Genomic DNA, 144,179 nt, shown 5'->3' on the forward strand with positions numbered 1-144,179 from the left:
ATGATTTTAATGCATTTTTACTTTCTTATACGAAGTAAATTAAGCATTGTAATCTCGAAAAATTTCGGGTATCATATTTCAACGAAAATATACATTTCAACCAATCTCGAAACCATTTGAACTACATTTTGGGGTGACATCTGTACGTACGGACAGAATAAAGGACTGTTTGACGTCTGTATGTATATCGCATAACTTAAAAACGAGTACTCGTAGAATGCTGAAATTTTGTATATGAGACTCCTGTGGCATGTAGTTGTGCACCTCTGTTTTTTGTTGCAATCCGCTGCACCAATCTTATATAAATATTTATATTCCCACTCTGTTACCTCGCTTGGTGAGCTTAGTTTTTTTATTCTTATATGCTTGTAAATTGTGCACTTTTTGCTTTGATTGAATTATGTGGTTTTCAAAAAGTTCAAGTGGAAAGTTAAGCCTAACGAACCACCATTTGTTTACATTTGAAACTCAGTAGAATAGTGAATTAAATCAATTTCTGCACCTTCAGTGTCTTTGCCGAGTGGGATCAAAAGTAAACTTTTAATCATATACAATGAAAAATCTGCCTTCTTACATGGCCGAATCGCTTGTTTTTGCATGGAAACTCTAATTTTAATGTAAAGAAATTTTTAGCTGTTTAACTATATTTGGTGTTTCATGTTTTTCTGTATTTTACAATTTTAATGAAGATGGTTTGAGTTTTAATGCATTTTTGCTTTGCCATGAAAACATAATTGAGTTAATTGAATGAGAAATCTATCTGTAATGCAATTTGAGAAAAAAAGTTTAAATTAAATGCAGTAAAAAATGGGTCTAATTTAATAGGCCATACAAGAAAGTCATGTGGTGTCCACGTCTGATTTTTAGAATAACTAACATAACATGTCCTTACAGATACTCTCTTTTAAACAACAGTAATAATAATAATAACTCTAAGCATGTTCTACTATTTAAAAGCTGAAAATAAACAAAAACAAAATAGAATTGCATCTATACAATAAAAGATACTTAATCACCTTCATAATTTCTCAATTTTTCTCTCCTGTCTTCCATTCTTTTTAAGTAAAATTCTCATAGCAGAAAGCTTTCTATATTAATTTTCCTTAATTCAGTTTCCAGATAACAATAGAAGTGATACAGTTATGAAATAAATGGTTTCATTACAAAATTTTCTTTACCCCCCCCCCAAAAAAAAAAGATTCATGCAATCAATACGATTTTTCATAGTAACCTAAACCTATACTTTATGGAGGAGACTGTCATAACATTTTCAATGCAAAAAGTAATTTTTGTAATAAAAAACTGGAAGCATCATGGGATTAAAAAAAAAAAGCAGGGGGAAAGATGCTAAAAAACACTATTTATTAATTCAACACGTTTATTTAAAATGTCCTGACTCGAACATTATCTGCTTTTTGAGACAATTTCAGCATAACTAAAGATACTACATAAAGGATATGTAGCCTTAAAGGTTTAATGCAATGCATTTAACATGATTAAAAAAATTATGAGCTACAATGGATCATGTTTTATTGCAAGGCTTTAGCTCAGCATCGTGTGGCATTTAAACAAATACTCTTTACACTTCATGCAATACTATAGCAACAACTGCAAGTAGCTACAAAATTGCTACAGTAGCAGTTACTATTAATTTTATGCAGATATAATTTGGATTATTATCATAGCACAATAAGTACAAGTTTCAATTGTATGCCAAAATAAATTACCTTCACGTTTGTTTACATTTCTCTACTACATACAATATTATACTAATTTTGAAGATATTTGAGTGGTAACATCTTAGCAAATTTAAACTTTTTTTACAGCGGATTTTCGTTTATTTTATAGCAGTAAATGAAAAAATAGACTAGAACCTACATATGTGTTATACATACACAACCTGCTTGAGTTTTTAAGTATGTTTACATTTGTTAACTATATAGTTATCTGGTAATTACTTCATATTATTGCAAATCTCCAAAGAATACTGTAACATCATTTATTAGTAAAATGGAATCTACATAAAAGTAGATCCAGGCAATTTAAACACACATTCTCCAAAGCCTGACTATAATAAGTTAATAATGGAATGAATGTCAAATCGAATGGAATGAATATCATAACTGATAATGTAACATAAATGGTAAAAAGAGATATAATCATTATAACAAATGAATTTACAAAACATACAGCCCCAAAAATTTTATTTGCAATATTAAATATAATTCGTGCAATAGATAAATATTGTTTCCTTCTTAACAAATCATTTATATAAATAATTTTTTACAAATAATTCAAAAATATATTAAGACTAGAGAACATCATTAATTCAAGTTTCCACAGCAGCATCAAAATATAATTTCAAAACATAAAAATGAGGAAAACTCCACTAGAACAATGATATATTACCATTATCATTACTTAGATTTAAAAAAAAATGAACTTAATTTGTTTACCCCTAAATTCTTTTACAGACTTCAACAAAATTTGTGAAAATCGTACTAAGTTGCTATCATTTCAGCCAAATACTTGTTTATATATATTTTAAACAGCAAGATCAAAACAAATCATAAAGTCCATTACTCTGATACACTCTAAAACTGTTACAACAGATTTGAATGTACCTAATTCAATTTCTTACACTTTGTGCAAAAATTCAATTCCTAATGTTTTTCTTTTGTAACTGAAAATTTGCATTCGCTTTGCCTGAAACTTCAGTAAACTTTCACAAGAGATTTATCGTATTTACTTAAAATAATATACATGATGATTCAAGAAGAAAAAGTAAATTTTATTTCCTTTTAAAAATTGCAATTTCTTGCATTGCAAAAGTATATTATACTGCAAATAAGGAAAAAATTATATTTCAAAATTTACTAACGAATTTAGCTAGAATTCTGAATGTAATTTGCTTATCATAGGATGGATCAAACTGTAAAATGACTCTTTTAATTTCAAACATCATTAACAAACTACATTAAAAAAGTAATGAATAGATGCACATACTTGTAACAATACCTTAAAAATGATAACAGAAACTAACTAAAATTATAATATTTAATTATATGGATATTTTTCAAGCAATCACATACACAAAAACAAATTATTAAATAAACAATTAAAAAATGGAAAATCCCATATATCTAAAGTTAAATAATTGTATTTTCTTCTTAATAATAATGAATTTTATTGAAAACATGGAAAAACAAATTTTCTTCACAGCTATTCTCATCATATAGTACACATAAGAAACAAAATAATTTATAAATAATTAAAAAACTTCTAAATTAGTTTCTGAGAAGTACCGTCATCATTAATTTTAAACCAAGTCGACATATACTACACAGAAAAAATAAAAATACAAAGAGTCTAAGTGAATAATGTATTAATAAACACTGATTAAAAAATTAAATATGAAGTGTTAAAAATAGTAACGAGACCAAAAAAAAGAAGAAGAAAAAAGTTAATGTACTTAAAAAATTTCACATACAATACATAAAATTCTGAAATGTTTCATGTAACTCAGTCCGACTCTACATGGATGTATATGAGTATGTACTTAAAATCATAGAAAACTACTATTTTTAATATTTAGTACATTAATCATTGAGCTCATTTTTTGAACAAATTAGACCACTTAAATTTCAGATATTACAGCATACATTGTACACATAAAAATGAGTACACATAAAAATGAGTGTACACATAAAATGTAAAATATTATTTACATTCCACAGTTCTTCACAGCATAGATTGCATAACTTTATATTATTTATATTCTGCAGTTCTTCACATTTCCAAACACAGTTATTATTTATTCACAGAATATCTACCTTAAGCTTACACACTGTGTAAACCTTGATCGGTTTATTTTGTCAAAAATAATAATACATATGAGTTATTTGTAGTGAACTAAATCAAATTTTAAAATATTATTATTATTATTAAACAAGATTAGATTAACTGGCAAATTCATGAAACAATTTTCATTTTCCATAATGTTTTCATTAAAATGATCATATGTATTTATTTGTGTTATGAGCTAATAAAATACAGAGTTCAAATTAGAAAATTTATGCACTATGTATATATCTTAAATTCAAAATACAGTGAAATAAACTACACAAGATAAATTTTCTTACTTACTTTTATGGCAATGAATATTATAAATCAAAATTTTTTATGCTAACTAATGAATTCTAATTTATCTGATTAAGTGGTAATCAAACACAAAAATATCAAACTTCTACATATCAACAATTTATATATATATATATATATATGTATGTATTTAAAAGAAAGTCAGAGACAGATAAGAAAAAATACATATGTAGAATATTAAATTTAGCATATTACAATTCATATTTTCTGAAATATTATAAATATTCAGCTACAATGATAAATAAATAAAACTGAAAAAAAAAAAGAATATTTCTTTTCTGTGAATAATTAAAAATATTAATACCTTTCCAAAACACACACACAAAAAAAAAATTGTCGCTGGAAATAAATAATGTGGAAATAAATAATGATTTATTTCTACATCATCATCACACAGCCAAAATCAGGAATATACTCAGCAGTTTTCGAAAGGAAGCAAATCAACTGTAGGAGGGCTAATAATGCCAGCATCTATAGCTTCTCTTTCAAGTTCCATTAAAATCCTTTAATAAAATATACATTTTGGATTATTTGAACATAAATTTACCCAAATGTAAACACTAAAAAATTATTAATTGTTATCCATTTTACTATGAAATATACACAGCTTGGTTATAAACAGCATCTGCATTATTGTACAATCAGTATATTTATGCATTTTTGTAAATGTATTGCTACCTCATTCAAAAAGAATATAGTAAAACAAAGTGATTAAATTATACTCCCATATTCAGTTAAATAATCTTGTTAATATTTCAATATGTTATTACTTGCCTAAAAAATTAATTTCATCTATTTTCAAAACACAAAGAAAATCACACCTCTTATAAGACTTGAAATGGAAAACACAACCAGTATTGTTGTGACTTACCTAACTTGTCTGACAGTAACATCAGAACAAGCCCACAAAATTCATTGTGGCAAGAAGTGCAAGAGTGTGCTTGTTGTTGGCAAGAGCCTTGAGCACCTTGCTGGTGACAGTATGACTTGGTTCACTTTCACCCCTAATTTTGATGGAGAACAGCCCACAGGGATGGGTTTGAGGATCCCCTACCGATCTCTCGAGAGCACTTTTGGCTCGCTGTATATTTAGATCATCCCCATGCCACACAGACACTATATGTTCACAAACATCCAAGCCTCCTCCAGGATTTAACTCGGGCCTTTTAGTATGGCAGTCAACGTCACTAATCACTATCCCAGTTGGGCGACACATAACCAGTACATTTCATTATTGACAAATACAACTGTATTGGTAGATGGCAGCCATACTTGATTATTTAGGTCAAAATATACCAGGAAGTCGATGAAATATGCTGATTTCACTATTATTGCATAATTCCTATATATTTCTTTCAAATTATAAGAAATAACTTTAAAAATATAAACATATTTTTAAGACAGTACAGTTTTATCAACGCATCTGAATATAAGCATTCTGGCATTTGTTAAGCCAAGAGGGCTAAACAGAATTTGGGATATTTCATATCTTATATATATATATATAAGAATAAATATTCCTCATTCTTTAAAAAAAAAGTTCTTTAATGAATTTTCACATTTTATTAAAAAAGGAGGAAGGGTTTGCATACCTGCAAAACTGAGACATCTGATAAATAACAAGAACCAGACTGCATGTTTTGATTAATTTTATAGACAAAAATTCAGCATACAAGAAGCTTACAAGGCAAGTATGGCATTTACAAACAGGTGTCAGATGGAACATAAAATTGATTTGAAAAAATTACAATAAGGAACAATTAGTTTCTTCAACAATCATAAGCAACTAATTATCACCAGGTCATCAAACAGAAAACAGACAAAAACAACCTAGTTTTAAAACTTGTCTGAATTTAACCGAGTTCCTATTTCCTTTAAAGTAATTCCCTTACAGATTTCTACATTAGATAACAACCACTCTACAATGATCAGAATGCTTCCTTTAAGTCTTTCAATAAAAGTGTATTCTGCACTTTGGCTTGTTTCTTGTCAGATCAAAACAGTAATCCTTCACTCTGAATTTACCCACCAGAAATAAAAAGAAGAAGAAATATCAGTGGTTAAATTTGATAAGTAGCAGGTTGAGGAACAATAAAATTACCATAAAAATAAAACACCTTATTTACTATCAAATTTTACAGAATGTGCATAATAATCTTTACAGGGGAAAAAAAAAAAAAAAAAATTAACATCATCTCCATTGCACTTCTAGCATTTCTTAACCTCTTAGGGTCTTGGTGAATTCATTCTGAGTCAAGTTCATTCAAGTCCTTCATTCTGAAGCCTATTATTTCATCTCAGGATCTTGATTACAAATTATATTCTTAGTTACGACTTGACACAGTGTAAGGAATATCCAGACTGAACTGCACTTCTGCTATGCATTTTTCAATTAAAAGATTTTCAGAAAGCATTCTAGTGATGGTGAAAAGCATGCAATTGCTATGAAAACAGTGACTTTTTAACATTAATCAGGACTAATCAACTAGGCTTAACTGATGATGGAGATGACCCCATGTTAAAAATTTCTTTCTGACAGACTAGAAGGCAAAATACAACACAGCAGTTTTCTTGTTTTCATATAATGACCACATTCTTAAAGCCTTCCATAAGCAGAAGGTTTATGGATTCCAGTACCAGTGGCTGTTGAGATGTCTACAGCCAACTGTATTGCAGTTGCATAATGGTTTCTTCATGTGAATAATGACCAGTAACAATTTACATATGCTATAGTTATCCTCTGACAATACTAGCCAGCAAGATAATTAATATTTCCCATGCTTGAAATTAAAAAAAAAAATAATAATGATAAAAATCGAGATACCTGAAGTCACTCTGTATAGAATGCTTAGCTCTTTAGAGTTATCCAACTATATTTGATCTAATTTGAATGTATAAAAAAAACTCACCACTTTTGCCCGTCTTCTAAATGACATCTTTATATTCTGTCTTTATATTCTATATGATTATCTGACCACTTAGCTACTTTCAAACATGTATCGATATATCAGGTTTAAATGAAAGTTTCCCCGTCACTGCAAATATAATCTGTGCAAAGAGTTTGCACTGGCATGTTTAATTATATTTTGTCATACGATTTTTGGCATTTGAATGAAAGAGACTTTCTTCAGAACACTGTGCTGTGAAATCTGTAAACAAATATTGCTTTCATTAAGTACAAGTTGTCTGAAATTGAATAATTATGCTACCAGATTAAAACCATCATTTACTTTCAGTTCTGCTGCAAAAAGTCAGCTTCAGAATATCACCAAATCTTGTGTACAGCTTTAGGTACTAATGTTGTATCATATGCAACTGTGAAGATTTAGTACCAAAAGTTCAAAAACAAGGACTAAAACATTCAAAGAGCATAGATCTCTGGCTGGCCTGCTGATGTTGATGAGGCCTGCCTGAGAGAACTTGTAGAAGATCAGTATGCAACCACTCGAGAGCTTGCCATGGAGTTAGATGTTAGTGCCGTATCTATTTAGTCGCACTATGTATTGCATGTCCTTCCCCTGGGGATCGATGCAGACAACTCTGTGAAGCTACTGGCTAGAATCTGTACCTAGGCAGTCTCGGCCACACAGGTAAAAAATCTTGTAAAAATACGTGAGCTTGGCAGTTTCAGAACCCCGAAGGAAGATCGCTTTATATGGTTGGACTGAGGGGGGGTGGATTGGCGAAGACTACTACCCTTTGATGAGAGAGGTAAGAACTCTGTTCTCTGCTTGGTGTGGTTGGCACACAGGGATAAGGGTCTGAGCCTGCGTAGTACTGGCAGGAGCATTTTTAAATTACCAGTCAGATCTCCAGGTGTCCATGTCTTTACCACAGTGAAACCTGACAACCAGGAGGGGTGACCCCGCAAGCCCAGGAGGAAACCATGGTAGCAGAGATATTCAAAGTTTGCAGCCTTGGATTGGCAGCATAGGTGAGCTTCTTCCTCTTGGGGAACGATGACTGACAACCCTCCCCTTGCCTAATATACAGGGTTCATATACATTTCTGCACATGGAAATTAAGTACTTTTAAGGACTTTTAATGAAATAAAAAAAAAGGACCTATGTTATGGAGCATGTTATGGGCAAATGGGAACCAAATAAATTCAATTAAAAATATTATCTAAGCCTGAATTTCACTTTTGTAATAGCATCCTAAAAATAAAATAGATCCCTAAGTAGTATGCATTATTACTAAACATGAATAAATTAACATAATTATTAATAAATTTGAGAATAAATAAACTTTATGTAGTTTATCAAGTAACATTAAATATTTCACACTTGTAATAGTTGGACATATTTGAAAGAAGATAAGTGACATTTACGTTTTACTAACAGTTAGCTTTATGTTAATTTTTTTATGTCTCATTTTGTCACATACTTGGTCAGTCTAGAGGTTTAGTAAATAGCAAGTAGATTTTGTGTCAAACGGCATAGATTAAAATGAGAAGTAAGATCATAATCAGCATGATTCATAACAAAAGACTGAATGTTGTCCCTGTTGCTGCTTGTCTGGAGAGAGACCTGCTGATTAGAACCTGAAAGGCCTGATGTAGGCACGATTGGCAAGTGTTGAAAGTTCATCAGGCTCTGTTTGATGCAGTTAGTGTTTCATAGCTTCGTGTAGAGTTCCAGGGGTTGTAACCCAGTTAATATACTTTAAGGTTCTAATAAGTCATTAAAGCACCAGAGATGATAAGTTGTTTCGTATTCTTTCAAGTCTCACTAGATGCAAAGAATAAAGTTTAACTTGAATTTTTACATTTTTGTGTTTTATCTTGTGACCACAGTGGGTATTAATGAAAGGCAATAACTCGCTTTAATATGTAGAGATAATTTTTAAGGGTAATCAGTTAGTTATAAATAATTACATAACCTTAGTCATTATGGATTTACATGGCCACTATTAAATTTTATTTTTTAACAATATCTGTTAAAAAAGCCCTATTAAAATCAAAATCTAATAAAATTTCACAGTTTAAAATACATATAATTTATGACATTAATTCTTAAATGATATTAGGATAATTACACATTAACAGCTACAAAACATTTATGTGTTGTTACGATACAACACATAAATGTTTTGTAGCTTTACTTACAAAACATTTATGTTTTGTAACAACAACACTCAACAAAATATTTATCCATCATTTTAATTTGAAGCCTTCCCAAACATTTTGGCTAGTTTATATCAATTTCCTTCTCTATAAGCATCTTTTCTAACAATTAGAGTTTTGTCTCAATATGCAAACCAATGCTCTTGATAGTTTCTGTGTGTTTTATCTCCTAACTTTCAACCTCTCCACAATGTACCTATGAGGGTTTACTTGATCTGGTAAAAGTTAAATAGTCCAAAACCCCCGACAAACGTGAAGCAAATTATCGCTATGGCTGAAAGTAACTACAATATCAGACAAAGGTTTAAATAAGTCTCTTATTTAAAAAGGACTTAGAACATAAAGGCATGTTCTGATGCTAACAAAATCAATTACAGCTCACAGTGACGTAATTATACAAGAACAATCAATATCAAACTAAAAATGTGGATTAGTGATCAAAGATTATACAATTTAATTAAAATTTAATCTGGCTCAGTAACTCTCTCATATGAGGAAAAAGAAATGGGAAATTATGGTAAAGGTTGAAATCATAAACAATTAGGATATTTGCAAAATAATAACTGCTTATATTTTTAAAGAATAATTTTCTTTATGTATTCAGTTTCTTTCTTTAACATGTTTCCTTTCCATTTTAGAATTTTTGGATTTAATTAAGGATTCCTGTTATTCTAAAAAAAACACTAAATGCATTTAGAATGTATAGAAAAAGTGGCTAATTTTATTTCTTTAGGAATATGAACATTTAGAAGAAATGTGAAATACATATGGTAAAGGGCAGTTACAGAGCTGGTGTGGCAGAATTTTTAGAATTTAGTGACACACCGAACAACAAAATCTAGAAATGGCAAAAATTTTAGAATTTAGAACAGGTATCGATCGGAAGCAGAATTTAGAAAGGCACTAGGCAGCAGAATTTAGAATCCACAGAGATTGCATCAGGTGGAAAAATGCCTAGTGCCAGCTCTGTATATGAAGCATTAAGACATATTAGATGAATCTTTTAAATTTTAATTTTTCAATTTCTTTATTAATAGAAAAATCCCTTTCTATAATGCCTGATCATGTGATAAGATTAGAAGCATTTTTGATATTTTCCATGCTTGTGTCTAGCAAAAATTAGAGAAAATAAAGGGAAGATAAACACATTAAGAAAAAAATTCTAGTATCAGAAGTAAAACATTCAAATATTATTTTTTCATTGTTCTTCCAGACATTCTCCAAAAAGTAAGAAATTCATCACAAACTTTCTATAAAATACATCCATTATATGTTGATACCATGGAGACATTTTTCATTTTGTCACATATATCTTGAATATTCTAGAATCGTGTGTCTATAAATTTTGCCTTCAAATCCTTCTAAACTTTCCAAGCTGAAATGTCCAAAACCCTAAAGAAAAATTATCCCTACCAATTCTGTCACTGTAAAAAGCCAGAAATATTTTGGGGAAAAAAAGGGGGGTGGGAAAAGTGTAAAATTAATTTTACAGAAAAAACTGATGCATATTCTGAGACAATTAGATGGGAAAAACTCTTACTATGAAAAAATTAAAAAGAAGACATTTTTAATTAATTACATAGCTAATTTTGCTTTTGCTAAGAGCTGTTTCATAAATTGTGCTTTATAGCATTATACCTTGTTTATTTTTCAGATTCAAACTATTGTATAATAAGTTGCCAAAATTAAACTTTATAATATGACAGCGGAAAATAAAATGTTTTATCTTAAAGTTATTTTTTAAATATAATTTCAATATATCACCATTATTTTAATGAAATTTATCAATGTTACGATGTTTTAAAAAAAATCGTTGGAAAATTCTCAGATCTCGGAATTAAAAATTTTTCAATAGAAACTGATCTTAAAATCGCCAAAATGTTGATAAGTCACCAAATTTAGAACTGTTTAATAAAAGAATTCACATCCCCAAAAGTGAAAAGTTGTTTAAGAATTTCAAAATGCTTATGTTTCACTTTTTGCTTAGAGACTAAAGTATCCCATCATTCATATTAGAAATAGAAACAAATTATGACCCATGAACCCATTCAAAAGATAACTATATATGTCAGTGAATTGCCAAAAATATTTCTCCAAAATGCTAATTCACGCTCAAAATGGCAGTCGTGAAAACAGACAGAAATTTCAGATGATCAAAATTAAGGACCTTCTGCTGATTTTGGTCAAAATTAAGGACTTTTAAGGACCGAAAATTGATTCCAAAAAATCTAAGGGCTTTTAAGGACTCTTAAGGAACATACAAATTCTGAATATAGGAGTTTTCAGCTGCGTCAAGTCCATGTAGTATCTAAGATGGAGTACACAGACAAATATTATATTATTATGCATCGCATAAACTTGACATACACGTTCAATTGCTGGGTGACACATGAGCTGCCTCAAGCAGATAAGGACAGACGTGTTTGGGCCAACACTAATCTGCCCGAATATACACGCAAGGACAAAATTCTGGACCGGATCGTCACTTGTGATGAAAAGTGAATTTACTTCAACAACACAGGCTGAAAAGGGGATTGGTCTGTGCTTGGCGAGTCTGTGGGCAGTTTCACAAGGTGCAATTTGACTAAGGAAAAGATCATGCTTTGTATCTGGTGGGATTGCATTGGTATTACCCACAAGGAGTACCTGGAAGAAGGTCAAACTTCTGTCAGTAAGGTGTACAGTGACACTGGCTGGACTCTGTATAGACTCGAATGGGATCTTTTGCCACATCCACCATATAGCCTCAACATCACTTCTTCGGACTTCTATCTTTTCTCACACCTGCAGCTACATCTTGTTGGTGCTATTTTCCACTCTCCACAAGACCTCCGAAATGAAGTTGATCTGTTTTGGGACTCACGACTACCAAGTTTCTGGGCTGAAGGCTTTGAAAAACTACCAAAATGTTGGCAGAAAATCATAGATTTGGGTAGTGATTACTACTTTCACTAAAGGTACTACTTTAATTTTTTCTAGCTTTATTAAGATTTTTTTTTTTTTTTTTTTTTTTTTTTTTTGGGTGGAAAACTTTCATAATAACTATATGTTTAATCAAATGGTATATCATAGCTCCCAAACTTGAAATATGAAAAACCGGAAATTTCCGGGATGTTTAGACCACATGGTGACATCATTTCAAAAGAATTCCTAATTGACTTAAATCCACTTTATAATGCATGATTCAAGTTACTGAACTATTTATAATATGATTATGATGTAAAATATTAATATTTAATTAGGTATTCCAAATTTTATCTTCTTTTGCACTTTCCATTTAGTATTTTTTTTTTTACACTTTATATTGATAAAATTGAGTACGGAAGAAACGCTTTTATTCATCAAAATACTTTTAAATATGATGAAAATAAAATTAATAATTAATGTACAAACTACTAGTATATAAACTTGGTAATGTAGCATACACTGATGAAAAACAAATTAAATACAAACATTAACTGGTTAAGCATTGCTAGATTCTTCATAGAAAGATCTATAAAAGTCTAGAGCAGATTAAGACAATTCAGATCCAATAAAATTTAATCAGGAAAATTATGCTTAAACTTGCTAGGGAAAAACATTTGCACAATTTCATTGATTCAATAAATAGCATTTATAGCTAGGAAACATTTTCCTGGTACAAAGAATTGGCAGCTATTATATATGCACAATGTCAAAATTTATTTTCTTTCATTGTATAATTGCACTCATTTCATTTGCATATTTTATGCACAAATACCTTACAGTATTAGGGGTTAGTATTCAGTAGCATGTAATCATTATAGTTGGTAGAATGTCAATCAGTCTTTAAATAGTTAGCATCATTATAAAATTATACTTTAATTCTGAACACTGGTATATATGACAGATCTTGGACTTACAATTCAGATTTCTTACTGAGAGAATATTTTTATCTTTGGACGTACGTACATACGTTCGTACAGATGCCACGAAAAATTCTCCTCAGAATTAATTTTAAAGCAGTTTTATAAATTTTTTTGGAGGAAACGAGTCTTTTATTCTGTCCTTACGTACAGATATCATGCAAAAACATCGTTAAATTGCATTCGACAGCGGTCAAAATGGATATTTTTGTCGAAATATGCTGCCTGAAACTTTGAATACTTTCTTTTTACTTCGTACAAGGAAGTAAAAACAACAACAACAAAAAAAAAAAAAAAAAAAGGCAAAGACATGCTTCATGCAATCCTCAACAACAGCCATTTAGAAATGCATTTCCTCACTATTTCTTTTAGAAAATTTTTCAGCATAATTTTGTATTCCTGCAAAAATTTAACTGCACTTTCTTCCCTACCTGCAAATTCCACAAGCTTAAATTTTAAAACTAAGACATCCTAATTTTTTTATAAAAACCATTGTAACTTGGAATACAACAATAGCAACACACACACATGCACCCCCCCCCCAAAAAAATGCAGTTTTGCTTGACTAAAGGATTGTTCTGAGCATGATTGCTGGAAAAATGGTTATGGGCATTGTTGCTAAAGTTTGGCCCATTCTGAAAATTTGGAGACTTTTAAGCTGGTTGCATTAATACGTAAGTACTAAATTTCTTTTTCATCTTTTATACTACTATAATAAAGTACACATGAGCATGGAAATAACAACAAATTTTGCACTTAACAGATATGTCTGATGTCTTTCATTGAAGGATTGAGTGTCTCTAACTTGCTGAGAAAAGGAATATGACATTTTATATTCAAAGCTGGCATCATCATATATAAATTTCAGGCTTAGTGTCAATATATGTGAAAGCCTCTTTAAGAAAACATACATTATCAATAATAAGAGCACACAAAATTATTTTTAAAAAGAATTTTAAAAACATTATATCAAATATATCTTAATACAGTAAAAGCCTGACTAGCTAGCATTCAACTTACCAAAAAGCCACTGGAATTTTTAATTTTAGGAAAAATAAAACTCCCCACAAATTATGTAAATGGGAGATTAGTAAATGCCATTACAGAGTTCATCGTACTAATACCATGCATATGTTATCTTCCAACAGTGTGATTTAGCACCAATAATGGATAAGTATGACATCATATCACAATCATATGAACTTCTTGTTTTTATGTAAATCGGATTAATTCTTGATAAGCCATTTAATTTTTGTAAAGATGATATAAGTTCTGTTTTTTCTTTGCATTTTGAAAAAATGATTAATATTTGGGATCTGCCTTTTATGGAACAGCCTGCAGTAAAGTATTTTCACAGTTACAGGATTCTTGTATCAAATAAAGGCATGATATGCCATTTTGTTTGAAAATAGATAAACAAGGGCAATACTACGTGAAAAATTATGACAAGCAATTTAAGTTTTTTATGTGTTATATCTGTAATTTGCATCTGTTTATTACCTAATTAAATAAAGATCAATATGCTTTTAGAAATTTCCGCCAGAATAATTGTTACATGTTTGGTGGCATCTCTGCCAATTTTCAAGTTTGGCAGGATTGAATAATCAGATAAGATGTTTTACTTTCCTGTTTCAGACCTACGAAATATGCCCAAGTTTATGTCTGAAAAGTAATTCTTTTTAAAATTTTATATAATTTTAAATGTAGGTTTTTGATATTCAAGTTGAAAACAAATAACATAATTTTTTTTATAATTTTGCACTGGAAATTTCATCCATTTATTTAGCTTTTCTAACATGAATTCCATTTCTGTATACACTCAACTATCTGGAATTTTCAGATGTTCGGCATTCGCGAGTTCTCAAGCTTTTCAGACAGTAGAACTTTTACATATTAAAATTCCACATACCCTCATTTTCAGCATAGAAAGCATAATATTTCCATTAAGTTTTACCTTCTTAGCTTAGCTGCTCTTGATTGCAATTCTTTTTCTTTTTCTCGAATTTCAGCTATAGTATTCCAAGCATCATGCTGTGGTTTTTGGTCCAGAACCCATCTGAGATACATCCCACTCCACAACACTATACTCTGTGGAGCAACAGTTGGCCATATCACATTCTTATTAGGTTCATACATAGGATTTAGATATGTTAACAGCATTTCAGTGCGGTTTAACATAGACCTAAAGAATTAACAAAGTTAAGAAAAATCATATCAAGACATATACTTAAAAACTATAGTCTGATTTTACAACATTAAATATATAATTTTATTGAATTAAATAAAATAGCTTCTCTACCTGATTTTGGAAAGAAAAATACATATGCTCCAAAGCCTTACTTTGGGAAGGAAAATGCATAATATATATAGTAACAATTATGATCGTGATGCAATAAATTATACATAGTGCACTCACAAATAATAATACTAACATTTGCCATAACATAATTTAGAAAAACGATTGTTACATATGAAAATTTTAGAATAAAAACAAATAAATAAATAAATAAAACATATCAGAACATCTGAGAACAGAGATGGCATATATACGTACAAAGTGTTCAAAATAAAATGGTTACATGCTTGTATTTTCCTTAAATCATGATGTTAGACATATATTAAACTTCTTAGATACAAAATAATATTAAGGAAATAAGATTCTGCAATCTGAACACTATCAATAAAGGGAAGGATTCTGCAAAAATAAATTATACGTTTTCTATAGTACAAGTATGTTTTAACATGCAAACGAAGCATTCCACATCTCAGCATGCTAAACTAACAGTCATTAGAGAAGAAATATAATGGTTTAAGGTAATTTCTCTATTTCTATTACCCATTGGATTAAAAATTTTTTAGAAGAAATTAAAAAGAAACTAAAAAGTAAAAGCAATTCATTTTGGCAACTAATAACTGTTTTTGAAATAAAACACGATTTGCAACTACAGTTTCAGCCTTATTTTTGATGACTATAAAGTATATTGTAAATAAATGGAACTTTTTGCATTTAATTAATTAAAGTCTAAAGATGGTTCACAATTTTTTTTTTTTTTTTTTTTTTTTAAAGAACTCTCCCTATAAAATTTTGCAGCTCCTATTATATCCTATTTTATAACTGGGACTATGCACTTAGGATCAATATTTAAGAAAACAAAGTCTACAGTTGTTTTTTAAACATTCTCCATTTACTACATTGGCCTGAGCATGCTTCTGAAAAAACCTATACAGTCAACAAACCTGAAAAAACCTATAAAGACAACAAAAGTCTTTAATCCGGACGTCCATAATTTGGAATGATCTACAATCCGGACCTCAAAGCTGCAAACTTTCTGCGCATGCGTTAATGCATACTGCGTTAACGCATGCACATAATACGTTTATGGATGCATGTTTAATGTATAACAGACGGTATAAGCTAAGCTAAAATTATCTAATTATCTTTTTCAGTTAATGTTGCAGATTGCATTGTTCCGTAATCTTCTAATTGGATCCGACTTATTTTTTGCAGATTGTTAGAGCAATTTTATAAAAATTAAGCTTGAACTTTCGATTATGTCAAAAAGAATTTCCGATTCTGGAGCTGCCAAAGGGTTTACAAAGAGAAAGCACGTTTCGATGTCCATCAAACAAAAAGTGGAATTGCTGCAAAAAATGGATAAAGGCATATCCTTTGATTCTCTAATCATTCCAAAATATGTTTATCAATTTCACGCTGCTCTGCGGGGGGAACGACGCGGCGCGCGATGAACTGGAAGTTGATCTGTCAGCACTATCCTTATCTTCAGGGCAGATGTTTTTATTTTATTTGGCTTATAATTCCTTACTAAATGTAATATTTCATCTCAATGTACTCTGTCTTTGATATGATTTAAATCAAATTCTTCATCATTATAAATATCACGAATACACATCAAATAGTTTTCTGGTTGCAATTTTCTAATTTCGACTATGCGTAATGTATGCTTTACACATGCGCGCGTTGAAAGAAAGATTTCATAAAACAAATAAATATAAAGCTTTTTTTTTTTGTAAATTTTGATACCCTTTAGATCATAATTGCTCTTTATTTCATAAATTATGGTTTCATATTTTTAATTTTATAATTGCTGCATGCCATCTTACCAGATTTAAACTGATGATCTATAATCCAGAAAAACCGATAATCCGGAATTGCCGAAGTCCTGACGAGTCCGAGTTAAAGACTTTTGACTGTATATGTGAAAACCAAATTTAGAAAACTATACTAAGATCCATTTATAACTTTTTCAAGAAAAATATTTATTTAGTTTTAGTTCAGGTTATAGTACTTAGATCACAAGGAAGACAAATACTTTTAGCCATGACCCAGATAGTTCTTTTTTGTGCATCACATTGGCAGGTCAGCATAAGATGTGATGATGTTTGTGTGACGATTTTTTCTGGTGCCTCTCTTGTTTTCTAGAATATGATAAGGCAGAATATCTTTTCCCAGAAGAAATCTTTTTAAAACTGAAACTGCAACTGAAAATAGCTTTTTATGCCCTCATTTCATATTTTTTTACTTTAAATAAGCCCAAGATGGAGAACACAAAGTCACGATGGTCCTGCATGCAGGTCAACCAATGAAACAAAATGTACACATAAATTTTAAAGAATATAAACTATCCAAAAAATGCATCGATGGTTAATCAAACATACTTTATAAATTTATAGCTTCACACACATTTTAATTTTTATTCCAAAAACTGTGTTGCAAAATATACAAAATATTAAAATATACTTAATGTGAGATATGAAACATTAAATGTTTGCTTGCAATTATTTAATCTAAATTAGTTCCACATCACTTGCCGTAATCCTCAATACTAAATGTTAATTTTCATTAGTAATTTACGATCAATATTTTTTTTCATGTATTTCATAAATGAAAAAGTTTTTTCACATACATATGTCGATCCAAATAAAACTAAATACATTTTGACACAGTTCAGAAAATATTTCATATTTATCTGCCTTTAAAGAATTATTCACTTGAACGAAACTTGTCCTTTGTCAAATGGTCTGATTGCAAATCAGTCAGTTCTAACTGAATCTGAAAGAGTATCCTGCACATTAAAATTAAATAGCATACTTATTAATGACAAATCTTTTAATTTTTTTTTCAAGTCTTCAAATCTGAAAATTTCGCAAGTAAATCTTTTATAATTTTTGCATAATAAACAAAATTATCATTTCTCAAGATTTCTCATCATGAATCCAATGTTGGAAAGTGACTTAACTGTTTCTCATTTAAAATTTCAGAAAATAAATTTTGTCATAAATACTTTGATTCTTTATATATTCTAAGTATGTATTGTTTTTTGCTTTTTTTCCTTGCAGTACAATATTTAGTTTCCCCAGAGAAGTCAGTATGTCGACAGGAAAGGAGAAATCGTTCAACCATTCTTTCTTTTGCCACTTGGGAAAGTAGATTTATTTATTATTTTTATTTATTTATTTATTCATTTTTATTTTTATTTATTTATTTATTTTTGTTAACTGGCAAGAAAATTATGATTATATCAAACAAACTCCCTATTCTTTCCCCAAGCTTCTTCTTTTGATACGTCTTTTTTATCACAACACTATTCATATTTCATTGTTTAATATCTAAATTAAAGCTGCTAAAATGACAGAACTAATTCTTCACAGTGGGTGCACATGCTTTCTAGCATATCAACTTAGGTTGACTGCTAGTAAATAAAGCATATGCAGGTGCATATACAAACATAGCAACTGATGTGCACTTATGCTCCTGATTTCGACTGTTTGCTTACAGAATTGGGTAAAAAAGAGAGTGAAAATATGATAGCACAGGATTTAGCATTAGAAAAGTTGTGTTCGACCCATGGGCCAGATTTTATCCAATCAGCTTAGATCATTTAACTATTAATCTTAATCACATCTTCACTACAGTATATTTACATAAGTGCAAAAATAAAATATGCAAACTTTATGCTCCTTTTATGGAGAATCATTTTGTATGTGAGGTTAACACATACTCAGACAAATATATGCAATATCATGATTATATGATCCTCATATGCAATATCATGATTTTAATGCATGACATTAACACATTAACATTCAATATACAATGTCCAAAGAAGTTCCTTTCCAATTACAGAAATGTTTTCAATTAAGTAAATATTTATATATTGGCATTTATAAATTTAAAAAAAATGTAAAAATTAATGAAATACAAAAAGGGTGACCCTCAAATGACAAAAATTGACTAAGATATTTCATTGAGTTAGAAATCATATTCAGAGACCATATACAAATTGAAGAGCCAAAATGTCTGCATTTGTATGTAATTAAAAATAAAAAACTTTAGAAAAAGGTTTCTGATGTTGACAGAATAAGTGATGACCACTTCTGTGCAATACCTTTCACAACAATTAGGTTATGAAAAGTACTAATCGGCAAAATGTTTTTCAAAAAATGAATTTCATTCATAAAAGCCTATAAAATTCAAGTTTTAGAAAACACTGGCAGGCTTCAGTAAATGACACATAGTCAATTCATAATATTATTTGCATAAATTAAAAATGAAAAATATTTCTAATTTAATGAATTTTTATGTGAACATTAGATTATGATTCTAAAGGAATAAAACTCAGGATAAGACTATTACATGCTAGTAAAATCACAAAGGAATATCACTAAATGACGTTTTAGGAGGAAATTAATCTTGAATTAAGCTAATTTATTATACCTCCAAACAAATTAAAAATGCCTCAAATACACAAAATTTTGAAATTAGACATCTCAGGTCAGTTTCTGGTGATAAACTTTTCAATCTAGTCCAATAAAAGTCAAGCTTTTTATTTTTTATAATGAACATAAAATTTCACTAAATATAAATACAGGGACTGAAGAACCCTACAAAAAGTTAGACTTTGTAAGTTTTATAAAACAGATTTTTTTCAAAATTTAAAAATGCCAAACCTGAATATTTGCATCATTTAAAATACTTCTCTGATTGGGATGCCTATTATAAACAGTTTCAAAAACAGAGGCCAGGTAAGGACTTCTGTGGACATGGTATATATGTTTATTCCACGTTAAAAACAGAATTTCTGTAAATTGAGAATTAATATCTCTAACATGCATTTTTACATATCTGTTAATACAAAAAATTACCATAAAATACTAGTACACAGAGAAAAAATCAAAATTATGAATAGTGATTAATAGAATAATCTAATCAATTATAATATATATCTAATTCTGTTTTGACACCACCCTTTTTTTACATGAGTTTTATTTAACATGAATTCAAAGTAAATATTTTTTCTCTATTTATGTGTATCATTTTGATTTTACACAAGCATGCCAAAGCATATTTTAAGGAATTTTATTGCCTAAATTCTAAGAAAAACAATTTTCATTTGTGGCATAGTAATACATGCACACACAAATCAATTGCATAACAGCTAATGGAAAAGAAAGAAGAGCTTCCCTAAGACAAGCAGTTAGTTCCTTCAATTCCAAGCTGTGTATTTACAATTTGGAATTGAAACCAATGTTTTGAATCTTTGGAAGATATATAGTATGTAGCTCTGTTTCACAGTGACAGAATCTTTAGTGGAATTTGTGCACATATAAACTTATTAATTTTGCTGAAAATTAATAAAAAGGTTTAATTTTTTAATAATTAATAATAATTGAGATAATTTTTATAGCCCTTCTAAAATATCACATAATTTACCTATTACAAATCTAAAAGGAAAGCAATTTCATTGGAATTTAAAATTCAAATTTTAGATCCATCTTGAAACTGTATAAGATGTTATGTCTGCAGGAAAGCATTTTGATGAACATGAAGCTACGTTAAAAACTATTAACCCTCACTCAGCTGGAGGAGCTGGCGTATGGTACAATTTTAGAGGGGTGGCGTATGAAGTACGCCAGGTCATTTTTCGAGCCTCTGCTTCATGTTTGAAACTATTTAATCTCATACATGGCATTAATAAGGTGATTTGTCATAGTAAAAATGATATAAGGAAAAGAATAACAGAAAAAAAAAGCAGTAAAGTTGGAAACTAGGAATTTTTAATTAATTCAAAAAGTGGAATGCACTGGAAATGTAATTTAAAGTTAAATAGCATTCTGCATTATTTTCTGTATGAAAATTATAAGAACATAAATCAAATTTACAAATTATAAATATTCCGTAAAGAAAAGTTCGGTAAGTAATAAATTTCACAAATGAAAACATTGAAAACGTGTTGCTACTTTAATCCTCTTCCGATTGTCCCTGTTCACTGCAGCAGGGTTTGCAAAGTTGTACTCTTTTGCCCAGATGATTTTTGCAGGTAAATTTAGAACACTCAGAACATTTTATGGTAGTGTAGTTATTCTTCATTCTACCGCACTCAGTGCAGCATCCTTTGATCTTTTTTGCAGGTGGTTCCTCGTCCCTTTCGGCCATCCTGTCCGCTTCTGTTGTTACCAGTCTTCTAATAAATGCTTTGGAATGTTAGAGGAGAAATGACATTTTCAGACGATTCTGAAGATGTGGTTTGATCAAAGATGTAGCTATATTTTTCAAAAAAATATCTTCTAAACTTGATGGTTGCATCAGGTTTGGAGAAGTTAAAGAGCACTTGCGAATTTATGCCCGCTACGTTTGGCAGTGCAAAAAATATCGTCCACCTCTTGGTTGCCATTGTCCACCTCTTGGTTTTTCGGGCGACAGTGAAATTACTACAAAGTTGGTCTACGGTATCAACTCCGCCTTTACATTTGTTATAATCCAGGATTATTTGAGGTTTATTCGTTTCCTGGTCAATTTTGTCATCATCGTGTAAAGTACTGAGCAGTATTACACACTTATTTTTTTCGTTGCATATGAAACAATTGTCATATCCTTTTTGAAAACCAAACAGTGAACTGCCGACTTCTCTCGTTTTTGATGGCTGGAATTCATTTGGAATTTCCTTTTTATTTTTCTCAGCGTGCCCACAAGTGTTATACCTTTGGTAAGAAGATACTGAGCTAGAGGGTAGCTTGTATACCAATTATCGGTCGTCAGGTTGGAACCTTCGTAGGCACCAATTAGCCTTTTGACAATGTCAATACTTGAATTAGAAGCCTCGTAAGGTCCTAGGGGTTGACTGCCGCAGTTAATTTCAAGCTTCAATGTATAAAACTTTCGTGAGTCAACAACTGCAAAACTTTTCAGACCATACTTTGTGGGCTTGTTGGGGGATGAATTGAATAAAAGAGAATCTCCCGTGGAAGGGTTCCAACTTCTTGGCAATTGTGAGTTCGTCACCTGGTGCATAAAAGTTTTGACATTTCTTATTGAAAGATTCAAAAAATTCTCTTAGTGCAGCAAGCTTATCAGTTTTTCTTTGCACATACCTTGTGCCTTTATCATCGAATCTAATAGCAGTGCACAGGTTTCTAAATCGCTTGAGACCCATGACTCCTTGCAAAATTTCAATTCCAGTACCATCTTTTGCCCATGCTTCCTCCAAATCGCATTTTGACATTTTTTTGCACCCTAATAAGAATAAAATTCCTAAAAAGGCCAAAATTTCTGCTCTATTAGTATCATACATGTTTCTCTTTGAGATGTTTTGGAGATCATCTGCAGTCCTGTTACATTTGAGATAAATATTTGTATATTGTACGATATCATCAATCATATTTGTATTTATGATTTTCTGGAAAGCATAAAGCTCATCATTTATATCGTCACAAGTTTTGGCACTTGGGCATATTTTTTTCATCAAATGTTTTCGAGGCGTTCTGGCAAATTTGCTCTTGAGGGGAACTTTATTCCACTTAAAAGTTTCCTTTTCTTCTTTCAGAAACTTTCCACCAACTTTCTTCTTTTTGTAAGTTGTTTTTCCAAAAAAGTCCTCATATTTTAAATCACTCATGTCATTTTCAATATCACTAAAATCATCATTTGTTGAGGAAACATCATTTGAGGAAGGAAAATGAGGATGTTTAGAAACATTTCCCTCAATTTCTGAGTCACTTTCATGAGCAGAATGTTCGATGACTTCCGATTCATCGACATCAGATGCGTTCTCCAAATTGTTGGAGTCTTCATCAACCGAGACTTCTTCTAAAACGCGCAAATAATCTTCAGGAGGTACAATATTCTTTCTGTACGTACTTGGAGGGGCGGCGTACTGCGTTCGCCTATGCGACATGTTCACAATAACTGCTTTCGGAAGGAAGGCGAAAACCAGACTGACTGGAAATACCAGGTGCATTGCACTCATGGAATGTTTCTAGGAGGGTAGAGGAAGGGAGGAAGCTCAGGAAGAGGTTGTCTAAAAATTACAGCTCAAAAGATGGCATTGACGTACTCTGTACGCCAGTTCCTCCATTGCAGGATTAAGAAATATGAAGCTGAAAACAGGAGGTCGGTATGTTCTGGAACAAAAGTATTAATTCAACGTTATATACAAATGATACTTTCAAGGGAAAATGAAAAAGGCTCTGGTAATATTAACAGAATATAAGCCACAAAAAAGAGTAGCAGTAGATGCAAATGCCCCCCCCCCAGCAAATAGCTCACAGAATTTATAGACAAATTAACGAAAAGGAGGCAAGCACTTCACTTCAGTTTAGCAGAAAGTATGAATTTTCTACAAGCTGCATAACAGGATTTCTTAAAAGGCATGCTCTTCACAATAAAGTGCATCTGCAGATTAATTGTCTTCTAAAGCACTCCTGCAAGAAGGAATGTTGAAAAATTATTAAAGACGGAGGATACATTTCTGATTAAATAGATGAATGTGGCTTCTTCTGGAAACAAATGCCAAACAGAACATATGCACTACAATTGCAGAAAATTGACGCCAATTTTAAGGTAACTAAGGGTTCTGTAACTTTATTATTTTGCTCCAGTGTTTTGTGAGAGAATATATTTAAATCACAGCTGGTAAATTGAGCCCTAAACCCTCATTAAGTGAAAGGTGTAGATATTAAATTGTCTATTCACCAGATGGCAAACAAGGCCTCAGTCACCATTCCTACTTTTACAGAAGGATTCAAAAAATGTTTTGTTTCAGAAATCTGATACTGGGGAAAAAAAAGAAGAAAAAAAAAAAAAAAAACTCGCAACACTGAATGCGTGGAAAGTGTAAAAAGGAAATGTGTAAAAAGGAAAGATCCCATCATCTCCAATATGAGTAAATTTGCCAGCATCATTATAACGGCACATACAGTCGGAGGAGAAGGATTCAATGATCTATTGTTTGAGGATATTGATGAATTGTGAGAAGCCCAATGTGATATGAAATGAAAAGTTTACTTGAAATTCCTAATCCCACAGAACAAAGTGACAGTGAAGAAAATAATGCAGTTCTAAATGCAGATCTAATAAAAGAATAACTGAGGAATAAAAGAATAACCAGAAAATTGAATATTATTTTGCAAAATATGATCCTAATGAGAAATATGCTGGGATGTTTCAATGTGAACTGAAGTCGTTGATAACTTCTTTCAAATAATTATACAACAGCCTAATCAAAACAGGAATGCAATGATTAATGATTGAATTCATTCGTAAAACTGGTGAAAGATCAGCACCAGTGGGAATTCGTGTTGATTCTGCTCAAGAGATAACAGAAATTATTTATATTTTCTCTATTCCGTTAATAGAGGGAAAAAGTGATGTCTACATTTCTAGTGATAGCAGTGATATTCCAGTCACAAGCAAATGTATGCACCATGTATTGTCAGAAAGTGAAAAGAATAAAATTTTGTTATTTGTAAAAGAGAGTTTCTTTGTTCTTTTTATTTTCTTTCATCCCCCCTTTGGTTCATAAACAATTCTTTTAATTTCGAATACAAATTTACTTTAACACATAATTCTGTACATGTATTTTGTCAAAATAAAATAATGAGTTTAAGAAGAATGTTTTCAGGTGTATTTAATTTTTTTTTTTTTTTTTTTTTTTTTTTTTCAGATCTGGAACCAATTTTCTTTTCTTCCACATTCCACAGATTAAAGTCTTTTTTTTAATATATTCTTCATTAACATACCATCGTCTAAAAACAGAATTAGGTGTACATGAAATCCTTAGATTATGCATGACATTCACTTCTCACTTCTGAATAGGATCCTAGGTTTCCACTGCTAAATTTATAATTCAATACTCAAATTGATAATTTTATAAATAATGCCTTTTGCATATGTAAATTCACCTGTGTGGTATAAGTGGGTTTATTGGTACAGCATCTTTATACAAAGTCTCATTGTTTATACGGTCACTTTTAAACACATCTTCACTGTTATCTTAAGTTTTCCATTTTATTCTTAGTTTGCATCCACTCTTATGATTTTCCCTCCAAATCATATCAAATCCTGATTCTCCAACACCCACTCCCTTCCTTCCAGCATATACTGTCATTATCATCTAATGATTAATATTAGCTTTAGTTTTTTTACTTTACCCCTTCCAGCATATATGACATTTCTTTTATCTTCTATCTAATGCTTTTATATGAGTTTATTTTTATGTTCTGTTCATGTGAATTTAAAAAAAAAAAAAAATTCTGAGACTTACAGGTTACTTAAATCAAGCCACTATTATTCTCATTACTACTTGCATTATTAGTACCATATATGAGTTGTTTATGACGAGCTGTGCTATATACAAATCTGACTTAAAGACACATTCAAAAATATATGTCATTCATAAATCTAGGATTGCCTGAATTTTATTAATGTAAACAATTTCTGTTTTACTTTTCTAGTCTTTATTCTATATTTCTCACTCTGTTTAATATTTCTTGTTTTGAGAATTAAGAATTTAAATAACTGTCATCAGTTTCCTTTCTCACTTAAAATATACAACTGAATGAAATAAATTAAATATAAATTCAGGTTTAAAAATAATATCATGAACACCTCTTGCATGTCACTACTATCCTTACCATAAAGATACAGTTTCTTTTGCTAATTTCAAATCATGACGATCTTTATCACAATTGCCCAAAAATGTACCTGAAATATCAAAATGGTATATTACAAAATAAAAAGAAAAAAATTTTTAAAAAGTTAAATTTTAGTGTACATGATCACCAAAATGTAGTCTATAAGAATTACTTTTAAACACTCCACATGGCACTAGATCTGCTTATGAAGAACAGCATTTATTAACTAAATTAAAATAATTATTTTAATCTTTGTTTTCATAAACTTTAATTTATTACAGTAGTCTTTAAATCATTAAAGTAAATATGAAAACAAAATATTTTAAGTAATTAGTATGTATATACCAAATGGCAAAAAATCTCAGACTGGATAAAGATGGTCATACCAATGGGGGATTAATTAGGTGGTTCATAAAATTTGATAAAGATTTCTCTCTTTAACCACATGCATTAAGGATGTCAAATAAAGCAGCAGGTTTTCAGAAATGAATGGTAGTATATTTTAAAGGAGCTAATTTATTGAATCAGAAACATTTAATTTTGAAATTGCTCATATAAAATGCATTTTATTTGACATATATATAGTCTTCTGTCACACCATGTGAGGAAAATAAGTACATTAAATTTCAGTTCCATTTTATTTATCTTCTATATCAGAAATTCACATGACAACTACACATATATGTATAGCTAAACACAGAAACACTTACCAAATTGTGAAGCATAAGCATGTTCAAATAAAGTGACTAGAAATTGTTCATTAAACTCAAATGAACAGGGGAACTGATGATGAATCTAAATGGAATGAAATAAAATACATGGTTTCAAATAAACATGCAAATTTTACTATCACTTCTTCTAAAATATATATAAGTAATCATAACACATTACACAGACCAAGAACTAAAATATTTTATTAAGGCATAAATAAATATTAGCATGAATAATACAGCAGTAATATGAAAAAATATACACAGAACAACGTCTAAAATCTAGATGTCTGATCTTCGAACTGCAGATGTGTTGCAGGTGCGGCCGACTAACTGACATTTCTTGAAGATGGGAAGAGGTAATATTTTTCTATTTGACCTAAACAATATGTGAAGCCCCAACCCATAATTGTTTGAGTGGGACATCACAAAACTGGTTCTTTCATTGGCCTACCAGCAGGAAGACAGAATGCATTACATTACAAAGAAACTCGGTTAACATAGCAGATTATGCTCTTCCTTAACTAATTTGATTCAGCTGATTACTTTTTCCAGGCTGTTATTATGGCTATCATTACAAAGTGAGTTTGAATTTTCCATTATGTTAAAAGTGTTAAATGATTTTATGGTTGAATCCAAACAAGCAACCATGTGAACAGGCGTAATTTGCAAGATGACATTAAAACTGTACATATGGTACATAATATCATAGGTATTAATCATATAATCTAATTGACTACCATCTTTTCTGTTATGTGTCTATGATTCTTAAATAACCTTTCAATGGCATATCACAATATATTATTGCTCAATCCTGAAATTCCCAAACCTTAGTCTAAAAAAGGTTACACCTACATTTTACAACTGATATATTTTGTTTCAAATATACAGTATTAAATCATAGAACTGCTTAATTATAACAAATGTGAATAAAAATATTCTTTTTATTGAAAATGCTGAAATGACTACCATGTTCTTCAATACACAAATTCACATGCCAAGTGTGATATCATGCACAGCTTTTTATGGTTTCATTCAGGTATATACTACATAGTAGTTTAAAATGTTGTTCTATACATCTTTCAGTTCTTAAGCTTCCTCTGTTTTTATGTGAGACTGATGGCCAAATGACTGTCCTTTCTTCCAACCTCTCTCTCTCAATGTGTTTAATATTCTATAATATCATGAGCTTGAGTACTTCACTATTGCATGAAACTCAAAATTATTTGTGAGTACACATAAAAATATCATCATAATTCAAATTTCCCCTGCATAGCTTAAACTTCAGTTTACTCATACAGTCTTATAAAGTTCTACATATATTAAAACGCGATGTCACTCAAAATTATAATTAGTGCCAAATATTTGAATATAAAGCTAGAATCTGTACAGATTAAAAAAACAACCCTTATTTATTCTGTGACAAAAAAAAAAATTATTAGATAGTATTATATTACATTTTTATGAGATTATTCATTCATACATTAAAAAGTAAAATAGCTACTAAAAATGATAACGATGCAGAAAAATTTTATTGTTCTACAGCTACTGTAATAACAAGCATATTGTTCAATATAAAAACTATTACATTAACCCCTTAACTGCCGCGGGCATATATATACGCCTTGCTCAGCCGATGCGTTAACTGCCCCAGGCGTATATATACGTCCTTCCAAACTGCTATCATTTGCTTTGCGCTGCTACACCTAAAATTATTCGCAAAGTTAACGCATCGGCTGCGCATCTGGGGCAGTTAACGCATCAGCTGAGCAAGGCGTATATATACGCCCTCGGCAGTTAAGGGGTTAAAAGTAGCCAAAAAGAATGATTTTCTTTACTCTGAAAACAACAATAATAAACATATCATTCAAAATAAAAACTATTGCATTAAAAGTAACCAAAAAAAAATGGTTTCCTTTACTCTGATACCATCCATTAAGATACAAAAAAATTCTCCCTCTTAAATTTTATACATTGTTATATACCAGCAATTCTTCAACTTTTTTTTAAGTGGGGGGGCCACTTTTATAAATTTTACTAATCTGTGAACAACCTTACTCATCTCCTTCAAATGCACTTTTTTTTAAACATATGTTAATATCTGTACACTTAGATTTTTTTAAATACAATTTATTAAAATTCATTAAATTTTAAATAGGTATTAAAGTAATTGAGTTAATAGAAGAAAATTTACATTCATTTTAATAATTCAAAGTTATTAGAATTTGGATAATTTTATCTTAACTAAAAATTATATAAATGTTTGTATGTCTTGTTAATGAAATGGATGAGCTTGCCATATCTTGCATAATAGTTCTATATTTAGATGTATGCTGGAGAGAAGCCCCACGGTCCTTACTTTAAATCCTTAATTTGTTGTTAAGAATAGAGTTCGTAATCCATAGACAGAATAAGTGGTAATAAATTTCATAAACTGTTTGTCTTAGAAGCAAAAGTGATAGACTATTACCATGTGTAACTTCCAAACTGTAATAATTTTCAGCTATAGTGAGCATCTGCACAGTTAATCTCAATTTTATTTGTTGTCTTTTTTGAAAATCTAGAGGGATTACAAAGGCAAGTTTCGAGATCACAGACTGAGAAATGCTGTTACTGTATATTCCGGCATATAATGTGCACCTATAATTTCAAACACATTTATTAATTTTTAGGTATATTCACCATATAACACGCACCCTATTCTTTATGAAGAGCCTGAAAATATGTGTCTGATGCTCTTATCATTTGAAGTCATTCATTCAAACAATAGTATACTGAATTGACAAGTGGTAAGGGGAACAATATATGTGAAGGAAGAAAGGCTTGATGAAGTAAATAATTCTGCAAAGAAGGTGGGCTGTATTCGATGCAGATGAGCATAAGAATGTCATTCTAGCGTTTTGAGAAAAGGGAGACAGAATTTGGGGTAAGAATGCACTTTCACCCTGAATAAATTTGCAGAATTCAAAGTTGGATGTTTTCTGTTGTCATCTGAAGCTGTGATTTTGAAGTGAACACCGAAGGCTTTAGTGTTCCTTCTAGTAATAAACATGGCTCTTTCCAAACGAAACAATGCAGTGCTGATTTCAAGTGAAAAGTCATTAAGTTTGTGAAAGAAAATGGAAATCGTGCAGCAGAAGTATGTTTGGTGTTGGTGAGAGATGAAAAAGTTAATGATTATTTATGGACCAGAATAACAAATGATGGTAAAGATGAAAATCTGATGATGTGCCTGAAGATATAATGGAAGATGAACTTTTCATGTTATCTGATAATGAATATCCCTGAAGTCCATAAGGTATGTTATTTCTTTTAAACATCATTTAGGTATATATAAATCATTTAGGTATATGTAAAAATCTAATTTTTGTATGCTGATTTTTTTCTTTATTTTTACACTATCATTTTTTAAATTGCACATTAGTAAATTTCAGTCTAATGTTTTGTATTAAAAGTACATGTTATATGTTGAAATATATGGTATATATGCAATGTGTTTTTATGTATTCCTTTCACTTATGATTTAGGTGTTACAAAGTTGCAGGTGTTACAAACTGCTAACATGATAAGACAAAAAAAAATTCCATAATTTTAGAGCATTCTGTAAAGAGTATGAAAAGATGTGTATTTCCTACATGAAACATACACAGGTGAAAAAAAGTTAGACAAATGAAAGGCAATGACTATGCAAATACCTTTCTTATATTATAGGTCTTAACAAAATGAGAAATATATAATTGAGAACATACATGTTTCACTGATGTGTTTGATATTAGACTGTGGATGTATATGAAACTCAAGACAGAAGTTTCAGGAAATATTCTGTCCCACATCAAAAGATTGTAATAAACTGGTGCATTGTTAGATGTCCTTTCTAGTAGCATTAAGAAAACATTCTGAAAGCCATCACTGTCATGGAAAGCCATGTTCTTTTACGCAATGCAAGACTAGCATCTGGACTCGTCCAAACTTGAGCGATTCCAGATAAGGGATTTAAAAAAAAAGGCTCAGCATTTATTTATTTGCTTTATTAAACATTTCTTTCAATGAAAATCATTTGCTTCCTTTTTTGTGCAATTATTGTGTTTCTCTTTAATTCTATATATAGACATAATTTTGTATTCAGTTAAACAAGTCAAGGTCCTGTAACTGCCATGTTGAGAATTCCACTAAATTGTCAACTGAAATTTCTGTTTTCAGCAATCTTCCTGTCATTTTCTTCACTATCAGTATTGATATTTTCTGGATTTAGAACCATACTACAGATTTCGTCATTCATTAGTTGACTGATAATACGGGAATTGTCACTGCAATGAAAAACTTCTGTTCCGTACACAGGAACAGAACTACTCAACCTAACTCTATTTCGTTTTTGGCACTATCCCAAAGAACATTAATTCAGTTGAACTGTCGGGCTCAGACGATCACATTCACAAGGCAGCTAGAATGCTGTCTATTTTTCATATTTTTTTTTTCTATTCTCGCATTTACAAGTTTTACATGTCATTTTCTTGTTTATATTTACATATTGTGCAACTACTTAATATAAGTTTTGTGTTTAAAAAAGAGGATGTGTATCGAATTCATTCACATTACATCGCAACAACTTCTTTTCTGTAATCTTCCATTTATTACCACTTCTCCACAAGTTCCATTAATAAGAAAATTTTGCTTTTTGTTTGAGATATCTGAAAGACCTTCAAATTTGTGGCTATCATCATAAAGCTTACTCTAAATTCTTCTGCTCTGTGAAGCTGCACTAGCTCTGGTGCCATTTCTGTGCTTATATAAATAACAAATTAGTTATTCTCAATCAAAGAGCACTAAATGCAATTTTTTGGTCTATGAGTATCATTTACAAAACCTAATTTTTGCATATAGAAGGAAATTTCTGTTAATTTCTCATCATCAACACACTCAATACTTTGCAGTATAATTAGATGAAATATGTAATCATTTTCAAGCATAAAGTGAACATATAAGGTTACCATGCTCTTTGGTATTCAATTACTAATATTCTCAAAAAAAAATTTATATTATTGCATAAGCCATTTCTCAAGCTGCCATGTATTGACAATCTTGTGGTTATGAAACCAAAAAATAATAAATAATGCTTCACTAAGTTGGCTTCAGAGGATATAAATTATTCAGTAGGTATAATAATAAATGATTTTTCCTTCAGTATGAAAGAATTTTATTTAGTTCCAAAGTGAAATTGAAAATTGGGCTCTCCAAATATTATAAAAAATATCAAATTAAAAAAAAATTAAAATAATAAAAGATATCAAATGTGCAGGCATTAAATAAAACGTTTTTGGTGGTTTGGATTTTAGATCATTCCAGATACTGGATACCTAGATTTCAGACTCTGTACTATGCATTTATACTCTGACTGACATTAATAACAAATTTGAACAAATAAAGAATTTGCAGACAATTTCGCTTTAAACCAGGAAGTGCAGCAACAGAGACTAAACAAATGATAACTACAACTGGTTTATAATTTTAAGAGTAGAAAAAATCCATACATACATATTTTCCTGTCAAATGCAAATTTTAGTCGGGATCCCACCAGCCATTGTGGTAGAAGTTGGAAGGAACAGATCATTCTTTATTTGATTAGATTATTACTTTTTTATGCAAGTTAAGATAACTTTTTATTTAATTACAAAACCTACAGATATAAATTATGGATATAGCATAAAAGAAACTTAAAATAAACAGGAGTTCAAGCTTTGAGATTGCTGTACAAATAAATTCATTAAAACTTACATCAACCATAGCAGCAGCCAAAATTCCATAATCACATTTAAAATAGCAACAAAATAGTCACTATCTTTGCAAATTAAGTGCAACATATATTTTCTTAAGTATGAACCTGAAAGATGTTGTAGAGTTACGTCCTATTTTTTAAGGCACCACAAATTCCAGAACTTTTGAGTATTTTGAGTATGCACATAAGTATAATCAGAATCATAAATTTGAAAATATTCTGCTGCTTTCTAATCTGCAGAAATCAGGAACAAAAGGTTAATGATTCTTTTCAGAATTAAAGATAAAAACAGAAAACTAGCAGTTAACTTACTTCCTTCTTTATAATTACTAAACTGAGGATTGCAGCTACATAAAATCAAAGCAAACATCTTATGAGTGTGCTTTTATGTCACACTTTTCTATTCCTGGCACTACATTGCACTATTTGGCAACAGTTTTCGTTTGCCAAAAATAGTTCAATAGGAAAATACGTTAAGTACTAGAATGTCCCCTGATGGTGATGAAATAGACATCCTTTAGCTAGAATCACTGATGCAAATATGGCTCGGCTCGCATTCAAGAAAAAATTCCTGAAGATTGTCATTTAGCATTTAATGATTTTCGTGAGACCCTGATCCATTACTCAAGACTTGTCAGCAAATTTTATCCCATGAACTGTAACTGTGATGCACCGCAGCAAAACTTGTGTCTCATCTCCTGACAACTGAACCAAAAGCATACAAGATAACTGAATCACAGTGTGCTCAGAACTTTAGTGTCTGGAGCATAATAAAAACAAAGTTTGTCTTAAAAGACTTATTAATATTCATATCAAGGGAAAACCATGAAATGGCTGTTCTACTATGATGTTTTTGTGATGCCATAAAGAAAACTGAAAGGAATGTCTCCCAAAAACAGAGATCAGGTGTTACACCAAGACAATACCTGCTCACCATCACTCATTGTGCATGAGTTTTTGACTTCAACGAACATGACTCTCATTTCTCATTCAACTTGGTAAACTTAAACTTTTTTTTTAATTCCTGAAAATGAACATGAAACTCAAGAACAAAACTAAACAAAAGTAGAGAGAAGTTTAAAAAAAATCTGAAAGGTTTCAGATTTTAAATTACGTTCAAAGGGGCGTTTGTTTTTAATATTCTGTGTATTACCTTTATTTATTAAGTATAATGTTCTTCTCACTTGAACCACAAAATTTAGCAAAATAATTTTAAAATGAGCATATCTTTAGAATTTCTGATACACAATCTCCCGCGATGGAGATAAAAATGTTTTTCTGTACAACGTTAACATTGCTCACTTTGAAATCCTTGAATTCGTTAATCAAAAATTTGTTAAAGTTTTACAAAATATGAAATCGATAATAAAGTAAATTCCAAATTTGGGCTTCCAGATGCTTATATTTGCAGGAGGATTACAATATTAAAAATTTGATGGCTCTAGGTACCGTTGTTTTATCACAATTCGAGAAACATACATACATTTATGCAGATTCTTCATTATTTAATTTCTCTAAATATAATATAGGGCAATAATGTTTAGTGGAAACAATTTGAAAAATGAAACAATGCTTGTATTGAATGAACGCAAAATGCCAAAACGAAATTAATAGTCCTTTTAGGCAAATTGCCCATTAGGACTAATAAAGGAAATTTAAAAAAAAAAATACTACTATATATGTTTTTCCCAAGCATCAAAACTACAGTGGAATTGATACATCAATCCAGCACACAATGAATCAATACTTTGAGAAAAATGAATCAGTAAAATTATCGTATAAGCCTACAGCTTTTATTTAATAAATTCCAGAATCTCTTTAACTCAACCCCTGTATATTCTACAATATTCTCACAGTAATGCAGACTCATATGATACTCATTTTTAAAGTCTTTTCATATTTTATTTGGTATCAGCAACAAAATGTTTTTAATGCTCATTTTTTGAATTGCTTCAAAGTACTGCTTCAGTGAATCAATGAAAGAACACCTATCTATAATTTTATACAGGATATAAATAAAATAATTCTAAATAAATGAAAATTAACTTTTGGATTATTACTTTCTTATGGTATTCCCAGTCATTTTATTTGAAATATTTTAGAATTTAATGAAATATCTGTGTAATTATACCCTTTTCTTTACCTCATTTTTCATAATCTGAGTATACTATGTCCACCACCTGTGTTTTGACATTAAACAAGATGTTCTAAATCTTTTCAACTGGAAATAGTAACTGGAAATTTTTATTTATCTTGTTTAATTTTCGAGACAACTTGTAACATCTTCAATTTGTTGCTAAATGTGCTATAAAATAAACACATCTGTTTTTTTGTTAATACACTAAGTTTCAATTCAATAAATAGATGCATAAGGATTTTAAATGGAACTCAGCATATTTGGAGTTAGTCTGAAATACTATTATTTCTTCCAAGTTGATTAATCATTACAATAACTTTATTACAGACGATAATAATAATAATAATAATAATAATAATAATCAATGTGTTTAAACTGAATATATAACTCCATGCACAATAAACAATAATTTAGTTTATTGTCTTTACAGAAGCTTTAGAAGTATTTATCTTTATAAAAAAGTAAGAAACCACTGAAAACTGCGATCAGTTTCTATATGTACACATCTTTTACACTTCTCAGTGATAACAATTGTCTTAAACATAATAATAGATAAATAAATCTAACCTGAAAGACGCAATCTAAAAACATCAAGAAAGTAGGACTTTGGTCTTTTGATCGTGAATTTGCAGCAGCATATGGGCCACATTGACATCTAATACTAAAAGGATGACCAGCTTGAAGAAATTCTCTTTCAATCAGTGCTTCAAAACCATGCACAGTACGGCAGTCAGGATTTAGAATAATCTGTGTCAAAGCACAGACAGTTAAAGTAGCATCAGTACCTTCTGCACCATGAACTAAAACTGATGAACCTGGTGAAACAAAGAAAATGAACTTCTGTAATGAATCTCCATTTTGAATTTTCATTTGCACTTATTTAAAATATGGAATATTGCATTTAAAATATGAATCTTTTCATTTTTCACAAGTTTTCATACTAATTTGCTACAGAAATATTATAAATGTCTTCATTAATCCAATCATTCGTAAAACATCTTACACTTTCATTCAATTATTCATAAAATACCTTATACTATATAAATAAAATTAAAATTTTATTTAAATTATTATAGACATTACATGGTACTACACTCATGTCCATAAATTAAGGATAATTCGGAGTCACACGGAAATCGAACTCTAAAATAAATATATCACCTGTAAAATCACTACATACATCTTCAAGAATCATATGCAAATTTCAGGAAGTAACCAGATGACACCGATGGTTCGTCACAATGACGAGAGTGTAAGAGAGTGATATATAAGGAATACAGGCAAAGAAGTAAAATTGTTCGCAGATGCTTTATAAGCATTTCAGTGCAATACCCGAATAGTTACGACACAAAGGACGCATTTAGAGGATTTTTTACGTGGTGGAATTATCGGCCGTCTGGAATGTGGGCGTACCCAACTGGAAGTATCAGACGAACTTGGAATTGCCCAGAGTGTCATCTCCAGGCTTTGGCAACAATTCCAAGATGATGGTAATGTGAGTAGACGTTACAGCACAGGTCACACCAGAGTTACAATGCGGAATGAGGACCGGTATTTAGCAGTTACTGCCAAAAGAAACAGGTGGAGCACAGCCTCAGACCTGTCTCGTCAGCTCTCTTTAGCCACCGGTACGACAATTTCAAGGCAGACCATGTACAGACGTTTAGGGAAGATTGGTCTATATGCTCGTAGACCTGTCAGATGCGTTCCACTTACTGCAACTCACTGTCGCCTGCGGTTAGCCTGGAGTAGAGAGCATGCATTGTGGACACCGAAACAGTGGGCTCGTGTGATGTTTTACGACGAGTCCAGGTTTAGCTTGCAGTCTGATTCTTGCCGGACTTTCATATGGAGAAATCCAGGTACCCGTTACCACCAATAAAACATCATTGAATGACACCGTTACAGTGGTGCAGGAGTGCTCGTTTGGGGTGGAATTATTCTGGGTTCCAGAACTGACCTGCATGTTCAAACTGGAACCATGACAAGCCAAATGTATTGGGACGTCATACTGGAACAACATGTACGTTTGTTTCGGGGCACCATGGGTGCACTATTTGTGTTTATGGATGACAATGCCCTTCCTCACCGTGCAAACATCGTAAGTGAATGCCTTCAATCGGAGGATATCACTCGTATGGACTGGCCAGCATTTTCACCGGACTTGAATCCAGTAGAGCACGTGTGGGACATGCTTGGCCGACGAGTTGCAGCCCATCAACCTCCTACTACATGTCTACCGGAACTTCGGAAAGCATTGCTTTTTGAGTGGTGTAATATCCCCCAAGATCAGATCGATAACTTGATACTCAGCATGCCTAGGCGTTGTACGCACTGTATTGCATCGTCTGGGAGACATACAAAGTATTAACAATCATACCAACTATGTAATATTGTTTTTTTGTAAAAAAGGTTTTTTTTTTTTTTTTTTTTTTTTTTTTTTTTGTAATTTGCTCCAGGGAGAAAAAATCACTAATTTTTTTAATAATATCAAACATATAGCATCTTTTTTTGCTCTTTACCTTTTGTTTAATAAATAAGCTTTACAAATAAGTCAAATATGTTTTGCTTCTAACTTTTCCTTTGCCTGATTTTGCATTATCCTTAATTTATGGACATGATTGTAACTAGTGAACATTTTTATTTTGAAATATACTATTCAAATAACAAAATACTTTTTATAAAAATCTGAATCTGGACATTAAAATTGCTACACCATGAAGGCAAATGTCAAATCTGTATGAAAGGTACAACACAATGGAATATGCTAATGATTAGCATTCCAGTACATGCATACAAAGCAAGTATGAAAAATGCTATCTATATTGTATATAAATGGAAGAACTGCACAGCAGGTTTCTCATTTAGAAATGATATCTGAATTTTGGTTCCTTGTGTAAAGATCATGCTATGCTTCATGTAAGAAGGAAAAACTCCTAACAACATTCCCTCATATTAGTCATCCCATGAGTGTCAGGTGAATATGGAATAGATGGGTCAAAGAGGGCCTACAAAATGCCAAAAAAAGACCTCAGCAGCACAGGCCAATAACACTTGAGAGTACGGGTACGATAACTTTCCTTGTGAGACAGCTAGAAATATCCTCATAGACAGTGTGACAATGTCTACAGCATCTTCCTACCTTTAAACTAACAAATTCTAAAAAATATAGTCTTGTTTCTAAAATAAAAAAAGTCTTTTCTTATTACTACAGCCCTGCTATTGAAATGGTGCCAAGATTATCACCGTGTTTTAATTAAAAAAAAAAATTAAGAACTTACCCAGCAAATAAGTTTCTCACATATATTTTGAGCCTGCCATATTTCCATGATTGCTTTTAATATAGCATCAAAAACATTTTTTGTGCCAAGCACTTCCATCATGCAACCTCTAAACTTACAATTTTAAACACATTATCCCTCTTGTTAATGGACTTTGTCAAACTGGCGATTTTACTTGTTCTTCTCAAGATTAGCACACAAAGAATCATAATTAGATTTTAAAACCACATGCTTAAAGTTTGCAATATACATTGGCACTGTTTAAAACCTGAGACCATAAGCAACTACCAAAAAAAGATACATTAAAAATTCAAAAGTAATTAAGAGAATCCATTGGATCACAGACTAAGAAAATGTAGCAATAAGGAATGAAAGTTAATATGGTACAAAATCCATAATCCAGACATCCATTATCCGGCATGATCTATAATCCGGACCTCAAAGCCACAAACTTTTTTTATGCGTTTACGCATGTGCATTTAATGTATAACGGATGGTATAAGCTAGTCTAAAATTGTCTTTACTGATTCTAAGGCATTTCAGTTAGTGTTGCAGATTGCACTGTTCCTTAATCTTCTAATTGGATCTGGCTTATTATTTTTTGCAGATTGTTAGAGCAATTTTATAAAAATTAAGCTTGAACTTTCGATTATGTCAAAAAGAGTTTCCGATTCTGGAGCTGCCAAAGGATCTACAAAGCGAAAGCATGTTTCGATGCCCATCAAAACAAAAAGTGGAATTGCTGCAAAAAATGGATAAAGGTATATCCGTCTCAAAATTATACGAGGAGTACGACATTGGAAAGTCAACTATATATGACATAAGCAAAATGAAAAAGGAACAATGCCCCAATCATCAATCAATTAACGGACAGCGAAATCTGTAGTATGGTTCTAGATCTAGAAAATACCGCTTAAATAATGAAGAAAGTGACAGAGAGGTTATTGCAAATGAAAAAATTTCGATTGACAAGTTAATCGGTATTCTCAACACAGCAATTACAGGACTTGAACAGTGGAACTTTGTAACTGAACAAGAAATTATGGCTGTTTATAGAATTAAAAAGAAAGTATTAGTACAAAAAAAAAATGAAGCAACTTAACTTACAGTGAAAGAAATGTTTAATAAAGTAAACAAATAAATATTAAGCTCTTTTTTGTAAATTTTGATACCCTTTAGATCATAATTGCTCTTTATTTCATAAATTACAGTTTCATATTTTTACCCTTTAGATCATAATTGCTCTTTATTTCATAAACTACAGTTTCATATTTTTAATTATATGATTTCTGCATGTCATTTTACCAGATTTAAATTGATGATCTATAATCCGGAATTGGCGAAGTCCCGACGAGTCCGGATTACGGACTTTGTACTGTATATTGAGGTATTACAATATTAAATACTATTACTAAATACAGCAAATAAGTTATTAAAAGTAAACACATAAATAAATTAGAATTAAGATTAATATAATTACCCCCACTTACCCCTCAAAAAAAGAGGGGAAATTTTAATAATCTAAAAAAACCTATTATAAAGATTGCAAATAGAAGATTTCATAGTAAATTTACTAACAATTAATGAATTTGTAATTTCAGGTTTTACAAACAAAATATTTTTTTGGAAAATTAAACATAATGAGCTTAAAAATTATATTTTCCCAGTAATATCATACACAGAGAAAATAAATACCAAAAATATTTTAAGACTGTGAAATACAAATCTCAGTTACTTAAAATCCTACTACATCTTACCTTCTTGATCTAAACATTGAGCAACTAAACATGCACAGGTTAAAACATCCTTTACATTAGTTAGCCATCCAGATGATTCTAAACGTGACAGCCACTTATCAGCATTACAAGTGTTATCATTACAAGCTGAAACAAATTTTCAATGTATCACCAAATATGCATACACAATTTAATACACTTTTATACAGCTCATTCAAAATGCACAGATAAAAATTAGTCACTACAGTTTAAACAGATAATGGAATTTTTTCACTTAGAATAATTTACAGCACAGTCTTTGCAATGTTTTGAACTCTTACATAATGTTGTCCTAGCAGGGCATTAGCATGCCTGGGAAACATTGCCATTTGGAAAAAATGGTAAATTTGAGTCCCAAAAATAACAAGAAATAAATTCCCAAATAGGAATTTATAATAATTTATATTATTCCAAAATAACAAGGAAATAACTTCCCAAATGGAAATTTATAACAAGGAATTAAAAAAATCAATTGAAATATCAATAAAAAGGAACTTTGCATTAAGATAAATGAAATTAATGAACATGAATTTTAAGAATTATCAAAAAATAAGTACATAAGATTTTTTTGTGAAAGCCATGATGTGGCTTCATAACGGTAGTTATTTTTACAAAATGAATAGATAAAAATAGGAAACAGAAATCATGAAGACTGACAAATTGTAATTGACCTACTATCATGGTGAGAATTCCGCCAAAAATTTTAAAAAGTGATCCTTATGTGAAAAAAAAAAAAAAAAAAAAAAGAAAAGGTATTTTCATCTCTGTTATGGTTCTTATTATCACTGGAATGCTAAAGCAAACATTTTAGAAAAGAGGCTTAAACTCAGAAAATAGACTCAGAAACAAGAGAGTTTAATTCATAAGTTTTGTTGTCTCTGGCATAATAATTTCAATGTAAATTTCCGAAGATCAATATAAAGGATCCAGAAAATGTTACTGAGCTGACCTTCTGGCTGCCTACTGAGACTACTAGATTCATGTGAGTCTTAATTTTAGTCACCTTCAGGTTAGTTTATGATCAGTACAGAAGAAGAACAATGGTCATATTTCAGTGCTCCATAAAAGAGAGGAAAGTTTGAGCTTATGAACAAGATGCAGAAGTCTCTATTACATATACGCATTATAACAAGAGATATCTATAGACATCTATTTATGTTACATTTTCAAAATTGATACTGCTAATTATAAAAACAAATCTAACAGTTGTGAATCATAATAAATGATGCAGATATGCATCGTATAATAAAAATAAACAAAAATAGTTTTTAGTAGTCAGGATTACAGTTTGTTTCGAGGGGGTGAGAAGTTAGTCTCATGTAGTTTAACTTCTGCTAGCAATGAAGGGACTTCATATACTAGAGTGGCATTTGAAAGATTCCATCCTTTTTCCCCTGTCTCCCCCAAAAGGAAAGACAAAAAAAAAAAAAAAAAAAAAATAGTAAAAAGTAATTTTAAATTCATTATATACTTATAATAGGATTCTGCAACAATAGTAATATCATATGAATAAGTCCTTGAAACACAGAGATAATTAAAAGTCAAATAAAATTAATGAATATCAATAGCATTTTTCTTGCAGATTGATTTTAATCTTCTTTATATGTAACTTTATATGTAATGTATAAAAAGAATCTTTTATGAAAGGTAGTTCTCCCAAACACAGAGTCCTTGTGGCAACTGGAATCCGATTTTCTAGACTAAAAGTAATTAATAGGTCATACAAGAGCCAATACTGACAAAAGAGTGAACATTCACATAAAAATTCACAAACTGAATGTAATTTGTACGCTTAATTCTTTCCTAGGTATAAAAGGGCTATTCTTTAGGTAAGGTTAATTTGTAAATAGTGTTTGAAATTCCACATGTGCATGAAAAGGATCCTGACATTCTTTGAGCATAATCAGATGAGCTCATGGGGCAAGTTTAGTGCGAATTAAAATGTTTAAGAAAATTAAATGGCCACTGACAGTTAAAATATTCTAAGTCATCAGTTTAACAACAAGAAAGCTGAGAGCTGTGCATATTCATCGCCAAGTGTGTGACGTGTATGGTCAAAATGCAGTGGGTGACAGAAAAATATGAAAATGGGCAGCACTGTTCAAGGAACATTGAGAAAAATGACTAGAATACATGACTAGAATATGATAAATCACATTCTAGTCATGTATCCGCAAACATGGACAACTTGATGTAGGCAGTCAATATTCAAATTCATGCAAGCAGGAGACCTAAGCAAACGGCTTGGAGAAACAAAAATCATTAATGGAGATGTCAAAACACTCATCAGTAACTGGTTATTATCATCAAAACAAAAGTTTTAAGCGGAGGGCTCATTTTCCATTATGATAAATGTTTACACCATGAAAGAAATTGTGTAGAAAAAAAAATTGCATGTAAATTGAGAAAATAGATCCTTCTTTGAAAATCTTTTATTTGTATCACTTTCACTGCAAAACAGACATGGTCTCAACAGATGGTCATCATTTGTAAGCTCATCCATACATAACTATGCCCTCACATTGAGTAACATCTGGTCACGAATATTTTATGCATATTTAGATGTGGTAAAACCTATTTAAAATTATTTTATATTTTTACAATCAGGCTGAAAATAACTTAATTAATTATGATTTTCCACTTCTACTCTTATCTTAGTAAATAAAAAAAATTCTCTTAAAATATAACTTTATATAATAAACAACGCACAATTAATTACAACTTAAAGTGTTCAACAATTTAAGAACAGGAAAGGCATATAAAATGTTTTAAAAATTGCATTATTTTATAATGCACTCACCTTCAATTAATTTTGTTAATGATTCTAGAAGATTGAAATATCTGTCAATAGGCTTATGCATGCGCTTCCACAATGGATAATATACATCAGGTTCAAAACCACCACCTATTAATGTGACGAGAAAAGAAAAAAAAAAAAATATTTCAAAAACTACATACTTTACTATTGCAAACTGCTAAGATATACTATAATAGCAACTATTATATCATACAACTTTCAGCTCTAAATAATTGCTTTTTTAAAAATGAAAAAAAAAAACAATAGAATGAATCCTTTTTAGAACTGTACATGGTTTTTGAAAAAATGTGCCTTCTATCTATTGTAAGTTTCCCAAATATTATGCTTTCTTGATTATTCCATAACATTTCTTTAAGCCTCTGAGTGGCACAGGATTTTAGATCCGCCATGAAGACCAGTATTTAAACAGCATTTATTATTTCAGTTTGTATAATTACTTATTTTAGTCTGCATTTTCATAAACTTACATTCATTAAGATGATATTTACATTATAAAAGAAAGTAGGAAAGCAAAATGTCTTAAATTGTAAGCTAATATATACCAAGTAGCAAAACTTCTGATGACCGGATAAACCCGGTCACAATGCTCAGAGGGTTCAATAACCTCATCAGTTACTGATGAGTGTTTTGACATCTCCATTAATGATTTTTGTTTCTCCAAGCCGTTTGCTTAGGTCTCCTGCTTGCATGAATTTGAATATTGACTGCCTACATCAAGTTGTCCGTGTTTGCGGATACATGACTAGAATGTGATTTATCATAGACATTTTTCTCAATGTTCCTTGAACAGTGCTGCCCATTTTCATATTTTTCTGTCACCCACTGCATTTTGACCATACACGTCACACACTTGGAGATGAATATGCACAGCTCTCAGCTTTCTTGTTGTTAAACTGATGACTTAGAATATTTTAACTGTCAGTGGCCATTTAATTTTCTTAAACATTTTAATTCGCACTAAACTTGCCCCATGAGCTCATCTGATTATGCTCAAAGAATGTCAGGATCCTTTTCATGCACATGTGGAATTTCAAACACTATTTACAAATTAACCTTACCTAAAGAATAGCCCTTTTATACCTAGGAAAGAATTAAGCGTACAAATTACATTCAGTTTGTGAATTTTTATGTGAATGTTCACTCTTTTGTCAGTATTGTGTGTATTCACTGTGGATATAGATTGTTACCCGGAACATACCTCTTAAATATGAAAAAAGGCACGCTGAATAACTTGCACATGTGAAACTACTTTAAATTTCAAACAGACAGAAAAATAAAGTTTTACTTCATAACAACGAAAGTTTTAGAACAGAGCATTTATTCCAAGAATATCAGAAGCTAAAGCTATTACTGTAAATTATATAAGAGACTTTTTCCCATTTCTTCTTCTGTCATACCTCTTCTTCATCAAATCAAACAAAGCAGATAGGCAAGATGGATTAAATCTAGAATAATGACCTGACAACTAAGTATGAATTCTGTTTATAGCAATGACAAATTAAGCAGGTAAGATAAGAAAATACAAAAGAATCTGAAGCCGTAATAAATTCAAGCTATTTCAGTTTGTACCTTTATGAAGTGTGTATATTTTATGTGTAAAATAACTATGTCATCAGATGAAAAATGAGGAGAAAATGAAGCAGAAAATATAAAAGTTGTACTATAACAAATAATTGAATACTATGTGTTAATTTTTTATTATTTAAATATGACTCCTGAGAAAATCCAATACTTGTTTCCTATCTATAATTGAATACTGTGTGTTAATTTTTTGTTAGTATTTAAACATGACTCTTGAGAAAATCCAATACTTGTTTCTTATCTACTATACTCAAGGTTGGAACCAAATGGCAACAACTTGCCAATATTATATTATGTCGACTTCACCACTGCAGGCATGTCCAGACCAAAGCATCAAGTGACTCTTGTTAACATTCGTGATAGATTTAGTATTTGCTATTTTCTTTAAAGGTCTCAGAAATTTGAAGTACTTATAAGTGTACACTTACAGTAAGAAATTTGTTTGAATGAAGACAAATTACATTTCTAACAGCTGTTATTTGTAAATGCTGCAATCACGATCAACAAAGTTTTGTGGATATTAAACTGCAATAAATAAATAACACTGCTATGTAGTATAATATTTATCTTTGAGAAATTTATATTATTAAAATAGGAGAATGATTTACATAGTACTTAAATCAGCAATGAAATCATCATCAACATCTAGATCAGGGATACCCAACCCACTGATAACTTCAAAGGAAAAAAAAAATGACGGCAGGCTCTCTCTTTTAATTTAAAGATCATGTGATGTTTAATAGTGTGAGGATGTTATAGAACCAATAAAACCAACAAAAGATTTTACACACATATATTTTATTTTTTATTTATTACATTTATTCATTTAAAATGACCCTGTGTACAACTAGTCAATAATATGAGAAATAAGATACATAATTTAAGATATCTGCAGTTATATTCCTAGTAAATGTTAAATCTATAAATGAATTGTCAAGTGTACATGGATGGTTACTTGGCACCATATTGAGATTAAAATGATGTTTCAGTAGATCAAATGCCTTTCACCTCACATAAAATACAACACCCAAACACACTGACTTTCTACCAGATGACCTTGCTATTCAGACATGGCCATGCATGTGCAGTCAGCTTTGACATCACCAAAATTTTGTGATTTTTGATGCGTTACTATGCATACACCATTCGTCCAATAAAAAATAAAAAATTCTTTAGAGTGTGTGTTAATGTGTTCTTTCATTTATCTAATGATGTATTTAGATTGATTGTAACATTTGCAGTTTCGAAGATATAAGCATTCAAACAAACCTCAAATATTATCTTAATTTTTTTTCCATCAGACCACTATGGGGGAATGTAATTCCACGTTTAAAAACTTTTCTTCATTGACTTCATTCATATTTTCCTTTATAGTATACAACACAATCATATTATAAATAACTGTGCATAAATAACATAAAATAACTAAGATTATAAACAAAAATTTTGAAAAATCATTTATTAGGTTTATGTTTCATTACTTTTTGTATTATTGTCATTTTTAATTATACAAATATAAACAAGTTTTCAGGTACATTGTACTAAATTACTGACATGATTAAAGCCTGCTTCCACTAAGTAAGAAGACAGAAAAGCCAATAATGTTGGATCAAGAATAACTCTTATTTTGGAATATTATTTCTTTGGGATAACTTAAATTCTGAACTTGACATACCCAGTGTTCTAAATATGACTTGTGCTCGAATACCTTCCTTCAGTGCAATCAGCTCTTTTTGTATCATAATAACAAAACCAGATATATTCTAGTTCAGCAGTTCTATAAAACATGCTAACATATTCAAATTTTCAGCGTCTTGGAAGAGAAAATTAAAATCTTTTAAATTTTACAAGTGGCTCATATATAACAATACATCTGAGGAAATACAATCCATTTCAACAATGGTCAATCACATTAAATTATCAAAGTAATGGAATTTGTTTTGATTCAGTGTCAATGAAAGGAAGTCAATTCTAGAATGAATATTGAAGATGCTTGTTCTAGCTTCAAAAAGTTAAATAGCTCTTCTTTAAACTTTATTTTATGTGGTGTCAAACTACGAAAATATATTAGCCAAATAGAATATATATTTTTCCAATTTTATTACTTGTGTCACCATAGAAATGTCAGCTTCAAGGAAAAATTTTCTCATAATATTAAATTATCTATAAAATGGTGAAAATGGTTATTATGTCTATAAAATGTTGCAAACAATGATTTTAATTCAATTGCAAATGGATATTTGGCTATCATTCTCTTGACTATCATTGATACCTTTTAAAATTTCATTAACTCCCAGACCTACATGATGCCCAAGTTCCCAGTAGTGGACAGATAAAAATGTTGAATTTTTTTCATCATAATTTGGTCTGATGAAAGAAAAAACCCATGACATAGATATACAATGTTTGATAATGAAATTATTATTTTGCAGCAATCATGTCCAGTTCATGACTGAAAAGTAAACAGAAGTAAACAGGAAATTTTAATATATGGCTAAGTTTATAATTATCTTTTTTTCATATTATTTCGAAGAAAACATCATAACAAACTTACAAATGTTATGCATTACTATCTGTATATTCAATTACACCTTTAACCGCAATAGCTATTATTAAGTTCTACAGCACATACTTTTATATTTTATTTTTTTAAGAATGTAACTACGAAAGGTCCATGCTTACCTTTTGTTCTAGCCAAAAGAGCAATATTCTGTGATCGAGTGTCAATAATATATCCTTTCTTTCCTGATCCCAAAACAACATTCAATAATCGCTCATCTTCTTTACAACGTCTATTGTTAGCACCAACCATTGGTTGACTACTTCGCAATAAAGCAGCCTAAGAATTAATAACAAAAATTTTGTTACACATGAAATATTTTAAGAAAAGAGTTAAACAAAAATATCTTAACACATAAAGAGCAAATTTACATTATTAAAGTTAAATTAATTAAAGTATTATTTATTTTTAAATTAAATATAATAAGTAATTCTATAGATAATTTTTAATACATAATTCTGAAACGAACTACCTTATTTTCTTTGTGGTAATAACTGAGCACAGGAAACCTTCCAAACTGACGAAAACCAGCTACTATCTTTAAAGTTTCATCATCAATACTTTTAGGAACAATTACAAGTTGTGGATAAGTTGGGCAAACCTTAAATAAATAAAAAAAAATTTATGATAAAACAGATTACATATGAAAAAATATAATAAGACTAAAAAAGAAAAAAAAAAAAAAAAAAGAAGGAAAACATTTATCAATTTCATAAGATTCACTGGTTTCCAAAAAGTGGGGAAAAACTGAAAAGAAACTGATTAAAAACAATGAAATATTTACCAAATTTGATCTTATAACTAATACAGTACTCTAATTGGAAGGGAAATAGGGCAATGTAAACTTTAAATTAGGCAAAAAGGCAAGCTTGATTTGGCAACATTGGTTTTTTCCTTCCTGAAAAATTTGACTTATGTCTGATCACCCTCAAAATCAATTCAATTTCATTTAAAATCTATGCAAATAGAGAAGTATTGTTGAATCAATATGAAAAAAATTCAAAATAACTATTTTCTGGGAATTATTTCAAGATATTTTTTCTTCTCCAAATGAACTGAAATGAAGTGCTACTGGCTATCTGAAAGCAAACCACAAACAGTCAGATGGGGCCTGATGGTTGAATATGATTCTGCTTATGCCTTCCATTCATATGCTGAAGAGATATGCCATGAAATTTCTAAGCATGATTCTACATCTTAAAGATTCAGTGTATCTAAGAATGATATTTATGATTAACAAAGACATAGATGCAGGACATCCATTCACACTCAATGAAAACTCTACCGAACTATTACCAGAAGCATTGTATTTGGCTAGGGTAATAAAAGGTCTTGTAGAAACTACATTTAGAAAGTCAGTAATTTGAGTATTTCTCACTTTATGACAGAAGAATAAACAACTAAATCAGGCAAATGATGACATTTACTGAATAGAAAACCATTCAAAGTCTGTATTAGTCATATGATATAAGCCAAACATTCTTTACAGATTCATTCTGGACATTAATACAGACCAAACTAGATAACTGTTATTAAGTTATCTAGTAACATCCATGAATTTTTTTTTTTTTTTTTTTTTTTTTAAGACAAATACTCAGAATTCTGAGTGATGACAAATAAAAACCTCAATGTTCAGAAATACACTGATGACTTCCTAGAGTTCTCGAAAACATGAACAGTAGGTAAAATGCTTTTCTGCATATGCTCAAGGTTTCTTCCTGATGATTTTGGAATGTATTTAAAAGCAGCATGTTGTAGCATAATTAAATATTACCAAAAAACAAGTACAGTAAAAGCCTGATTATCCAGTAATCAACCAAGAGGAATATTTTACAATTTCAGAAAAAAATTTTCTTTTGAAAGGTTCAATAAAAAAAGATATTTTAATGGCTATTATAGAGCCATTAATATGGCTATTATAGTACTTTTAGTATGTACATTATTGTTGCCAAACAGTGTGATTTAGCACCAACAAAAGGGTTACAACATGATCATCAGAAGTTCACTTTGGTTGAATGTGAATTCAATTAACTCTTGATAAACTGGTTTAACATTTGTAAAGAATGATACAAGTTCCCTTTCTTTCTTGCAACTGAAAAAAAAAAAAAAATGATTCGTAAACGAGACTGCATGAAATGAAATATTTTCAGAGTTATAGGATCCAGGCAATACAACAATACACAACTTTGAAAATGGATAAACAATGGCAATATAACATGAAAAATCATGATACATGATTTAAGTTTTTTATATGCTATATCCATAATTTCTATCTCTCTATTACTTAAACAAATAAAGAACAATATTTAAACTTCTGCCAGAATGATGGTGACATCTCCACCAAAATTTCATGTTCAGTGGAATTTCATAATTGGATGAGGCTTATGGCTCATCGAGATATGAAATTGCCTTTTATAAGACTAAAATGCTTTTTTTTTAAATCTTAAGTTTTGATATTCAAGTTGAAAACAAATAAGATGACAGTTTTTATAATTTTACAAAGGAAAATTTCCTATTCATATGGATTTTCTAATGTAAATTCTGTTTTTTTTTTTTTTTTTTTTTTTTTTTTATATACACTCGACTATCTGGAATTCAGCATTTCGCAAGATTTTACTGTATTTCAGACCCTCACTATTTCATGTTCTACACACACTGGTTATCATAAATTAAGGAAAAATCACAAAAATAGCGATAACTCCCTAAAAAATAAGCCAAACTGTGTAAAATTTGAATATGTTGCCAAGTAAGAGTAGCTGAGTAAAACTCCAATATGCAAATTAGTGGCGCTGCACTCGGAATATGTCATCTGCGAGGAGCATAAAAGTCCATGTTTGAGAGCAAGCCCACATATTTCACTGTGATAGTGACATCAGAAATCTGAGATAGCCGATTCGTAACAATGATCCCCAGGCATCATTTGCCTGCAGAACTACAATAGAAAGCCATTGGAAGACTAGAGACAGGACAAAGTCAAACAGAAGTGACCAGATGGCTAAATGGGAGCTCTGTCGTTCATAGATTTTGGAGGCAATTTCAAATCACAGATTCGGCACCTAGGAGGTTCAGCCAAGGACGGCCAACTGCTACGACGAGCGCCGATGACAGATATTTGACATTATGTGCACTCAGGAATAGAACCGCTACTCTGACTCTTCTTAGATCCTCCCTTGCTGCAGCCACCGGAAGGTTGGTGTCAACGTCAACTGTGTGTAGAAGGTTTCACGAAGGTGGTCTGTATGCGATGCGAAAAACTATTTGCGTGCCACTCAAGTCACGCCATAGCAGGGACCGTTTGCAGTGGGTACGACAACATGTCCACTGGACGCCTGAGCAATGGAAGGCTATTATTCTCTTTACGGATGAATCCAGGTTTAGTCTAGAAAGCGATAGTAGGCGTTATTTGATATGAAGAGAACCTAGAACCAGTTATCATCCGTCAAACATCCATGAAAGAGATGCATATGGAAGAGGCAGTGTCAGTGTTTGGGGTGGCATATCTTTGGACGGATGCACAGACCTCTATGTTTTTCCAAGGGGAACCGTGAATGCTCATGTTTATAGAGGTGACATCCTTGATGCTTATGTGCGCCCATATGCCAGGGCAATAGGTGATGCTTTCCCGTTACAGGACGAAAATGCAAGACCGCAAAGGGCTCGCATCGTATATGATTAGCTTCAACAGGAAACAATTATGCGCATGGAGTGGCCAACTCGATCCCCGGACTTGAATCCGGACCCCTCAGGACTTCGGTAATTCCGGATTTGTGATATTTATGGATATTAGATCATCAATTTAAATCTAGTAAGATGGCATGTAGAAATCATAAAATTAAAAATATGAAATTGTGATTTATGAAAATAAGGAAGTATTTATGATTTAAAGGGTACCAAAATTGACAAAAAAAAAAACTTAACATTTATTTGTTCACCTTATTAAACATCTCTTTCAATGTAAGTTGCTTTTTTTTTTTTTTTTTTTTTTTTTTTGTGCTAATACTTTCTCTTTAATTCTGTAGACGGACATTATCTCTTGTTTACTTACATTGTTGAATTCCTGTAACTGCTATTTCGAGAATTCTGACTAACTTGTCAATCGAAATTTTCTCATTTTCAGTAACTTCTCTGTCACTTTCTTCACTATCGGTAGCAGTGTTTTTCGGATTTAGAACCATACTACCGATTTCGCCATTCATTAATTGATTGATGATCGAGAAGCATTGTAATTACAATGAGAAACTTCTTTTAGATCATCTTCATTTATTACCGCTTCTCCGAATTTCTTTAAAAAATCCGTTAATCAGAAAATTTCACCTTTGTTTTGCAATATCCGAAAACCTTTAAAATTAGCGGCTATCACCATCAAATTTAGCTATCTTTCACTATGCATATTTGGCTATGCATCATGAGCTTGGCGACTAAGGACAAGTTGTTCCGTTAAGTTTTATCTTTCTTCTATCATGCACTGAGACAATTAAGCCTGAATTGTATTAGTTTAGTTATTTATTATATTTATGTCTATTTCTTGCACATTCTTAAGGCTTATCAGAGTTCTGAATAAATAAATTACCACCATATACTTAAGCCTTATTGAGGGCCAGCGCTAGCTATCTTACCACCTGATGCAGTCTCTGTAAGTCCTAAATTCTGCAACTCAATGCAGCCATACGAGCCCTGGCGCTGGTTCTGGGTTTATGTGAATAACAAACCAGTTATTCTTAATTCAAATAGCCCTAAATGTAATCTTTGTGTCTATAAGTATCATCAATAAAACCTATTTTTAGCACATGGAAAGAAATTTTGGTAAATATTTCCCCCGTCATAATTTTTAGTGCATTTAACTTAAATCTGTAATCATCGCCAAACATAATGTCAACATAAAAGGTTACCACACTTATTTATTATTGAATTACTAACATAAAAAAAATGTTACATGAGTCATTACTCAATTTGTTATGTTTTGATATACATGTGTGATGAAAGGAAAGTATAATAAATAATGATTCACCAGGTTGGCATCAGATCAACGATGTATCTATGTGGTGGAATGTTTCGGTTTGAGATGTATGCCAAGCAGATACTCAGCAACAAAGCCAAATTACTGATCGTACAAATTTATGCTAAAATGATTGTTATTTCAATAACAAGGTATTTTATTTAGTGCCGAAGTGAAATTAAGAACTGGGACTCTCTAGATGTTTTATTATGCACGGAGGGTGAAATAGGGTGAAATCAAATGCGCATGAGTAAAGCAAAGCTTACCAGAAAATTTTGGTGGTTTTGAGGTCCGGGAATCAATAACTTTTCTAATATAATCTTTACTTCCTGTAATCCTGTAATTCTGAAAAGTAATCCGCTATGTGATCTCTATTGCGCAATTATTCCTGAAATGTGAAGAAATCTTAACCCATCATCCTTTTTATGTATGGGAAATTTAATTTGCTTAATATTCAGATTCCTGTGATGTGATCTGAAATGCAAACTGCTTAATGTAATCATGCCTCAGAATAAAAAGTCTCTGCTGCACAATCTCACTCTCTCTTTTTGTTTATTGATCTTTGCTCTCTTCCACTATGCTTATAGCACTATTGTAGATTATATTAGAAAATGGTTATTATTTTGCTGTTGTAGATTATATTAGAAAAGTTATTGCTGCCTTTAAGAAATGTATTTTTTAAATTTATCACATGTAAAAAACAAGGGACTCTAGCACTGATTGGATTTTTGTTGGATTAAATAAAAATGTATACCAACTGTGAATAAAAAGGAAATAACTGAATTTGGTTGCGTTTGTAGGTTTCTGGTTTAGGTATCCATCTACCATGCCAAGTTATTACAACAAGCTTCTTCCAAGTTATTACATTTATATATGCCTACTTTATTTCTTTCTCACTGCTAATCTATAACTGGCCTGCTAGTGGCCAAATGGTAAAATCGCTGAGCACTCCGGCAAATGGACTGGCTGCATGGGTATTTTCGTAATTTGCCCCATGTGTAATGTGTCTATGAACCGGTTTCTCTCAGAAAGTCCTCCACAAAAGAATCTCTCCTCTTAGGGAGATAGCCCTTGAGTGCTTTCCCATAATTAAATACACTAAACTATACTATTATTTTATCTGTTATAAAAAAAAAATTGTCAACAGTTTCATCCTTATTTTCAAGCGTATGTAAAGGATAAAAGATTACTAAAAGTATTAAACAAAAGATTTAACAGAACAGATATACTCGTATCAATAATTATAGTTTCAAAACACAACTAGAGAAAACTATGAAATTGTTGGTGTAGAGATTAATGCATTAAATCAAGTCAAATGATGACACACTTTCATTTATTAAGTCACTTGAATTAACATTATAGTTATATGTATAGACAAAGATCACATACTGAGTAGTCTTTATTAATATGGCTGATCCTCCAATCCTCTTTGTTTTGAAGAAGTTTAGTGTATTCAGATTCTGCTAAAAAAGAAGTCCAACCATCTTCTAACATATCGAACATTGCACGATGAAAGAAGGGATAAAAGGACCTTGGATTTTCTGTAGATACAAATGTATATACAAGAATTATGCAACCATTATCAAAATCTGCTATGCTGTAAGATAAAATAATCAGTATCTCCATTTAAACAAATTAGCAATTACAGTATGTCAAATGGCTTAATAAATATTATCAGTTAGTATTTTCTAATTTTAATTTATACCATGCACTATTACATAAAATTTCCAGTAAATTAATAATAAAACATTTAAGTCCATCCCATACTGAGCTTTAAGCAAACCTTTAGAAATAAAATCAAGAAGCACAGTGACTAATTGCATGAAAAAAATGCAAAAACAACATATATAAAAAATGAAAAGAGTAAAAGAAAAAGTGTTATTTATACCTTTTGGTGCATTATCATCAGGGAATTAATGTAACGAAAGAAATAAATGAATGGGCCTGTTTCTGAACTGATAATGACACAAATTATAAATTAGAATTTAATACTTCAATAAGCCATTGAAAACCAATCATAGAAATTTGTGTCTTTATCAGTCCAAACCTTATTAAGTCAGGAGTAGGAGGAATAAAAATGCAAAAAGAACTAGAATTGTAAAGAAACAGCATCAAAACCATAAATTTGTTCAAAAATTAAGTAAAAACCTTTCATAATAGGTAAATAGAAGAACAAATCTGGTATTCTGGAGCACAAACTCTATTAACTCTGAAATATGCTTTATTATTAAATCAGAATCAAATTGAACTGTTTAATAAGGTTAACAGAGTAAGAAAAAAAAACCTTCTAAAGAAACATTAAGCATGATACAATATAAAAATGAAAAAAAAAAAAAAATGTAAAGGAAAAATAAATTGTAAAGAAAAAAAAAACAGAGAACTGCCTGGATTATATATCCAGATATCAATGCTTACTACATACACCCCACCAACTGGAGCTGTAACAATGCTTCCTACATACACCCCACCAACAGACTAAATAGAGTTGATGCAGTTTATTTAAACAAAAAAATTGTAGTGCTCAGAGCAAAAATTAATTTTGAAGAAATTTTAAAAACTGTAGTGTTTTAGTGACAAAATCATATTCCCAGTGCTTCAGAACACTAAATTTATTCTTTTTTTTTTATTATTTTGCTTAATGTCCCATTAGTTTTATTGAATTCATTTTGCATTGTTTAAATTTCTAGTTATGTAGACAGTGATTATAATTAAAGCTGTGATTTCTAAACGCTCTAACTTTAAAATTACTTGTCACAATAACTAGATATTTTACTAGAACAATCGTGAGGTAATGAAATTTTGTTCAGAGAAGGAAAAAAAAATTGTTTCAAAATATGCTGACAGATGGTGCTGTCAGGGTTCACACTGCTGTTGGCATGCAAATTACTAAGACTTAATATGTGTACTGCAGATATGACTAAAATAAAAATGCAGAGCACTAACAACACACATAACATTTTGCCTGAGTGCTTCATCATGACTGTGATGAAGAAGGATCATGCTCTTCTCGTGAAGCTTCATAATGGTGAATGTGTATTAACAGAATCAGAATGGTGAATGTGCATTAACAGCTATCAGGAAGTTCCAGAGATTAAGAGGTATAAAATCTGGCCCAATGACCACATATGGCCTGCGGAAAATGATAGATAAACTCAAAGAGACAGGTTCATTCCATGTGAAATGAGATACAGGATGAAAAAAAGTTTCGGAGGTGGCAGTAAGAACTGTAGCCACAGCATTACAAGAAAAGACAAACAGTGATGCAGGAATTGGTATTGTACAGGGAATTGGCCGAATGTTGGATATGCCTATCAGCATGATGTGCAAAGTCCTACGGAACATCTTGCTCTGTTATCTGTATAATATAATGCACGTGCAGCAGTTGCTACCTGCTGACCTGGAAACACGCAAATCATTTACACTATAATTTCTTGCCTGGATGGAAGTGGATAATGAATGGCTTTGGAACATTCCATAGTCTGACGAAGCTCATTTTCATTTGTAAGGTTCAGTAAATATGCAAAATTGCAGGATATGAGCGACCAAGAATATGTTCTGGCTACAGCCATTACCTCTTCACTCTGAAAAGATCCCTGTGTGGTGTGGAATAATGGCAGTACTTGTCGTCGGTCCATTCTTCTTCAAGGAGATCACACCTGCAGGTCCCGTTATTAGCAAGTGGGGTGAAGCGCTAGTGTGTAACCATGTCTTTCCGGCACTTCAACAAGACCAATATGTGGATAGCACAATATTCATGCAAAATGGAGCTACCCCGTACAGTGCTACTCGTGTGAAGCGGAGATGATAGAATCATAAGCTGCCATTTTCTAACAGCGTGGTCACCATGCTCTCCTGACTTAAACCCATGTGACTTTTGGCTTTGGGGATATCTGAAGAATGTTGTTTAGAGTGGGTAGATTGCAAATCTGGCCGACTTGAAGGCAAGAATCTCGAACTACATTCATAGCATCAATACAGATATCCTCCAATCTGTTGTGGATATCGAAAAACATTAATCATCCATAAGGTGTTTGTTTCGAGAAGCTTTCTTCTCTTGTCACTATAGCTGTTTTCTCTGTAAATATGTATTCTTGGCTTTTTCCTAATAAATTTATCGTAAACCATTAAAGTATATTGATTCCTTTCGGTTATACATCCACAACAGCAATGTGAACATTGACAGTGACATCTAGCGACAAATTTTAGAACAAATTTTTCCTTTGCCAAACAAAATTCCATTACCTCAGGATTGTTCTGGTAAAATATTTAGTCATTATGATCTGTAGGTTTAAAGTTAGAGTGTTTTGAAATTACGACCTGAGAGTGTTTTGAAATCAACCTGCATTATTCAGAATTTTCATTCCCAAAACCTCTGTTTACTGTTACAGTGTCAAGAACTAACTCTTCTCTCTTTCTATGCTTATGGTATTTCATGTTTATTATGTCATATATTTCATGCATTGTTAACTTGTGAACAGATGGATTTGCCATTTAGACTCAATCTACTTGATCCCAGGCTGCTTATTGAGGAACGCTAAATGAAAAGAATGACTTGTGCTATTGATTTTTTGGACCGATATCATAAGGAAGGTGTTATCACATGGGACCAGACATGGGTTTTTAGCATGACATCAGAGTCTAAACATCAGTCAATGGAATGGCGTCACAGGGCATCAGTAGTCAAAGTCAAGGCCAAGCACACAATCTCAACACACAAGGTTACGCAACCATGTTTTGGGTTAGACAATGAGTCTTTTTAGTCGAGTTTATGCAGCAAGGAACAACAATTAAAGCAGCCGCTTTACTGCGCTACCCTGATTAAACTGAGGTGCAAGGTACAGAATAAGCGATGTGGCCTTCTGACGTCCGGAGTTTTGCTGCTGTATGACAATGGCATTCACACCCAAAATCTGATCAGATCATTTGCATGGGAACAGATTGACCACCCACCACACAGTCCAAACTTGGCACCAAGCGATTTTCACTTGTTCTGCTACCTAAAGCAGTTTCTCAGTGGCAAGCACTTCACCACAGATGATGAGGTGAAAGAAGCAGTTCAAGACTGATTAGCCTCACAGGTGACAGATGTCTATGACTTAGGGATATGGAAGCTTGTAGAATGTTATGACAAATGTTTAAATAAATATGGAAACTATGTAGAAAAACTGAGAAACATATAAAGAATTAAATAAAAAAAAGGTTTCTGAAAAAAATCTGTGATGGATTATGTTTTATAAGAAATCGGACCTTTCTTTCCTAATAACCTATGTAGACGTTAAAACACCATAACTGACATTAAACCAAATCAAATCAAATAATAATAATTACACTCTTTCAGATATTTATTAAATTAAAGTTGTTCTCTTTGTCAATTAAATGGTCTACAGGCAAGTCATAAGTGTTAAAATACTTCACACAGAGTTTCTTAAAATGTGGGCAGTCAGTTAAAATGTAATACATTGATAGTTGAGCACTTCAATTTGAGCACAAAGGTTTAGACTCAGCTTTCAAAAGGCAGGAGTAGCTCGGGAACGACCGATTATGAGCCACATTAAAAGGACTTCCTCCCTCCTGTTTCTAGCAGCTTTCCAACACTCAGAGCCAAAGCTAGGATTTTCAGGACACAAGGACAACAGAAGATTTTACTACCCCTTCTGTTTGCCAAGAATGGAAAGGATTTCATTCTGAAATTTCATATCAATTTGGCATCCCCTGGATGCTGTGCTCAGGGCAAATGTCCCTCCTTGACCCATCCTAGCTACAGCACTGCAATAGGTTAGGTTTAGGTTTTATGCTTCCCAGTTTATTATTTGACTGCATGTCCCAAAGTAGCTGCCATTTATTTCAGATTTTGTTTTTGATGACAGTTTTTAAGTTGCTAAAAGATATGAGCTGACTAGACATTTCCTCAACAGACTTTGCTGTAATATCTTCCAGCTTGTTTCCTTTTATTTCTGCATGTCCAGGAACACAGCAGTAAAGAATTTGGTATCCTTGGTTCCTCAGGTTTATGTGTTCTCATAATACTTCAAGAATCACAAGGTTCTGGGTATCTGAAAATGTTTCAAAAGCTTTTAAAGCACTGCATGAGTCAGTACAAATACAAAAAAACAAAACAAAACAAATTCTGTTAAGTTTAGATTCAAAATGTAGGGCTTAATACACAACATTTAATTCAGCAGTGAGTACTGAGCAGGCCTCATTCAACTGCCTACCTTCCATATGGTCGCAAATAACAAATGATATCCTCACGACTAGCTGCCTTTAGATCCATCAGTGAAGATGTGAGTAAAGCTGCTGTATTTATATCTATGCTCTACAAAAAGTTGTTTATATATGACCTTACTAGTATTTCTTTGGCCAAATTGCTGAAAATATATCCAGCACCTGAATTTCAGCATTTTGCCAAGGTAGAACTTCAAAATGGTTTACAGCTTAGGCATTTACATTGGGTACATAGCATTTTTCCAGAAGCACCTGAACTCTTGGTGAAATGGAGCCGTGCAACAAACAACAAGTTATAGCCATCATCTAGTATGCAAAGCTGACAAAAGTGATGGAGATGTGACATGATCTTGTAATACAGACAATTATTCATATTTCAGTTAAAGGAAAGATTAGAAACAATAGACACTGGACAGGAGATGTTCTAAAGGCTCCATAGCAAATCCACAGACCCATTTTAATGAATCAGATCTAGTTTCAATAAAATCAAAGACTATGCTGTTATAGTTTCAATAAAATCAAAGATCTCCATACACTTCTGAGCCATAACCAATCTAAAGAGGATCAGTGCTCAGTAGATGTGAAACACTGAGTTGCATTTTGCCCCCCCCCAGGAGGTGTTCAGTAGGACTCTTAAAAGATTAAGCACTTTGAAACACCTTTTTCCTCAACTACATTACATGCAGAATAAAGGTTAATTTTGGATTGAACATCACTCGAAGAAACTTCACATCCCATATGACTGGAATCAATGATCCTTGAAGATGAAGCTAAGGCTCAGGATGGAGATTTCGGTTTCTGCAAAACTGCATGCAAACAATCTCTTGTTTAGAGAAAACTAAAAGCATGTCTGTCAACCCGTTCAGAGCAGTCTGCAACTTTCTCTGAACATAGTTCATATCATCACTTTGACAGCTTACCTGAAGGTCATCTATCTACATACAGTGATCCTGAAAGAGTAGGAGGAAGTTCTATTAAAACAGAATTTATTTTTAGACTAAACATAATAACACTTAGAACACAGCCTTGAAGCACACCCTCTTTTTGTTCAAAAACATCTGAAAAAACAGAGCCATTCCTTACTTGAAAAATTCTAGATGAAGATTAGTAAGTTGCCACACAAGCCATAAGCATAAAGGTCACAGAAAATGCCATGTCTCCAAGCTTTATCATATATTTTTCAATGTCAAAGAAGACAGTGATCAAGTGGTTTCTATTGACAGGGCTTTATGGATGGAGATTTCTAAAGAGAGCACATTATCAATGGTGGCTCAGCCTTTATGGTAACCACTCTGATATGGAGAGAGTGCATTGTTTTTAAGTAATAGACTAGACAGCTGTTTATAAATTTTCAAACAATTTGCAAATGCAGCTCATAAGAGTGACTGGCTGACTGTTGGAGGGATTCTTCAGGGCTTCCCTGGTTTAACTATGAGGATGAATCATTTTCTTCTATGCACTGGAAAAGGAATTCAACACTTGATTGCATAGAGCAAGAAGGACAGTCAATGACTTACTGGAGAGATGCTTTAGCATTTCATAACTTTACATCATCTAAACCTGGACTAGACCTATGTGTCTCTACCAATGTTCTCTTTAACTAAAGTATAGTAAAGTTGTCGTTATAAGGCTCTGAGTTGGAAGAATTTAATGCAATGGAAATTTTCTCAAGATAACGCTTGCCAGAAAAAAATGCTAGTGGGTAGTTACTGCCACTGTAAATGGCAGCAAAAGCCTTACCAACTGTATTTGCAATTTCTTCTGTTTTGCTAATCACTTGGCCATCTTTCTCCAGAAGAAGAGTGAGTGGTTACATGCTTTTTTCCCAAACTCTTTTACTTGCCATAGACAATATTATTGTTGACAAATATAATATCTATAAATCTCTTTGGCTCTGATGTTTTACTTTCCTTGCATTTGCTTCGGCTTTTTTAAAAACCATAAAGTTCAACAAGGTAAGGTACCTATGAAAAATTCCCCAAGCTTCCCTCTGTTTTGCCAGCACTTCTTTACATTCACAATTTCACTATGGTTTGGAATACTTTAGAAGTTTTGGTGATGTCACTGGAATAGAGACTGTGGCTGCATGAATAAACACATCAGTAACAGTTTTCACATCATCCACAGGCACATCTTTTATAATTTCCTCTGTGACCTCTGCAAAAGATGAGAATAGTTCCTAGTCTGCCTAGTATAAAACAGGGAGTCCTAGTATAAAACAGGGGGATCTCGACAAGAGATTTACTCCTTCTCATGTGGTTGTGTCTCTGATACTAACTATCTAGCTCCAATATATGAAATATTCCTCATAACTTTTATCATTTGTACTTTTTTTTCTGCCTTTCATTTTGGGCATAGTCAAGAAAACGTTGTGTGGTCCCCTTTGCAATCAGCACACAATGGGTTGGCACTGCAATTATCACTATCACAGCCTTTCACAGAACAATGTGCACATGTGAGTTTGCCATGACAGGATTTTTTCGAGTGGCTGAAATGGTTACACTTAAAGCATCACAAGTGCTTTGGCACTGTAAATACCCAAACTTAAGATTTTTCAACAAATCAGGTAAACTGAAAGTCATATGTTTCATACTTATTTATTTCATACATATGATTTGACCTTCTCTTTACATCTTGATTTGCCTAGCAGCATAGACATTGTGGTCAGACAGTTCAGAGATAATTTCCTCTTAGGATATGAATAGAATGTCTATCTCTGAAATAATGCCTTAAAATCACTAAAAAAACTTCTAAATCAAAAACCTGGAAACAACATTTTTGCTTCATGCCATTCTGGTTTATGAAATGTTTCACGAGTTGTGCTTTGTTTGGATACAAATTAGAAAACCAGATAGAAAGTAAAAATTTCAAAGCATTTCAGACAGAAAACTAGTCTTACAGAATGCTTTGGTATTTTTGTAACTACTATTAACATAAAACAAATAAAAAAATTTTCCAGTTATTAATGTAATATTATTTATTTCATTTTATTTTATTTATTTTTTGGTTAAAACACATTATTTAGACTAAACAAATTTATTCATTTTGATAAAGATAAATGATTTAAAAAGGAACATTTTTACAAAATATTTTCCTTTAGCAAAATTTATACTCACCTAAACTCATGAGGTATTCAATAGAACTTGCTACATTATTACATTCTTCTACACCAGGTATATCAAGCTGAAGTATTCTGAAATCTTTACATTTTAATACAATTGTTCCAGTACAGAAACTTAACTTTTTCTCAATGCAATCAACCATACGATGTAACATCTAAAATGATGCAGGAAAAAGGAAATAAAATATCATAAGAAAATAATATTATAACTTACATATTATCCTATAAACCATGAAAGTTGCCTACCACAAAACATGAACGTTGGGGGGGGAGGGGGAGAGATTACATCAAATTTGTGCCACTTGTTCCAGAGGAATTCTTAAGTTGAAGTCTCCTTTAATTAACAAATAATCAGTATCCAATCCACTTCACTTTTGTGCTTTGTAAAAAGGCTTTTTCAATTTCTACTAATTTGTCAGATCATCTAATATTTTACCCAAAGCTTTGTTTAGAACTCTATGTTGTGTTCATTAATACACATTTGTTTGATAGTAGGATCTCATAACTTTGAAAATAATCCAATGCTTGTTGCTCTGTAGAAGGCAGGCTCCAAATTTTAATATGTATTTATATTTCCAAAATGCAAGGAAAAAATAGTACTCTTTTGTTATTGGAACTGGATTCAGAAATGTATGCTTGTATGCAAGATGTATGTGTTCATATACACATGTATATATGTGCCTGTATACACACATAAATGTACATACATATACAAGGTGTTTATAAAGTTCCAGACCCATTTTGATGTTTAATAACTCATAAAATAATAAAGATAGATTAAAATTAATAACATAAATGGTTAGATAGACCCAAAAAGTTTCATGACCCTTGTCAATGAACTTCCACGTATGTCCCCTTCGTCGCACGGAGAATATCAAGTCGATATTCAATTTCACGCCAGGTACCGGCAAGCATATCGGCATCCACGGAGGCTATTGCGGTTGTAATTCTGGCTTTTAGGTCATCAATGTTCGACACTCTCCTCCTGTAAATGTTGTCCTTTACAAATCCCCAAAGGAAAAAGTCCATAACATTTCAATAGTTGCCAAAAACAAAAGAGAGAAAATGCAATTAATAAGCAGACGATATTTAGAAAAGTACAGATATTTAGACTGGAAAATGAAATTAACCACATGCGCAGACGATATTTACAAAAGTAAAGATATTCAAACCTGAAAAGGAAAATATGTAAGTTATTCCATCAATAAATGCCATAAGTTTGTTTATATCTTCATTATTTTACGAGTTATTAAACATCAAAATGGATCCGGGACTTTATAAACACCTTGTATTTCTGAATCTAGTCCCAATAACAGAACAGTACCAAAAAATACAGCAATAACAGTTACTAATTTATATCTTTGTTCCTAAAAGTGAAAGGTGGCTTACCGAGGTTCAAACGTGGTAGCATCAAATAATCAAATAAAAGTGCATATAAGTGTAGTGTTACATCACAGGTATTCATAACTGGCATTAAATCCCATTGCTTGGCAACAGTTTCATATAAAAGTACTGAAAATACAGTTTTGCAGCTTAATACATTTTATAAAATTGCATGTGAATAGAATGATTTCATAACATATATATATTAACTGGAGCTTTTCAATTATAGGATAATATGATGATAAAATTTTTCTAAATGTATGAAATATGTCTCTAACTACTTACTCTGACAAATAACAATAAAAAAATCTACGCACTAATCAGCAAAATAACTAAAATAAATTTCAAACAATTCAAAAAAAAAAAAAAAAAAAAAAATAACGACAGAAATTCATACTAAAAACACTGAACATAACATTCTACAAAATAAGAACAAGAATAAAATAAAATGTACTTACCATGAATTAATGATTTTTCGAACAGCAGAAATATCAATTTCATACCGCCTTTAACATGCCGCCACGTAATCACTATCGTATTTATATGACAGCCAGACACACTATCCAGAAAATTCATACTCTGGCTCACAAATAAATAAAATAACAAATAATCACAAATCCCTACTTCTATCACGCACAGCCACTAAAAATAATCTCCCATACCTTTTTTCCACACCTCCAAATATCTATTGCCCCTCAACAGGATGGCCACAACGATATTTCCTTATGCCGAACTTCAATTCATCATTTTTCACCAATAAAACTTTCCCCCCTAGCTTCTCAGACACAAAGCATGACGGGAACCAACGAACTCCAGCAAAAGATTTTTCAATGTCAACAGGGCGCCAAAAACCAGCGCAGAACACATATCGCCACATTTGGTGAAATTAGGGCGTATATCAGAGTTGTACCAATATGACTAGTACCACAGAATACTTTTTTCACAAAAAATATCGAATTGATACATATGCCTTTTGAACAGAAAATTGTTTAGCTGATGTTATTCTATTATGGTAAAAATTCCATTACAGTCAAAAGTCGTTAATTCGGACACCCATAATATGGACTTCAAAGCTAAAAACTTTCTGCGCATGTGCCGCGTTAACACATGCGCATAGGCGTTTACACGTGAACGTAAGACCTTTACGACTGTGCATATGCGTGTGTGCAAGCGCAGAATACTTTTCCGCGTGTGCATTTAATGTATAACGGACGGTATAAGCTAAAATTATCTAATTATCTATTTCAGTTAATGTTGATAATTGCGTTGTTCCTTAATCTTCGAATTGGATGCAGCTTAATATTTTTGGCAGACTGTAAGAGCAATTTTATAAAAGTAAACTTGAACTTTCGATTATGTCAAATAGAATTTCCGATGCTGGAGCTCCCAAAGGATCTACAATACGAAAGTATGTTCCGATAACCATCAAACAAAAAGTGGAATTGCTGCAAAAAATTGATAAAGACATGAAGAAGGTGACAGAGAGGTTAGTGAAAACGAAAAAATTTCGATTGACAAGTTAGGCGGTATTCTCGGCACAGCAATTACAGGACTTGAACAGCGGAACTTTGTAACTGAACAAGAAATTATGTCTGTTTACAGAATTAAGGAGAAAGTATTATCACATAAAACTAAACAACTTACATTGAAAGAAATGTTTAATAAAGTAAACAAATAAATATTAAGCTTTTTTTGTGTGTGTGTGTAAATTTTGATACCCTTTAGATCATAATTGTTCTTTATTTCATAAATTACGGTTTCATATTTTTAATTTTAGAATTTCTGCATGCCATCTTACGAGATTTAAACTGATGATCTATAATCCGGAATCACCAAAGTCCCGATGAGTCCGGATTAACGACTTTTGACTATATAGTGTTTTACTTTTTTCAATTCTGTATTTTTATTCAAAATTTAATCTTTCAAACCTCTACATCACTGCACTTAAATAATTGTAATTATTATTTTAATTTACATCAATCTGTCCATTTATATCCACAGAGTTGGCTCTAAGCATAAACAACATACACAATTACTTAAAAGACTGGTTTTCACATGGTACAAATTAAATTTTTCTTCCAAATAATAATAAAGTATAGGTATGTGTTTGCTTTGAGCTATTAAATACATTTAATTTACATGGGGTTCCAAGTGAACATTCCAGCATTTGGGGGCAAAGAGACTAAAAACATGGGAGTCAGGCATGTATAAGCAACATGAAATTTTAATTTTTGGCAGTTCCTAAGAGGTTCAAAGGCAATCAGATACAACTCTAATTCTAATCATAAATGATGCCAGCCAACAATCTGACTATGATTTTCATATGGCACACACGGCAGCTTCTGGGGAGCCACAATTTTCATGTTCTCGGAGACGTATGGTTGCAAAGCTGAAACGTAAAGGAATTGACACAAACGCATGCACCTCACTGGATAATAATGGATAATAATCTATTAAAGATATGTTGTTAATCTATTAAAGATATGTTGTTAATTTATGAAAGTACCCAGATGCACTGTGAAATAGAATGATTTATACCAGAAGTCAGGAACCTTTTTTACAAAGATTACACTATTCAGAAATGCAGGAGTTTGGTGGGTGCCATAACAGTGATGAGGCTCTCCACATCACATTTTCTAGCAATTGCTACAGCTGAAATGTATAATAAGCATAGACTTTTTCTTTATAATAAACAAACAAAATTTGTCTTCCCACTCAATATTAAAATGATATGCCTTTTACATCTTATTTCTTTTTTCCATGTTAGTACTCTGCTTACAACTTGAAACACAAATTCATGAAATGGCAAGTTTATGTTTGAAGACTTATGAATGTAAAGCATAGCATGCCATTGTTGGAAAGATTACAATAGAATAAAAAAGGACATAAAATAGTTAACTATATGCAGAATCAGATGTTTTTAGCAATCAAAAATTAATTCATATAGTTATGTAGTGTTACCCAGCTAGAACTAAGATTCAGTTTTTGTCAAAAGTTTAATAGTAAAATTCATACAAGAATTAAGATTACAAAGAAAACTCTGAATTTTTAATAAATTATTCATTACAAGTGTTTGCTATCTAAATATCTAGAATTTAAAAACTTGAATACATTTTAAAATTGTATTGTGGGCATCTTGAAGCACACGGACATCACACTAGAAACCCGATTTATACAGTATATTACTACAGATCAACAAATAAACTCTCATTTTACTACTTATCACCAAATTATTTTTGATGCCACTAATTACATTTTTACAGTTTAAAGCATGGAGGTTTAAAATAGTGTGACCTTGGTTCATTAGTTATTATAGAATTCATTACATTTGAATCATTGCTTTTAACCTAGAAAATATTAACATTCACACATATTACAGGTTAAAAATAGAATGGAAAAATTTACTGACCAGGAGTGAAATAAAAATCCACTGAAATTTGATTCAAAATATGGGTACTTTTCTGTTATGCATCTACCACACATTTGTGTGCAAGTATACTATTTTGTTATACACCTGCTACGTATTTGTATGTATGTGTGAACTGACAAATGATTCTGTCCCCCAGATGGCAAATCATTGGGTCTTGGCTTGTGCTCTGCTTCACTTTCACAAAGTGCCAAAAAGCCAAATGTGGCAAAAAGGTGCTAGAACTAAGATTCAGTTTTTGTCAAAAGTTTAATAGTAAAATTCATACAAGAATTAAGATTACAAAGAAAACTCTGAATTTTTAATAAATTATTCATTACAAGTGTTTGCTATCTAAATATCTAGAATTTAAAAACTTGAATACATTTTAAAATTGTATTGTGGGCATCTTGAAGCACACGGACATCACACTAGAAACCCGATTTATACAGTATATTACTACAGATCAACAAATAAACTCTCATTTTACTACTTATCACCAAATTATTTTTGATGCCACTAATTACATTTTTACAGTTTAAAGCATGGAGGTTTAAAATAGTGTGACCTTGGTTCATTAGTTATTATAGAATTCATTACATTTGAATCATTGCTTTTAACCTAGAAAATATTAACATTCACACATATTACAGGTTAAAAATAGAATGGAAAAATTTACTGACCAGGAGTGAAATAAAAATCCACTGAAATTTGATTCAAAATATGGGTACTTTTCTGTTATGCATCTACCACACATTTGTGTGCAAGTATACTATTTTGTTATACACCTGCTACGTATTCGTATGTATGTGTGAACCGACAAATGATTCTGTCCCCCAGATGGCAAATCATTGGGTCTTGGCTTGTGCTCTGCTTCACTTTCACAAAGTGCCAAAAAGCCAAATATGGCAAAAAGGTGCCTAAAAGCATGGCCATTGCATAACGGAAAAGTAACGATATATGTAATATTAAATAACAAAAACCAGAACTTACCCATAATTCTTCATTTTTTCCTCTAGATGATAAGATAAAAAGATGACCAGATATGCATAATGTACCTTCCATAGGTGGATGAAAAGGCCTATGAAGAGTTACACCTTCAGTAGTAGGAGCTTTGATGTAATCAACAAACTCCATTGGAAATTCTAAAACAAAAAGTATTTATGAAAATATTATTCAAAATTTAGATAAGGAGTTTACTTCCACTGTAGTGATTTATTTATATAGATATTCTATTTAAGTACTTATACATTATATCAGCTACATCAATTTCACTCAAACATATATGGGAAAAAATGCGATTAAAGAAATACAATAAGCTTGATCAGAAAACGATAGCTTTACTTTGGTATAAATTTAAGCTATAAATTACTTATTTCATACAAATAAATAAAATGAAAACCATAACTAGAAAAGAATAAATAAAATTGGTACAACTCTGATATACGCCCTAATTTCACCAAATATGGCGATATGTGTTCTGCGCTGGTTTTGGGTGAGATTGCGTGCTGTATGGCAACCTTGTTAACATTGAAAAATCTTTTGCTGGAGTTCGTTGGTTCGCGTCATACTCTGTGTCTGAGAAGCTAGGGGGGAAAGATAAAATGGTGGAAGTTGTTGAATTGAAGTTCGGCAAAAGGAAATATCGTCGTGGACATCATGTTGAGGGGCAGTGGGTATTTGGAGATGTGGAAAGAGGGTCTGGGAGATTATTTTTAAGTGGCTGTGCATGATAGAAGTAGGGATTTGTTATTTTATTTATATTTGTGAACCATAGTATGAATTTTCTGGATAGTGTGTCTGGCTGTCAAATAAATACGATAGTGATTACGTGGCGGCATGTTAAAGGCAGTAGGAAATTGATATTTCTGCTGTTCGAAAAATCATTAATTCATGGTAAGTACATTTTATTTTATTCTTGTTCTTATTTTGTAGAATGTTATGTTCAGTGTTTTTAGTATGAATTTCTGTCGTTATTGTTTTTTTTTTTTTTTTTTTTTAAATTGTTTGAAATTTATTTTAGTTATTTTGTTGATTAATGCGTACCCTCTAAATTGCGTAATTCGTAGATGTTTTTTTAAGTTGAAACAGGACGCTGTGTACATGGTATTCCTTGAAATTTATCATTATGTTAATTTATTAAAGCGAGGTGTAGTTATTAGATTTGTTTGTTGCCTAAATTGTGCAATTCGTAGATGTTTTTTTAAGTTTAAACAGGATGCTGTGTACATGGCATTCTTCGTAGTTCGTAGATTCATTCGTTGCCTAGATTGTGCCATTCGTAGATGTTTTTTTAAGTTAAAACATATCATTGTGTACATGGACTCTTGTCAAATAATTTTGGTTAGAAACTTTACGATTTTGCTATCTAAATTTTTTGTTTTTGTTTCGGATTTTTAGCTTAAATTGTGTGTTCAAAACGTGGTTTTTACATTCGTGAAAACCGCGTTTTTGGAGACATTTTAGGCTTAAATTTCGAAATGTAGACAAAAAATTTAGATAGCAATATGGCAGCGTGGAGTTTCTCGCCAAAAATTTTTGGCAAGAAATTTGGTGACTTGAGAGCGCATATCAGAGTAGTTCCATAAAATTAAATATTATGAAAATATTACTAGTTTTTAATTGTTTAATTCAAAGTATGTGGGTTCATATCCCAAGCTCAAGATGCAATTTTTAAAAATTTTTTACTGAAATTAAGGGATGATCTTTACATTATGGTAACTTGGCGATTTTTTGGTGAAAATTTGGCGACCAACTCTCCTACAGCAACCCTCTATTTTTTTTTTTCCCACCGCTATTTTGTCTTCACGAAGTAAAGACATGTTTCTTTTCTTTTTATCTACTGAACACTTCTTCCACAATCTACTAGCCGAATTACACTTAGGCTAGAAATTTTATCTAACAAAACTGCTTAATCATGACAAATATTCACTGCAAAATTGGGAAAAAGTGCACAATAGCAAACTCCTTGGACGTTTTTCAAAATAACACATACACGTAAACCATGTACGCGTCGACTTATTTTCACTTAAAAAAACATCCCAGAATTGCACAAAAATGGCATTGCGCACACTCTTCACTATATCCATGTACACCGTTTTTTTCTCATAAATTAAAAAAATTTCACGAAAATGCATGACAATTTTCTAAATCTTTAAACCCGGTAAAAAGAACATACATGAAATTACCTGATCACGAAAAAGTATATACCCTTTCCAAATATGAACATTTCCACATATAAAATAAATAAAATATCCAAAAACTTTTACCTCTCAATTATTTATTATATTATAAACGTCACCAACGAATTCATACCGCAAACATTACAAATACTTAGTGTCAAATATTTAAATTATTTCCATGCATGTTTACTTCAACTTAAACGTATACCAAATTCCTACAAACATAAAATTCACAAAATAACTATCATTTAATTAAAATATCACTAAACCATGTACACGCCGACTTATTTTTACTTAAAAAAACATCCCAGAATTGCACAAAAATGGCATTACGCACACTCTTCACTATATCCATGTACACTGCTTTTTTCTCATAAATTAGAAAAATTTCACGAAAATACATGACAATTTTCTCAATCTTTAAACCCGGTAAAAAGAACATATATGAAATTACCTGATTGCGAAAAAGTATTTACTCTTTCCAAATATGAACATTTTCACATATAAAATAAATAAAATATCCAAAAACTTTTACCTCTAAATCATCTATTACATTATACACATCACCAACGAATTCATACCGCAACCATTACAAATACTTAGTGTCAGATATTTAAATTATTTCCATGCACGTTTACTTCAACTAAAATGTATACCAAATTCCTACAAACATAAAATTCACAAAATAACTATCATTTAATTAAAATATAATTAAATTCAAAAACACTACTTAAAATATAAATGAGCACATACATTAAATTAATACATACATAAATACCCATTTCGAATTCACTTTAGTTACGGCCATGGGATCCAAAAATTCACGAACACTGTTTCACACAACACAGAATAAAGCCAAATACAAAATTTCCAGATTTTTTCCCGTTTTCCCCCCTTTTCCAATTAAAGAACCGTAATTCGTCCATTAATATCACATGACATATCCCATGATCTCTCATTTCCCTCACACAAAATAATGCGTAATCGGAACTGAGTACTGCTCACATTATTACCAAAGTCCCAGGTAGTAACCTTTATCGCCTCCAAAATGTCGCCAAACTACCAGTTACCATATTGTAAAGATCAACCAAATTAAGATTAGAAAGCAGTTTCCAATATATTCAAAAAATATTAGACCATCTCTGTATGGAGTTTAAATCTACACTAATATTGATGATAATGAATATGTGGAGAAATTCCCACCTAGTCTCATACCCTCATTAGACACATTCTATTCGTAGCCACATTTCTGAACAAAAAAGCATGTTTCTTATGCAGACTAGGAAATGTTTAATAGAATAATTCTAATAAAAGGTAGAAACAAAATAATCTATTTTGTAAGTTATAACTAAAATAAACTCAATTATTGCATTTTTGTAAAATCACAGACCTACATGAAATTATCTGAAGATTTGGACACAAACTTCTAAATATATAAGCATGACAAAACTAATAATTCATATCACCATAAATTTAACTGAATTTACATAAGGTGTTAATTCGAAAACAAGCATTCAGAAAACATAATGTAATAATACTTAAAAGAATATGATGCACAAAGAAACTGGTTATGAAATAGCTTGAAATCTGACTGTAATAACCACTAATTATCATTTGTATATTGTACTAACTCATTGCATTATTATACTTTTACATTAATCAGTAATAAATAACAGTATTTTTACATGTGAAGATAATTACACTCAGGTATATAACTCAGGAGTGGCAAAAAAGATGTGATGGTGTAAATCAGGAAGGACACACTGGCTCAAAATTTTCATGTATAACAAAAACACACAGTGGGGCACAAACCAATTTTACACTAGAATGATCCCTTTTCCCATTACCTTCATAGATTTGGAAAATAAGACATAGACTCATGTGAATGTGCATAAGTAGGTGATCCAAATCACTACCTTTTCAGCTGTCTGAAAGCAAAGAATAAACACCTAAAAATTCCTAACGTTGCATACTGCTGCAGTGGGTCGAGAAGGCATGTGAAAATAATCAGGCCAAACATACGATTGAGATCATTATCAGGCTTTGTGCAGTAAAATATTAAAAACGAGAATGCCCTAGCAGTTTTAGCACAACATATTTTGCTCCCTGCAGCAGAGAACAGTAGTTCAACTAATCATTCTTAGGTGAACTGCAGCCTAGTGCAGCTATATCAAATAACACTAATGCTCAAGGATTAGTGCAGTAACAATGATATTCCATTTACATCTAGCACACCCTCAATATTGATTGCAATATCTCAATGTATTAGCACAAAGATACCAGAAATTTCAGTATAGCATCATCACTTTCTGAGTTAGCTATGATAAGTTACATACTACTGGGATGTAGCATCAGTTCGTAATGCAGTCTAGAAAAACAGCCTTGTAAGTCTAGGTACTTGCATACTACACATTTAATTACTCTCATTACTACTTGCATCTGCTGAAAGTACCTTTTATAAAGCAGTTGAATAATCATAAAGAACTTCAAGTCAATGCAAATGTTTTTACTTTAATTATATATACATATATCTGTAACAGAACTGTAAATATGGACTGTATAATGTGGCTAATCTTTGGAATATGGTAACAGGTAAATTGGCGACATTTTGGTAAGGCGATAAAGGTTACTAGGTAGGACTTTAGCAGTGTACATGGATAAAGTCAGGAGTGTGCACAATGCCATTTTTGTGCAATTCTGGGATTTTTTTTTAATGAAAATAGGTCGACGTGTACATGGATACCGTGTATGTGCAATTCTTAAAAACGCGGCAAGCAGTGGGCAATTCTGCACTTTCTCCCAATTTCGCACCTAATCTTCATCATGATTAAGCACTTTTGTTCCATAAAAGTTCTAGCATAAGCATAATTCGGCTAGCAGACTGTTGGAAAAAAATGTTGAGTAAAAAAAAAACCTGCCTTTACTTCGTGAAAACAAAATGGCCGTCCCCCCCCCAAAGAGCAGCGTGAAATTGATAAACAGATTTCGGAATGGTTAGATAAACAAAGGATATGCCTTTATCCATTTTTGCAGCAATTCTACTTTTTATTTGATGGACATCAAAACATACTTTCGCTTTGTAGATCCTTTGAAATTCTATTTGACATAATCGAAAGTTCAAGCTTAATTTTATAAAATTGCTCTAACAGTCTGCAAAAAATAATAAGCCGGATCTAATTCGAAGATTAAGGAACAACGCAATTTGCAACATTAACTGAAATAGATAATTAGAGACTTGCTTATACCGTCCATTATACATTAAACACGCATGCGTTGACGCATGAGCAGAAAGTTTGTAGCTTTGAGGTCCGGATTATAGATCATTCCGGATTAACGACTTTTAACTGTATCATGAATGTACTCGCCAGAACCTTGCATATTTATGTAGTGAATCTTGTATATTGTAATTTGCCGTGTGTATTGTAGTAATTTACCTTGTGTATTGAATTTGATCCAGTAATTGTACCTTGCATAGTGTATTTGATCCAGCACTTTATGTAATGAACCCTGTGTATTTATATTAGTCCTGTACTCCATAAATCTTGATTAATACCAATAATCAATGCTGCCAATTTTCATACTCAGATTTTCCATCTGCCAGAATGACGATATAGTGGAACATATTTAATTAAATGTCAAGTCAGTAGTAATCCCTTGGTGGTGCACAGTATTATTACACTTTAGCTGATTTATATAATATATCATAAAACACATTACTTTATACATGTACTTGCCTTGCACTAAACTCACAAAGTGCAATGTGTGTTAAATTAAATGTATTCTACATTAATGTAATAGACGTTTGAAAAAAGGAGGCTTAAATGCTTAACTTTTTCAAACACTGATCCTAGACATTTACTTCTGATCCTTAAGTTTCTTGAAATACGGCAGAGAATTTTACGATAATAGTTTTAGCATTGGAACTAAAATAAATTTAAAATATAAAATTTAACTTTTCACATTCTCATATGGTAAAATATTCATTTTGCTTGTATAATTAAATGTAAAATGTCCTATACCTTTATGTGAAAAATTCTTGAAGATTCTATATTATTTTCAATTAAAATTAAACATTGTGTACAAAAACACAAAAATGTTATAAAACAGTTATAAAAAAATAGCTCATGGAAAAAACATTAATGATTTCATATTAGATAAAATAAAACTAGTCATTCATTTTGCAGCTAGTCCTGAAAAAAAAATATTAATTACTCCCATCTCGCTGAATTTTATACCTAACTTTTGATATTATTAGTGCAGAATTTTATTAATCGGATTACTCGCTGTATGAGAATTATATAAAAAATCATCTGTTGCATCTACAAAACCCTCTCATTCCCAGGCTTGAAATTGTTTTCATTAAATTTTCAAGCTTATTTTAAGAAATTGCATAATATCTCTTTTCATAACAATACGTAACATATTTAAATATACAGTGCTTTTACAACATTTTATGATTAAAATTTAAAAAAATAAACATCCAATTTTTTTTAATATCTTTTAATGTTGCATACATTCTAACGCTATACATTACTTGCCATATTCATACAACTTTTGGATGCATTATTAGAACTCTGCTCCTTTTATGCCTTCTGAATAGCTACAATGCTTTTCTGCTTTTTAAGATGCAATTTTACAACTGTCAATTAATGAACCGCAAATTGTGGTGAGAGTTGAAAGAGATTTTACTATAGCGAATAGAAAGTAATTTAAAGGTGTGAAATCTTTCCAGTAACAAGGCAGCTAAAGGAATAAGAAATACTAATTTGCCATGGATTCGGTTCTCAGTAAGAGTAGGTTTCCATAGTTTTTTTCACGTGTAATGCCAATGAGTTTACCAAAGACGCATTTCTTTTAGACGAATAACGCTAGTAGGCTTTACCATAGAGAATAATTTAATACAGACTGATTCAAATGCAGATTGAATTACTTCTCCAAATTTGCCATATTTATGAAACATTTTAAAACTGCATTACATTATACTACTCATTCAGATTTTTATGAATTAAATCTGAAATAATTAACAGAATTCTGCAACTATTTCGACAGACTTTCCCATAATACTCAATTAAATGTTACGCAACTAATGAAGCTATAAAGAAATGAAGCACGAAAATTTAAGCACATTCTACTCATTATACAAACCGAAAAAGAAAATGTTTAACATCATGTAAATACTTTCTTTCTTATGACCATAACTTACACTCCATTTACCGTCGAGGAGGGGGTATATATTCAGAGATATAAAAAGCTTAACGAATTACTGTATTTATCCACGGAATAAAAATCTAAAAACATTATACCTAACTGCAAAACAAACGTTAGGACATTTAAAACTGATTTTTTATTTTTAAATGAAAAATTCCTACTGAACATTAAGGAGGGTAAAGAACCCTGGCTGTATTATTACCTCATTTAAAATAAGAATCTCTCAATTATAATTTGATGTACTAGGCTGAAACTGAGAAATTTTTTCTGTTCATCTGCGTAGACCAAGCAGTTTTGTTTTGCACCCGCTAAGTCTTGGTGCCCGCAGGGAGAAAAATCAAAAGGTTTTTAGCATTTAAAAATGTTTCAAAATAAGAAATCCATAATAAAACAAATTCTGAATTTCAAATTTGGTCTTCCACATGCCCATGTTCATTGGAGGATTACGTCATTCAAAATTGGATGGCTCTATGTACCGTTGTTTTATCACAATGCGAGAAATATACACACATTTATGCAGATTTTTCATTATTTAATTTCTTTAAATAAAACACAGGGCGATAATACTTTGTGGAAACAGTTTGAAAAGTGATTCGCCGTTTGTAGTGAATCGACGCGAAATCGCAAAACGAAAACAATAGTCCTTCAGAGACAAAACCCTTTGGACAAAAAAAAAAAAAATAAATAAATAAATAAATAAATAAATAAATAAATAAATAAATAAATAAAATAAAATAAGAATAAAATAAAAATAAAAATAAAAATAAAAAATAAAATCTGAAATTTTTCAGATTTTAAATTACGTCCAAAGGGGCGTTTTTTTAACGTTTTGAGTGTTACCTTTATTTATTAACTATCATGTTCTTTGCACTTAAACCATAAAATTCAGTTCAAGAGCAATATCGCAAAATAATGTTAAATTAAGCATATCTTTAGAATTTCCGATATACACAGTCTCGCGAGCTGGAGATAAAAGTATTTTTTTTATATATAACGTTGCCATTTCTCGCTTTTAAAGCATTGAGTTTGTAAATCAAAAATTCGTTAAAGTTTTACAAAATATAAAATCTATAATAAAACAAATTCCAAATTTGGGATTTGAGATGCCCATATTCGCAGTAGGATTTCGTCATTCAAAATTCGATGGCTCTATGTACCATTGTTTTATCACAATGCGAGAAATAGACAATCATTTATGCAGATTTTTCATTATTTAATTTCTTCAAATATAATGCAGGACTCTAACATTTTGTGGCAACAGTTTGAAAAGTGAACCGACGTTTATGAGTCCGACGCAAAATGCCAAAACGAAAGCAATAGTCCTTCGGGACCAAGGAGGTTAGAATACATGGAGATGGCGTCTCTGCTGTCGCAATACGAGGAGAGTGAAGCCGGGGGAAGCTAATAAGCCACGCCTCGTGAGGGCAAGAAAACGCTTCCCTTACTATGTGAAGTGAGGTTAAACGTCAGCTTGTTTGAAGTTTTGAGTGTGTTTTCTGATTTCTTATGTCAAGACGTGAGAGGGTTATAAGGTACTGAATGGTTACATTGAAATAATGTCTACATTTCGGATTTCATTTCCATATAAAAGAATGTTTTTTTAACATGCATAAATAAGTAGAATAATTGAAATGTGCGTTTGAAAAGCCGTCAGCAAAGAGTTTGAGTATTTTCTCGGTGTGACGTGCGCGAAGAAACATTTATAATTCTCAGATTTTTCTTCAATTAATGGTTTGAGTATTATACTCTTAATTAACTGAGTTGTAAAAGCAAAACGGTAAGTAAACAAGGGAAGGGGGAGTGGTCAGCTCATCGTGGAAAAGAAAACGCGTTATTTTAAAGGTGTGATCATATTATATTACAAGTCATATTTTATGTATTTAATTTTATTTTCTGTTCAAGTAAATATTTAATAACAGGATTTAATTTGGGGTGAAATTTGTGGGAGTTTTAAAAATAACAATGCAGAAATTAAATATTATTTTTTATCATTGTTCATGCAATTTAATATTTTTCAAAACGTAAGTAGTATTTCTAACATGGAAAATTGAGAATTATACCTGTATATATTTAGAATAACTAAAATATAATCAATTAATTGTTTGAGTATTTATTTATTTATTTTCACAATACCTTTATTGCTAGCATTCATTAATAACAGCATGTAATTACATAATGCATTTCTCATTTAACTCATTTTAAGGGAATCAGTCCCTTTGTACATATATTTTTCCTCTGCATATCCTGATAATCATTAGAATTGATACAATTATCAGCACTTGCAGCCGTTTCCTTGGATATGTTTTAAACATGCACAGCAAATTTTTATCTAACTTTGAGCAAAGTATAATTAAATAAATGATAGTATATATGTTAAAAGAATATTTACCTGTGAAATGTAATACCGGATCCTGCTATTCTTCTATCTGTACAGCCGAAAGCGACGCAGGAATTTACCATTCTGGCAGGAATAAAAATTGCTTCTCGGAACAATATTGCAGCCGTCTACAAGATGATAGAAAATGTAGAAATAAAATGAAATGGCGGGAAAAAGTGAAGGAAAAAGCGCGCAAAGATTTCACGGTCTTTAATTTACGAAACTGGGTGTGGCTAGGTTCTGCCTCATTGGCTGAAGAGCTCGTCAATCTTTCTAAAGCCACGACTACTAAGGGCATGCTTTCCCCCCCCCTTTTTGGCTTCACTTGGACTGCGCGCAGGGCATCTCCATGTATTCTAACCTCCTTGTTCGGGACTGAAATCCCTTTGGACTAAAAAAAAAAAAAAAAAAAAAAAAAAAAAAAAAGACGAATTCAGTGCCGGCGAAATTAATTTAAGTAAATTGAAAATTCAAAATTTGTTGCCCCACTGCTATTTAAGCATTAATCCAAATCAGCACTCACTATACAGTTCTATACCTATGAAATGATTGTTGTTTATTTTTTGCCTTGCTTAATTATTAATGCAAACTACTACTGCACAATGCGCACCAATCATTACGCTATAAAACATTGACTATATTTATTATAGAAAAAGGCAAATTAACAGGAAATTTTCACAGACGCGTAAAAAATTAACATTTAGGTTAAATCAATGGAAAGGCCTATGGTATTTTGAGCATCGAGAATGCACTTTCTTTTTTTACCTAAGCGAGCTAACCTGTTCTTCCACAGAGCTTGCAATATGCCGTTAAAATTTCAGATTGAAATTTAGATTCGCCGGCTATTGTATTAATCCACGTCTATAATTATATAAAAACGCACCGAAGACGTATTCCAGTCGTCTTCTTGAACTGAAATTATTTCATAAATGTCTCTCAGCGTTGCAGATCCTGCACTTGCTATTAATGAACTTTTTCTATGCACTTTAGATGCTTCTATCCTCTTTGGATGATCTTTGCATGCAGGCTTATTCCAACATCAGTTTCAGCACACGATTCTTTAACGCTGTTAAACCTGTATCAGATCTACTACCTATCCTCAGCAGTTCGTCGAGACAAACCTTTCTAGAATTTTCGCTTCTGATTGGTTGAATCGGAATATCTGATTGGTTGACTTATACAAAAACATACGATTGACACAACACTAAGTGAAAACGTTTCACAAATGCCCCGTATAGCTAGGTAGGACATTAATTGCAGCGAAGCATTTTTCGGCTGGGAACCCTCCAATCTCCAATGGTAGGCGAAGGAGACACTCTTCTGCGGAAAGTTTCTCTTAGCCTTTACTCGTTGTTAGATATGATATGAATGTTGCTATTTATATTTCTGACCTAATAATGAAAAACAAATGGTCATTGAATTGAAATGAACGAAATTAGTTTTATTGTTTTTCAAAATGTTCTCCATGAATATCAACACACTTTTGCATGCGTCTGAACCCCTTTTCGAAGCTTTTTTTTTCACTTCGATTGTGGTGTGGTGTATTTAATTATGGCAAAGCTCACTCGGGCTATCTGCCTAAGGGGGGGATGCCTTCGTGGAGGACGTTCTAAGGGAAACTGGCTCGTATACACGTTACACAGGAGGAAAAACCACGAAAACACCAAAAACGACCATGCAGCCAGACCTTCGCGGGATTCGAGTCTCGGACCGAGCTACAAGTGTTCAGCGACTTTACCGCTCGGCCGCTAGTGGGCTTTTCACTCCGATTGAGGAAACTTCAACCGCTTCTTCGGCTGTCGCAAATCCCTGACCACATAAATTATTTTTGATGAGCGGGAATAAAAAAATGTCATTGGGGACCAAATCAGGGCTGTACAGCGGATGACCCATCAATTCGATGTTTTGGTCTGTCAAAAATTCTTGTGTTTGAGCCGATGTGTGAGAGTTCGCATTGTCATGATGAGGAATAATTCGCTTCTGCTTTTTTCGAATTTCTCCGATGGCTTGTGTGACAAAGAAATGGACGTGTACGGTTCGGAATTGACCGTCCTGCATTGCTCTAACACCACTGTTGCCACGTGACTGGTAATGCCGATGAAAAGGCAACCATTTGCTTTGATGTGCTTCTTCCGCGAACAACTTTTGTAGGATTTGGCTCGTCTTCGACGACCCATACAGTCGACTGCTGTTTTACTTCGGGTTCATATGCATATATCCATGATTCGTCACCTGTGCAGATGTTATACACAGCCTTTGGTGGACCTTGAACGCATTTTTCCAACATTTCCTTGTATGAATTGACATGAGCCTTCCTTTGAGAATTTGTCAGATTATGCGGAATCCAACGTGAACAAACCTTTCTTACGGCCAAATGGTCCTGTAATATATTATTGATGCTTGTCATACTAATGCGTAAAGATGGCTAAATCTCACAGTATGTCACATGACGATCTTGATCTATCAGTTCACGCACAGCATCGATATTTTCTGGTACAAAAATTCATTTTGGACGACCTTCATGGAATTCGCCCTGGAGCGAACGTCGACCACGATTGAATTCGTTATACCAGATTTTACAGTGCTGTAGAACAGTACTTTATTGCTGTATAAAGAATTAAGTTTATCTAGCACTCTTGTATTGATAATCCACAACGAAATTTAAGCAAAATAACCGCTCAAAAATGTTCGCGAGTTAATTCCACTTTTTGCCAGAGATGAATTTTTCAATTTACTGTGAACAACATCAATCAGGCTAAAATGGCGAAACGTTCTGAAGAACATATTGTTAAAAAATATCAAACTTTCGATTAGACTCGTTTGTAGTCACCTAGCAATACTTACTGTTTCCAAGCGCAGAAATATAAATTGCAACCTCAATATAACTTCATTAAGAAAGATTTCTTCCGCTGGCCCTCTGAACAGAGATTTAATGTCATGCACGATAGGGCTTTTAACAAATTCGAGGTGTTGCATATACGCTTCTTTAACAGCATGGATAAAATATTGGAGCGTTAATATGCATCTGATTTCACAGACACAAACTGGAAACTCTAGTTTACTCAATTTTTGTAATATTTGTGGCTAATTCTTCGCGAGTCTCTCCGGCGTTTTCAATGTCGAATCTTAAACTGTAACTCATAATATGGTTTCAGGAATTTTTCGCTAAACTACAACATTAAAGCATTAAGATTAAATTAACTTTTCAAAAATCTATTTCTCCGTTTTATTTAAAAAGAAGTGAACTTTGTAGATTCCAAAAATATACAATATGCTTAGATTTGAAATTCTAAACTCTAGTAAATAAAGATAAATAATATAAATTACAAAAGCAGGCATCTTTTTCTTAGAGCCAATTTTTTAAAGGATTTGTGGAGATCTCTTAGGTACTAGCCAGATCCAAGAGTTACCAGCTTTCTCGTTCTCGTCCAGCAGGGGATATAATTTGTAACTGACTTTTGACAGCTCATCTGTAGGGGCGAATTGATCAGCTCGTCTGTAGCTGAACAGCTCATCTGTAAGAGCAAATCATCGAATTGATCTTGCTCTGGTCGCGTAATAAGTTGCCGCTGAATACTAGATTTAAGCTATCTTCTATTTAAGCTAAAACGTCAAAGTAAATCTTAATTAAGGTTAGTGGAGTAGCGAGCATAACAGGAGCCCGGGGCAAAATACCTTTTTCGCGCCCCCTCGAAAAAAACACAGTGATATGATGAAAATCTTGTTTGGAGACCATCTGGTGGCCCTCTGCGAGCGGCGCCCGGGGCATCATACACCCCCTTGGCTCCCCCTTCGCTAGGCCACTGATTAAGGTACACTGCGCAGAAAAAAAATGGGACAGTTCTATTTCTCCTGTTCTACTGGGCCGATTGACGAAATTCAGCTTGCGTTTTTCATGTCTCGAAAGGGTGACTTAGGATATGTATTAGATTTATATATAGCATTACTCTAATATAGGAATTTTGGCATAAAATCGGACTTTTTCTGAAATGACATGCCAATTTTTTTCCATATTTGATTTTACGACTCAAATTATGCCAAACTGCCAGTTTTGTAAAAATCACGTGGGTAATTTTTAAAAAATTAACTCTCAAAAGTTTAGCTTCTCAATGTTAATTGAATTTGATATATTATATTTATTAATATTTTCTTTTATTAAACTTACTTGATTTCTTCTTCCAGAATTCGCTATTTAGGCTTAATCCAAGCATAATTCACCCATTTTTTATGATTTATTTTTAAAGTTTGTATTTTTAAGTAACAATTTTTATGAATTTTTCTAAAAAAATTTTGAATTATAATCTGTTTATTTTTTACCATCATTTTAAAGTAGATGTAAAGCATACCTGCAAAAAATTAGAGTTTTTTATTCAAAAATTTCAAAGCTATACGTTAATTTACATGTTGGTGTGTTTTGAAGTTTGGCATCTTTTTTTTTTTTTTTTAGCGATAATAATGCCAAATGTGGTTTACGCACTTTGCTAAAATTATTTGAATGTATAAACGATGACTTTTTTCCGTTCGTCTACAATGAAAAAAAGAAAAGGAAGATAGGTTGCTATAAATTAAGAAGTTCGCCAAGTAAATTATTCTTGACGCAAACTGAAAAAATGCGCCAAGATAAATTTTTTAATTTCTCCGTAAGTTTCACACCAAATTTGACAAAATTTAATATTTAGGCATAATTTGAGTCGTAGAATTGAAATATAGAAAAAATTGCCATGCCATTTCAGAAAAAGTCCGATTTTTTTGTCAAAACACCAATGTTAGAGTAATGCTATATATAAATATAATATACTATATCCCAAGTCATGCTTTCGAGATGTTAAAAACGCAGTTTGAATTTCACCAATCGGCCCAGTAGAACGGGAGACATAGAACTGCATCATATTTTTTCGCAGTGTACAAACTTCATAAGGCAAAATCCTATCGTATGCTTTGACTCAGGCACTCTAATCTCACGGGCAATCACCGCTAGCAAAACACTAAAGCCGATTCAGGTAATCAATCTAAGGCTAGGCGAAAGAGTACGGAGAAAGATCTGAAGTCGTTGCCAAAAACCTCCCTCTTAACTTTAAGAACTTTGTTCCAATACAGGCATAGCCAAACTGCGGCTCTTTGGATCGAGCAGCACGAGATCGTTTGAGTTCTTAAATCCTCTTGCAACAAACATTTTTATTTTTTAAATATATCTGAAGTAATACAAAATATATTTTGAAAGAAAAATTTTTTCAAAGACATGCTTCTTTGTCAATCCGTAACTTAATTTGCTAAATAACAAAATGTATATAATAATTTAAATGATTTCAAATTGATCATTACTAACCATTGCAACAACAAACAAAATGGCGGATAATTTTGTTTTTGTGAATTTGGTCGATGGGCATATTGCCTTTAGTTTAACAACAGTGAATATGAATATCAAAATCATCTGATATAAAAGCACAAAATATAGCTGCGATAACCATTTAGAAGTAGCACTCTATTTTATTTTCTGAAATTAATTTTATTACAGGCAGTTTTCCTAACAGTCGCTCTTGATGCTCATCAGCTACGATCCAGTGCCTCGGAAGACTGTTATTCGTAGGTTTCTACTCTTACTCAATTCTCAAATGACTTGCAGCCACTGATGACATGTCTTTCAGGGAGGGAAAGTGCTGTCCATGTAGGGCTGTTTTGATTTGGGGAAGAATTTGAAGTCTGATGGATTCATGTACAGGCTTTGAAACAGGGTAGATAAGACTTCCTACTCGTACTTGATCAGCAGATCTGTTAAAACCTTCCTATTTTCAGTTTGACATTAAAGTTTAAAATAAATTGTCCACTCCTCAGAAAATTAAGCCTCTTTTTATATTAATTATCTGCTCTATCTTTAATTTTTCTGCTCAGGGTTCGTAGTAACATGCTATGCTTACACTTTTCCCACATAGGGTACTTTCATGGCAATTAGTCGGTAATCCTAAGTAGAATTCTGTATTTACTTCAATTATGATTGTCCTTATCATTTTAGGGTTGCGAGGAGAAAGGACTGTTTCTCTGTATTGGCAGCGATTTCAAATTTGGCTCAAAGTTTCTAATCTAAATAAAAATTTTATCAATAATTATTTTCGAGACAGATGTCTTTCACTTCAGCATGAACTCTTATTTCAATAAAATTGCATCGAGAAGTTAAGCATTCGTTAAATACAAACTACATTTTTTCCTACGAAACGTTTCTCAGAACGCAGTATACTGTTGACGATGAAATTTTTGTAGCTTATAGCATTCCTTCTAACGTTGTTCGATGAATTTCTTCATTTCTGGTCAGCCAAAGAGGGTCATAACTGACATTTTTTGTTACTGTGGGTTTCGATCTTCTTGTAAGAATAGCTCAACATAACTCTTAAAAAGTGATCATGACAAATTTCAGGCAATACACTGGGAAATGTTTTGGAATTTTACCACGCGGACTTTCAGTTTTAAATTGCGATATTTGATTTTCTACAGTCACCGTATGCAGATGCTTGCAGGCTGCCTTTCAAGCACTCGGTCACTTCTAAGAGTCATACGTCGAAAAACTCAAGTAGGCACTTGCTTTTACCTTTTTCAAATGCAAATAATATAAGTAAATGTATACAACTTCTCAATTCATTAAATATTATCAGGTGTTAAAACATGATTTCGTGTAGGGAATGCAATTATTAAAAACTGATTGAAAGATTCGTAGCTGGTCCGACAACGAAACAATTTATGCTGAAATATATGAATAATTCGATATAAAAGAAAAAAAATGACATGAATTATGAACAAAGAGCAAAATTCTTCTTTCTTCAACTAATATGTAAGATCTGTTGAACAGCCATAATGTCTCGGGACCTTTAGTTTATATTAGCACTGGAAACTATTTTTTTCAATAAGCTTTGAAACGCGGTGGACTCCAGAAGAATATTAGTAACATTTGTATCCACCCAACAACACGAACCTATGCAATACTTTATGTTAAATTTTTCATCTGACAGTACATCAGAAAATTCCATGATTAGAAAAAGCTTGATTCAGATATCTATATGAATACTTCTTCCGTGAAAACATTTGTCCAGAATATGAGTATGGATCTTATTTTACTTACCTGATAATCCCATTTATTCTGATTTTTTGTTACACTTAGCCCACGAAACTTCTCTCTTTTTTTGCTTTTTAGTATCCTAGCTAAAATAGAGCTCGTTGTAAGCTAGAATACTGAAGAACTGTATAGCGATTATTCGCTGAGTTCTTGTTGTGTAAGAAACAACCCCAAAGAAGGGTTAAAATACCCTTTTATTCTAACTCAAATAGATTAACAGTTGGCCCCCCCTCGGGCGTACAAGAAACGCCCATTTGGCTTTAAAACTAACTAATAAATAAAATTAATCAGTCGAAGCTGTACAAAGTTGTTAAAGCGAGTTGGCTTTTATCTAAAAATCACAGGCTTATATTAGCAGTCACGTAATAAATACGGCCGTGGAATAGCAAGCTTTAACTAATAGCAACCACGGGGCTGAAAGGTACAGCCCGCTATCTTACTAAAGTGACTCAAACCTCAGCTTAAATATTAGTTTCTACCGTATTTGCATCAAGCGTGAATTAAAAACTCATTCTGATAGGAAAACGTGGGTGGGAAAATGAGAGAGTACAGGAAAGGTTTGTTAAAAATAAAAATAACTATTAGCAAAACATTTGGAGTTGTTATGATAAAATTGATATTAGGGGCGTAAATAATTCCGATCGAATCACCACCTTTGCAGTTGTATTACCTTTTATTCCTTAGTTTTCATAATAAATAATAACATACATGAGATTGTTTAAATGTGCATTATTTTTTTAATGACTTATGTTTATACGCTTTGACTTTCCTACATCCATATGCATTACGATGTACTAATGACATATCTCAAATACTACTCTACGAATATGTGTAGTTGTTAACTTCTATTGAAAAAAATATAGTGGTAGATTCTTAATTTTAGCAAATCCGAATCTTATTAATTATCGAATTACAAATCATTCTAATAAGAGTAATAAGAAAATCATGAGGAAAGGCAAAAAAATTAATTATTTGACCTTAAAAGTTTAACAAAATGTGAAATCTCGTTTAAGGAAAAGCAAATCTAATAATACAGATTTCAGAAAAGACACCTATGTTCGTTAAAAATATATGAATTAAAATATAGTAAATGAAGTGCATAATTACACTCTTGAATCTTGACGTTAATTTTCTCAATTTAGCAAACATATTTGAATAAGAGTTGAGATTTTAATTAACAATTCAAAATTCAATAACCATGTCTGAATAGTTTAATTAGTAGATACTTCGAGTCATGCAAGCTATGCAGCGTTGATATACACGACATGAGTAGCTTGAAACATCCAGGATCTATTATTAGTAGGTTATCTATATCCGAAAGCACAAAAGACAAAAAACATTCCTATTTGTGAATATATTTTATATTATTACCATAAATCAGAAGTTTCTAAATCATAAAGCTAGGAGAAAAATGACACGAGGGGAAGAAATATCCGAGCAAATATTGTAATCACTTTGAAATATATAATATTTCCATTTGCAACGACGGGTATGTTTCAAACTTGTAGAAATGAGAACATGCGGAGTAGATCTACCTTTGTTGATTCTTTTTGTGTTTTTTCAAAATATAGTATTCCGAAGAATATATTAAAACAGCGATCGAGACTATAAAATTGCGACACTGGCAGCTGATGAACACATTATCATAACATGGCTTCAGAACTTGCTTATGCTTGCTCTGTAATGATCTTTTGGGTGAGGACTAACTTTCCGTACCGCTTCTCTTCTCGTTGTTTAAACTTGAAATTACTTTACCAATATATTTTACTTCAAATTCTTTCAAGCACTATAAGAATGCTCTCATTAAAGGCGAATTAAAATATAGCCGGTGAAAAGTAAAATTAATTTCGGTATAAGAATCACCAGGAAAAGAAAAGTTTCCTATGACCTACTACCAGTAGTATGTCTAATGGCAACAGGTGAAAGCGAGTTACTCCTTCTTGGCGCAAAGTCCGTGCAATTCAAGCTACTGCCTCTCGCGCGAAAACTCTACAATACTTAAATTGTAAACTGTTTTCAAAAGAAGTAAAACGATGTTAATTTTTTCATTTCGGAAGTTAAGTATAACTTCTTCTACACTATCCATTTTACTTATAGAGGATGTAAGCAATCTTTTAATTTCAGACTTCTTTATCGGAACATTCAGCATTTTCACGTTGCTTAAAAGCAAGTGAAAACACCATTGTACGTTGCTTCGGGGCCTAACTACCAATTACGTTTATTTTCATTTACATTAACATCAACAGCCCATTTCGCTTCTTTGTTATTCGAATGAAGATTTAAATTTCCAACAAAAAATTTTTAATTTTTCTCAGAGCATTGGTTTAGTACGTTTTTTTAAATTTTTGTTTAGACTGATAGCTTGATTTTTTTTCATTTCATAACTTTTACATTGATTTACAAAAGTTTTTACATCTGTGAAAAATTTTCCACACGAAAGACTGTTTCGATATTTATGAAATGTCCACATTTAGAACAAAATTTGTTTCTCAGTATTGAACTCTTTAGTTATATTCTTATTACGTTTTTTTTTTTTGGGTGGGACCCTGTGCTTACAAGGTTATCTTTTACTATTTTCATTTGATAGGAATTTAGTTACTTCTGAGATCTACAAAATGAAGAGCATTTTGTAATGCCATTTCTTTTTCATGCAGTAATCTTGATCTCGCTGCATTGTCTTTAATACCGTAAACAATTTTATCTTTTATGAAACTGTCTGTTATTTGAGCAAACTCACATGATTTAGCTTTGTTTCAAAGGTCAATTACGTAATCATTTACGGTTTCTGACGCAGTTTGATTCTTGGTAAAAAGTAAATGACTCGTATGTAATATGTTTCTTAATATATAGTAATCTGAAAATTTTTTCCTTAATGTCATTTATTAAAATATCCTACTATCTTCTTCATGAAATATATGATATATTTCAAAATTCGATTTTTTGAAACAGATTATATATTTCAAAACTTCGAATTCCTGTTGGAGAAAGAAAAGTAATAACTTTTACCTTTCCGTTTTATGATATAAGCTACTTCCTAAATTTCAAACGACTGAAGCCTTCTTTTCCAATTGAAAGTAAAATTTCGTCGACTCTGGTGGTTTCAATTTAAAAAAGAAAGCTCTGCTAACGCCATGTGAAATAAAGTGTTGTAACTTTAAAAATGTATTTATTTGTGTAACGCAGAATTATACATATAATACGGAACTACTAAGCTGATTTAAATTCCAAAATGTATTCTTTTTACATATTTGCAATCGGTGGCAATTTGCAGATTAGTAAGCTCTAAATTCTCAAATGTTATGTAAAGGGCTTCGGAAAAAATATATAATCCATTTTTTTTTTTTTTTTTTTTTTTTTTTTTTTTTTTTTTTTTAAGTTGGAACGGTGATTTAAAAAAAATCTTGTAGGAAACAAGAATCCTTAAAAGACAAAATGAGAGGAAAGGTGATGCTGTACAATATTAATCACAGAGAATGATTACAGTGCAGGGAATTTAAAACATTTACTGTTACGATAAATTATTTGGTTTCTCAAGGTTTTCCTAAAACAGGTTTTTTAATATTTAGGTACATTTTTATAAAACTATAATCCTCATATAAACCTGAAGTTCAATTTTTAATATTAATTACCTAAATTGAAAATAATTTAAATGCGAATGAAGATTTAATGTTTATCTACTTAAATTTAACTCTAACAAGAAATGAATCTCTGAGCCACTGATTTTGATGTTGTATTTCCTATTTCAAAATATTTTTCAAATTATACTGTAGTTATTAGAATAAATAAAAGCTTCACTTGAATTTCTGAATATACGTAAAAATATCTATAAAACTTCAAATTACTTGTCTGAAGATGAAAAAAAAGTTATAAGTACCTATGTTATAAGTATATATGTGGTCATGTTACTGAAAACTATCGTTTGAGGGCCCTTTTAAAAAGATATCTTCCCCAAAATATGCCAAAAATATAGTATTGAGGATAAAAGTTAAACATTTTACTTTAATGTAATAATAATAACAAGATGCGAGTTCTATAAATAAAATAATTTAACTAGTTAATGAGATTTGCTAGGAAAATAATCAAGCTATTTATAATAAAACTTTCCACATGTTTAGCTGTAAAATCTATTTTACTGCCTTTATAGCGTCACCATTTGATCATATCTAGCCTGAACCGTCTGTGATAGTTCGGCGGCGGCGAGCTGTGTGAGTTGGGAAACAGAACCTTGTTTATTTACCTTCAAAATCATTTCATATCGCATTTTGTTCACATTCCGTTGTAATTTCTCAACACAGGGCAATAACTTGATCATCGAACGAGATGTATGAACCAGGATACTACTCACGTACAGTTCGTCAAAATTAAAGGATATTGATCGAAATAATACTTGACTGCTTTTTATTGACAAAGAAATTTTTAAAGAATTATTAAAGAATTGACAAAGAAATTATTAAAGAATTGACAAAGAAATTATTAAAGAATTAAAAACAGTTTTTAAGAAAGCTTTATTTCCTATAAATTACTATATCTGATGATAGTTGACTGATCTCAAAATATTAAATTCAAATTTATAAGAATTTTAATTTGATGGAAACGTCTTCTCCCCAGTTTTGCGAATCATTTTTAGTATGGCGTGTTGTCACCTCTGATAGCATTGAAAATTCCACATCTTGCGTTTATGGAATTTATCAAACTATTAACTAAACTCTCACTTCACTCAATTGAGAGGTGTCAATGTCAGATACTGAAGAATCATTAGAGGCATTTAGCGCTCAGCAGTTCAACAGCTTAATGCAGTGGTACCCAACCTTTGGCCTATCGCAAGCACATTTCCAAAACATCAACATTTTCTTTAAACATATTTCCAATCTTATGCGATACATCTGAAATATTAATTTCAGCAAATGGGTTTGAGATGAATAATAATATTAGTTGAACTTTATGGAAATCAGAGAAGCGGAGTTCAAAATTATTTTTCAGTGCATTTAGGTTTTCCGACTAGTTCTCTATTTCAATTACCTTACGGTTATTAATATGGCTTGATAAATTATAAAAATGGGTGCAATTTTTTCTTTCATCTGATTTATCCACAAATTTAACTTTATCTGAAAAGCAGTTACAGTCCCAGTCGATTGAAAAAGGATTTTTTCTTTTCCCTGAAAATCTTCGTTCAGTTTGTTCAGTTTAGCTGTTATATCCGTGAGAAGATACAGATCCGATATTATTATCGTTCAATTCTTCATAACTTTCGTTTCTGGGTTCCCAAAACTGCTTTATTGGTGAAAGAAGTTCTACAAATCGTTGAAGTACTTTTCCCCTGCTGAGCCATCTAACATCGGAATGAAGCAATAAGATTCCATGTTCGCTATCAAGTTCATCAGTCAGCAATCAGTTATTTTATAACGTCTTGCAAGATATCTCTTATGACTATAGATGCTTACCATAATTTAACAATTAAGAAATATAAATAAATGGTTATTTTAAAAATATTTTTTGTTCATAGTACCTAATAGGGTTGGCGAGCACATACAAACGATCGGCGAGCACAAGGTTGGGCACCGCTGGCTTAAGGTATCTCGCCCATGCTTAGTAGAACAGCTGGTGAGTAGGCTGACAGTTCCATTTGGAAGATATTTTCTATTTTCAATTATTCTGACAAAGTAACGAATGTGGATGAGTATTTCATCCATTAACAAAACATCTGGGTCAACAGCATCCCTGCAAAGCCTGGCATTGGGCTCCTCGACCACGGCCACAAACCTGTGACCAGTAGAGATGCACGATCCGCTCTGGAACCGATTCCCTTTACTGAACGAATGATCAGCGTTCCGGCGAAAACGGAACAGCAGTTCTTTAACAGTTCACCGAGTTCGCTATTGTTGGGAAGCGTGCCAAAAAATTTAATTGCTCTTAATGTAAACACTAGCCTTCTTTCCTTTATTAATTACGGGAAACGGCTCTGACGTATTTTTTTATGTCTGAATGTGTGTTATGTATGTATATATGTTTGCTTTCGGTTTTCTTGTATTCCATCTAGTATTTAAAATATAAAATATAAATAATACATAATACGTAAATTAATTATAAGGCACATAGATGCAAATATCTGCGAAAACTTATATCAATAATAAAATTTTCTTAATCATGGATATTTTTGTCTAGCGCAATCAGAAATATTTACAGAAATTAAGTTCAGGGTACTAATATTATTCTGGTTCCCCTTTTACTATTTTGACTGATGCTTATTTGAAGATCATTTGCAAGAAAATATTTTATATTTGAGTTTCACTCTAGAAAATACAAGTAAAGAATATGTTTAGTCACACTCATCTGAACGTTTGCCAGAAAATGGTAGGAAATAACAGATAGCATACAAAAATTAATTTTAATGTTTCATATAATCAGACTTTTGATTCGAACAGTACACGAGTTCATAATACTTGCAAAAATTCTGATAATCTAGTTCACAGAAATAATATACAATGAAAATTTGTACAGTTTTCTTTTAATTCATCGATGACTTCGCCGCGACAGGATATATCGAAATTGTACACATGCATTCACAACAAATTTAAATACTGGCAGGGCATTTAAAAGTAAACTAAATTGAAAGTCACACATAAAATCAATAACAGATAATTTTTCTGGCAAAATTACCATTTTTAAAAAGCAATGCGGACTTCTAACAAAAACGCATAACATCAGCTTTGCATATTACCTACAAAACCTTTAAATTGGCCTTAATTATTGAGAACCGTTTAAAACAGCAAATGCCCGAGTCTATAAAAAATTGTAGGTTTTACAAAATCAGGAATTGAAGTTTGTTACTGAAGTCAGCATGTGTTACTATTGACAAACGTAAACCTATTACATCCATCACAGATGAAAGAACTACTTTTTACAAGAAAACAGATTCGAATTCGAGACCCATTTTGGTTTTATATCCAAGCAGAACTAGAAATTAAAAATCTAAACATGGTTTCATTATGATAATCCAAAAGATTGGAAAAGATAATGGATTATTAGATAAGGTTCAGGAAAATATGAAATTGCTAAATCCTTGAGCACTTCAAACTGAAATAAACTGATGCATAATGAGTCCAAGAAAAAAATACCGTCCCAGATGCTTTACGATATAGTACTGAATATTTGGTATACGACTAATTACAAATGGTTGAGCTGTATTCTGACATTTGCATGATAGCGCATTCAGGAGATTTTTCGAAGCCTTGTTTTAATGTATGTGAAGGTAAAAATAAAAAGGCGTTCGATGAAAAGATGAAGGAAATTCGAATTGCATGGGAACAGGTATTGGCTTGAAACCAAAAATTTGAGATTAAACCGCCACTGACGACCAGCAGTCCTGTCTATTAGCTCATTTGTGTCTCCTATATAAAACTGAAATTTTCCATTTCAGGAATTCCTTCCTCTTAGAACTAAATAACTAAATAGGGACATCATCCTTGTTATGGTCACTTAGGATTAATTTTTAGGAACTCCTTATTAGAAAAGATTAAATAAGACGCGATTTATGTCTAAAGAATGAACTATTTGTGTTACAGAGTATTTTTGCCATTACCTAGCATGCTCTAAGGTCTCTCATTACTCTTCTTTAAGCTACAACATTAACTTCTCGAAACTAAATAATTCATCAAACATATTTTAAGTCAGAAAAAAAGCAGAGTTGTAGGGCAGAGTTAAGACAAAGCGGCGTAAGGATACGTGGATATTCCTAAGAGGTCAGATTGTGAAGCACGTATTGTTTGGCTATAATCTTTTGGGAAAACACCTTCGTACTGGTATTTATAACTATCCATATGGCCACCTTTGCAGTGTAATGAAATTATGAATTTTACACGAAAGTGCAAAGTATTTTATCATGAGTAATATGAAATTCGGGCCAGTCTCATCGATTTAAAAATAAGCATGCATATTTAAACATAACATTTGTTACTCTCCTTGAAACTTTAATTTAGCTAAAATCCGTTTTTAAAAACATAAATATTTGATTTGGGAAACAGTACTCTTTTATTTCTTCAGAACGCAGTATCCACCGTATTTACATTTTTTACATTTTTATGTGATTTTGTTTAGTTTTATTTCTATCAGGATGTTTTTAGTATAATATCGTTTTATACTACCTATTTACTATTAAAATGTGTGTGCGTCCCTTTCTTTGTATTTTTGTTTGTGGTAGCATCTCCTCCGGAATGGCGTGAGTTGAGTTTCGAGAGAGGTACCCCCCGGATTCCAAAACTTTGTGGGAAGCTTTTACGACCAGTCTCATCTTCGTACGACTTTAGTAAGCTGAGATATTAATTAAAACTCTGAAAACACTTATTTTAGCACTCATTTTTCCGAATGGCAACAGTGGAGTCACTGGAAGTAAAAATGCTTTATTTCGAAAAGTGTTGTCACTCATCGCTTTCACATCATAGAGTTTGTTAATAAAACATTTGTAAGCACTACAAAATATGAAATAAAAATAGCATTGCCAAACATTAAATAATTTATTATTATAAAAAATTCTGAAAGGTTTCAGATTTTAAATTACGTCCAAAGGCGCGTTTTTTTAATGTTTCGTGTGTTACCTTTATTTATTAAATATCATGTTCTACGTACTTAAACCATAAAATTCAGTTCAACAGCAATATCGCAAAATAATTTTTAAATGAGCATATCTTCAGAATTTCCGATACACATTTTCGCGCGCTAGAGATAAAAAGATTTCCTTCCCCCGTAGAATGTTGCTATTGTTCGCTTTTAAATTGTTGAGTTTGTTAATAAAAAAATCGTTAAAGTTTACAAAAAATGTAATAGATAATAAAACAAATTCCTAATTCTAAATTTGGGCTTCCAGATGCCCATATTCAGGTGGAAACGTACGTTATTCAAAATTGAATGGCTCTAGGTACCGTTGTTTTATCAAAATGCAAGACACATTTCATCATTTAATTTCTTTAAATATAATACAAGGTGATCATATTTGGGGGCAACAATTTGAAAAGTGAATCGGATATTTATAGCGAACCAACGCAAAATGCCAAAACGAAAATCATAGTCCTTCTGGGCAATTAGCCCCCTTTGAACTAATAATGTTATATTCTGATAGGAAAAAAAGAACGCAATAACATGTGACGTCATTGTATGTCAAAAATGTTTCGTTAATGTCAGTATTTTAAACAAATAGCTGCTGTTGGTAACATTTTGTTTCAGGTTAGGATAACTGATACAGTATGTTCAATTTTCCTTACGTTAAGGTGTTCTATTATCCTAATTCTTTTATGGATATTGAGAAAAAGCTGTTATATTACATTAAATTTAAATCATGACTCCATATGTATACGCATTAACCTGAAGTGTCGAAAATTTTTGTTTCCTGATTTGGTAACAAAAAATTATTTACGAATTAGATGCTGCTCAAGATCAGTAAAATACTCCTTACAATTAGCAAAAGGCTTCTTAATTAGGATATTTTAGAAAGCTTGGTTGTTGCTTGGAAATAATAGACTAGTTTCATACATCTTGACATGCTTTTATGAAATTTTCTTTCAAGGTGTACATAGAACTTATAAATTTTGCTTTTTGAACTTATACATTTTGCTTTTATTGGGCAGCTCGCTCATCTGGCGGGATTGCCCAATAGTCAGTATTAAAATCAAAAACTTCTTTTGCATCATTCACGCACGTATTATTTTTATTTAATCAAAATTTAACAGTCATATGAAGATTGGTCACATACACAAAATTAACAAAAGAAATAATAACTTACACGCATATCATCTGAGTAACCGTCAGATGAATGTATTAGAAATTTGTTTTTATTCAAATTACTCAAAAAATATTTATTTAAGTAACATTTCCCGAAATTATTTCAATGCAACACCATGAAAAGTTTGCATTAACTGATATAAAAGAAATTCAAAGCAACACATAGGAAGTTGCATCATCAATGATGACTTATTCCAATAAAGCCGGCCAAAGGGCTTCTAGATAAGAATGTTTAGTTTGGATTGTAGATTATTAAGAATGCATTATTTTGAGATTAGTTTTCTCAAGACAGAACTGTTATCAGATAATGTAACTAATAAAATATTTGTTTTTACAATTTTTCTCTGATTTTTGAAAAGCATAAAACAAAACAGTCTGTGCAAGAGATTATTCAATTACCATTATTTTGCTTTTGGATCCCGTCGAATTTAGATCTTCTTAGGAAGTATATTCTTCAAGGTAAGTTCACTCAGAAATTATTTGGAAAAAATGCATGATTATTCAAAAAGTGATTGGATGTCACACTTAGAGAATCAATTAAAAAAATATTTAATTTCCATAGTTAATACCTTTTCTGTTGATTTATTTCATAGAATATTCCTGTATTGAGATATAAGATTTTATTTGAGTGAAATTACATTTAATAAGTTTTCTTCTTAGGAGAAATAATATATAGACTATTACATCATAATTAAAAATTAAAAAGCTTATTTTTAGCTTTTTTTAAATGAATACTTATTTGATGACTTCAGCTTCAGATTCAAATCAAGACGTGTGTGTGTGTGATTATGGCAAAGCCTCGAGGGCTATCTGTCTAAGGGGAGGAATGCCTTCGTGGATGACTTTCTAAGGGAAACTGGCTCGTATACACGTTACACATGGGGAAAACCACGAAAACGCCCATGCAGCCAGCCCGTTCGCGGGATTCGAACCTCGGACCGAACTACCAGTGTTCAGCGACTTTACTTCTCGGCCGCTGGTGTGCCTCAGATCAGGACGCTTCAGCTTAAATGAAAGTATACGCACATTTAAAGATTAGAAAATTAAGAATGGTATAAGGATTTATAGTATTTACATTATTAGTCTTCCATTATGAACATGCCCTCCACGGGTTCATTAAACAATACTAAGTAAGCCAAATACTATTATTTAACAGGATGTAAAATTACAAAAATCCGATAAATACGACCTTGACATAGTTTTCGAAAACGTTTAAGATAAGATTATTAAAAATTGCTGACAATTGTACTGAACTACACAGCACTAGTAATACATATAATTTTCCGCAAAATTTATTATAAAATATTAAAAAACCGCTAATATACTTTGCACCGCGATTTACGATTTTCAAAACTTAAGCATTAATACAGTAAAAAAAAAAAAAAAAAAAAAAAAAAAAAAAAAAAAAAAAAAAATAGGCAAGAAAGCAGTCTTAGAAAATTACTTTCTTCTAAAATTTTCTAATCTAGACAAATATTTTGGAGATAATTTGGACTCCAGTGTACCACAGATCGTTAAATTTATCTTAACGTGTTAACTTTCTTTAAGCTACAACATTTAACTCTTCGAAGCAAAATTTGATTCATGTGCAATTAACTGCTTACCTTTAAAACCGTACTGTTTTGATCTCTTAGTTTCGACTGAACTTATGCAATAAGTTCTTCAAAATATTGCTTTATGATTAATCTGTAATGATTAAATAAGACAAAAAAAGCAACTTTAGATTGACGCAGATTTTCAGTAAAATTTATCGATTCGAAAGAGATCTGACAGCCTTCTAAATCAATGAGTTTTATTCAAAACCTACTCTAGTCTAAGACTGTTTATTTTATATCTAGGATATTAAGATTTTTAGTAACAGTTAAGACTTGAGTCGATTCTTTTGTTTGTAACGTAATCCCTCAGTCCAGACCATAGTACAGATTTCAAGGCAAGCAACAGAATTTAAACTGAAAGGAAGAACCTTAACCGGAATGATTTGTAACACAAACTTAGCAGTTGCTCCCAACATCAGCTTGCCTGTTAAGAGTGGACCGAACACTAGTAGTTTGGTTTGCTTGATCCATTTGGTATCCATTTTGGCATTAAAGGCTTTGCTTAGGATCACGAAGTTCTAGACAGTTTATATATTGTAACGTTTAAGCCAGTGGTTAATCAAAGACACTGAATATTTTTGTGTTGTATTATTTTTTAAGTTTACCAGCGGTGAAGAAACAAAGCTTAAATTAAATTTATTTGCGATCCCTTGCTTTTGCAGTCAGATTAAGGGCAATAATTCGCCTACACTTTGAGACAAAGTTAAAAGGATGAAAATTTGGTAGAAATAAGTAAGTACTGCCCAATGGCGAAGTGGCTAGCGCTTCATGCGGCTATACCACAGACCCAGGGTTCGATGCCCGGACTGGGCAACGCTGACTCAGCCTTTCATCCCTGAAGTGGGTGGATAAATGAGTACCAACTTCGCTTGGGGACTAAACATCGAGGGTTCTCAGACAAGCTGACCTCTTGCCCAGGGTGCTGATGCAACTCCGGGGCACAAAAAGTCAAGGAAGCAGAAAAAGGGCACTGCAGGCCGAGGCCCACGAGGGCTGTTGCGCTACTAAGTTTAGTTTTTTTTTTTTTTTTCCTTCCCAGTTAAGTAAGTAGTAAGGCACTCTTTAAATGTTATAACCCAATTCGAAATTTTACTTTGTCCTGTTTCTCTTCCAGTTAGATAAGAATGAATAAATGGGTACTGAAGATAAAATCTTGTTTGGAAAAGGGCAGTTTATAAATTATAGTTTTCCTTTTATAAGTGCGATTTCACTCAAATGTTTATTATAATATTTAGAGCGCACCTTTCTGCCCTAAATTAATTTTCTCGACGTACTTCGTAATATACAATCGTTAATTTGCGTGATACGCTGTATCTCAAAATCTTACTTTGAAACATTTGCACAATTCACTACTTTTAATTATAAATTACTTAATATTTCCCAGTTTCGAAGGCTTTATAGTTGTACCTAAGAACTCCGGGAAAGCTTCAATAATTCGCTATCAGGAAACTTTAGCACGTGTATATTTAAATCGATGTGCTTCACCTGAATTTCCTATTACACATGATAAAATATTCTTTGGATATTTTAAATGTTAAATTTACTGCTTTGCTTTATTATTCTAATCAAGGAGAAGGAAAGAAATGCTTATTCATGCGAACTCTTAGAAAGATGAAGTGAACAACTTCTACACTGACCATTTTATTACACACTTATAACATAACTATTAAGCAACACATCGATGAGAGGGTACATAACATATGTTAACTCTTTATTGAATGTTTGCAATTTTATATAGATAGCTGAGATTTAATTGCTTTTAAAAGGCGATTTACAACATAACATTTAATGTTGCTGTTAAAATAAAATTTGAGATTAATCATTTTAAATTCAACAATATGTGTCCATCGATTTAAAACCAACGTAAGTTCAAGATAGAAGCTGATCTTTTTGGCTCTGATTTTCAGGCAAATAATTGCCTTTCTGATAACATGAAGGCAATTATTTGCCTGAAAATCAGAACCGAAAAAGAAAGTAAGTAGTAATGAGTAAAAATTCAGATTTTTTTATGTTAAGATAAAAGAGAGGGAATAGTTGTGTTTTTTAAAATTATGGTTTATTAATGAACGACAAACAAGCACAGAAAATAGTTTTCAGGAAGAAATTTGTTCACTAGTTGATATTAGCTGAAAATTTATTCACTAGTTCACTAATTGATATTCCTAGTGAAATTCATTCACTAGGAATATCAGTTAAGTATAATGAAATTTATTTAATATTCTACGATTACAAAATATGTAAAATAAATCAGATTAATATTTTCTTAGTACTTTAGTAGTTAACTAGTTCACAAATAAATCTAATTAATAATGAACTGAAAGTGCTCAGGTTACTGCACAATTAATTATATAACGCGAATTGATAAATATCGTCTATGTTATGTTATTTCATTATATCATAAAATGAGAGTTATAAGCAATGTGAATTTCACTAAATGTAAAGTTTAATTCCCGCTAATTTAGATTTCTAAATGGAAAAATGGGTATTTTTCAGATGGCAGTGGCTGTTTCTTTAATTGCTTTGCTAGTGATTGTTACTTCGCATGCAGTGAACGCAGCTGTCCCTTTTGATCCTGATCTTGACGTTCAGTGGGAAAACTTCAAGGTAAACATTGTTTTATAATTACACACATCATATTTTCATATAATTAGGTAAATAATAAATTTAATTGAAAGAATATTTTACTGATCATATTAGTCCAAGCAACTGGAATAAATATGATATGCTATCGCTGTAAATTTTAAAATCGTACTTCGAAATAATGATTGATATCCTTAAATATTGGACATAATTTTACAATTAAAATTTTATTTAGAAGATTTCTTATAAATCGAATTTATGCTTCATCATGCTTTTTTGCTGTAAATGGATTAAAGAAATAAAACTGAATCTCAGACTTGTTAAGAAGTGAGTACTTAGTTTCAGTATAAGGATAATGCATAAAAGAAATTTTAAAACAATTATAAAAAATTCCACAGCAGATTTAGCAGTCATAAAAGAGTGGAAAATCATACTTTGCTATTGAATTACTTATTAAAATGAAATAAATTTAAATGAAAGTTTTGGGCATTTAATCAAAGATATAAACTGAGAAAGAAGCTGGGTATAAACTACCGGAAGATGTTGGAATTTTAGAAATTGCATTTCATTAAGAAATATAAATTCTAAAATATCAAAAATTTCTAAAATACCGAACAATAACGAAAAAAATCTGATGTATACACCACATAACTTCCTTGTACGGAATATTAAATTATATGCATTTTTTCTTGCAATTTATTTTAAATTATTGGATTGAATAATATGTACTTTGTAGATAGCGCATAAACAAAAATAGAATAAATGCACTCTATAAAATTCACTAAATTTGTTTACAAGAGCAGCACTCTGGTACTAGGTTCACTTAACAGCGTTACATTTCGTTCATATTATAACTTAGGATGCATATAAATTTATATCATTTGAAGAATTATTTAATCGTTGCCACATTTCTATTCAAATACTGTAATAAATCTAAAACGATGTATAAAAGAAATTAAACAAACAAAACAAAAAAGAAACAGTTTCATTCAGTATTTCTCATTCAATTAATTCCGTTCTCACTTCCCGACGAAGAAAAATTCATAAAATCTCATAATATCTATATTAAAAATTGCGAAGTAAATCTTAAACACTTATTTCCTCGAATACATTCCAGAGTGGATTAAACATGATTTAATTCGTAATAATAAAAGAAGGTGTTATCTTTGTTGTTGTGAAGCTTAGTTTCTCTAGATTGGCAACAAATCCGCTATTTTGCCAAATTTGAAATGTAAACAAACATGTTCACCATCGCAAAAATAATTAGGCTTAGTTGCACTTAAACATCTTTTAAATTGTTGATAACTCCACAAACATTGCATGCAGATTTACTAAAGGCATAAAAACCTTAAACGGAAGATAAGAACAACATAATTCAATCATTTTTAAAGCAAAAAGTGCACAACTCAGAAACATATAAGAGTAAAGAAACCGAGATCAATGAGCCGGGTAACAGAGTGCATATATACGTATATATATATAAATAAAGCTATATACGTTTAGTTCAGCCTATTGTAACCAAAATACGAGGTGCACATCTACATGTTATAGTAGTCATATATACAAAATTTCAACATTCTGAGGCTATTCGTTTTTGAGTTATGCAAAATACATACGTACGTACATAAGTGCAGACGCCACGAAAAATTCTCTTCAGAATTCATTTTAAAGCAGTTTTATAATTTTTTTGGACGAAAAGTCTTTTATTCTTTTAGCCTTTTATTCTGTCCTTACGTACAGATGTCACGCAAAAACATCGTTAAATTGCATTCGATAGCGGTCAAAATGGATATTTTCGTTGAAATATGCTGCCTGAAACTTTTCGCGATTACAATACTTTTTACTTCGTACAAGGAAGTAATAAAAACTAAATACTAACTAAAATTTTGATGAACAACTAATTAAAGAGATACTTTTTGTAGAATAAAGAAGGTCTTTTTGTAGTAGGAGGATTAAAAACGCAGTTTCAGTATGAAAACTAAAATGCTCATAATTTAACATTAGAATATATATTTTCTGAAAAAAATTCATCCATATTTTCTACTGCTATGAAATCTCTTTAGCAACTGATTTTACTTTATTTTGGTTATTATTTCAAAAAGTTGAGCTGGGTGTATAATCCAAAAATTAAACTCTTGGAAATGAATTTACGACATGTTGAACTCAGGTAAATCGCAATGAAATACTGGCATAATTATATCCTATAATTTCTGAGGATTACTCCAAAAGCCGCAATCGATTACACCAAACGTAAATGTTAGTTATGAATTTCCGGAATAGTAATGTACACTGCGGGGGAAAAAAAAAAAAGGGGGGGGGACAGTTCTATATCTCTCATTTTAGTGGGTCGATTGACGAAATTCAACTTGCGTTTTTGATGTCTCGAAAGCGCGACTTAGGATATATATTAGATTTATATATAGTTTTTTCTAATATAGGTATTTCGACACAAAATCGGACCTTTTTCTGAAATAACATACCAATTCCTTTCCATATTTCAATTCTACGACTCAAATTACGCCAAACTACCAAGTTTTGTAAAAATCACACGAGTAGTTTTTAAAAATTAGCTCTCAAAATTTCAGCCCCTCAATGTTAATTGAGTTGGCATATATTTATTAATCTCTCTTTTTTATTAAGTTTATTTGATTCTCCCTTTCACATTTCGAAATTTAGGTCCATTCCAAATAAAATTCACCCATTTTTTATTTATTTTAAAAATTTGTATTTTTAAATAATTTTTATAAATTTTTCAAAATTTTTTTTGAATTATAATCTATAAAATTTTTACCGTCATCTTAAAGAAGATATATATCGAAGCATACCTGCAAAAAAATTACAGTTTTTTATTCAAAATTTCCGAAGATATACGTGAATTTATATATTGTTGCGCTTTGAAATTTGGCATATTTGTTGAAAGCGATAAAACATCAAATGTGGTTTAGACACTTTGCTAAAATTATTTGGAAGTAGAAACGATGTGACTTTTTCTCCGCTCAGCACAATGTAGGTATAGGTATAGGTAACGGGGGGTACGGGCACTGTCCCTTTACCATAATGGTTAATCGGTATTGCACCATGCCCACCACTCTAGAGCCAATGTGTAGGAGCCATATTTGCGTCCAGCACCAAAAGCCGAGGCCCAACGCTCGGACCAACCAGAGGGCAGTCAAACTGACCAAAAGCGCCCTCCACACAACGCTCACCCAACCGTCTAGGCATTAGTACATATGATAGCAAATACTGAGATTCTCTGACGATTATAATACAATGTGCAATTGGTACATAGTGAAATTGCAATTATAAATATACTGCATAACATCACAATGTAAAAAGGTAGGAACGAGGTGCTTTTTCTTGCGCTCCGGCATAACAGAAGGGAAAGGAAAATTGGTTGCTAAATATTAAGAAGTTCGGCAAGTGGCGAATTCTCGGCGGCGAAAACTGAAAAAAATGGTGCCAAGATAAATGTTTGAATGTCTCTGTAAATTTTACACCAAATTTTACAAAATTTAATAGCTAGGCATAATTTGAGTCGTAGAATCGAAATATGGAAAAAAAATTGGTATGTTATTTCAGAAAAAGTCATATTTTGTGTCAAAATACCTATGTTAGAACAATACTACATATAAATCTAATATATATCCTAAGTCGCGCTTTCGAGACATGAAAAACGCAATTTAAATTTCGTCAATCGGCCCAGTAGAACGGGAGATGTAGAACTGTCCTTTTTTTTTTTTTTTTTTTTTTTTTTTCCGCAATGTTCCTGTTTTCGTAAACAAATCTATTTTTAATGTACAATTTTATGCAGTTATATATCAGTAGGAACACGAATGAATTACTATTAAAACTTGACAAAGTCAGATTATGATGTTTTTATTGTTTTTTTTTTAAAGTTATCTATAGTAAAATGAAACTATTTAAAATATTTTAAGGAATATGTTGTAGAACTCTATAATTCTAGTAATAGTTACGTTAATTTGTTAGCCTTTTCTGTCTTCTCTTATTCTCCTCGAGTTTTCTCGGCAGTATGTAAATCAGTTAGGGTAAACGAGAGTGTATTTGATCTGAAGCAGCGAAAAGCTTAGTTAGAACGTGGTTTCGGAATTATGAGCGAACGTCGTTAATTCTAACACCAGTTATCTTTAAATCTCGGCTTGGCATTTTTGCCGTCGAAATTATTATTCTGCCGGAGTAGATTTCTGACCCAACCTGTTAGGTTAAATTGCATTGTGTAATCTTGCATTCCTCTTTGCCTTTGAACTTAGTTGTTAAATTATCTTTTAAGACCCTTACCGCAAGAGATCGGTGACTGTGTAAGCGCTAAATCCGTGCCGTCTGTAAACTATTGTGTTTAATAAGATGGTCTTTTACAACCTTCTTCTGTTGTATTCATCTTCGAGGCTTTGCGAAAGTCGTAGCTTAGATTTTGAAGTAGATCTAGTTACATTGTATGTTAGCGAAGAGGGCTAGATCCCACAACATATAAATTGTAAACATTTTATCATATAAAATAATTAGTTAAGGGAAAAAAATGCAGCATAAAATAATTAGTTAAGAAAGAAAATTACAATATAAAATAATCAGTTAAGAGAAAAAAAGAAACTTTTAGTTTGAAAATTCGTCACTGCGAGTGAACACTTGCATTGATGAATACCAAATACACCAAACCAAAATACACCTTTACTTAAAACTCATAAAATCATTAATGAATTAAAAGGAGAAAAATAATTTATCCCATAGTATAATGGTAATTAAGATTTTAAATATCTCTGTTTATAAAATTCATCTACAGTTTTGTATCATGAACAATAAAAGCGTGAGAAATGTATAAAGGTAATGAATGGCTTTTGACAATACAATTCGATTTCGATATTTAGGCCCTGACCATTTTGTTTTTCGTGACATGAAACTGTAGAAGAAATTTTGTAACGTTTTTTCCCATTACACTATAGGCTAAATTATTTTTCTCTTTTCAGTTCATCAATGACTCTATGAGTTTGAAATAAAAGCTTATTTTATGTAAAAACACTTTTCACTTCTTTATGTTTTAAATCTTAGGGACCCATCAATCAGATTTTCCAATTGAAAAATCTTTTTTCAGCAATGTGTGTGTGTGTGGTGTATTTGATTACGGCAAAGCACACTAGGGCTATCTGCCTAAGGGGAGGGATGCCTTTCGTGGAGGACTTTCTAAGGGAAACTGGCTCGTATACACGTTACACATGGGGAAAACCACGAAAACGCCCATGCAGCCAGCCCGTTCGCGGGATTCGAACCTCGGAAAGAACTACCAGTGTTCAGCGACTTTACAGCTCGGCCGCTGGTGGGCCCAGTCTTTTTTCAGCAATGAATAATCACTTTTTTAATTTTAACAATTCTGTTGCGTAAAATGAAAAACAAATCCAGACATTTTGTCAAAAAATCTGAAATTATGTCGAAATCTCCTATAAATTTCATTTAAAGATTTTTCCTGTTGTACCAATGTTGTAAACATTTAAATTTTGAGAGTTTTAGTTTATTCATTAAACAAAATTATGCATAAAAAACGGGTTCAGTATTAAATTTGAAAGAATCTAAATCAAATTTTGAAAACTGAGCTTCACCAAATTTGACCTAGATAGTTTGTCAACAAATAATTAAAAAAAAAAAATCAATGACAATTTTTTACCATAGAAATAAACACTATGAGTGAATTAAATAAATGCTTATTAAAAGTGTTACCTTTCAAAATGAAAGAAAAAATAAAAAATACAAATTTAAAAAACATTAAAAAAATCTGAAAGGTTTCAGATTTTAAATTACGTCCAAAGGGGCGTTTTTTTAACGTTTTGTGTGTTACCTTTATTTATTATAAATATCATGTTCTTTGCACGTAAACCATAAAATTCAGTTCAATAGCAATGTCGCAAAGTAATTTCAAAATGAGCATATCTTTAGAATTTCTGATACACAGTTCCGCGCGCTGGAATAAAAACGTTTAAGTAGTAAGCGCGGGTAACCCGGCGGCGGAAGTGACGTCACAGAAAAGGGGCGTGGCCTCCGCCATTTTGAATTTCTCCGGAAGTGACGACACCAGCGCCATCTTGTATCACGTGTTGGAATGACATCATTAAACTTTCGTTTTGATTCTGTGGCAACGATCTTTTCAAAGTTTATTTTTTGTGGCAACGACACTATTTTTTATGTTTGTGGCAATGGTCGCTTAAACCACGTGACGTCAACTATTTTCCTTATTTACCAATTTTTTCCTTTATTATTTTAGTTAGTTAATCCTTTTTATTCATTATTTTTTAATTATGTTTCATTATTTAATTATGAATCATCCTTTTTAATTATTTAATCCGTCATTATTTTTAATTAGTTTTAATTGACTCCATAATATTTTCATCCATTTTAAATGAATTTTAAAAATAACTCCACGGCTGAGACTCGAACTCGCTATCTCTGGGATGGGAGTCTAGCGCTTTACCGCTCGGCTACCCTGTCCTCTTATCAGACTTGTTATTTGAAACTCTCTTTGTCCCTTTGAGTTTTTGCACCATTGATGACATAAGGCTGAAAGTCTGCGCATGCACTTTGACATGAAAACCGCGTCACACATTTGTTTTTACACGACGGCTAGGATTTCTTTTGGCTTCTTAATCATTACTTTATTCATTGCTGTTTTAAATGTAAGATTTTCCCACGGTTTAATTTTTTTTATTATTAAGATATTTTTAATTGATTTCAATTTTCATCTCATTCTTACTTTTTTTAAGTTATTAGTTAATTTATTAATTTTTATTTTATTTTTTTCCCTTTCCCAAACATAAATTTTATTTTTAACTTCAACAAAGTTGAATTTAAATTTTCTTTTTACTTTTTATCTTGCAAAGTTTATTTTTTTATATATTTAATTTTCTTTTTGTTTTTACAAAAGTAATATTTATTTTTACGAATTGAATTTTTCCTTTTCACTTTTTTATTTTGCAAAAGTTTTTTTTTTTTTTTTTCCAAAATTTTTTCCTTTTTGTATTTTTACTTTATTTAAATTTTTTGTTTAACTTTCTTTTTGGTTTTACAAAAGTAATATTTTTATTTACGAATTGAATTTTTCTTTTTCACTTTTTTATTTTGCAAAAGTTTTTTTTTTTCCCAAAATTTATTCCTTTTCGTATTTTTACTTTACTTTATTTTAATTTTTTGTTTAAACTTTTTTTGGTTTTACAAAAGAAATATTTATTTTTCCAAATTTAATTTTCCTTTCCGCGTTTTATTTAAAAAAAAGTTGTTACTACATTTTTAACTTAATTTTTTTACAAAAGTAATATTTAGTTTCATAATTTTAATTTTTTTGAGTTTTTTGTTTACACAAATGTTTTTTTGTTACATTTTTATTTTACCCTTAATTTTTTTGCCTTGTTTTAAATACAATACGATGTTACATTTCCATTTCTCCAAAAGTAAACTTACCTACATTTCTGTGTCTTTGAAATTTTAAGCTGGAATTTACATGCATATAACTTCACTAGATAATATTTTCTGTAACATTAAGCCAATATACACAATGCTCTTTCTATATAGTTTAACTGGAATACTACATTTCTTACTTTTTTTACTACTAAGTTGGAGATACTCAGAACTTTTCCTTCTAATGCATTGTACTAACTATTAATGCCTGTATTAACTTTTTTGGCCAACTATACAAAACTTTGTTGATTCCCTTTTACACGTCTTACTTTTATTCAAAGGATTCACCAAACTATGTCTGACAAATGTAATTTTTACACTTTCCATTTACACATTTACCCTTATATTTAACTTATAAAACATATTCATGCTGTATTTCTGATTCCTTTTTCCCACCATAAATACAGACTTACACATGTTTCTTTATTGTAAGACTTACTAACTTTAAAACAAATCTTACAAGGAGCAATAAATTTTCATGGTATGAAGCCCACTCAAACCAATGCATGGAGCATTTCTACCCAGTTAAGTTTAGATACATACCAATAGTACTTCATTTTTTCTTATTTTACTCTACAGATATTTATACATATATATTCAGAACACTCCCTTTCATTCAGTAAGATTCATTTATACTACTAACACAAATTTTGCTAACTCTTTGAAATATTTTACGAAAATATCTTGTATTTTCTTACACACATCCTACTTAAATCACCAAACATACACTGAACCTTGATTTTTCCTTCATGTGAAAACGTCACTCGGATTTTTAATATGATTCCACCATTTACCGCAGAACTTTATAAACACTACTCTATTTGAACTTATCACAGCCTAACTCTCTTAACAAGGTACAGAAGATTGAATTATATTTTAACTACAGAGAAGAATATCCACATTGTAATGAATTATTTTAAATTTGAATTATAATCACATTTTGTGAAGGAGAACTTAAAGTCTATAATACACATGGAATTAATATTCAGCCATGGAAATGAAAGTTTATCGCCTTTTTCCCAATTTGGAATATAAAAATTTGTTAACTTGGAATATTTTTAACGTATTCATTGTAACTTAACTGAAAAATACTCATATTTCCCATTGTCAATAATTTATTTAGCACTGAACTCTTACAGCCTTTTGAGAACGAAATTTAATTTATCATACCTGACAAATGACTCCTACATAGTTATGATACATTACACGAAATACTGAGTAGAGTTCCAAATAATGATCTAACATAGTAATTAACATAAAAGACCTAACACAAATAATTTTAAGATAGATAATTTTAAGATAGATAAGATTAATAGACATGCCAGCAGTCTCCTGAAACTCTAAGTGGTCATTTGATCTTCGCTCTTACGTAGAATTTACAATTCTACTTAACTTTTGTAAGAGCAAATATCAGGTGCTCACTTAGAGCTTCAGAAGACTGCCGGCGTGTTTCCTCCGCTGGAGCCACTTTTTACGAAAACCTGCTTTATGACTAATTTTGTATAATTACCATCCAGATTTTGCAGAATACTTGATCTTCATTATATCTCTTTTTATTAAATTTACATTTTATATTCTATGTAATTGAAAAAATAAGCTTCGAATAGGATGAATATTTGCACATTCTACTGAATTGTTTAGATCTGGAGAATGTCTTTTACTTCCAGATTTTTTATCTTATGTCTGCATAACCTGCATTTATTCCATTCGTCTACATTTTGCGTGAGGGATTTGGAATACCGAAGTTCATATGAATGTTGAAGAAAGAGAACAAATACGGCATTCTATCGTAATTGACTAACACTCTGAATAATAAAATTTTAAGAAAACATCAGTTTCATTCACGTGAATAAAATACATTTTCCAAAAACGTCCAAAAAAAATCTATCACAAGTGTCAACATAAAAGATCTACAAATATATTTTTAAGTATTTAAATAACTCATAAGCTGAAGATAAACCAAGAGAAAAAAGTATCCAGAATTAATTGGCATATACCAACAGCAAAGATAAAATAGTTTCCAATAGCAAAGAGAAAACAGTTTCGAAATGTCTAAACGTCTACTCTCAAAACGTTTGCGAAAAGACGATGACATCACAAAGACATAAATTTTATGGAATATGACATTATTTAAAAAAATTTCGTTCGAAATTTTAGTTCTGATATAGGAAAGTACACATTAAGTAATTAAATGTGGATATTCGTGTACATGTTTTTAAAAAACAAATATATAAATTTTTAGGAAAATTTTGCATATTTTTCTATTTTGGTAATAATATTTTTAAGTTAGGAAAATATTCTGTACGGAACATATGTGTCTACGAAATTCTTTGGAAAAAGTGGAAAGTAAATAATCATTTCGATACTTCGCTAGAAATCAAGTGTTATAGTTGAAAAACGCTTTAAAAATTAACCAAGAGGACAACAAAGTACATATATAAATTATTTTGCTAATCGGTTATGAACTTTTAAATAGGATATATTCAGAATCTTCAAAATTAATATTGAAACGATCAATTTAACCCTTGAAATTTTACTAAAGAAGTCTCTGTAATAGTAAAATGCGCTGGTTAAAATTGTGCTAACAGAAGGAAAAATATGCTTTTTTTAAAATATTCGCATGATATGTAATAAAAATGAAAGCATGGCCCCGGTTCAGCAATGCAATACAAGGCGTTAAGGAAAAAAGTTTCTAAACTGAGTTTTTTTTATCACGTACGAAGTGTATTGAAAGAGCGAAAATTAGTAATATATTAGCAGTGGATTTGGAAACAAATTTTCAAAGATAATACTGTGGTATGAAAATTAATCAAAAAGTATAATATGTAAAACTTTTTCTTCGTAATAAGTTATGAATGTTTTCGTTTCAGTAGAATGAAGTTAGAAAGTACAAATTTTGTAATGAAACACTCATTTAAGCTTTTAAGATTTTATTAAAATATGCAATAAAACACATTCACTTTGAAATATAATGCAGTAAGGTAAAATATAACTCTAGTTCATCAATACAATATATTAGTTATGTACAATTAATTGTTCATTTCGAATATGATAAAGAAACTTTTGAGTCAAAGAGAAATATATTTACAAATTAATGATTCTTATTTTATTATTAATTTAAATCAAATCTGATGTTTCTTATGAAGATGATGTATTTTCTTAGACATGTTTCTAAAGAAATTAGTATATAAACTTTTAAGAAAGAAATATATTTCACGAGAAAAACGTCTATGACAATGCAAGTCTGTCATCGTGGTGACTTAGAGAAAATATTCCAAGTTTGCATGAGCTGGGTTAAAAGTCTCTATTATCTACATACGAATACGTCAATGTCAGAGAAAATTAATCTATCCCCATAGAATACTAAGATAACAATTACATTTCTTTTCTTAACTTCTGGTTTAGCGTGATAGTGAAGTTAAATCTTCCAAAACGTGTAACAAAATTATTAAATCGAATGATATAAGTATTTAGTAAAAATTTGTTCTCAAGACTTTAAGAAATTAGTATATAAACTTTTAAGAAAGAAATATATTTCACGAGAAAAACGTCTATGACAATGCAAGTCTGTCATCGTGGTGACTTAGAGAAAATATTCCAAGTCTGTATGAGCTGGGTTAAAAGTCTCTATTATCTACATACGAATACGTCAATGTCAGAGAAAATTAATCTATCCCCATAGAATACTAAGATAACAATTACATTTCTTTTCTTAACTTCTGGTTTAGCGTGATAGTGAAGTTAAATCTTCCAAAACGTGTAACAAAATTATTAAATCGAATGATATAAGTATTTAGTAAAAATTTGTTCTCAAGATTTTACGAGGCACTGTAAACGATAAAAAAGGAAAATATTTGAAAATTCAATGATTTGCAGGGGCAGTAAGGTAAAAAATGGTAATATTTAAACTGTTCTAAAGGTTACTAATAGGGTGTTTCACAAAAACGGTTTATGAAAACACGAACACATCACAGCCACTTACAAATAACTTCTGTCAAAACTGAAAATTCTACACTCAAAATTTACTTTGAATTCAGGAAAAGAAACGTTAGGGGTTTCGAAATGAAGGTACTCATGTAAACTTTCCGGAATGAAATGTACAGTATTTCAGGAAATATTCATTTAACTTCTAACTTGTTCGTAATTTTGTTAAATCATATGTAATGAGCGTATGTGAGACACGAAAATGCATTCGTATGCGAAAAAATAACAAACATTTAACTATCTGACAATGAATCAAATTTCATTTGAAATGTAATGGCATGAAAAGTAGTACAATATATCTGTATGGAAAATCTTGATGATAATTTCTGGTGTGTTTTTTTCGAATAAAAAAAATAGTTAAAGGCTCCTAGGTTAGTAATGAACTACTAAATTCGGTCAATTTTCATCGAAAACGCCGTAAGAAGTTCTCCGTACTGGTAAAATATTACTTAAATTCTCTAGCTTTGTGACTTCCCTCAGACATTGGCAAGACCAACGGCTGTCTGGTCAATACAAGATAACTATGTGTTTAATAGGTTACTTCAAAGCTATGAAAGAAATAACAGTTGGGTAAAATTATGGACATTTTCAAGAAACAAATGTTCTCTTATGTCCTTTTGTTATTATATTTATAAACATGCAAAAATTTAGTAAATACATAGATAAAATGGTAAATTAACATGAAATGTTTACTTAAAGTCTATGTAAAGTTGGTGATCGTAATACATTTGAAAAATAGTTCATATACAGTGCATTAAAATTTTGCACCCCATCTATGAATTCATGAAATTCAGCCCAAAAAGTCATTTATCACGTTCGCTTGCTTGCAGTATATTCTCTTGTCGTTTTAATCTTTTTGCTTTTGAGTTGTAGTATTTCTGAATTTGAAGCTTTAAAACACAAAATCACTCTGATTTATCAACTTAGGTCTGAATGTAAAGTACAGTCAACCAAAATGGAAGATTTTAGCATAAGTAAATGTACTACAGACAAAATAAAATTAAAAATTCATCATTATTTTTCATGCTCTGTTCATGAAACTAGTCCTGACTTAAACCATTCGGAACATTTTCAGAAAAAATATTCGTTTCTTGTTCATGTTTTTGCATACTCAGATACTAATTTTGTTTGAAATATGGGATATTCTTATTCCCTTTTATATTTCACTGTTAAAGTCTGGCTTGGGAAAATTGTTTTCCTTGGAAATGGCATACTTGTCCTATATGTCTGTGACTGTTCTAATAAATTACAGTACTAACAAGTGTGAATAAAATCCCTAGTTATACAGGAATTATCTTGAATGTTTCCTTAATCTGAAATGCAAAATGTAACCCATGTGCAAAAATAGAGCAAGTTTATCTTAAAAAAGTTCTCCACGAATACATCTTTTTCTCGGTCCTTACATGCTTTTGTGTATTTTTCACTCAAGTTCATTGTGTACCTTTCTTTCATCTAATTTGTGAAGTGTTCCTCTTTGAATACTAACATTTGAATTTGTTTAACTGATTTTAAAGTACATGTATATTTTGGTCAATGCGTGGGGAAATGAGGAACTGTGGCCCTGAGTGTTCTAAGCATTCCATACTGCATTTTTCTTAAGAGTACAGTTCAGTTAAAAGAGAAATGTGTTTCATACTTTGTGAAAATTTTATTTACTTATTATGTGTCATGCTCATGATAAATAAAGATGTTATGCATGTGCGCAGGACTGCGTGGCTCCAATGTTTAATTAAAATAATGCTTTTCAAAAAAGTGTGGTCTTTCTTATATTAGAAATGCGTTAAAATTTTTAAAGTTGGTGACTATAGTAGATCATTATATGGACTTTCTGTCATTATTACCTATTTTGTATAATTATTTGTGTGTAATTTTATTTATTATCTATGAGAAGTTAAATGTCAGTCAAAAAAAGCTGTAAAAGTTCATTAGTAAGCAATGTCAGTTTGAAATTTCTATCTTAAAATTATTTGTGTTAGATCTTTTATGTTAATTACTATGTTAGATCATTATTTGGAACTCTACTCAGTATTTCGTGTAATGTATCATAACTATGTAGGAGTCATTTGTCAGGTATGATAAATTAAATTTCGTTCTCAAAAGGCTGTAAGAGTTCAGTGCTAAATAAATTATTGACAATGGGAAATATGAGTATTTTTCAGTTAAGTTACAATGAATACGTTAAAAATATTCCAAGTTAACAAATTTTTATATTCCAAATTGGGAAAAAGGCGATAAACTTTCATTTCCATGGCTGAATATTAATTCCATGTGTATTATAGACTTTAAGTTCTCCTTCACAAAATGTGATTATAATTCAAATTTAAAATAATTCATTACAATGTGGATATTCTTCTCTGTAGTTAAAATATAATTCAATCTTCTGTACCTTGTTAAGAGAGTTAGGCTGTGATAAGTTCAAATAGAGTAGTGTTTATAAAGTTCTGCGGTAAATGGTGGAATCATATTAAAAATCCGAGTGACGTTTTCACATGAAGGAAAAATCAAGGTTCAGTGTATGTTTGGTGATTTAAGTAGGATGTGTGCAAGAAAATACAAGATATTTTCGTAAAATATTTCAAAGAGTTAGCAAAATTTGTGTTAGTAGTATAAATGAATCTTACTGAATGAAAGGGAGTGTTCTGAATATATATGTATAAATATCTGTAGAGTAAAATAAGAAAAAATGAAGTACTATTGGTATGTATCTAAACTTAACTGGGTAGAAATGCTCCATGCATTGGTTTGAGTGGGCTTCATACCATGAAAATTTATTGCTCCTTGTAAGATTTGATTTAAAGTTAGTAAGTCTTACAATAAAGAAACATGTGTAAGTCTGTATTTATTGTGGGAAAAAGGAATCAGAAATACAGCATGAATATGTTTTATAAGTTAAATATAAGGGTAAATGTGTAAATGGAAAGTGTAAAAATTACATTTGTCAGACATAGTTTGGTGAATCCTTTGAATAAAAGTAAAACGTGTAAAAGGGAATCAATAAAGTTTTGTATAGTTGGCCAAAAAAGTTAATACAGGCATTAATAGTTAGTACAATGTATTAGAAGGAAAAGTTCTGAGTATCTCCAACTTAGTAGTAAAAAAAGTAAGAAATGTAGTATTCCAGTTAAACTATATAGAAAGAGCATTGTGTATATTGGCTTAATGTTACAGAAAATATTATCTAGTGAAGTTATATGCATGTAAATTCCAGCTTAAAATTTCAAAGACACAGAAATGTAGGTAAGTTTACTTTTGGAGAAATGGAAATGTAACATCGTATTGTATTTAAAACAAGGCAAAAAAATTAAGGGTAAAATAAAAATTTAACAAAAAAACATTTGTGTAAACAAAAAACTCAAAAAAATTAAAATTATGAAACTAAATATTACTTTTGTAAAAAAATTAAGTTAAAAATGTAGTAACAACTTTTTTTAAAATAAAAAGCGGAAAGGAAAATTAAATTTGGAAAAATAAATATTTCTTTTGTAAAACCAAAAAAAGTTTAAACAAAAAATTAAAATAAAGTAAAGTAAAAATACGAAAAGGAATAAATTTTGGGAAAAAAAAAAACTTTTGCAAAATAAAAAAGTGAAAAAGAAAAATTCAATTCGTAAATAAAAATATTACTTTTGTAAAACCAAAAAGAAAGTTAAACAAAAAATTTAAATAAAGTAAAAATACAAAAAGGAAAAAATTTTGGAAAAAAAAAAAAAAAAAAAAAAAAAAAACTTTTGCAAAATAAAAAAGTGAAAAGGAAAAATTCAATTCGTAAAAATAAATATTACTTTTGTAAAACCAAAAAGAAAATTAAATATAAAAAAAAATAAACTTTGCAAGATAAAAAGTAAAAAGAAAATTTAAATTCACTTTTGTTGAAGTTAAAAATAAAATTTATGTTTGGGAAAGGGAAAAAAATAAAATAAAAATTAATAAATTAACTAATAACTTAAAAAAAGTAAGAATGAGATGAAAATTGAAATCAATTAAAAATATCTTAATAATAAAAAAAATTAAACCGTGGGAAAATCTTACATTTAAAACAGCAATGAATAAAGTAATGATTAAGAAGCCAAAAGAAATCCTAGCCGTCGTGTAAAAACAAATGTGTGACGCGGTTTTCATGTCAAAGCGCATGCGCAGACTTTCAGCCTTATGTCATCAATGGTGCAAAAACTCAAAGGGACAAAGAGAGTTTCAAATAACAAGTCTGATAAGAGGACAGGGTAGCCGAGCGGTAAAGCGCTAGACTCCCATCCCAGAGATAGCGAGTTCGAGTCTCAGCCGTGGAGTTATTTTTAAAATTCATTTAAAATGGATGAAAATATTATGGAGTCAATTAAAACTAATTAAAAATAATGACGGATTAAATAATTAAAAAGGATGATTCATAATTAAATAATGAAACATAATTAAAAATAATGAATAAAAAGGATTAACTAACTAAAATAATAAAGGAAAAAATTGGTAAATAAGGAAAATAGTTGACGTCACGTGGTTTAAGCGACCATTGCCACAAACATAAAAAATAGTGTCGTTGCCACAAAAAATAAACAACTTTGAAAAGATCGTTGCCACAGAATCAAAACGAAAGTTTAATGATGTCATTCCAACACGTGATACAAGATGGCGCTGGTGTCGTCACTTCCGAAGAAATTCAAAATGGCGGAGGCCACGCCCCTATTCTGTGACTTCACTTCCGCCGCCCGGTTACCCGCGCTTACTACTCGTTTACTTTTTTCCCGTAGAGTGTTATCCTTGCTCGCTTTTAAATCGTTGAGTTTCTTAATCAAAAATTCGTTAAAGTTTTACAAAATATCAGATCGATAATAAAAAAATTCCAAATTTCATATTTGGCCTTTCAGTTGCCCATATTCGCAGTAGGATTACGTCATTCAAACTTGGATGGCTCTAGGTACCTTTGTTTTGTCACAATGCGAGAAACATACATACATTTATGCAGATTCTTCATTATTTAATTTTTTAAATATAATACAGGGCGATAGTATTTGGTGTCAACGATTTGAAAAATGATACAGCCTTTTGAAGTTTTCAACGCAAAATCGCAAAACGAAAAGAAGCACTAGTCCTTCAGGTAGAGAGCCCCTTTGGACTAATTATTATGTGTCAGTTACATAATGGACGACTTTCAAACCCTTTTTTTTTATTGCAAGAAAGCAGACATTTGGATGAAAAATATTATTACATTGGATATATTATAAATTAAATGTTTTAAAGTATATGTTAAAAATAGATACTTTATTAGAAAGTAAAGTAAGGATTTAAATTATTAAAGAAACGGTTTATCCCCCCCCCTTTAATTCTTTCAGTTTGTTAATCAAATTAAATTTATATTAACACTATGAGTAACTACAATGATAGCCATCCAAAATGCAACACGAAGAACGGCAAGAGATTTGGACAACGAGCCAAATTTATTTCAAAGATTACATATAGTATCAACGTTAATTGATTTGAATAACTAAAAAATAATGAATGTTGCCTCTACATTTGCCAATAATCACTGCTAAACGCTGCGGCACTGAATGAAAGAGGCTTTGGATATGTTGTTGGGGAACGACAGCTCATACTGCCTCCACACGTAACCAAAGTTCATCTGGTGTACCCGCGGATGCTACAGGCCAGGCTATGCGTTTTCCAGTCATTAACGAGATATCTTCGATAAGCGATAAATCTGGAGAACGGGCAGGCCAAGGTAAAATGCAGTATGCTGGACAAAGATGAAAGCCTGGACATTGCGTGAAATGTGTGGTCACGCATTGTCCTGTTGAAATGTGGCTGCAGGCAAGCCCTGAAGATAAGGAAGGAGAACAGGCTGCAAAACCTCAGGGATATAACGTTGGCTGGTAAGCGTAACGTCAACACGTACTAGGGCGTGGGAGTGGAATTCAGTAACACCCCACTTTATAACACCGGTTGCAGAACCAGTATGACTATGGTTAACACACCAGTCGAGCAGCTTCTCTTCACGGTGTCTCCAAACACTAATCCGACCATCGTGATACTGCAGGCAGAAGCATGATTCGTCCGAAAACGTAATGTCATGCCACTCGGAAGTCCATCTCTGCTATTCAGTGAACCATTGTAAACGCCTGCGGCTTAAAGTTAAAAGAAAGCAAAGCAATGGACGCCTAGCGGACAGTCTATTGTATTTCAAATGACGTCGAATTGTTTAAGCAAACACCGATTTTCTGTTACAGACTGCAAAGATTCTGCCTCGGTATAACTCAGAAACGTGTTCGAATGATGCACGTGATTTGCTACGAGGCATACTGAAGTTGCGCAAGCAAAAACTTCACTACAAAACAATTAAAAGTATTTAAATGGCAGTCTTTTCTCTTTTTATAGACGGATTCTAAGGAGCAATGTATGGCAGTCTGGCCAGAGCACACTCAAATATTTGTCTACGCAGACGACACGGCTCTCATTGTTAAAGGGAGAACAAGAGACGAGCTCCAACGACACTCTACGGAAACCTTGAAAAATTCTATGAACTATGCACAGCCATCAAGCTACAAATTGCCGATCAGAAGTCTCAGGTTCTCTTAATTCCCAAAAAGTGTGGCTCACTGGCCAGGAGACCCAGAATCACTTTAAATGGCAGCAGACTAAAAATCACACCACAGCTTAAATACTTGAGGTTAATTTTTGATGAAAAATTAAACTGGATCCAGCACGTGATAGAAACAAGAAAACGGACTACAATAATAGCTGCCAAACTCAGACAGATGCAGGGTTATCGGTGGGGACTGAACCCACATATACTAAAAACTCTGTACCTAACAGTAATCGAAAAAATTGCAACCTATGCAGCAGTAGTCTGGGCTATTCCAATGCAGGAATAAAGCACCTGCAAAGCCTAATAAAGTAAAATAAAGCACCTGCAAAGCCTGCAACGTCACTTTATACTGGCCATGACGAGGGCATATCGTACCACCTCAACCAACGCACTCAACGTCTTTGCAGGAATAGTCCCACTACATCTCAAACCCCTGCAGGAAGCTACCATTCAGAAGGTAAAGCAGCTGCAACGAGCCGCCTTTCTGGATGAAATAAATTACTCCCCAACGGACTATGAGACACCACTGCAACATCTAGAACTAAACCCATCCCAGCAGGGACGCGTATTTCCAAACCCTACCCCACTTTTCGAATTTTTGACGTCATGGACAAATCGACTAGTTTCGCCTGGATGGTAATTCTTGAGCATGCGCTGAAGGGCGAGAAGTAACAAAAGCAGAACTTTAACTTATGCTTCTAAACAGTATTAACCACGAAAGGCATCCCTCCCCTTAGGCAGATAGCCCTAGTGTGCTTTGCCATGATTAAATACACCACCACCCTAAACAGTATTAAGTATATTGTCTGAAAGTGTATTCGTTTATGTAATTGCATAATCTTACTGTTTCTGTAATAAGAAAACTTCATTCAGATAAAATTTATTTTAATATTATTATTATCTGGTTATAGGATTATACGAAATGCTGAATACTCTAGGTACTATCGTAATCTTCGCATAACCTTTCACATTGCATTTTGCCGTATCATTTTAAAATATATTGTATAATAAAGATTAAATCAAAGCATATTACTTTGTTAGAGATGTGAATGTTCTAACTGAATTTTCTTTTTATCACTTATTATTTATTTCCTCTTTGGAAACATATTCATATTTGGCAAATAATTATCTCCGCTGAAAATTTTTTAATCGTTTAAAAACTATATTTGTCAATAATGTAATAAAAACTCACTAATCTAGTGCTTCATAGATCAATAAGACAACGAATTCAAAATGTTTTAAAAACCATTCTTTAATCTTTATTTTGTAGTAGATGCAACTAATGTCACGGAGAAAAAATATTTCAATAAAAAAGTTCTCCATGTTAATTCAATAGCAAAATTATTTCTATTTCAGTGAGAAATCCACTTTCAATACTTATATAACAGAAAAATGTAACATAAGCATTTTAGAAGTTTTAAATATAAGCTAAAGGTTTATTGTACAATTTTATGTAAGAAACATAATAATTTACTTCATTCCTTTTAAATCGGCATATTAGTTTCCAATCAACTAAAATTTTTGGCAAGTTACAGACTTAACATACAGTATTCCGTCACTTAAAATATCAATTAATTGTTCTTTTTCATTTAGAGCTACATTGGAATTGAAAATACCAAAGGCAAAATGGGTCACAGATCCAACCTAATTCCTTATTTGGAAATTTTTCATGAAAAATTTCTGTCAATTTTATCATATGTTGTTTTCAACAAGAAATCTGTATTATTTTCAAGTAAATTGTGAAAAAAAAGCATGTTTCTTTTTTTTTTTTTTTTTTTTTTGTTCAATTCTTCTTTCCAAAGTATTGGCTTAGTTTTAAAAGCTTACCTTAATACAAACTGCGACACAGTGTGTCTAGGTAAGATTATTTGTTTCGAAATGTCTGTTAATAATTTCAAATATTTTCTCTCCAGTTGCTTTTCCTTCCCAAATATTACAACATAAAAAATATTCTACTGCGTCGTTTTCAAAAACATATCTCACATAAACGATGAAATGAAGCATTTTAGTAATGTCGGTAGTTTCATCAAGTTTTATAGTAAAGACTGGATTTTGTATTCTATAGTGTCTGATATGACAAAAATTTGGTAAGAAACAGTATCTTTTTTTATGCTATTGTTTTTAAATCGTTACTATATTTTTCTGCGTGCATAAATGATGTCATTTTAATTGCTGAAGGAAGAATGAGCGACTCTCCAATTGTATGAGGTTTTAAATTTTTTGCAATTAAATATGAAACTTTTAAGGATGCCTGTAAATCCTTCTCAGGAACTATTGTATATTTTTTCAAAAATACATTTTAATTTTTCATGCTCTCAGCTCATTCCTTAAAAAAAATCTTCAGATTTATTTACTTAATCTTTATGTTTAGTTTCTGAGGTACTTTTCAGTTTCACTGGCGAAAATCTCGCCAAGCAGACTTTGTTGACAACAACATACAATATACACATAAAAAATGTTAACAAACGTTAGTTCTAAGAATTTTTATTTTGAAGGCACAAACATTTTAATATCTTTTAAAATTTTGTAAAAAGCCAATAAATAAAGATAATAAATTTGTAAAAAGACATTAAGAATTTATTATGTTTTCATGGTTCAACATCCTGATTCGCCGGTTAGTATCACGTAACACCACGTGATCTCATCTCACGTAAACCACGCTAAAAAAATCTAATTCTCTCAGTAATTATCTACATTAATTTCAAGTTAAATCTTAATTTGGAATACAAGTTTAAATGCAAGAATTATTTCAATTCGTACAAATAGCTTACTCAGAAATTATGTAAAACCGCAGTGCTTTACTTCGCTACTGCATTCTAATTAGAATTGATGAATTTAACCCTTCATTTTGCTTTTGGGTGAGTGGTGTGATTGCAGTCTAATTGTTTTAATTACCGTGAATGGTCTTGGGGAATAAATTTTAATTATCTTGTAAAAATTCTATGTAGTTGTATGCCAGTATTGAAAGAAACAATCTGATAAGAAATGGCTGCGACTTGTTTCGAAAATGAGGCGGAAAACGTTGGCAGTGAAGATATTCCGTTTGGCATCAGTAGTACCGTTGTTGGCGACTTTATTGTTTGCGGCGGCAAAAGGGAAAAGTACCGTTTCTAAATGTATTTTTAATTTCGCAGGTTTCATGCTTTCCATTTGCCAAGTTTTCACTGCATTTAACACACAATGGATATTTTTTTTCCATTGATAATGCAACATGTAAAACAGTATAAAATAAACTCTTGATATTTACTCAATTTTTTTTTTTTTTTTTTTTTTTTTTTTTTTTTTTTTTTTAGAATTAGAATTAGAATTAGAAGTAGAAAGAGAGCCAATGGTTAAATTTTTGTTTGCATTTTCATTAATAGTTTTTCTCTAAGTTTATTTGATGTTGGTGCATCCATCCCATTTCTCTTACAAGAGATTTTGAGCCATTTAACCATCATGAACAAAATTGCAACGAAAACAAAATTGTTTTCATTATCCTTTGAGACACTACTGAATTTTCCAATGCTTAGGAAATGTTATGTGCTTACTTGACAACAAATTTGATTAGAAATAAGAAACATAGTTTATAAATGATTACAAATTGCATGCAAGACACTACTAAGACAGCCGAAAAAACTAAATCTTAGCTGCGCGTATGCAGTTGCTTTGAAATTTGATTCGAGCTGTTTGGAAATCATCAAACATAACACATAAATCAAGTGAAAGCAATAAAATCAGAATTAAAATATGGAAATGTTTAATTTAAAATTCCTGGCAAATGTTAAAAAACATCCAAAATTCTCTTCAAATTCCGTATATCTTTTATTGTCAAATAAATTTCTTTGAATTTAGTGACCCTCCACAAATTTGTTCATGACTCCCAGGTTAAAATTTTGTAAAAAAACAAGTTATCAATTGCATTTTGAAAAAAAAAAAATATTTCAGGCTTGTCTTCAACAGAACAGCATACAATAGAGTATTTTCAAATTTACGGGAAAGTATGACTGATGTGAAAATTGATAAACATTGGCTGTCCAATGTGAAAAGTCAATTACGGTTTAATATGTTATGTTCATAGCTTGTGTATTTTGATTATCTAAATACAGAATGATCCGTTCTTGCAAACTTCTGCTGGAATAACTGCTAGAATATCTATCCCATTTCAGATGAACAGAAAGCAAGTGTTGTATTCTTATTCAACAATTACAATACTCTTGCATAATACTTACAAGGAATAAAATTGGTTATTTAACTGAAGTGCAGTCAATTTTATTTCTTATTTACATGAATGATGTATCACACAATGCTGTGCAGGCTGGTGACCTAGCGATGATGACTCAAAATGCATCTTTGCATTCAGGCATACACTCCTTATAAGAATATAACCATGCACTGGAGTCCTAGCTTCAGCAGGTACATTTTGTTATGCTATTCAATCTCTGTGGGTCCTAAATTCTAAAAACTTTTCACTCCTAAATTCCAAAAATTTTGTTACTTGATATTCTGTAAATTCCAAAATTTGCACACCTGCCATAACTGCACTGGCTGCGGCCTCAGTTATCCAATGTTCCAACAAAATCAAATATTGTAACGTTATTTTAGACCAGACTTTCTTAAACTGTAGATCGCAACCCCCATCTACAGCAGGGGGTCGCAAAAAATTTTAGTAGTTTTGGTATTTCTTAAACTTAATGTAATAATTTTACAATTACCCAATACTTTTACACAATGTATCTGAAAATAGATAAAGATAAGACAATACAGACAAAGAGAAAAACAAAAATGTTTCAATGCATTCTGTTTATAATATAAATGTTCATTTTACTTGCTTTGCACGTGATGCTGTCATTTCGTCTGTTACTTGATTAAAATTTTCGCATTGTTCTATGTCTTAAAATGAGAAATTAAAGATAATGACCTAAAACTACAATACTATCTTGCAATAAAAGTGGAATAATTGACAGTTTCACTCGCGCGTGTGTCAGATTTTTGCAATGCTTTCGCAAAATTTTCATAAATATTTCGGGGTCGTGGAAAAAATCTATGATAAAAAAGGGTCACGACTGAAAAAAAGTTTAAGAAGGCCTGTTTTAGACCAATCAGTTTCCTGATTCCAACCCATTTTTCGGCCTGTTTTGTTTCTTAGCCGAATAATGTTTCTGTGGAGATTTTTCTATATTTTTACTGTTTCAGCTGAATGGAAAAACATGCTAAAATGTTTCAAATGACTATTAGGGGAAGAGAATCAAATATCCCACATTATTATTATCTCTATTTATCTCCTGTTTTGATTCTGAGTTATGTTTTTTGATAGAATTTTTCCATATTACATATTTCAGTTCAACAAAAAATCAACTTTTAAAATATTGAGGAAAAGCATGTACTAAAATGTTTCAAAATGAAAATTTGGGATAAATAAATATATAAATTAGTTTTTTCTAGGAGTGTAGTTCTTATATATAGTATATAAAGAATTAACACAAAGACTAAAAAATTGAAGTTCAAATGATCTTCATAAAATCCTATAAATGTGGAACAAGAATAATTTAAAATGTAAAAATTAACACGTTGACTGCCGCGTGCATTTTACGTGATTTGCGCATGACGCCAACTTGAAATTTTTATTATGCGATATATATTATGTTGAAATATTATCTACAGAACATAATGTTATATAATTGTGATTCATGCTGGGGGTCACCAGCGACCTCCAAACATCTGTAGACCATTCTTGTGATTTATAATTAAAATTTTTACGATTTATTATTCTTCAAACCATTATAGTAACAATGGTACTATTTAAAAATTTATCAGTATCAATATTTATTTTAATTATGTATTTTACTATTGGTCGCATTGCCAGTGGCACCCACGGCAGTCAACATGTTAAAATAAACCATCACAAGAAAAACCAAAAAGTAATATAAAAGAACAAGAAAGGTTAGGAATCCAACCAACTTTAACATAATATTGTCAAGAGGAGGTATGTCAAATTTAATTACATTTCCCCTTCTAAAACAAAATCCTTGCTTTTCTGTATCCAGAATCAGCTGATGAACCATTTCAATATATTTTTTATCTTAATAGTTCACCAAAAAATTCTAATCCTCCTCAAAGCGAAGGAAAATCATTGAAAATATCTTCTGATTTAAAAATATTTTTCTAATCTAAAAAGAAAGAAAGAAAACATGTCCTTAAAAATGTAGAAAAAATTAAAATCCTGCGGTGGAAAATCTTTGAAAGTTCAAAATAATTTTAACAGAAAACTTCTCTAGAACCTCTTATCAAACAGCAGTAGCAAAGGAAAATGGGGGGGGGGGAGTAAAATCATTAAAAATATCTTCCAATTTAAAAAGATTTTACTAGTCTAAACAGGATTTTATCAAGTTAACTTGAATTTCAATTTTTATTCTTTCTGAAAAATTGGTTCTAAATTTCTTTCTTTATATATTTACTAATCAATTTTTAGCAGCATAATGCACAAAAATTTTTGGAAGGATTATAAATTTTCCTTAAAAAAATTATTTGTATATACATAGTCCAAACACATCTGTATACAGTGGAATACGTTTAACGTGAAAACGCTTAAGGCGAAATATTGGTTAACACGAAATAATGCAACGGTCCCAACAAACTACTATGTATTTTCATGCAATTTGTTTCTCTTAACACGAAACAAAAATCGCTTAACATGAAAAGATATCCTTTCTGGAAATGAACAAAATACAGAAAACACTGGCATCGCTGGCGAGATTTAAGCGGGGTGTGAAATGAAAGAGAGGTGGTTTCACATGTTTCGTAGAAAAGAGGCTAATTTGGCTTTGAAATACCCTCGGAATAGCCTGTGACACGAGCTAGTTTTGTTTATCTACAGTACTTTCGCCTTTCACGTCTACAAACGCCACACAAACATCTCATCTCTAATCAGTTAGCTTTGGAATTCAGTGATGAGTGAGTGGCAGTGTGAGTAAAAATTAGTGAGTTTGGCTCATATGTTGCACTGCATAGAATTCGGCGACTCCAAGGATGAATGAAAATTATTTTCATTACACACAATTCTCAAAAGTATCAGATTCTTCGGCGCCGAAAGAAATGGAGAAGTAGGATATTGAAACTGAGCTGAAACTTAATGAAATTAGGATTCCTTGCCAGTGCGGTTTAATTTACATTGGCCAAACTAAGAGAGCCTTAAAATTTCGCGTCAAAAACATGAGGCATATGTTAGAAAAAAGGAAACACAGAAGTCTTCTGTTGTTCAACATTGTTGGTCCGAAAATCACACTTTCAATTTTTCTGCTGCCAAAATTATTCAAAAAACATCTTCCATTGGAGAACTGGATTTTCTAGAGGCATTTCACATTCATAAAAATCTTTCTGTTCTAGTTAACGATCCTAATTCCAATCCAAATTTGCCTTCGGCTTTTAGAGAAATTATGTTTTAGTTCTGGTTTCGCCAACAGATGGCGCCACTTGCTTATTCTTGTCCAGGCTTTCTTATCTTATCTAAACATTATTTCCTATCTTGTTCATTTGCGGTTTTGCAGCTGAAGATGATGGTTCGGTAAAACCATCGAAACTAGTCCTGTGAAAATTTTGTAAATATAACGCTGATTTTTGTTGTTTGACTTCTGAATTAGTATTTATTCGGCGTGTTATTGTGTCTTACTTAATGAAATGTTTGAGAAAGTTTATTAATGAACTGTCTACTGTACTATCGGAAGAATTCATTGTGGTAGTTTATGATAATGTGTGTACAGCCCCAATTATGGCAGACAAAGTTATTTTGGAGTTTGTTCAAAGCTAAAAAATTATCATTGATGTAGATTCTGATGACGAAAATAAAATGAATAATGCAGTTCCTATTCCCACCTCATCCGAAATGAGGAACATCATAAAAAGTATGGATAGTTATTCAGACGCACATTCCAATGGTGAAATGAATAACAAAATGTTTGACATTGAACAATTTTATGCTAAAAAAGACAATGCAAAGAAAAATATCAGATTATTTTCCCAAAACTCAATAAATGTTTTGTTTTTCAAAAACTTGAAAATTTTGTATTAAATTCCATTAAGTTCTTGTGGATGTTTTAGTTTCATTGATTTTTATTAAATACATGCATATATACATATCTATATAAATAAAATGTACTCTAATAAGCTTAATTTTGTTGAATATATGCTTTTTTTTTCTTTTCAATATTCTTTAACACGAAAAAATATTTCAGTCCCCTCAGTTTCATGTTAAATGATTTTCACTGTGTATCTGTTGCACATAAATCCCCTTCTTACATAAAATATAAATGTATGTATAGAATAACTAAATAAATTGTAAAGGAAGTTTAATTAGCAACTATGAAATCTTAAAGAAGTACATAGTATGAAATTTATAATGGCAAACATTAAAAATAGATGAAAGTAAATAAAATTTAAATTATAGAATGTACTTTATAAAATTAATAATAAGTGGTTAAAAATATATTTTTTAATTACTTCAAACATGGAAGTTATTTGGCAGAGATTGTTGGACATAAAATTACTCCTTCAAATTTTCAGATTACTATTGTTCATATTTAAAGTCTCAACTCGCTGAATTAATCCACATAACAACCATTGTAAAAATTACCCGTTATCATATTCCAAAGATCAGCAGCATACATTTTTTTCAAAATCGTGCATAATATTAAATATTGGCTTTTGATAGTCAAGTTGATACAAATAAGATGAATTGTTTTTATGATTTTAGACTATTAGTTTATTCTTCCATTCACTTATTACAATATTTCATTTTTTATATGCTCGGCTATCCAAAATTTCAAGAGCTTTCCGGATATTTTTTTAGTTGAGTTTTTACTGTACAGTCATTTCAGCATTTACATCGTCAAAATTGCACAGACACATACTTGAAGTGAATTTACTTTTACAGCTAAACACAGGAACTGGAAAACAAAAAAGTACTTATTCGGTGATTGTATTTCTTTTTCGTTCGTGAAAATCAAAGTTCATTACACAAACATGCATTTACACTGCACAAGCATGCATGGAAATTCTTAATACATTTAGTAATCTTGATAATTGATTACGAATTTAGTAAATAAATCAGAAAATATTTTAATGTATAACAAATGAATAAAGTAGTTAAGCTTTTATAAAACAGAGCATAATACCACAGTTACGAAGATATTTAATGTTATAAAGTTAGGTAATTTAGTAAATTTCAGTTGTTCACCAAAGCAATGAATTATGAAGTTCCTTGTTTATCTTTATAAATGAACTTTATTGCTGTTTTAAGCAATTAAACAACTGTTCAAGTTATTTTAATAATTTTGAAGGAAGCACTTCCGCAGAGAACCCGGTAAATGTAAACATCGCTAACTTTGGCGATAATATTTCAAACCTGGTAACCTAGCTAATTCATCCTATTCGCTTATGCGAAGGTTGTCGTTGTTCGCATTTGGAGATTTATATTATTTTTCTCTTATTTATTATTATTTTTCTGAATTTTTTAACAACGAATAGATAGAAATATTTTCGCATAATTAAAGAAGTTTTCGTCGAAAGATGCCGGTTCTCGGGTCGTCAGTTCGGGATCAAAGGAAGAAATTATGGCGGAAGGGGTGAATGCTAATTTGTAACATGGCTGTTCAGGTTATGTTGTTAATTATTAACAGCTGTAAGCACGCAGAACCATGAGGTTTCCAACCCCTATAATAATTTTAAAATGTATAAAGTTCTCATTTTATTAAAAATGCTACTGAAGAAAATTTGATTACTGTTGAAGGTTATTTGTATTGTGAAATATATTATGAAAAAGGATAGGTATTTGTTTCAACGTAAAATGCTTTAAGCTGTATGCAAGTAACTTGAAAAAAAATACTTAAAACTATAAAATGGATATATTAAAGGTCATGCATTCATTAATTTATTACAGGGGCATGGTTCTTACCGAAATACATCAACAGGCAAAGTACTTAATAGTGAAAAAAGACATTTGTAATAGAAATATTAGTATTCTATATGAATTAGAGAAAATTCATATAAGTATATTGTAAACGTAAGTATAAGAATATTAATTGTTATTTTTTAAATGAATTTTTACTTCCCGTTATGTTTAATACATTGTTTTCTGTGCTAACTTGAATTTAATAGGAATTTATTTTCGTATATCACGTTTAACCTGTTAGTTTCATATCTACATACTTATTATCTGTGAATTTTTACTACCATTGTCTGCTAACTTGAATTTACATCACTAGAAACCACGTTTACAAAATATCACGCTTACGGCTCGGCTCATTGGCGAGTAAAACTGCAACTGCGCCAAAGGGTTCTTTCCCGAAGCGCCAACGGGTTCTCTGCGGATGAAAACCCATTTTGGGAATATATACACTAAAAGAAACAATAAAATGTATTAATCTATTTGTCAACCTTGATTTTGGCACGAAAGTTTGCAGAATGCTTCGTAGTTTTTAAGCACATAGAGGCACTGCAATTCTTTCTTATTCCTTGATCTGAAGTTTTCTGCACTTTTTTTTTTTATTATTATTTAAATTGCTGTATTGGCACACATACAATTTTTGTATAGTGGCTTCAGATGTGGATAAGTTTTTCGAACACTTTCGTCTGTTTTACTGGCGTCGCTGAATTTTGCGATGAAATGCAGCATATTTATTGCCGAGTGTCACCTTCCAGATTTTTCATACTGTTAATGTATACATCAGCAGTGAATTATTCTCCTCTTTCCTCAAATACACTACGGCGATAAACAATAACCATTCACTAAAGATTTTGCGTAAATTCCCACTCATAATAATTTAAATTGCGAAAATCTCACAATTAGCACCTAAACACACTATTCAGCAGAGCAATTCTTTCGAAAGCGCGCCGTAGTAGTCAAAAGTGGGGTAGGCATCTTGCCAGGTGAAACTAGTCGATATTTCCGTGACGTCAAAAATTCGAAAAGTGGGGTAGGGTTTGGAAATACGCAGCAGGGACAGGGTGTCAATATCTACCTAAAAGGAGACAAACACCCACCTGCTACTGCTCTCAAGATTTTTACAGACGGTTACAAATAAAATTCTTGTAAGCACGGGCTGCGCACTGGTAGCTTACAAGAACGATGCAAAGAAGTTTCAATGGAAGGGACACATGCACGATAACAATAGTATGTTCCAGGCCGAAGGTACAGCATTGGCAAAAGCCATAGCCTACATCAATACTACTGGAGTTACCACTGCCACTGTTATCACAGACATACTCTCTGTTCTACATGCCATCAAAAATGGGAAGCAGCCCTCTCCGATCATAAACAAGATATAACAAACTCTTCGCGAAAGTTCTCATCAAAAAATCCACCTAGTATGGACAAAAGGACACGCGGGCAATGCAGGAAATGAAGCTGCAGACACACTGGCTAAGGAAGCAGCAAGTAATAAGGATGCTGAGCAGTTCAGTATAGACTGGCCACTCTTCCCACTTGAAGCGAGAAATTAACTTAAAAATTCTCTCCAAGTGGCAAGAAGAATGGGACACTGATACAACCGGTAGGAGAATGCACTATCACATGACCTATGTAAATCCTGTACGACAAATCACTAGCTCGCAACTATTCAGATTTATCTCAGGGCACGGGCCGTTTCCTGTCTATTTCCAACGTCACGTTATAACAAACACGGTTATATGTATCTGTGGCGAGACTGGAACGCCCGAAAACTATCTAACTACATGCCCTCTGACAAGAGAGTATCATATAAAAATGCCTAGAACCAATGCTCAAGCCTTCGCAAAGTATTTAGTTAAGCAAAAGCATCTCGCAAGGAAAATCATGAAAATGATGGACTTATTATTCAACAATGGGATTAACTTATGTCAGGTGACATAATTACCCAAGATATCTAATTTTTATAAGTGAAAAATATCTCCACAGTAGTGACTTAATGTGACGGACGTTTTATTAACACTTCAGCAAGTACAATGCTATCTTAGCATACCTATTGTAATGTATAAATATGTTTTAATAATAGAAAGTATCAGATGCATAATGGTAACAGTAAAATAGAATTTATAGTATGGAATGTTTAGAATTGAATGTTTAATATTAAATGTGTTTTTAACGTAGAATGTATAGCATATATAATGTAATGGAAAATGGTATAAAATAGGAGTATCAATGGTAAAACAAACAAAGTATAGCGCATCTATTTACCTCACGAATGAGTAACTAGTATAATATGTATAGCACACTCATAATCATGTAAAGCGTATTTAAATCATGCATATTGTACCTAACGTAAAAGTTCATGTTCTGTCTGTATCTGGATTTAATAATAATGTATATCGCTATAGTATATCTAATGTATAATATACTTAATACAATGTCAAGCTTACTATATAAGTAGATTCTGTGAATTTAGCTCACTGTATTAATAAGCAAGTGTGTAGGTTGTAGCAAGTAGTTCAAATAAGTTTGTGTTACGTGAATTATGTACAGAGTAACTGTCATCGCAAGTGATATATATTTAATGCAAAGTAATGTATATATAGCTATGGTGCCAAAGTGAAGAGTATACTGTAATCGCAAGTGTTCCTTATCTAACACAATGTAAAGTATTTATATAACACAATAGTTATGCATTTTTTTTGTATATACTTATATTCCAGAGTTATTAATCTAGCATTATTTGAATGTATTGGATGTAAAATTAGCATGTCACAAACGGCCCTATATGACCATGTTCTTATGTTTCTCTTTCATTTCAATAATTACTGCGGCCCGGGCAGCTGGATGGCACCGAAACATATCGGATGCTCTGGATAATGGTGGACGTGGTGCTGTACTGCTTAACCACTATGGTAAAGGAACAGTGCCCACGTCCTCTGTCACTCACTCACTCACTCACCCATGATGTGCACATGCACTAAAATCATAATCATTTGCATATTCTATCGCGTTGTTGTGGTGATCCACGGTTTGAAAATGGTTTCTGAATCAGAAGAGATTCGTGCACTAACCTAGTGCTTCGCATTAGAGAGTAAAGAACATCTATGATATAAAAATATACTTTTATTTACACAGCGAAAACGCACAGCAACATTATTAACGAAAGCTCATTCTCCTAATAACATACTTCTTTTTACACTCCACTTGCGCATGCGCATTGACAATTACCAAAGGAGCTTGGCAGATACTGCCATCTGTTGGATAAACTATTCGCTACATATTCCTCCCACCTGAATTTACTGGGAGGTAAATTCACACATCTGTTAAGTATAATATATGCATAATAGTACAGTATACAACATTGAAGTATAAAATTATGCCTACCAAGATGTTCTAATTAAATTGAAATACAAATTTACCTGGAGATGCAGCATTCCATAATTTTCTAGACATATTAACAGATAATACTAAACCTAGAAAAATAAAAATAAATCAAATTATTAAAAAGTATTCAAACAAGTACAAAACATTTCACAGACGTATCACTGGTTTCACAGTTCTACCACTGCTGGTAGTCATAGGAATATTTTCAGTCATATCCTTTTGGACTGGGTTATCCAGCTCAAGTCTGTACAGTTTTTGCACTGGTCTCAGAAACTCAGAAGTCTCTGTTTTTATGACAGCAAGTCTTATTTGTCCATCACGACCAGGTAGCAGCTTTATGACACGCGCCAGGTTCCAAAAAGCCCGTTTTTTGTTGTTATCTTCAAGTAGAACAATTTCACCCACCTGGAGAGGTTTAGCTATAGAGTTTTTAATGGACTGCTGACGTAACTGTCCTAGATATTCCACACGGAATCTTGCTCTAAGTTGTTCTCTCACCTTTTGTAGATACTTAGCTCGTTTACTCAGTTTTTCCTTATCCACTGTATCGATATCAGGTACTCCTGATTTGGAAATATCCCGCAGGAACATTTCTGGAGTTAATGGGGATGAATCTTCAACGTCTTCCGACACGTAGGTAAGTGGCCTAGTATTGATTACTCTCTCACAGTCGCATAGTACTGTAAGCAACTCCTCGTAATCCAGGGCAGCACGACCTAGAACTTTTCTCAGAATCTGTTTCACCATTTGAACTAAACGTTCCCACCAACCGCCCCACCAAGGTGCAGAAGGAGGAATAAATTTCCACTGAATTCTTTGCTCAGCGGCCTTTGATCGCAGACTCTCCCAATCAATTGTATGCAGAAGGCTCTCCGCTCCTTTAAAATTACTGCCATTGTCTGAGTATATTATAGATGGTCTTCCGCGACGAGAAATGAAACGTCTCAATGACTGGAAAAAAGCTTCAGTTGTCAAGGATGTTACTGACTCCAGATGAATGGCCCTATAGACCGCACATGTGTAAAGAACAATATAAGCTTTTCGACCATCTTTAATTGTAGAGGGGTCCTGCCAGATCGACACCCACTATCTCAAAAACATTTGCATCACGTACTCTATCTTTCGGCAAAATTCCTGGAGTTACATCACAACTTTTGGATTTAAATCTTTGACATTTAACACATTTTCTAATGCAGTTTCGTACTGTCTTACGAGTTTTGAGAATCCAATGCTTTTCCCGCAAATGAGACATCACCATAGAAGTACCAGCATGCAACAGCTCATTATGTGCATTCATTATTAGTAATTTTACTACTGCATGATCAGATGGCAAAATGACAGGAAACTTAAAGTCATCAGTATCGTCGCGATAAGAAATATTGGTATTAGCTCTGATCAAACCATCACGATCAACTATAGGTCTGAGGTCTTTAATTTTATCATCGTTCACACTCTTAAATGATTCTCTTTGAACCAATAACATAAGTGTTATCTCAGCTCTTTCAATTTCCGAAACTGACAAAATTTTGGAGGTTTCGTTTGTAATTCTTCGTAATTTAAAGTAAAAACCTAAGAATCCAACCTAACATGCGTACAATTTTCTTTATGGATGAAAAGTACCTGTAATACCAATTGTCAGGTTTAGAATCTTTGTTAAGAGTTGTCAATACTGATTTACGCCTTTCTGAATTTATGATCTCTTCGTCCGGCAAATCGGTGCCTCTTGACCATGACGATTCTGGTTCTAACAGCCATGATGGGCCCTCCTACCATTTCGACAGCAAAAACTGTTTAACTGAACAGCCTCTAGAAGGGAGATCGGCGGCATTCAGCTCCGAAGGGATGTAATGCCAATCTTCTATTTTTGTAAGTGTTCTGATTTCTTGGACACGATTCCAAACGAAAGTTCCCCACCGTACGTCTCGCTGGATCCAGCACAAAGCGGTTGTTGAGTCAGTCCAGAAGAATGTTCTTAAATTTGGCATGTTCAAATCTGAAAAGACCATCCGTCCCAAGCGTGCTCCGATTAAGCAGGATAATAATTCCAAACGAGGAATGGATATACTCTTTAAAGGCTTAACTCTAGTGCGTGCTTGCACAAAATTTAAATAAACCTTATTTTCGGTCTTCACTCTTAAGAAAATACAGGTAGCATAGGCATGCTTGCTGGCATCGCTGAAAACATGAAGACTTACATCTCCGTTAACCGATCTGTCAATATTAAGCCATCTAGGAATTTTGACATCAGACAGCAGTTTCATTTCCTTTACCCATTGTATGGACTTCTTTTCTGAATGTTCTGGCAATTTTTGATCCCAATTTAATCGTAATTTCCAACACTCTTGCAATATCACCTTTGGGAACAGGGTAACGGGAGAAAGGAAACCTACTGGGTCAAATAACTTATGCGCGCAAGAAAGGAGTTTTCGTTTACTCGCGACAATCTCCTCTTTCTTTAGTGACTCAATTTTACAGGAAAGAGTATCATCCTTCAAATCCCAGTTTAACCCTAAAACGCAAACGAATGTATCTAATTTAGAGTTGGGAATTATTTCGGTTTCACAATTCGACTGCCATCCTCTAAGATTAAACTTTCCCAGTGACAATAACATTCTCGATTCTAGTACAAATCTATTCAATTCTTCAACATTCTTAAAACTAGTCAGGCAATTATCAACATAGAAGGACTCCTTCAAAATGTTGGCTGTAACTGCAAACTGATCTGGGGCACGATTTAAATGATAGTTCAACGTAGCGGCTAACAAAAATGGACTACAGTTAAGCCCAAAAACCACGCGACAATGTCTGTAATGTATTCTCTTCTTTTGCACCTTTCCAAAAGAAACGCAAATAATCTCTATCCTTCTCTCTTATACCAATCTGCAAGAAGGCTTTCTCAATGTCTGGAATTACTGCAAGAGGATATTTCCGAAAACGATTCAACAATGTTGGAATTATTTCTATTAGGTTGGGACCTTTCTCAAGACAATCATTTAAGGAAAGTTCTCCTTTGGCGTGTGCCGAAGCATCAAAAACTGGCCTTACTCGCGTAGTTTCACTAGATTCTTTAAAAACCGGCCTATGAGGCAAATAGTGCTCTCTATCTACTTCGCCTTCATTTACCTCTTCAATAATTCGTTCCTTCAACCACGTATCAAATACTTCCTGATAAACTTTAATTTGATTCGAATCTAATAATTTCCTTCGCGTATTAGTCAGGCGTTTTTCTGCCAACGTTTTATTATTAGACAAGCGAGAGGGGTCCAATACCCAAGGTAATGCAGTTTCATATCTCCCGTCTGAATCCAAATTCAAATTTTTCTCAAAATATTGCATGGTCTCCTCATGAGTTTCAGCTTTCTTTTTAGACTCAACTGGGTCATTTATACCAATAACGTCTAACTTCCACAAGTTTTCTGCTGATCTTTCGTTTAGCAATAAAGAAACACATGCAAGAGAATCATTTATACACAAAGATTCCTTCGCTGGAATTTTACCCATTAAAATCCATCCCAAACTTGTTTCCATCGCGACCGGACCACTTTGTAAACATTTAATATTTCCGGTGAATAATTTTCCAGCAATATCAGAACCTATCAACAATTTAATGTCACTTTCGTTTTCGAGAGCATTACCCTCTACATCTGACACTTGAATATTTAATTTACGAAGTTCTTTCAACCAAGGACCTTTAGGTATTTTCTTAACATCAGAACAGATAACAGATTCACTTAAACAATGCACACTACATACATATTTATTATCAAGGCTACTCAAATTAACTATATATTTAGAATGCAATTTTTCTTTCGTTTCTACACCTCCGAATAATTTATGAACTAATTTCACTTCACCAACACTGTTACATTTCAAAGAATCTGTAATATCTTTCGTTAAATAACTTCTCTCGCAACCCGTATCTATAATCCCTCTGACTATCCTTTCCCTGTTGCCATTTTTTACCCTTACGATTAATGTTTGTAGTAACACATCGGAGCTCGCGGATCTGCTAGCCAAAACATTGACCTCATTTTTCGCCACAGGCTCTACTTGTTTAGTCTCTTTCAATTGAGAAGGAACTTGTTGACACATTACTGCCAAATGCCTTTTCCGGCAAATTAAACACTTAACCTTGGACTTACAGTTACGAGAAATATGGTTTTCCTTCAAGCATAATAGACATAAACCCTTCTTAAATATTAAATCTTTTTTATCCTGATATGTAAGCGTACTAGCTTTAAAACATTTTTCTGTTAAATGTGGCTTATCACAAAATAAACACGATTCCTCAACTTTCTTAATAGGATCATTTTCTTTAAATTTGTTTCCTGTATACAAATCATTACAAGTAGGAATATTAGACTCATCATTAATGTAACTTTTAGATTTTCTACTTTTATCAAAAGAAAAACGCGCTATTTTAATTCTCTCTTCAGATATCACTTCATTTTTCAAAAACAAGAATAGATTCAAGATCGCTCTTACCTTGTTGTGACGAGCTCTCCCGTTCCCTCTCCCACACGCATGGAGGTAGGAAAGGGAGGAGGGGCCATTCCGCGCTAGAAGTGAAGCACTGGTTTGAAGCTTGGGTCACCAGACGGGGTGTTTTTTGTTTACATTCAGAAGCTTGCTTGACAAAATTCTGATAGTATTTCGACACACGACAGTTCCATAGAAATCGAAAAAGGGCCACTCTCGCATGAAAGAAACATTCATAGTGTGATGGATAATAGCAATTTGTATAGTTTACTGACATTTACGCAAAAATCACATCTTGGTTATTTTTCGATAACTAACAACAGCGATTTTGATTATGAATTTGTTTTATAAAATTCTAAGCTGTTGCACTACAAAAATATAGATTTTAAGAAAATTGCTAAAAGAGATCTGCCAAAATTTATTTTCTAGAAGATTTGAAAAGTTTGAAACTTGATGGCTAAATGTAAATATAAAATTATGTATGTTAAAATATTTGTAATTAGGCACATAGGTCAGATTAAGTTTTTATTAAATAGAGCAACGCATGCAAGGGCTATCTGCCTAAAGAGAGAGATGCCATCGTGGAGGAATTTTGAAGAAAAACTGATCTTTGAGAGGGTATTAAAAATAATACTTATAATTTTCATTCAAATTATATTCATATATATTTTTTATGTAAAACTTTCGGGTGTATGCTAAATTAGTGTAAATTACTTTACACGAAAAATATAGTGAATGCACAGAAATTGAAGATTTGCACATGCCGGAAAAGATAAATAGGAAATATGTATGGGTATTTATGCATGTGCTTGCAAAAAGCATGTATCTGCCTTTGACAAAATACTTAAATATTCATTAAATTATTTATAAATGTATTTGAAATGAAGAATTTATTCACTTATAAACAACTGTGATAGTACTGTGAAGAAATCTAATGATTAAATGTATCTAATTTATAATGATTATAAATGTTATCTAAATATATAATAACCTTAATATTGAATTGTAAACATAAAGTGAAATCCTGTTGACAAATACGTTATAAAACTATTTAAGCAAGAATTGTTCGTATTGGAAAGCAATCTGTTAAAAGGTATTGTAAAGCAAATGCTATGAGATGCGCACTTAAGAACATAATAAAGAGTTTTGGAATATGTATTGTTGAAATGAAGGGTAAAAAAAAAAAATCTGATAAGTATAATTAAAAGAATTATAACCTTTACATTTTATAATAACTCAGTTACAAGTTTTAAATAATACTAAAAAAAAAAAAAAAAAAAAAAAAAAAAAAAAAAACTTATTTTATTCCCTTTCAGAAATGTTCAGAGAAAGTCAAATACTATTTTCCTAATAATTCTCTAATTTAAAATGAACCGAATAGAGCATTAATTATAAATTGACTTACATTTTTCGATTTAAAAGAAGCCAAAAAATCATGTCATATTTAAGAAAGTATTTTAGGAAGAAGCTCTATAAATAGAAAAGAAATAATGCATAATTTTAATATTAATAATACAATAAACTTTGATCTTAATTTTTGTACCTTAACCGAATAAAATCGAATTACTTTAATTTTTTTTTCTAATGTAATTAACGAAAACTTGTGAAAATATTTCATTCAAATTAAACCATTCTGAGAAAACTGTCCTGTGAAAAGTATAGCATTTAATTCCGTTCAGAATGAAATGTTGTTTAAAAATGTGTAGTTTTCACATACTTAGGACTCTGAAGTGTTGTAGAAAAAGAAAATATATACATTTATATGTATATTTGCGACGTAATTACAAAATATTTACATCCGAACGCGTCAAATCCCATAGAACTCAATGGTAAATGACCCAATGTTTTGGTCACCACGTAGGGATCGCCGGTGCTTCAGAGCAGGGTACGGAGAAACTTGTTTAGGGCGACTCCTTCTTACTTCCTACCTCCATGCCCACACGCGTAAGATGTCAGGGGGCAGGCAAGATTCAACTAACGGAAAAATAACACTAGCGTATTTATCTTCAGTCACACCGAGAGATTCCAGAGCAAACAATTTTGTTTCTAAACTGTCGTACAACGATGATAGCGCAAAGTCCTTTTTGGTTGCATTATTATTTATCAACACAAGATTCAATAAATCCCGAACGTACACTTGTATAAGAATATCTTCACGTCCAAAACGATTCTTTAAATGTTCGATGACTTTCGGATAATTTTCTTTAGTTGTCGGGAAACTCTGCACTATTTCCCGTGCTTTCGATTTGGCAGCAGTAGCCTGGATCAGATATACGAATTTCAAATGATCATCTAGCACTGGATCTTCGTGTATCTTACTAAAGGTATTCCAGAAATTCAACCATTGTCGTGGATCACCTGTAAATTCAATCAAATTTATTTTCGGAAGCTTCAAATTCGTTGCCGTTGTTCTTGAATTAACAGTTCTGGTTTCATTTACCGATGCATGAGTCAGCAAATTTTTCTCTAGTTTCACAGTGATTTGCTTCACTTTCATCCTGGCTGCTATTAATTTCTCCTTGTAAGTCTCACATGACTCAAATTCTTTAGTATATTCTTCTTGCGAGACTTCTTTCGATTTTGATAGGAGATCCAATATTTCTTCATCCAACTGTTGTAGTCGAATTCCTTTATCTTCCAGAATTTCCAGGGACGATAATAGAACATCACTGTTCAATTCTGACTCATTCAAATGTCCATGTAGGCTATTATATGCTTTCGTGAAGGCTGCACGCAGTGGTATTCTTCTTACTTTCAAGACTTCCATTTCTGCTGTTAAACCATCAAAAGTGTCCTTTACCTAACTAATGCGTCCTGTCACGGACGCCACTTTTTATTGTGGTGATCCACGGTTTGAAAAGGGTTTCTGAATCAGAAGAGATTCGTGCACTAACCTAGTGCTTCGCATTAGAGAGTAAAGAACATCTATGATATAAAAATATACTTTTATTTACACAGCGAAAACGCGCAGCAACATTATTAACGAAAGCTCATTCTCCTAATAACATACTTCTTTTTACACTCCACTTGCGCATGCGCATTGACAATTACCAAAGGAGCTTGGCAGATACTGCCATCTGTTGGATAAACTATTCGCTACACGCGTTATACACATGATGCAAGTTTCATGCTGTTTAGATTCTTCCTTAATGGTATTTTAGTGCATTTTGGATGGACAGCAGTTTACAACTATGCACGAGAAGGAGTGGATAGTAAACAAAAGATCTTAGGCTTGCGCGTTTTTTTTTTTTTTTTAATTTATTTTGAGTGGCAGTACTTATCAAGGATTGCTTCTAGATTCTTTATATTCTTATTCGTCAAATACTGAGGTATGATCTTGTCTAAGACTTTTGTTTTGTGAGCGTAGGATTTTATATGTTATGCGAAAGAAAAATAACTTTCGCAGTGCGATCTTTTCGAAGTGCGATCAATGTGAATTGAAACTTCTAAATACATATTCATTCAAAGGGCTAAGATACATTTACTAACTTACATCTAGGTTAAAATAATACACCAAACAAATATTAGAAGTCAAATAACAAAAATCAGGGTTATATTTGCAATCAGGGTTATGTTTTCATACCGAATATTTCAAATACTGTGAAAACTTTCAAATATAACGCGGACTTTTCTTGTCTGACTTCTAAATTAATATTTGTTCGGTGTGTTATTTTAGTAATCTAAATCATAGGAGCTCCAAACAGGCTTAATTGTTGCTTCCTTTTTTTTTCCCTTTCCCCACGTGGTGTGTTTGCCCCTTTGTGATTGTATGAGTTTCGGTCAGTGTTTTTCCAATTTTTTAAGTTTGATTTGTGGTTTACACATTTTAATTTTTCTTATTTGATATTGTGCTTTGCTTATCTACTGTGGAAATTTGCAAATATAACGCTAACTTTTGTTGCTTGACTTCTAAATTAACTTTCATCAGTTAGCTTTTAATCGAATCACTACGCAGTGATTTTCAAATAATCTTTTGAGTTTTTTATTAACAATTATATTTTTATTATTACAGAGAACATTTAATAAACAATACAGGGGACGAGAAGAAAGAGCAAGAAGGCTTATTTGGGAAAATCATGTGGTTGATATTATAAAACATAATTTGGAATATGACCTCGGAATTCACAAGTACAGGAAAGGACTAAATGAATTTGCAGATATGGTAAGTTCAAATCTTACGATCTTTACCAATATTTTTATTCTTGTTATAGTAAAAGAACTGGATCTCCTTTAAAATGCATTTGCATTTAAAAAATATATAACCACAGAAGATAATAGGTTTATGATTTACGCTAACTGTACAGTAAACTATATGGCGTCATATTTTACATTATTGTTAATATTACTATTATCTTTTACTTTGAAGCATATTTTATTTATGTGCTCATAAAAAGAGTTACCTAAGAGTAGACTTATTTAAGATCATTAGCAAGAGTAATATACAAGTGATTTTCTCACATACCTTTTTTTTAAAGATGCTAAGAATCAATTTCAATATTGTTATACAGGTTAAGATTAATTTCCAATATTTTCTCTTTTTTTTACATACAGAGTCACAATGAAGTTGTAGAAACACTGAATGGGTTTAGAAGCGAAAACCTCAGCAAGTCTATCTCAACATTTATTCCTCCATCTAATATTAATTTGCCTGACACAGTGGATTGGAGACAAAAAGGGCTTGTAACAAGTGTAAAAAATCAGGTAACAAGTAACTGACGAAATGAATTTTATTTTGGAAGCAACTATAAGAAAGAAATACAAATTCGGTTCTTTTCTGTTAGCGGGGCACCACTTAAGAGGTTATCACATACGGCTACAATCTTTGCTAGACGGGACTTTTCTGAGGAACGAGATTCTGGTAGCACTGGTTTAAACGGGAGGATTCCCAGAAAAAAGAGCCCCGCTGGAGGTGAAGTCCCGCCTAGCTATGGAAACGATGTTGCGGCTAAGCGGGATTTTTTCAAACCTCACCGAAAATGTCTCGGCTGGACCTCTGTCCCGGATGGAGAAAACCAGTCAGACAAAAGTTCTGCTTCTGAAGGTTCACATGATCCCAATCTGAGCGATAATCGATTACTGTTTGGCGTTCAAGTCTTTGTAGTAATGTAAAATGTTAACCTATCTAAGTGGGTTTCCTGGAATTGTGCAGGTTCTGAGAATTGTCCCTTTCGACGTCAAGTCCCGCGTAGCCGAAAGATAATGTGATTTGGGCTTTAGAGTCAAACGCGAACGTTTACAGCCATATCCAATTAGGTGACGAAAATCCTAGCGATACATAAAGCTTCATGAAAAGACTAAGTATTTAACATATTTTGAATGATATATATATATATAATTTATATATAATGTTGATATATATATATGTATATATATATACATACACACATATATATATATATACTCACATATATATATATGTAATTTATATGTAACGTTCATATATATATATAATGTTTGATGTGCACAATGCCACTACTATGCGCGATGCCAATTTGTGCAATTTTCTCATTTTTTAAGCGAAAACAGATCTGCGTGCACATGGGGATAACGGAAGTGTGCGTGCGGCAAGAGAACACTCAAAATACATGGGAAGCCGAAAGTCCTGTTTAGGTATTAATGGTCGAGGTACTGATGGTAGGCGAAAAGGGGTTTCTACATCGTCGGATCGCCTCCGAATTGTTCTTCCTCAAAACTGGGGCGGAACTGCAAAGTTAGGAAGGACTGTACTAGTACGACTAATGGTGAAATTTTGATGTCTCTCCCCCTTCTACCTGCACCTGTTCTCCCAACGTACACTACGATCTGGTTTTGTTTGGAATAACATCAGAGAATTATATAATTTCGGCATAGGGCATAAGTTTGAAGAAGAATGATTATTTACACGTCAATACAAAAGCAAGGGCATAAAATTGCTGGATTGATGTTCGCTCATTCCGCTTGTTCGCAATAACTCTATTGTTGATGAGATGTAAATAGGCTACCACATTTGGTACTTTAACGCGTATTGGGTGATACCTCCCAGTTAACAGAAAAGCACCACTAATTATCCTAAAATTACTAATGATATATATATAAACATTGAAGGGCCGGTGCGGATCGTGCTGGGCATTCTCTGCAACTGGATCTCTAGAAGGACAACATAAGAAGAAAACCGGAGACCTTGTTTCCTTAAGTGAACAGAACCTTGTGGATTGCTCGAAAACTGAAGGTATGAAGGAGACTCTTGAATAACTGCATTCACTTATAAAATTAGAGTTGATTTTTGAAGACCAGAGGAGGGATACTAAACCCCTTCTATGAAATACATTAGGAAACATTCGAAATATGTTCCAAAAAATTTACATTGATTAAAAATATAACTTATTATTAGAGCCTTCCAATAAAACAGGCTTTTACAAATAAAGTCAAGGAACTTTGAATTTTCAGTTTTTCTCAAAAATATATGTATGAATCTCATCAACTAATATACAACAAGGAAAGAATTAAATGCTAATATCCAATAGAAAAAAAGTTAAATATGGAATTCTTGATTTTCAGTGGCAACTATCTGACGAAATTTTACCATTCTAATAATTTCGATGTTTCATTAAAACACTTCCCCGGATTTTCAGTAAAACTGCATTTGCATGAATTTTACACGGATTTGATAAAACGAATACAGTGGATTTCACACCTTAAAAAAATCTGATGTGGACACCACATGAATTCCTTGTATGACATATTTAATTATACGCATTTTTTGCTACATTTTATTTAAACTTATTTCCCCGAATTTCATTACAGATAGTTCAGGTTCCACGTCGCGGAAAGAAAAAAACACATAAAAACTCAAAACATCTTCATTAAAAATTGTAAAATACAGAAAAACCTAAAACACCAAATAGAGTTAAAAACCCTTTAAAAATTTTACAATTAAAGTTTAAATTAATTAAAATTAGGCAGAAAACCAGATTTTTTTCGGTGCACAAAACTTTACTCGGCAAAAAGACACTGAAGTTGATGCAGAAAACTGACTTCATTCACTACGCTACTAAGTTTCATATGTAAATAAATGGCGAGTCGTTAGGCTTAGTGGAACTTAAACAACTTTTAAGTTGTTGATAATTGTAGAACTATTGCTTGCAGATTAATTAAAGGCATAAAAACCTTAACCGGAAGACAAGAACAACATAATTCAATCATTTTTAAAGCAAAAAAGTGCGCAATTTACCAATATATAAGAAAACAAAACTGAGCGCACGAAGCCGAATATCAGAACTTATATATATACTTTACTAAAAAAGAAGGCGCACAGCTACATGTTACAGCAGTCCTGTGTACAAAATTTCAACGTTCTGAGGCTACTCGTTTTTGAGTTTTGCGAGATACATATATACGTACGTATGTATAGACATCGCAAAAAAATCTCTTCTGAATCCCCTTTAAATCCTTTTTGCAACCCGTTTTGAGGAAAAGAGCCTTTATTCTGTCCTTACGTACAGATGTCACGCAAAAACATTGCATTCGATAGAGGTCAAAATGTATATTTTCGTTGTAATATGATACCAGAAAATTTTCGCGATTACAATACTTCCTTTACTTCGTACAAGGAAGTAAAAAAGGGATAATATTCTATCCTAGTACAAGAAGAAGGAACAATTATAGCTTCTAGTGTGTCAAAAATAAATTTAGGTGGATGACAAATTTCCAGCGATTTTGTAAATTGGGAGGGAAATCCAAAATTCTAATGATAACAGAAAAAATTCTAGAAGGAACGGAAGACATTTAATGAAAATGGCTCGCATGCATAGGAGTAAATGTACTAAAAATGCTAAATGTTGTAAAAATAGTTGGTGATCAGAAATAATTAAATATTAAATCGAATTATAAATTAAATTATACCTGCTTTGTGTCCACAGTAACCAAATGATACACAATTCAATTACTTACCCTTTTGTGTAGTGCCAATGACGTTAACAATCGAATCAATTTTTTATTTTCTAATGATAATTATAGCAATTGGTACTTATCATAAGAGTGAAAAAAAAAAGAGTTAATCTGCTAATCAGAAAAAGAGATTTTTTGCAAGATCCTCGCTCTAAATCGTAACTGGATGCATCGTCTTAAATAATTTTCTTTTCGGCACCTGATAAACGGAAATTTAACATGGATGTGTAATGACCGTGATTTTGCTGTGTCGCTCTATACAGTCAAGTGTAAGTCAATCTCCTGGCCTCTTGTCTTGATATAACATGGAGCAAAAACTTGCATTCCTCATTCTTCGAAACACACGAAAAAGTTTGTCCGCTGCCACGAAGTAGAATAAGTAATTGAAGTAAAAATGTTAGCCTTGCTCTCACAGTAACTACCAAGTATCTACTGCAGCCACTCCGTTAGTGTCAGCTGTTTTACCGCTTGGCAGCCAGTGGTATTGCATCTCTGAAATTAGTAATTACATTAATTTTGCTAATTGCAACTAGAGTAAAAAAAATGACTGCTTTTCATTTTTTTACTGTACCTCATCTACGTTATATATTCAATCCTTAATCAGCGCAAATATTATCATTAAATAGTGTATTGTTTGTGTCCGCTAATATAACGACTGTATGAAACATTTTTCCATAGTAAAATGGGCCCACCAGCGGCCGAGCGGTAAAGTCGCTGAACACTGGTAGTTCGGTCCGAGGTTCTAATCCCGCGAACGGGCTGGCTGCATGGGTGTTTTCGTGGTTTTCCCCATGTGTAACGTGTATACGAGCCAGTTTCCCTTAGAAAGTCCTCCACGAAGGCATCCCTCCCCTTAGGCAGATAGCCCTCGTGTGCTTTGCCACAATTAAATACACCAACACCATAGTAAAATGATTTTCAGAATTTCTTGTATACTGACCTAATTATTCAAAGATTACAATTCAATTAGTTCTATTTAATTTTCATGTTCAGTTACTGTGTATTGAAATGCAAAATATATTCTTTCACTTGTTATCTCTTCATTCAATATATATATATGTATATATTTATATGCTATTGTTGCATTAGTGGATCATATCAGTAGCAAGAGTTGATATTTTTCAAATTTTCAAAATTCTCAGGTATTGCGTTATATTTGAATCTTGTTATTTTTACACGTTTTCAATGTTTATCTGTCCAATATTAGGAGTTTATTCTTTTACTGTTTAATTTCAAATTCAGTAGATTTATATATCTATTTTTTTCAGAAAAACTGAAAATGACCTGGCTTGTTAATCAACGCTTACCCGAAAATATATACTGAGTTAATTTTTTTAAGATACTGATTTTCATTCTGTGTCTAACGTATCATATGTTCTTTCAGATTAGAAATCCAAATAATATCCTTGATATAAGATAAACTGAATGCTGTCAGAAGTACATAAATATTATAAGTAATATCAAAAGCATTTGAAGATCGAAAAGAAAATTGCCACTACTTTGCTCTATCAATTGTTCTTAGCAAACACATTATTTGCCTTTGCCGTTATCTGTTATTAAATAACGAAAAATATGTATGTATATTTCTGTTATTAAATAATGAAGAATCTATCTGTATGTGTGTTTCTGTTTTAGTTCCCGAACTTCCCGATTTCTTATATTACAAAGATTGCATTAATTTTTATATATATTGTAATATTTTAGCAATAAATTTCTGAACTTAAAACGATAAAGCGCTTAAAGTCTTATGACAGTACATGAGCAACACTATATTTGTACGTAAGGCTTTATAAAAGTCTTATAACCATATTAATTACCAAGGCTTTGTTATGTGGGAGTAAGATAAAAAGGTACGAAAACACTGTATTTTCTCAATAGCACTATTATTGCTTTGCCTACAGTGGAAAATTACAGTTAAAAATCGTAGATAGTTTTGGAGATAGATGATTTTTAAAAATATTTTAGAAAATGTTTTGCTCTTCCAAATAAACGTTTTTACATTACATTTGGAATTAATTTATTAGTAAAAGCAATCTTTTATACAGAGTTTGAATTTTTTTTCTCCCTTCAAGTCATTTTCTTTAAATAACTTATTTTACAAAGCATGTGTACTTAAAAAAAAATTAAGCTGCAATGTAATTTTAAATCCTATGGGACAACGACAGCTGTTTAGCGTACATTAACTTAATGGAATTATTTGGGAATCTATATATGAAGCGTAATGCGTATTTTTTAGGCAATCTGGGGTGCCGAGGTGGCATTATGGAACTAGCTTTCGAGTACATAAAGGAAAATGATGGAATAGATACTGAAGTGTCTTATCCCTACACTGCTGAGGTAAGATTCAAAACTTCTCATAAAATTCACAATCGTTTACAGATACCTAAGGAAAAATATATTTTAATTTGTAAGCAGTCAAAGAATTTCCACTTTGAATCAAACTTTTTGCGCCTTCCCATATTCTACGGAATTCGATATTAGGGCATTATCGGAAGCAGATGTCTGAAATTCTAATGCAGTCCTCTTTATAACCATTTTATAAAAACTGCTTCCTTTTGTTTGTTTGTTGGGATCAAAACTTGACATTAATTTTTTACCTTTTTCTACCGAACCGAATTTCTTGAGTTTTGCACACGAACATATTGGCAATAAAATTTTTCAATGAGTTTTTTTTTAATTCATTATATATTTTTTTTAAATTTAAGTGTAAGTAATTTTTTTAAAATTAAATTAAGTGACTTTTATAATATTTTTCGCCATATAACTTTATTTAGTGA

At 31.6% G+C, this 144,179-nt stretch overlaps 2 protein-coding genes across 4 annotated transcripts in view; one reads left to right on the forward strand and one right to left on the reverse strand.

Annotated features, from left to right (window-relative positions):
- Positions 1 to 2,187: 2,187 nt before the first annotated feature.
- Positions 2,188 to 74,848, reverse strand: LOC118200904 (myotubularin-related protein 9). 2 transcript variants are annotated; one of them, XM_035372895.2, is made up of 13 exons: positions 74,459 to 74,846; positions 66,860 to 67,011; positions 61,073 to 61,232; positions 53,121 to 53,272; positions 47,208 to 47,336; positions 46,858 to 47,014; positions 42,577 to 42,681; positions 39,759 to 39,884; positions 35,288 to 35,535; positions 26,811 to 26,895; positions 26,101 to 26,170; positions 15,125 to 15,352; positions 2,188 to 4,664 (listed from the first exon to the last, which is right to left on the reverse strand). In XM_035372895.2, the coding sequence occupies exons 2-13, from the start codon at positions 67,001 to 67,003 to the stop codon at positions 4,577 to 4,579; spliced, it is 1,692 nt and encodes a 563-aa protein (XP_035228786.1). In that variant the 5' UTR covers positions 67,004 to 67,011; positions 74,459 to 74,846; the 3' UTR covers positions 2,188 to 4,576. The 2 variants fall into 2 exon arrangements, with proteins under 2 accessions (XP_035228786.1, XP_085675119.1); XM_085818993.1 differs by lacking the exon at positions 42,577 to 42,681 and having other exon boundaries at positions 74,459 to 74,848.
- Positions 74,849 to 93,827: 18,979 nt separating this feature from the next.
- The window catches only part of LOC118198494 (cathepsin L-like peptidase), a 67,464-nt gene continuing 17,112 nt past the window's right edge, over positions 93,828 to 144,179 (forward strand). For both annotated transcript variants that reach the window (XM_085818994.1, XM_085818995.1), the window contains exons 1-6: positions 93,828 to 93,965; positions 97,595 to 97,705; positions 137,489 to 137,638; positions 138,028 to 138,177; positions 139,561 to 139,684; positions 143,639 to 143,739. In XM_085818994.1, coding sequence (XP_085675120.1) covers positions 97,595 to 97,705; positions 137,489 to 137,638; positions 138,028 to 138,177; positions 139,561 to 139,684; positions 143,639 to 143,739 — 636 coding nt within the window. In that variant the 5' untranslated portion in view covers positions 93,828 to 93,965. The remainder of the gene's footprint in view (positions 93,966 to 97,594; positions 97,706 to 137,488; positions 137,639 to 138,027; positions 138,178 to 139,560; positions 139,685 to 143,638; positions 143,740 to 144,179) is intronic.

Source organism: Stegodyphus dumicola, chromosome 6, assembly GCF_044657685.1.
Source record: "Stegodyphus dumicola isolate Sdum_Otavi_A_Nest chromosome 6, ASM4465768v1".
In the NCBI taxonomy this organism is placed as follows: Eukaryota; Metazoa; Arthropoda; class Arachnida; order Araneae; family Eresidae; genus Stegodyphus; species Stegodyphus dumicola.

Excerpts from the sequence above, each read along its gene's own strand:
- LOC118200904 (XM_035372895.2), bottom strand. The coding sequence starts at position 67,003 with ATGGAGTTTGTTGATTACATCAAAGCTCCTACTACTGAAGGTGTAACT. Across the intron at positions 53,273-61,072 it reads TGAATACCTCATGAGTTTAG|AAAATCCAAGGTCCTTTTAT; the intron begins GTGAGTATAAAT and ends TTGTATCTACAG. Across the intron at positions 26,896-35,287 it reads TTTTAGATTGCGTCTTTCAG|ATTCATCATCAGTTCCCCTG; the intron begins GTTAGATTTATT and ends CATTCCATTTAG.